Raw genomic sequence first — 144,179 nt, forward strand, 5'->3', positions numbered from 1 at the left:
ATACGCTGTGCGCGGAAATCGGTTTTAGCGCACGTGCCTGGCGCAGACAATCGCACGCGGACACTCTGCGCCAGCCGCTTGCGACACTTTTCTGTGAAATTCTATGAATTACCCTGTTAGCAGTGGAATCCCTCTGTAAAGTCAGCACGAAGCCACAACAGCATTCAAGAGCGAATTAAATAATACAATCACATTAGCAGCAGGGACAAACAAATTAGTTCCTGAATAGAGCAGTTTGGGGGTTTGCCTATCCGTAGCCGTGTAAATAGAAGGGGCTACTGTTAAACTAGGCAAAGGGCGCCTTATCATGTACCATCATTCCTTCGATGAAGTTATTTTCTATGGTTTTGTACAGTTTAAAAATGTATTCGTCTCCAGGCGCCATTCAAAAACTACCAGGCGTTTATGTATGCGAACATAATTTACACGAGAGAGACACAGAAAATATGTTTCAATGTTTTATGGCTGTGGTTCTCTGATGAGTCCTATGCAAAATGTAGTTGATGAAACAGTTGCAGTTTGTAGGGTTTTGCTGCCATCTAGTGACTACTTCAGTGATGAAAAAGGAAACGTTTTTGTGTCAGTGCATAACCGAATCTAGAGGAAAAAATGATCAATTCATTCAGTGTACATTTCGAACGAATTTTGAAAAGATCTCTTCAACCAAAAACGACCACAAACGATCCTCTTGAGGCGAGAGCATGCACCGACCTAATATCACCAAATACATCAACACTACCTGGGGATCGGTGTGGTCCGGCCTGGGAAGGTTTTCGGAAGGCCAAGTGTTTATTTCTCCAGACAGCGAAAATGTACAGGCAGAGCATTGCCCAATCTCACCATCTGTATCATTTGTAACCCGAAAAAAACTATAATTACGTCCACGTTCATCTTCCTAGTCCCAGTAATTACTTCTGACTAACCTACCTCTATCCTCAGGAACCCTTCTTTTTTTATTTCTACCCCCGCACCCCCATGCTCTGCCACTCCCACTGACTGTACAATAACCCCAATGTCCCAGCATGCAGCAGTTGAACCTCTTCACGGCCGGGCCCTTCCTAGCAGGCCTTTGAGGGAGCCGCCCAGAAAGAGGAACATTCCCAGGGCTCCTGTAGGGCGAGGGGCCGCCGGATGAACGGGCCAAAGACATATGATCAGACGTACTCATCAACACCAGCATTTAACCATCACCCAACATTATTGCAACAGCGAACCTTTGACATAAATCTATGTTTTTTCATTCTCACCTTTCACATTCCACTCCTTGTCAATCTCCTTGTCCTGCCTACTTTGCTCCCCATCACCCTCTTCATTTCACCAGTGTTCTTCTTTGATCACGTGATTTTTATGTAATGGCCCATACATGCCAAAACCAAACATGTCTTGTGCCATTACCTAGTTCATTTCACCTCATCCTACTAGGACTACAACTGAGCATGTCTTGTGCCCTTCAGTATTGATTCTACAACCCAGTTGCCCTATGACCTTATCTACCGTGTCCCCTATTATTTTTCTCTTCATCATTGTCCTTCTTGGACCTTACGATTACACAAAGTAGGATTTGTGCTTCTCATTTTTGACCGTAGCACCTAGTTGCCACAGCCACCACCAGGCCAGCACTTATTGTGCTTTACATCATGCATATTTACCTTTTAGCGTATTTCACTTCCCATTGCAATACATTGTCAACATTTTCTGGATGTTTATCCCACATCCATTCAAGTTACCACATTTCTCTAAACAATTACGTCTTAGCAGCAGCATATCTGCAATTACAGACAGATTGCAGAGGCGCGGCGATGCGTGAGCGCGATGATGTCATCGCGCAACAACAGGCGTGCGCATGACGTCATAGCGCACTCGCCACCCCACAATACGAGCGTTATAAACAAACTGCACTTTGGCAGAACGGCAGCAGAATTCGAACGAGAAGGACCCTCATCCTCATAGCGGTAAGCAGCCCTTTAACTAGCATTATGCTGGACTACCTTTTCCTTGACCCATGCTAAACTTTCCTTGCCACTCATTCTAATTAGCTCATTTCATTTTTTGATACTTAACTTGTTCATCTGGCCTCCTGCCCTTGTAACAGTGTTTACTTACCGCTAGCTTGAGCACTTTCCCATTAAATATATCCAACTACTCCATCTAGTCACCTTATCCAACTATTCAATTTATTTTCCACTTGAAGCCTATCTAATTCCCAGATTTATCTTCACTAGTTACTGGCCAATGATTTTGATGTAGCCATTGTACACACTTAGCTGTTCACATTGGATTTTAGTATACACAATATTGTTATGCCAGCTCCATAAAAACAAGTGTTCTCAAATATTCATGTTCTAACTATTACAGACAAGATCTTGTGCTAAAACCAAGACACACCCTATCTGATTAAGCGGAAATCACCATATTGATAATATTGACCACATAAATGTGTAAGTACCAGTTCTGTCATACCTTTGATATTATAATGAGCTGCATTGGTAAACTCAGCACAAGACCCTATGCTCCCCTACATCTAACCTCCACTCTTCTTTCTTCTTCCTCTCAGACCACCATAGTACTAATCTACCCAACAATCCTCCTGAAGAATCGCCGCGTTTCTGCGGGGGGGAAACACGTGTTGAGGAATTGTATTGTCTTGTTCTGCTTTACACTGCCAAGCCGAGTCCATCACAGGACCACTCTTCCAAAGAAACATTTCAATTAAAGAGTCAATCGTACTCATACCGAAAATCAGGACCGAACAACCATTCAGGCCACAGCCAAATGTGTAATTTTCTTTTCGCAACTTTGACTTAGTGACAGCAACTAAGCATTTTTCAAGTCTCAGCCAACTTGCAACTTTCTCTGAAACCTAGCGAAAGCAACCAAGGATACTTCAAGCCTCAACTAATTTGCAACCTTTTCTTTTTGAAACCTGGATTATAATTTCAACACTTAGTGCAATCAACTAAGGACACTACAATTTTGCAACTGACTGGATCTCATCACAGTATCAGTGAAAATAAGCCAACCAGGATTCCATCATTGACCTAGTGAAATTTAACTAAGGACAACAGATTTTTGTATGGACAATTATTTAATTTCGACAAGACTTCATTTTGAATAAGATTCTTTCTTTTCATATGTGCTCTAACTATCATTATTTGCAACCAATTTAAGGCTTGTTTGTCATATATGTGTTCATACCTAAAGACTTGAATTTAAAAATAGTATACCTTTTTTGAAACTTACTACTTGTGTCAATATTTAATTTTGAGAAGCGCGACAGGAGGGCCACTTTCCCTTTTACCAAAGCCATACATGGCACAGCCAGCTTTGTCATGTATCGGTTGCAGAAGAGGCGCTCTGCGAAAGGGAACCGGAGTGTTGTGGGCTGGACCTGTGGTCACACAGGCCAGGATGATCAGTGCTGGGGGCACCCAGCAAATACAGAGGGTGCTGGGGTGGTTACAAGGGGATCTATGTGATTATTGTGACGGCTGAAAATGCTGACTTATTTTTTTAACCCTTTACACCACATATATATGTGGCGGAGACCCCCGCATCCCCCACCATTTTAAAATTATACTCTAACCCCCCCCACATATATATATGGTGTAAGGGGGGTTAAAAGAAAAGTCGTCATTTTCGGCCGTCGCAATTCCCAGGTCGACATTTTTGTACAATTCCATTGCACGGCTCGGACAGTAGCAGGGATCACCCTAGTTGCTGTGGTCACACAGCAAGACATCAGCTGCCGGGGGCTGCGATCACACATTTGAGTGCAATGATTTGATGGTGAGGCTTAATTAAAGCGAGCTCAAAAAGTTTCCACAAGGAGGTGTTTCGGGTGGGAAAGGGCAGGAACTGGGTGGAAAAGGCCATAGAGATTAGCGTGGCCATGGGCTCAATGGATGGGCAAATAACCAAACAGCACCTACAACCTTTGTGTCCCTCCGCATTTGCCATTTCTCCCTAACTGTACTGTAATGCAATAGTTGTGGCTTATAGGTGGAGCAAGGCCAAGGGTGGATCATTAGAAAAATTCAATGGTTCAGATTCACAAAACCTTTTTGTTGCAAGTGAGATGTGCTAGCACATCTCCTCATTTGAACCAAAAAAATGAGACCACCAATTCGCAAAGGTCATTTGAATGAGCGCAACCTACATGCACTCATTCAGATGCCCTTTTCCCCCCTTTGCACATTTGTGCAAATAAGAGGGTATTTCAGGGTATTTAAATGCCCTGGAATGAGGGCTATCCCCATCCGCCTTTGGAAGAAGGCACAGTGGGGAGGCGCAAGTCATGACAGGGTCATTTCTCACTCTGTCATGATTTAAATTATTTTAAATGTGAAAGCCCTGGAACTCCTCAACAAAGGCACAGAGGATCTAGACAAACGAAAAGAAACAATCGTCCCCAGCAAACTAGTAGACACCCACACACCTCACCCCCACTGGACCAGCAGGAAAAGCATCTAACAAAGAGTCATCCAAAGCACACATGCTTCAATGCAGCCTACTTAATGTACAATCTATGGCAAAACACCAAACAGAAATGTACGGCCTTGGTTGCAAAGGTGCATTGACGCCCTCTTCCTCACAGAAGCATGGCTATCAGAAAACTATAAAGTAATCGCTCATGGAGCCATACCCGGCAACTATAAACAAACACAATCTAACCGAGAAGGCAGATGAGGAGGAGGAATTGCCATGGCAAACAAAAACCAAATCAGCTCAACATATTTACCTTCAACAGACATAGAAAACTGCATATCACTCTTAGTCAACCTCAAACTCAGCAAACAATCCAACCTACTCTTCCTTCTTATCTAGAGACTGCCCATCTACAACCCTAACTTCGCCACAAAATTCACTGATGCCACATCCAGCAGAGCCATAAATGCATGACAACATAATCATTCTGGGAGATTTCTACATTTGGTTTGAAAGAGAAAACAAAACCAAAACTAACTCCATTGGCGCACTCCTGGAAATTCTCCATCTCAAACAAATGGTGCACAGACCCACCCACAGAGCTGGACACACCTTTGATGCAATATTCTTCAGGGATGGACTCTCCACTACTGCTCCACTGGTACCAATCATCTGGAGGGACCATAGTATGATCCCATTCACTGTTAGAACCCCAACCCGTTCAATACCCACAAACATAAAGCAATCGATGACAAACAAAAGAAAATGATGAAGCCTTTTCCATTTTCTTGCCAACTACTAGAAACCACCAAACTGAATTCCTCTCAACTTCATGAAACAACATCAGACACTGTTGAAAAGAACCTTCACACCTGGTTCATAGATGGAGTAGACCATTTGGCAACCTTAAAAACTTTCAAACCCACACCAAAACAAAGTAGTAGCCAGATGGTTCACAGAGGAACTCTGAGAACTCAAGAAAATAACCTGTGAACTAGAAACGACGTGAAGAAAAACTAAACTACAAACAACTAGACAAAAATATCTATTAAATACTAATTTATCTATACAGATGTCAGTCTTCAAAGCCAAGAATGTACATTACGCTGCAAGAATCCAATCGGAAACAAACCCCCAAATGGAAATGTAGAGAATTATCAAGGATATATGAAACCCAGCCTCATGCAGTAACAACACTGTACCCTGGTAAATGTTATGTGAGAGTATTTCAGACCACTTTAGAGTAAAAATAAGTTCAATCAAGCAAGCCATAGAGGCATCCAGGAGGACCACTAAGAAACACCCTCCCAGAAACCAGATCTCCAACAACCAGCACAACATTCACCCAATCACTGGCATAGCGGGGGCCCCCACAGCCCCTGTGGTGCAGGGGGCCCTTCTGCCACGTGTCCTGCGAGGGGGGCCATTTGGACTTCAAAAAGAAAGTTTCTTTTCTAAGTCACTCAGCCTTTATGAAGAAATTATTTACGAACAGAAATAATGTCTTCATAAACACAGAGTGACTTAAAAAATAAACTATTTCTTTTTGAAGTTCAATGGCTCCCCAACCCCATGACATAGAAGCCTCCAGGCAAAAATCACCGAATACCAACCTAGAAGAATCTTAAGTTCTAGCACTGACCTCCAAAAAGCAACAGACTCTTTGAGAAAACTCAGAGAAACAGTTTTCTCCATTCTCGTAACCAAACTATGGAACTTGATCCCAAAGGAAATGAGGATGATGGAAGACCACCTAATCTTCTGGAAATGACTTAAAACCTGGTTATTCAGCTCGCCGATATATAAACAGATGAACAACAACTATACAACGATCACGCTCATGGTCAGGCCATTTCAACCTCATACAATATCCAAACCATGGGCAGGCTCTTCCAACCTCATGTAAGGCCCAAACCCCATCCACAAAGGCATTGAAACTCTAGCCCCAAGGGACAGAACCGCGGGGACCCCTACAACCGAACACTCCTCAATTCTCGGACCAATGTTTTAAGAAACACGCACACAAGTTTGCATAACGGATCAGGAGGACCCAGGAAACCAAATATCCCCTGACAACATCCAGTCCCTAGATAATTACCCACCCCAGTGGCAGCTAACTGTTCCCTACACAATACTTTCTACCATACTAATCTATTTCCTTCCCTGTAGTCTTGTCCATCCAATCCAATTCTAACCTCACGCCAATGCAAAGGTGAATGCCATGCAAAAAAAAACAATTGCATAGCTGCACAATATCCAGATACCACCCAACATCCTACTCACCACCTCTTCTCTACCACCCGCTGTCACCACACACCACCCATGCCCAGATTGCTAGCAAACCACCCTGATAAACACCCAAAACTGCACATCACTCTCAAATCAACTCAGAAACCCCAATAGACTCCAACATTCAACAACCCAAACACTGGACCCTGCCCATCTGGAAACAATAAGCATGCACTGTACAAACCAAAACACACCCAGAACGCACACATGCACAGACTGTAGTCACTCCTGGTTCTACATACATCAACCCACTCCACTTTACCTTACAGATCCCTGAGAGCCCCTGGAGACCATAGAAATGGCAGCAGTGCGCAGTATAAATAACTTAACATAACATACCATTTCCATCCCCCAAACAGGAATGGACATGCTTTTCTTTTCTCTGGGCATTTCGCAGAGATGGCCCTTCAGTGGCCCGCCTTTGTGAAATTTGCGTGCAGCAATCACATGGTTGCTGAGAACCTGTCATACATTAGTGTCAGGAGCGTGCTAATGTATGCAAGGGGGCTCAACAAAAATGCTCAGGTCACTTTGTGAATAAGGTGGTCTGAGCAATTCTGAAAGCTGCAAAATGAACTTGAGTGCGCTGCTTTTTGACAATCTGGCCCAATGTCTGGCTATACTATCCCACGAGCAAAACATGATTCAATGTTTCTCCTAGTTGGAGAAGGAAACCTCAATGTTTGGATTATTGTCTACACTCTGTTTATTAGAAGGATACGTTTGCATTTGCATAAAAATATTTAATTAGAAAGGCTTTATTAAATTACACAGTTACATACATTTTATTTTCATATTAATACTTGTTTTACTTTGAACTATGCAAGGTAAATGTTACTTTGTGGACTTAATACTAAAATCTTTTCAGATGCTCTGCAGATTATCATGGCTGTCTTAGAGTTGCCCTGCAGCCTCTTACATAAAGGGGGAGGGGTTGTGACAGCCGTGCATCCACTCACCCCCTACTCTACTGATACAATGACCTTACTGAGCAGTTCATTGGAAGGTCAGCAGTGCCTGCATATATTTCAAGCATTTGGAATAAGAAAGGCACATTTCCAAAAAGATGCCCTGCACCGCAATTGGAAAAATAAAGAGCCCTTCTTTCCCCTTGCTCCAGATTGTGTGGGGGATAAATCCTATTGTATCCCCCTGCCTAGAATTGTGGGGGGGGTTGTCTCCTCTACCACCCCATTTCCTGCGCCCATGCGGTCACCGCTGTGTGGAAGCAGGGCCATCGCAAGGCAGAGCCACTTCTTCGCCACCTTCACCTTCAGAACTGGGGTCCCAAGCTATTTGTTGCCAATGTTGTGGGCTGGACATGTGGTCACACAGGCCACCCTGATCAGTGCTGGGGGAACCCAGCACATACAGATGGTGCTGTGGTCACATGGCTCAGACAGTAGCAGGGCTCACCCTGGTTGCTGTGGTTACAGGGCAAGACATCAGCTGCCGGGGGCTCTTGGGCTAGCAGCTGTGCTGTGATCACACAGCAGGGCAGTGGCCTGGGGGCTTCCAGGCTACATATGCTGATCTGGATGTACCATGATCAGCAGGGCTGCAGTCAGCCTGCAGGCCCAAAAATGAGACACGAGACAGAAGTCCAAGTATGGCTGAGGCTCCTTTTATTCACAGTCAGTCATGACGTTGTCATGACACATCTTATTAAAGGGACAACACCACATGTAGTGTAAAGGGGGATAGTGCCAAATTGTACAGTGAAGTTGAGTATTCATGGTAAGGCCAGTAGCGTCATCGGAAATATTGAAGTTGGGACTGCTGTGTTTATACAGGCACATCCAAAGGTGGATATAAAATAGGGTGGTCATTGCGTCTTTTAGCGACCTGTCGGCATGCTGGCTGGTGAAATGGTGAAGTATTCGGAAAAGACAAGGCATGTGGAAGCGGGGCTGGATTCCTGCAATTCCCATCTCAAGACTGCCATATCCTGGCAAGGATACAGTTAACGGAGTCACGGAGCTCCGTCACATGAAACACATGGACAAATTAGAATGCGCGAGGCACACGCATGCGCGGTAGGGATCCCGGGCAGGAGTTCAGTTTGCTGCGAAGGAGAATAAAAGACAGTGGGCCTCATTACGACCCTGGCGGAGTGGGTTTACGCCAGCGTTATTCGCGGCGGACCCGTCCGCCCTACTACGAGTTCCCGTAGCGCCATGGAGCGTTTTCCGCCTGGTTTTTCCGGGCGGAGAAATCCATGGCGCTACGGGACCTTGTTGTTAATTACGCCACCGTATTTTACGGTGGCGTAATTAACGCCTTCCCCACTCCCATTATACCCTATGGGGCAAAAATGGGAATGGGGAAGGGTAAAATGGGGAATGGGGATTTACCGCCCCGCCAAGGTCGGAATGGGGCGGAAAATCCGCCAACCCCCATGGCGCTATCGGCAGCTTTCCGCCGTGCTCCATGGTGCATTTTGCACCGCGATTTCCGCCAGGGTCGTAATGAGGCCCAGTGAAGCTACTGGAGGCTCCGGTCGTTATTGTAGGCCTGCGCCTGCCTGTGTGTATGCGTATGGCTGCATTCTCCCTGCACACATTCTTTCAATGAGGGATACTTGTAAAAGAAGCCAGAAAGACTGGACACACACATAGCCAGAAAAAGACACAAGAAAGACGACGCTGGTATTTCTGAAAAAAGACTAGTAGAGATTTTCAGAAACACCATTAAACAAGAAGGAGATTCTTCCTCTTCAATTGGCACGTAATGCCTGTCTTACTCTGTGATTAATTGGATTCTTCTCTGCAGGAGAATCATGATGAGTAGGGGTAAAGTGGCCCGCTCAGCCCTCACACTTGTATAAACCAAACCTCAACTCAACCATAAAGGTAAAATAGGCACAGTTAAGATATATTCCTCCTTCACCTTTTGTGGCAACGTGGGCCAAGTGAAGGCTATACTCCTAACTCAGCTGATCTTTGGGAATAAACCACTACCAGACGATGATTTGGCAAGACAGATTTTTCATTATAATATTTTTGTTTGTTTGTTTCTTTATTTTATTTGTGCTACCAATTTCATAGAGGCTAAGCACGATTCGTCAGTACCCATCCATTTTTTGTTTCACTTGTCCAAGGTTTTTATGGGCAGACCTTGAAGAACTGGTGACACAGCTTTCCGTGGTCAGAGCGCACTCTCATGGGTTTAGACCCATAACCAATTTTTACTTTGATATTACACTGACCACACGAGTGCCGGCTGGGCACCACTTGTTAAACATTAAGCTGACTACGTACTCAATGGGGATGAGTACAGAGCTGCTCTGTTTGCGCCTAGGGGTAGCAATGCCAATGATTTCTAAAGCAGTTGCAATACCAAAGAAACACTAAGGCAGAGGTTTATCAGATTAGAGAGACTATCCAAGAAGGGAATACATAAATATTGTTAACAGGCCTCAATTACTACCTATTTGGAAAATATCAGAATCCCGATTGGTTTGAGGATTCTTATCTTCCCTAATTTTGATAATCAAGAGGATCGGGATTTAGCCGATAAATGGGAAGTCAATCTAGATCAAAGTTAAAAAAATTAAGATAGAACTCCTACTAGAACATGCTAACAGGGAGCATACAAGGGTGACAAAACAAATAGAGAAATTGAAACAGGAAATTAAAGACATGACTAATGCAGAAGCCACTAAACAAAAGCAATATAACAAAATGCATGATATTTTTTAGAACCTATCAGGATGAAATTAAATTAAGGAAATGTAGAAAGTATTTCAGAGATGACAGGGATTACAGAGAAGATAGGGTATATGCCTTCCACACCAAATTTGATGATAAGAGTAACAAATACAGAGAAAGCACCCCTAATACCACGCCGGGAGCTCCAATCCAGAATCTGAAGGGGAGAGTACTAACACTTTAGGCGACAACACCAACATTACTGATAAAGTACCAAACAAAGGAAGCTTTTTATTAGACCAAATTCAGAGGTACAGAAAAGCTACACAAATGAACAGAAAGCAAGTAAGATTTCAAAGTCCATTAGTACAAAATATTACAACACAGAACATCACATCAGGAGCAGGAGGGGGGAAGTGGAAGCTCAGACGAAGAGACAGGACCCACGGGCATACTAACCAGATCGAATACCAGGAAACAACTAGGGAAATGGCTGACAATAATTTGGTAGTGAACCTTTCGAGCAGACCTCTAACCGAGTCAGAACAGGCAGTTTTGAATAAAGGACTGTCGTTGGCACCGAGTTCCAATACCAACTTTGTGGATTTTCAAATTGACATATATAAGTTTGTAATGAAACGTAAATTAAAAAAAAATGTTTTGCAACACAAGTTCAATCTTTTGTTCCTAAACCATTGCTCAGCCCTTTGAGTACCCTCTCTATGGGAGACATTGAAAACACCAATCTTCTGATGTCTCTTTAATCAGACACATATCAGGACAGGGAGACTATTTTCTCTAAACTAGGGGTGCAAGACAGACACCTAAAATTAGACGAAATGAAACACAAATCGAAGTTTACCCCTCAATTGAGCAAGGAAAGCATTATAGAGACATTCTATCAAGCTCTTATTAAGGATATTAATGTATAATTTATATTTAGACAAAAATCTTGTCAAGAAGAAGAGGGCAAGAAACAATTTGAGCACAGAGGAATTGAGATCATTGGACAAACTAGCAGGAGACAGTGCTATAGTAATCAAGAGGCGGACAAAGGGGGAAATGTTGTTTTAAACACAATATTACATAAATATGGGCAAGAAACATCTAGCCACACCTGGCTGTTACAGAGGCCTGGCTTCAGCCCAACTAAAAAGATTGTTCAAGACCTACAGGCATTGAACCATGGCTTATGGTATCTGACCGACGAAGATACACGGTTTATGAGTATTACAGAGCCAACCATGCCCACGCTATATTTTTTTACCAAAAATACACAAAACATTTGGAACTATTCCAGAAGTCCGACCTATCATGAGTGGAATAGGTTGGGCCATGGAAGGTATTTTACGAAACATAGCCAATGTATTTAAGGAACATGGACTAAAAATGCCATCTTACATAAGAGACAGTACCCATGTGTTACAATTCCTATCGGATATACATTGGCAAGAGGTTTACTATTTAGCAACTATAGACATAACAGCACTCTATACAAGCATTAATCATGAGTTGGCGATCAGAGCAGTTGACTACACTTACCGCAATCTCTCAGCATCCTATCGCATGCATGTAGAAATGCTGAAAATGTTCTTGAGATTTACTCTTGTCAATAATGTCTTTGTGTTTGATGAAACATATTATGTCCAGACGAAAAAAGGGATAGCTATGGGATCCAAGTATGTGCCGTCCCTGGCCAACTTATTCATGGCCCATTTTGAGGAGTCACATGCTCTTAATATCAGTGATTTTCCTGAGAACATTATTACATGGAAACGTTATAAGGACAATATTCTTATTATATGGCATGGCTCTTTGGAACATTTTGAAAGATTAATTTCTTAGGCGAATGACAACACCTTTGGCGTTACGTCCACAGGACATTGTAACGCAAGAGGCATTGATTTTCTTGATCTCCACATTGCATTTGCAGATGTCAAGATTGAGACCAAGGGCCTCATTACACGGACGGCGGTAACCATGGCGCTATTAGCGCCATGGTTGCCGCTGGTATTTTACCGAGTCCGCCATGGTGAATGGCGGAATTACCACCTTATTCCATGGTGTGTGGGGGCGGTAATTCCCCATTCACCATTGCCCTTCCCCATTCCCATTTTTGCCCCCATAGGGCAAAAATTGCGGTACCGTAATTGCCTCCTAGGTCCCTTTGCGGGTCCCGTCCTTAACGGCTGGTAAAACCAGCCGTTAAGGTAGGGTCCCACAAAGGGACCTCGTAGTAAGGCAGTAAGGGTTTACCGGCACTGGTACCCTTACCGGTACCGGTAAACCCTTACCACCGTCCGTGTATTGAGGCCCCAAGACTTTTCGGAAACCAACCGAAGTGAACTCCACGCTACATGCTCAGAATTGCCATTGCAAATCCACCATCAACAATATACCAGGTGGGGAATTTCCTAGAGTGCGTCGCACCTGTAGCAATGAAGTAGATTTTACCAAAGAATGCAACCTCCTATGCAAAAGATTCCGTTTGAGAGGATATGAATCAGATATCAACAAAACATATTTGAAATACAAATCAGTTGACAGAGCTACCATGTTACATCCTGTTGTCAAAAAGATACAACCAACTAGAAGCATAGACATTATTACCAAGTTTTGACAGGATGCTCACTTTCTACACAAACTAGTTTGCAAACATTGGCACCTCTTGCTTTTGTACAATGATCTACGACCCTTTCTGGCAGACAAACCAAAGTTTTTGTTCACCAAACCGCAAACTATTAATATCAAATTGAGCCCGTCATTTTTAGATACAGGTGCTATGAGACAGCCTAGAGGTAGTGAATGGTTAAAATCTGCCGAAGGATTTTACAAAGGCGGCACTTGTAGCATGTGTAGACATGCACATGCAGAATGTGCAGAATACACTGACCTTAAAGGGATAAAATTCATGATTTAGGAATTCATTAATTGTCGGACTACTTATGTTGTTCATACTTGGATTTGTGTTTGCAAGAAACTCTATGTGGGCAGCACGATTAGACAGCTCTGTGTCAGAATAAGAGAACATTTGGCTAGCCTAAGTAGCCAAGATCAGAAGGTTCCACTTACCGTGCACTGGCAAGAGAACCACCAACTTGCAGATAAGCCAGGCCTACAATTCATTGGTCTGATGAAAGCAAAGAGGGGAAAGAGGTGTGGGGATGTTAAATCTAATGAGGCAAATAGAATCTAAATGTATATGTTATTTGCGTTGATCTAAGCGAGGCCTAAACACAGACCATGAAATTAATGTTTTTTTATAATTCATAGCTGCCATTCATGTATGGTGTGATTATCATCTAATCAATGACACAAATATGTAAGCAGACTTGGTTCAACAGGTCCACCTATATTGTCAAGGAGGGTCACCTGTACTTAGGTTATATAATGCAAAATATCATCTGTTTCAGCCAGGGTGGGTTGGGTGCTCTGGGTGGGGGTGTGTGTATTTTGCCTTGCTCTCTTCAGTTGTTTATGGTAGCTTGGGTTGTCAGGTGGGGGAATCTTAAAGTGAACATGGTGGGTGAGGAGTTGAGGTTGGTGACTTGGAACGTTAATGGATTGAATAATGTCAAGAAAAGAATGAAAATCTTGCGCTTCTTGGATGATCTCAAGGGTGATGTGTGTCTCCTGCAGGAGACTCATTTGGTAAAGGATGAAATTGAGAAATTGAAGAAAGGTTGGGTGGGGCAGGTCTATGGTGCCTCATTTAATACCAAATCGAGGGGTGTGGTAGTTTTGTTCAGGAAAAATGTCCCGGTCAGGGTTCTGAAGGAAATGTCTGATAAAGAGGGGAGAATAATTGCTCTGCTGCTTGATGTGCATGGGCTTGAAGTATCCTTGTGTAATATCTATGCGCCCTCAGTGGATGACGGTTCCTTCTTCAGAAAGGTGTCGCAAATATTGCAGGATTTGGGATCCAGGAATGTTGTGTTAGGTGGAGATTTTAATATTGTTTTGGATGAGTCAGTGGATAGGAGTGGAAGCCATTCTAGGGGTGGTGCGGACCGACAACATTTGGCCTTGGCGGATTTGCTGTTGGAACATAATTTGCAAGACTGTTGGAGACTGGAACATCCCTTGAATAGGGAGTACAGTTTTTACTCGGGTGCACCTTCAGTATATTCGAGAATAGATATGTTTTTGACTGCTGGTCGGATGACGGAGTGTTGTGAAACATGTGAAATTGGTAACATACTTTTAACGGATTATGCGCATGTGGTTTTGCAATTACGGCTGCGATATGCGCTGCATGCTCATATATTTTGGAGGATGAATGTCTCATTGCTGCAGAAGGATGATGTGTTGGAGGCATTGAGGAAGGAAGTGGATTGTTTTGTGGAGTTTAATCATGATGGAGTGATGCGTCCCAGTGTTGTCTGGGAGGCTATGAAATGTACGATACCTGGCCATCTAATTGGTGTGTCAAGTGGGCTACGGAAAAAGAGCATTGAAAGGGAGGCATTGTTGGAAACTAAACTTACCGAATTGTCGAGGAGGGTGATGGTAGATCCAGTTTGTGGGGAGGCAGTCAGTGAACTTAAAAGGTTGAGGAGAGAATTGAATTCACTCATTGATGAACGTAATGATCGGAGTAGCTTCTATTTAAAATGCGCCTATTATGAGAAGGGTGAAAAATGCGACAGGAGGTTGGCTTATAGGCTGAGGAAGCGGGAGGCTGAGCGGTGTATTCCTTCGGTTCGGACTCATGACGGCAGTATAAGTTATCATCCGGGTGAGATTAACAACATTTTCAGAGACTTTTATGAGCAACTTTATAAGAATGAATCAGGGAAATCAGGTGAGGGTGCAGAATTTCTGGAAAAGGTAGGCCTGTCTAGGATTAATGTGAATGGTTCGATGTTGTTGGAGGAGGATTTTTCATTGGATGAGGTTAGGATGGCGATTAGTATGTTGAATGCTGGGAAGGCCCCAGGACCAGGTGGGTTCCCGGCGGAGTATTATAAGATTCTGCCGGATTCGGCTCTCCGATTGTTGCTGGATATGTATGTGTATGTATGAGTCGTTGACCACTGGATTACTTCCTGAGACTACTCGTCGTGCTTTGATATCGGTCTTCTTGAAAGGAGGGAGGGATGAAACTCTGCCTTCCAGTTATAGGCGCATTAGTCTTGTAAATGTAGATAATAAGATTCTGGCGAAAATGTTAGCTTGCAGGTTGGAGCGTCTGCTTCTGTCCGTGATACATGTGGATCAATCTGGTTTTGTGAAGGGTAGGAAGACCTCCAGTAACATCAGGAAGATTTTGAATATTGTATCGAAAGCACGTGGTCAGGAAGGGGATAGTGCTGTTTTTTCTTTGGATGTGGAGAAAGCGTTTGATAGGGTGAATTGGGACTTCCTCTATGAAGTGTTGGATAAGATGGATTTTGGTATGAGGTTTATTTCCTGGATCAGGCTGTTATATAGTGAGCCGACTGCAGAGGTTGTCACCAATGGTATGAGGTCGGGGAGGATTAGAATGGGGAGAGGTACGAGGCAGGGGTGCCCTCTGTCACCTCTTCTATTTGTGTTGGCTTTGGAACCACTGGCCGAATTTATCAGGAAGGCTGAAGATGTGGTAGGTCACTCACGCTGGGGATAACGCAGAAGATTTGGCTTTTTGCGGATGACATGCTCTTACTCCTTAGTGACCTCTAGAAATCTATACCGGCATTGATGGATGTTATGGCGGAGTTCCATCTTTGTTCTGGATACAAAATTAATTGGATGAAATCAGAGATTATGCCTTTGACACATTCTGTTGATAGGAGGTTTGTGGTGGATTTGGGCTTCAGGTGGTGTCCGGATAAATTGCTGTACTTCGGGGTTTGGCTTACTCCGGAGATTGGTGACATGGTTAAGGAAAATGCGCGGGTCATGTGCAATGGTTTGCGGACGGATCTTGAGAGATGGAGTCTTATGAATCTTTCTTTGTGGGGAAAGGTGAATGCCTTAAAGATGGTATCTGCCCCGAGGATTAATTATCTTTTGAGCATGGTCCCTTTGATGTTCCCTAAGACGTTTTGGAGAGATTTGGACATGTTACTGCATGAGTTCTTGTGGAATAGGAAGCCCCCGAGGTTGAAATTGTGGAAGTTACAACTGCCATTGCCTAGGGGTGGTCTTGGGGTGCCGAATTTCAGGGCATATCACCTGGCTTTTTTTCTGAATTTTTGGTTCCTTTTATGGAGGATTTGCAGGATGTTTGGGTAGAGGCAGAAACCAGTTTCAATGGGCCTCTTACTTCAAGAGCTGTGTTGACTTCGGTCTCCAGAAAGAGTTGTGGAAATGATTTGTTGATGGATAGCATGAGGAGCGCCTGGAAGGGTTTGTGTCGTTATTTGGGTGTGGATGCTTTGAGGGAGCCCGGTGCCTCGGTGTGGCTAAATCCTGCTATCAAAATAGATGGCAAGGTGATCTTTTGGGCAGATTGGTTTCTGGGTGGGGTGAGGTGGGTTGCTGATCTGTTTACAAATGGTCGTTGGATGAACGCAAGGGAATTGCAGCAACAATACGGTATTGAAAACTTTAGAGCTTCTGACTTTGTAAAGCTTAAATGTGCGATTGGCGTTGTGGATTTGGAGAAGAAACTTGCATTAGATCTGTTTGCAAGGAATTTGGTGGGATCGGGTGGGGGACTGGCCAAGCACCTGTATAAAGTGTTTGTGTCGTGTTTTCAAGGGAATGATTCTTTAAGAGAGGAGTGGGGCAGGAGAATCGGGTTGGATGTCACGGAGGGCTTGTGGCAAAACATGTGTATGAATGTGAAGTTGTGCTCACTGGGACTCACGGAAAGATCGAGACAGATTAAAATTCTTAATCAAATTTATTGGACACCCGAGAGAATGTATAAAAGAGGGATGTTGGAGAGTGCAGAATGTTGGAGATGTTCATGTGAAATCGGTACGCTGGAACATCTACTATGGGATTGTAGACTGGTGAGGCTGTTTTGGGGTGAGATTGGACGTATATGTGATGAAGTGATTGTTGGTCTCCCGGTCTTGGATTTTAGTGTGATCATATTGGGGAGTGATGAGTCTTTGGATGATCTCACTCGGAGTGAGAAGAAGTGGTTGTTCAGAGGGGCAATGACTGGTAAAAGAATTATCTTGAGGAACTGGAAGAATGCTTTGGCATTGAATATTGAGACGTGGTTGTCTGAGATGAATGAATTGGCAAATATGGAGAGAGTGATGTATAGGAGACTTGGTAAATTGGCTTTGTTTGAGAAAATATGGGGTAGATTTTTGCAGCTATTTTAACTTGGCATTGTAGTTGTTGGGAGGGCGGTAATTGAGAGATGTATTTGATTTGTTGGGGGTTTTTACGGTGTTGTATATCTCCCTCTGTACATAGAACTGTGTAAAATGCTGTGCTTTTCTTGTGTAATTTGCCATGTTTTATTTCTTATACGTTGATTGTCTTGGGTTTTGTAATAGATGTTGTGTAAATAACGTTTTTAAAAAAATGGGGAAAAAAAGGAATGCAGGGATACTCTTGGATGTCCATATATGCTGAACTCTTCAAGGTGTACAATAACCCCCATTAGAAAATACATCTCATGGGGTTATGATTGTGGGTTCACTAGTGGAGATGTGTGTATCACCCTTCCTGCATGGCCACATCATTCATAAACTTGATGTCTGCAGTACATACCAGTACTGTGTTCATAATGACAATTAAGTTTACATATATCCAGCATCATAGGGTATTTATTCTCGATAATACCAGACTAGACTGGGCATAGGTCACTTTTCATTACTCGTGGCATTTGGTATCAAATAATATAGGTTAATATAAATCTCAATGCTAGGCACACTTTGGACTATTCAATGCTCATATTTAAATACTGAATCAGGGCTCGTCATTCTTAGCCATTGCTGGATGCAGAACCATTATCCTTTTCTTGGTAGAATTGTCACGTATATGATGGAATTAGATATTCTGCAACAGCGGCCACTGTAGCTGCAGCCACTTTCATGGTGTGTATGACGCCATACACGGTGCGCGTATGACATCATGCGCTTAACATGCATGATGTCACACGCACTTCACGTGCATGATGTCACACGCACATCCACATTCGATTATAACAAATATGACGGCAGCGTGATTTGACAAGCAGCTCTTGGGATTTGAACCCTTTGATACCAGTCAAGCCAACCTATAAGGTAAGATTTAAGGCGAGTGACATTGCCTTGTGAATGACCTTGGGTATACACGGACCTCTGAACATTGGATGAGGCTTAGGTAATATTCAATACCCATGTTCTCTCTGGTCACATTCAGGTACCATTAAGGAAACGGGATTTAACTCTGCACTACAAGTAACTTGCTGAAACCTAGTTAACACATTTTTCTTCTTAATCAGCGCGCCACATACTGGTAAAATAGAAATTTGACATACCTAGTAGATAATGTCCAAGCAAACTAGCGGCACCACAATATAAGGGTCTAATGCATTCTTATTTCCCAAATATTTTCTTCACTCATCAGGATCAACATTACTAGCATTTGAGAATGAGAGTCAGAACTACTTCTCTTACACATTTGCGCTCATTTGGGCGAATGGGTTAATTGTGGTGAATGGCGTTTCAGGCACAGATGATGGATAATCCTAACAATAGAGACAATAATATGATACCTTATATGACCACACACACCAACACTTAAATAATGCCACTTACCCTATACGCACTGGTTCTTAAGCATGATTTAAGAATTAAAAGGACCCCACACCAGATTAACTCACAGAGGGAACTACATAGTGGCCATGTTAGGATTGAGGTGTAGCACATTCCCACTCCAAGATCACTATTTTTAGACATTCAGAATGTGATATGTGGAATTACTAAGGCCTATTGCTCTTGTCGGTTCTTCCTGCTTCTGCATATCCATTCAATTGTGATATGGTTTTGGGTTTGTAACCTTCTGTTATATTTTTACCTTCATTTTGTTTTTACAATCATGTTTTTATAATTTTGCTTTGTAACAAATATGCTTTTTCTTGATTTTCATTCATTAATTTGTGTGTTAACTGAATCCGTTACACTTGTATATACACGTCTGTACTCAATTGCAATATTTAATCATGGTTCTTGGGTTACTGTATCAGCCTTGAGGACAGCTTAGGTCGAAACACATGTCAGCTGATCTTTGGGAATAAACCACTACCAGACGAAGATTTGATAAGACTGATTTTTCAGTATAATATCTTTGTACAACCAATTTCATAGAGGCTACGTGCTATTCACCAGTACCAATCAATTTTTTGTTATACTCTGAAGAGGGCTGTGAAGGTGAACCAGTAGTGACCCAAACAACACAGTAACACAGTCCAAGATAAAGGGAATGCCCAATCAAGATTCTATAACTAATATATATACTTTAATCAAACACACCATTTGCAATAGAATGAAATAGAAACACTGTACAAAAACATACCCCTGAGAAAGACAAAGTGTAACCAACAAACTGGAGAAAGTAGCCATCTGAGCGTGAGAATAGGGGTGATAGGCAAATACCAACCACAAAATGATATGTCTTGGGGGAAAGAAGGTGCTGTGGTGACCTAACCAGTGTCTAGGGTGCCAGTGGACTGTGGGGGCAGTTCATGGTCAACAGTACCTTGTTTCGGTTCTTTGGTGGGTTCAGTATGTCGAACCCATTGTCAAACAATGATGCGAGGGGATCAAGCTCAGTTCAGGCACTGTACTGGAATCGTATGGGCCCAAGCAGCAAGCTTAAGTCGCTCAGTGTGATCGAAGGGGTGCTCATGTTGGGTTGGTCCCAGGATCTTATTGCATTTGGTCCAGGCCGAGTCCGGATTTAGAAACTGGGAGGGGTCAATGTGCGTCGCTCCAGCAGTTCAAGTTGGCAGGTGGGGGCGTCAATGTGCAGGTTGGTGAGGCTGCCATATGAGGGCTAGTCAGGTCAAGCCATGGTTGTAACCTCTGATCAGAGTCGGCGTGTGACTCACCAGAGATTTGGATCGGGTCCCAGCATAGAGCAGTTGATTTCAGGCCTAGCAGGTGACTGGCTCAGCTAGGGCACAACGCAGTGTTGAGCTGGTTCGAAGTGTAAACAATAGTTCGGGTTGGTGGAGGAGCGCAAAAGCCAGTGCCGATGTCCGGGTGGTCCTGCCCTCTGGCTGCTGTGAGACCCTCTCTCGGGAATTTCAGGACAGGGTTATTCAATTAGGGTCTGCTCTCCCAGCGTTAGGAGATTCTGGTGCACAGTGACAGTCTGCAAAGGTCACCCCCAATGTGACCTGTGCGAGGATATGGGGCAGATCTATCTTCTGCCTTGCACTCAAATCACCTCAGGCTGAGGGCTTTAGAAAGTGCACCTTTGGAGGCATGGCCTAGAGCGCCAAAGATGCGGACGCTCCTTTGATGGCCTCTGCGGTGAGCCCGTTATAACACATGCTTCCACGGGATTTGGCACCCCTTCCTGGGGCGTAATGGTCATCTGAGCGTGCGAGGGTCTGGAGCGGATGCTGGCGTGGTGGCGAGCGGCTGGAGCTCCGGGAAGACCTAGAACGAGTGAGCTGCACGCTGCAGGCCCGCCGTCGCATCTTCCCAAGATGGTGGGCGGGACTGCCAAGACCTCCAGCACCCGCACATGGAGTCTCGACAGCAGGGCTTGACGGTTTAGCCTTGCCCGCTGTGCCTCGTCTGGACGGCATAGTCGCCCCGCTCCCGACTCCAACGCCAGCTCGAGGGAGGAGCTTGCCGAACCCTGCCTGCAGCCACTGCAGCCCTTCCCCCTCCCCCTCTGCATACGCTGAGGCACAGCGTTGCGGTTCCTGGGCCTGGGGCGCCGCTATGGTGGACTGCGCTGTCAGCTGGACTGTGAGCCTCTGAGCTCCCCAGGGGATATGGGACTTTTCCGGCCTCTTCTTCTCGACCGGGCAGGTCTCAAAGGGGCTCGGAGCCCTTGGGGGGCTTGGACAGCCCGGGCTCTGTTTGGAACTGGCTGCCAACCACTCACAGTGTAGCATCACCACCAGCCCCCACCGGCCTCCGCAGCTCTGCCTCGACCCGGGGGGACGTGGCGTGGAGGGGGCCCTCTGGGTTCCGTGGACCCTCACGGCTGCATGGAGAGCCGCCTCACCTGGAGCAACTGCCTGAACCGGGCGGCTGGTCTCCCCCCGGGGCCCGCGTCCATTCCTGGGGTGCCCCGGCCCACACAGCAGCCCCCTCCTCTGGAGCAGCTGAGTCAGGTGGGGGGACCGTTTCCCCCCTGCCCCCTCACGGCATTGGGACCCTTTGTTCCAGCAAAACAAAACACAGGAAGGTCTTGGCCCATGCTGCCTCCACTCCTCTTCATTCTGGAGGCCATTGAACTCTCCCTCCCACCTACTGGCTTGATGGAGGTCTGCTGCGCAGTCACGCAAGCAGCGGGAGCAGTCATCTAAAGGAAATGTTTCCCTCCTGCGTCCAACAGCTCTCCCCCCAAAGCTCACTTCTATTTCCTGGGGCGCCCCTTGGTGGCCCAGAGAGCTCCCCCGCATTGGCTGAATTGAGTGGGGGGGATTCGTCCCCGTAGCCCCCCGCGCCTCCTCAGCCCATTGCTGGGATCCTGCTGCTGAAGCCCACCTTACATCGTAAGGCGCTTTATAGATAAAATAAAATACAAATACAAATACAAACATACGTTAAGGCTCCTAACCCCCAGCAATGTAAAGCTCTGCCAAGGGTCTTGCCCCATGCTGTCTCTGCTTTCCTTCACCCTGAAGGTCATTGAACTCTCCCTCCCAATATCCTGGCTCCACCATGGCTAAGCAATTTAAAACCACCAAAAACCCAGACATTGCCACGATGTTACTCACTGCTGACAGGGGTAAGAAGCTCAATCATCCTAAACTCATGCCTCAAAAGACCCCGGATGACAAAAAATCCCTAGCCACTAAGGAAGACATTCAAGCTTTTATGGTGGATATCAAATCAGAATTTAGATTGTGCATGACCGAGCTCGCCACGAAGCTGGAACGGACCGATCAAAGGGTCACAGTGGCAGAACAATGATTAGGGGAAGTGGAGGCCCGATCTCAGGACCACGCTGCTGCCCTGGAGGAGGTTCAGCATTCCATCCGGACCCTACAGGATAAATGCGAGATCCTCGAATTTAAACAGGAGGACCTCGAGAACAGAGCGCAACGCAGTAATCTTCGGATTCGGGGAATCCCATCCTCGGTCTCGGACAAAGATCTGGGAGAATATGTGGGGGACTTCTTCCAATCTCTCCTCCCACAACTGGACAAACTCCAACTGATACTGGACCGCACCCATAGGCCCCGCCCATGATGGGCGGTCGAATCAGAGTCTCCCCCCAATGTCATAACAAGAGTACATTTTTACACCACAAAGGAGGCCATCTCAGCAATAAGCCGGTCTAAGGACGAGCTGTCCTTCCAGGTTTCTCCCCTTCAGATTTATCAAGATCTCTCCCTCCTCACGCTACAAAAGAGAAGATCCCTCCGCCCACTGACTCCCTTCCTTCAGGATCACCAGATCCGATACAGATGGCTGTTCCCGACTGCGCTTCAATTCTCCTACAAAGGCTCCCTTTGGAAAATCAGCCACCTTGAAGATGCTGAGAGGATCCTGCACTCAGACTCACCTGGGTAAACTGGCCACTGGGGGCACGGAGGGCGAGTCCCCCGCCTCCTCTCCAAAACCCAGATGAACTTCCTGGTCAAGAGCACTGAGAATCGGGAGGAAACGATGACCCATGGCGGTTGCATTGGATATAGGGGAACGCTGGACTCTCAGATGCTGCGGAGCAGGTGATGAGTTGGCGTGCCTCTGGGCCGCCTCCGACCTCACTGGGTGGAGCACAGCACCCTTCCCCTCCTCTTCTCGATTGACCAACTTCTCTGATGGGACTCTGCCATTCTCAAAGCTAACAGTTTTTAACATTGATAGCGGGCTCCCAGCGGCCCATGCCTTGTTCCAGGGTACACACCATCTATGAGTCCTTGGAATAGAACAGAATTCTGGTTGCTGAGGGCCCCCTTTTGGCCCAGTTGGCCAAGGTGGGTGCCATACCCAAAACTTCACCCCCCCACCATTTAAAGTTCCGGCCTCCCGTTGGTGGCCGGGATTAAATCCCCAAAGACAGATGTCATACAGCTATGGACCCCCCGAAGGGATGGCTGATCCACTTCCATCCCAACCTCCCCCATCCAGAACCCGCGGCAGCTGAGAACTCCACCCTAGATTACCAGACCCTGAGAGTTGTCTCCCTCAATGCTAATGGGCTGAACTCTCCCCCCAAACGTAAATCTATGCTGCAGAGATTGCAAGATGAAAACGCTGGGAGACTCACTTATTGCTATCAGACTTTGGGCGGTTATGATCTAGATCCTTCCCACTGCAATTTTTAGCCTCAACCAGTACCAAGAACGGGGGGACAGCATTTTTCTTTGCCAAGGGACTGGACCCTCAGATTTTGGGAGCGAAACTATGCCCCGAACGACAATATGTGGCAGTTAAGTGTCTGCTGCTGGGTCAGTTATATACCTTCATCCTTGTGTATGCTTCCAACGATGGGCAATCTTCCTTAAATGACTCATTGGGTCCTATTCTCTCCCCCTTTATCGAGGGTCAGACTGTGATTGGAGGTGACTTCATTGGGGTTCCAGACCCCACAAAGGACAGGTCGCACCCCACCTCCCCCAAGGACTTCAACACAGCGCTGGCTTTTCTGCGCCTCTGTAGAACTCTAGATGTGGTGGACTTGTGGCAGTTATTCCACCCCACTGAGAAGGATTTTTCCTTCTACTCCTTTGTACATAGGACCTTTTCAAGGATTGATCTCTTCTTGATGTCTCCTCTACTACTAACCTACGTTAACAGGATATCCATCGGAACAAGGACCCTATCCGACCATGCACCGATAATTCTGGAGCTCAGAGCATGTCTTCTGCCTTCTAACCCACCACGAAGATGGGCTCTATACGACCCCATACTCAACGAAATGCCGCTGTGAAACTCAATTGCTACAGCATTTCTGAACATTTTTAGGGAAAACCCAAACACAGACACCTCCTCAGCAAACACCTGGGACGCCATGAAGGCCATGGTTCACGGGAACTAATAGCACAAGGAGCAGCATACCATAGAAGTAAACATCAATCCCGCCTGGCCCTTGAGGCGGACCTACAGGAAGCCGAAAGAATATATAAATTAAAAGGCTGGACGCCAAAGACCCAACGGGCTGTCCGCACCACCCGACAGAAACTAGAAGCCCACTACGCCGAACACACAGCACATCTCATGGCTAAAGCCAGGCAGTTTTACCACGCTAAGAACAGCAAAGCAAATAAACTGCTGGTAGCTAAATTAGCCAATGGTACGAGGAGCAACACAATTCTAGGTCTGCGAGATCAATGGGGCGTAATTCATTATGCTGAACAAGAAAAGCAGCAGCTAGCGGCAGCCCACCTGGCTCAGATAATGACCGCACTCCCACAAGACCAAAGGGAGCAAATGGAATACTTACAGGAGGCAAGGATCCCCCAGCTGAAGACCTCGGCCCAGGACAACCTGGATGCCTTAATTACAGGTGAGGAGGTTGAAGACGCCATAAAATCTCTTAAACCCCGAGCTCCTGGCCCTGATGGATTCTCCACCAGATTTTATGAGATTTTTCGGTCCAAACTGACCACCCCTTTGGTGGCTCTCTTTAATTCTTTCAGAGAGTCAGGTACCATGACCCCCTCCAAGCAGGAGTCAATCACCATTCTCTTACCTAAACCGGGGAGAGACCCAAAGGACCCAGCCTCTTATAGGCCAATTGCCCTATTAAACACAGACACAAACATCTATTTCAAGATCCTGGCTAACCGCCTATCTCCTATTCTGCCCGACATAATTCACCCCGACCAAACTGGCATCATTAAAAACAAATCCACAGGGGATAATATTCGTAAGGCTTTAAATTTGGTAGATCTTGCCTCTCAAGACTCTCAGAAACTGGTATTGGTCGTCCTAGATGCCACCAAGTCATTTGATAGAGTGGACTGGACTTTTATGTGTCACACGCTTGAGGCATTTCGCTTGGGACCGGCTTTTCAGGGGATGAGTCTCGCTAACTACCAGTCCCCAAAAACTCTCTTGAGAATGAATGGCTCGCTCTCTGCCCCAGACCCCCTAACCTGCGGAAAGAGGCAGGGATGCCCCTATAGGATTCTGAGTTGGCTCCTCCCAACACAAAAGAGCCCTCTATGCAGATGACGTCCTGCTCACCATCTCAGAAGCTGATTCCTCGTTAAGGCACGCCCTCACAGAAATAGATAATTATGGGAGGGTCACGGAGTTCTCCATCAATTTTGATAAATCAGTAGACATGGGAATCAACTGACCCCGGGTGAACGTGAGTCCCTGGCCCCAGTATGTCCTGTCCAGTGGGAGGAGAAGGCTATTTCTTATCTAGGAGTCCAGGTCCGCACACACCGGAGGGAAGTTTATCGTGTAAACTTCCCCCCGCTTTTCAAAGAGCTGGAATCGGACCTGAAGATGTGGGCACCACTGGAAATCTCGCTAATGGGGCGTATCACTGCATGCAAAATGAACCTTCTCCTCAGATTTCTGTATGCTTGCACCTCCCTACCTGTCAAGATCCCACCATCCGCACTCCGGGGCCTTCAAAGGAATATGTTCCGATTTATTTGGCGGGGCAGAAGAGCCAGGATTCCCCTTAAGACGATGTTCGGTAACCCTCGACTGGGAGGTTTAGGAGTCCCTGACCAACAGAGCTATCAGGTGGCGGCACAGCTAGCGCACACCCACGTTTGGCTCATGTCCTCGGGCCAACCCAGATGGGTTGAACTAGAGCAATCCCGCCTACACCTCCCCCTACGCTTTCTTCCATATATTTTGCCCCCGCTTCGGCGACATTGGAACACTTTATTAGCATCCATGAAACTTACTCTTTATGTCTGGGATGGGGCCCTAAAGCGCAAGGGGATTCCGAGGGGTCTTGGACAGTTCTCCCCAGTCCTCCATAACCCGGCATTCTCACCCGGTGCCTACCCCCGAAATTTCAGGAACTGGATTCCAGGGAGCCTGGAGACTCTGCACCAACTCTTTGTGGGGGGCTTTCTCCGCACTTTTAAACAATGTAAAGAAACGTTTTGGCTGGAGGAAATGGACAGGTTCTCCTACGCCCAACTCTGCCACTGGTGCTTGCATCCACAAACCCTTCAGGCAGCAACTCGCACCCCCTCAACTGACCCTAAAAGGTCCGCCGGCCCGGGGTAGGATTTCCACCTTGTACAGACGCTTCCTAAGACTTTCTTACCTCCAAAACATTGTGTATGGCACAGTGGGAGGCTGATTTAGGGCACCCCATAGAGGACCAATCCTGGGTGGACATTTGGACCCGGACACACTAATCGTCCACTTGAATCACCAACAGGGAGTGCGCCTACAAGCTCCTGCTGCGCTGGTACTACCCCCCCCCCCCCAACTTTGGCTCCTTCATATGAACCAGACGCTAGACCCCGCCTGCTGGAGACTGTGCGGTCAACCGGGGTTCTTCTTCCACATGTGGTGGGCATGCCTGAAAGTACAACTATTCTGGAAACAATGCTTAGCCACCATTGAAAGCATTGTTCAGGTCACTATCCCACTAGAACCTGAGCCTATTCTCCTAGGAATCCCGGTCCCAGGGAGCTACCCGCGATCTGGGAAAAGGTCCAAATTATTGACCCAATGTCTTCTGGCAGCGAGAATCGGGATTGCCCGCTCCTGGAAGTCGGTCGAGGATTCCATCATGATCCTGTGGTGGGGGAAGATGTGGGACATCTTGTTGGCAGAGAAGGTAATGGCAGCCAGGGCCGGACTGTTACAATGTTTCCAAAACATCTGGGCTCCATTCCTGGACTTCGACAGAGAGTTCCCAGCCCTGACTTATAAACCTCAGGGAACTAGAAGGGTCTTGGACACCAAGAGGGCCCCACAGGGAGCAGAAGGGGCCGATATGGAGGCCAAGGAGGCGATCTGCTGAGATTTTAACTTGGGGGGGCAGTCTGGGGTGGTGGAGGGGAGATGAAGGGGATTCCTGAATGTTGAATAATGTGCATTGTCGAATGTTATTCTGTTGTCAACCTGCTTTGGTTTAAAATACACATGGTTATAAAAAAAAAGAAAGTGCACCTTTCCCAAAAGAAGTGCAATGGATTCTTCTTAGGTGCTTCAGAGCGAATATTGCAGTCTTGAGAGGATCTGCAGAAAGGGTGGGAGACCCCTTCATGTAAAGGCAAAAGTTCCCAGGTGACTGGACTAAAGCGAGCCACCTTAGTAGTCCAATCCCTACTCATGAACAGAGTGGATGTTGCCCTTTTGATGTCACACCCAAAGTGCTTTGCTCTAGAGGAAGTGGAGGGGACAGGAAAGAGAAAGACAGAAACCAAATGGCAGATGTTTTTGTTTATTGACCAGAGCACTCCTGCCTACTCTAATCCCACCCCTTCCTTTCTCAATGAGACCAAAGGCCTTTAGAGATGCAGAAACCTGGCATGAGGCTACTCCATTTGAATGGGTGTACTCCTTTGATGTCCGGGCCCAGGACAGCTGCCTGCTATGTGGCTGTCTATGGCAGATGGTGTTACCTGCCCTCACAAAGAGATCAAAGGTCCTTCAGGTTCCCGTCCTGCCATTTGGCAGTCTACATTCAGCGGACCAGAACACACTTCACTTTCTAAACAAAGTCGACTGACAGGACCTGACACATATGGGATATCAATTAGGAAGTGGCGGAAGGATCATAAGTAGTACCAGACACTATGCCGAAACGCAGGCTGCAGAGACTTGGCTGTCGCTGCAGCTGCCATGTGGGCATCTTGTGAAATTTGAACCTGCTCCATGCCACTATTAGAGCAGGCGCTGCAGATAGACTACTACAGCATTAGGGCACAAATACACTTTGCTTTTGGCATGGAGTTCATGATGAATGGGAATATGGTTAGCAGATTACCCTTTTAGAGATGGAATTACCCACGTCATTTTATGTAGTAGTACAAATAGAAAACAGGGCTTTGCACCCTTCCCAGATGGCAATTCCTTACATACTCAGACTCATCCCTGGAGTAATTTCCCTCTAGAGAGGAGGATCAGAAAAGGGAAGTATTTGAATAAAGGGAAAGTGACCTCTGTCCTGATTCAGATGGCAACTACATGGGGTACTCAGACATGATTTCACCTCACCCTTCTGACAAAGCAACCACATCCCCTCCACCCAAATTAAGTACACACTAACATCATGAAGGAGGAGTTTTTAAAGGAATGGCAGGAACCAGAGAAGGTGGGCGTTCTACGGTTTCTAGAGGAATTATATCCATTAAAGGAGGGGGAGAGACATTGCCACTGATTATACAATTGAATTCTATTCCTTCCCAGCTTGGTGGGCAGGTTTTCCGTGGCCACAGACAAAGCCACCAGGAAGGCTACAGACAAGCAAGTGGACAGTGCCTTAAAGAAGGTCTTTGCGGGAGCTCCTCTGCCAGTGCATGCAGCAACCTATCCTACATGACAAACCCTGGAGGTGTGGGGGGCTCAAGAGACTCTCTAAACCCATCTATGATGATACTGATCCTACACCTATGTTAGAATATGTCACAACACTAATGGAATTTATGTTGGATCAGGCGTGTGACAGGGCTAAGGCACCAGCAATGTCCATGGGATCAGCCATTGCAGGCAGGCGTCAGCTGCATATCCAGGATTAGCATACAGATTCCCACCAAAAGACTGTAGCCTTGAAAATCCCTTTTGTAGGGGCACATGCTATTTGGAGAATCCTTGGAAAACCAAGTGCACAGAGTCCTCAAGGCAATTAAACATGCTGGGAAACTAAGAATGAAGTCAGATATTAAGGCCACGCCATTCTACTCTTCTAGAAGAAATTCTGAACACAGCTGTTGTTCACCTCTTCATGATGACAGACCCCTAGAGAAAGACAGAGATGCCCACAAAAGAGCAAGAAGGCTCTTTCTCATTAAATAATGCCAGGCCAGTTGCAGGGCGGCTCCGATGGTTCTCTAGGAATTGGTGCAAGATCTTTAGGAATGCCCCGTTTAATAGGCTGGCCCATTGGGCTTATTGAATTGAGTTCAGCGTCATGCCAATCTCCTAAGGAATCACCCGTGCTTCATTCCACAGAGAGGGGACAAGTGGGCAGCAATTTTACAGGCAGTTCAAGAGTTACTCCTGAAAAATGCAATCTGCAAAATCCCCGAAAGGAAATATGACAGGGGTTCTATTCCATTGTTTTCCTGATATCTATGCCTCTGGGGAAGTCCAGGCTCATCCTAGACTTGAAGGAACTGGAACAGTTTGTATTGACAAAACGTTTCAAAATGGAGTGCCGACAGAAGGTGATTACTTTGATACAGGCTTTCTGCCAGCTGTGAATCTGATGGATACATATATTCACATCCTCATTTGGAAGGGCCATCAACAGTTCCTATGGTTTGCTCTGGGCAAGAAGCACTTCCACTTCTGAACACTTCTATTTGGACTCAGGTCCGCCACACAGATTTGACCCTCGGAACTGGGGCAGGTGGCAGCTTGGATTCAACAACAAGGCATCCAAGTTGTCCCCTATCTGGACACAACTAGCTGATTAAATCATCATTACAAGAGTTGTTACTTCAGCATGTACAGGTGACATGTGCGACACTAGAATCTGGGGGATTTTTAATCAATTGGGAGAAATCACAGCTATTTCCTACTCAGGACCTCCAGTTAATTTGTGCACGATTTTGGATGCCAGAAGTGAAAGTGGTTCTCCAGAAGGCAGAGCAGCCAATATGGAGGCAGCTCTCCGGGTCTCAAGCGACATCCAGGGAATTATCTGGAACACTGGAGCACATGGCTTCCTGCATCTACCTAGTCCCATGGGCACGTCTACGCATGAGACTGCTTTCGTCCCATTTACACTGGAATGGGAGGGAAGACTTGCAGACCTTCGAGGCCCTCATTCCTGTATCATCAGAGCTAAGGTCCAATCTACTTTGGTGTTTGCTGGATGACAATCGCTTAAACATCCCTTGCTGATCATCCTTACAACAGATGTCAGTGAGATGGTTTGGGGTGTGGTGGTCTATGGCAGAGGTATCAGGAGAGGTGGTTGAATAGCAAGGCCACCTGTTCTTCCAACTGGAAGAAGCTGGCAGCAGCTCTTACAGCTCTGAAATTCTTCTCCCCAATCTTGCAAGAGAAGGTAATGACCCTTCATGTGTGTCATACATCAACAGGCAAGGTGGGATCTCCTGGAAGAGTTAGCCAAGGAACTGGGGAAATGGCAGAATGTAATCTGTTGTCCATCAAGGTGGTGCATATCAGAGCCATGGCCAATCAGGCAGCAGAAGAAATTAGAAGGTTTTTTTCACCAGTAATGTCAGAATTGCAGCCACAGATGTTCCTCGACATAGGCAGGAGGTTACGGAAACCCATGTTTGAGCTCTTCTCCGCACCACAGAACACAAAGATGCCCAGGTTCTGCTCAAAGTTCCCATGCTCAGGGCTCTTGGCAGTGGATTCGAAGGTCATTCAATGACCCTGAGGGTCTATTGTATGCCTTTCTCCCTCTCCCACTGCTCCCGAAAGTGGTGTTTAAAATCGGAGCCTCAGCAGCAGAGGTCCTTCTGGTAGCTCCAGTTAGACCCAACAGGTCTGGGGTTTACCGTGATTCTGGAAATGGGGTCCCTCCCGGGATATCTCTTCCCAAACCATCCATATCCCATTAAAGGGTTCAGGGGGGACCTAAGAAGACTGACCTGGGAGCCTGGAAATAGAAAGGCAGTGGCTACAGATCTGGGGGCTGTTCAGGAGGAGAGGAAGTTACTGACGGGCCCATAGGTCAGAGCTCACCCTCCAGAACTTGTAAGACAAGATAGCTGCACCATATGAGGACAGGGGGTGCAGGATTCACTTACTCCAACACGACTCAATAATGAGGACTCAGTAAGTTGGCAAAGGGAAGTCTGTTTAATGACAAGTACATCAAACAGAGAAACAAATGGGAATCAGTAGCATTGCGATCACCTGTGTCGCTCCGACGTCCTCGAACTTCAGTCAGACAGCAATTCTTATAGACAAACATCGTCATCACTGACGTCTAATTTCTATAAAAAATCATCATGCAATATAATTGGTTAGGAAAGGTAACCTAAGTATAGGTGTTATATCTGTATATGATAATAGGGCATGCGGATTGGATACCTCTTATCGGGTGGGCGTCTACGCCCATCCCTCTACATTACGCGTGATAGACGTCACTACAACTACAACGTCCTATTGGTTACAATATCTGTAGCACTCCAGATAACTTGGTCCATTGTGATTGGGCAGGTTACACCCCTAGACATACATCTCCACTTTTAATTAGCAGCATGCAGAATGGACACCCTGTGCCTGGTGTCCCAAGTTTCACCCTGCCTCCCTTCCATCAATCAGTGTTTTAGGGCGACGTGTCAATTAGTTGGCTAAGGATGGCCTCAAAACTGTAGTCTCTTATAGGGAAAAGTTATGGCATCCTTGGGTCCTGGATGACATCAGGCGATGGTACTTCTTTGCACCTGGCTGGTCACGTGTTAGTTCACCATGAATCTGCTTCAGTTTCCAGCTTTTAGTGCATTTAATTCTGTGTCAGCCTAGCCACCTGCATGGGCCTGCCTTATCTTGACCATCATGAGGTGGGCTGGTATGCTCTGAAGTTGGAGTCTTGCGAGCTGACGCTCTCCTCCCCTTCTCTGGTTGACCTCGATTTCCTAGGCATGAGCCGCTCTTTGTTGAGTTTCGATTCCGCTCCTTCTCTTGCCTTTGGCTGTGTTTCGAAACTTGGCCTGTCAGGCCTCTGGCCACCTGGGTACATTTCTGCTTTTACAAAATGGAGTCGCACTTGTATAATGTGCCTTATTGAGGTATATATATGGTTGCTGCTTGCCGCTCTATCTTCTACTAAGCATTGCAAGCAGTATCTTAGCATCTTGCGTTTGAAGCCTATTTACACGCATTTAACAGGATGGTTGCTTCCATCTTGTCTCGTAGCACCGTTTCCTTATGTAGCTACTCGCACTGGTGTGCTTGTCTTCGATAGCCACTTTTGTTCATTCACGAGTCTGCTCAGGCCCTTGTGTCATTTCCGCTGGCCTTCCATTAGGCTTTTGGGATCTCTTCGTGGACCGTGTGTAGGTACTCCTCATTTCGTATCAGGGGCTGGTATGGCTGTCTGATAGGGTACCGTGCTGCCCAGGGTTGTCTGGTTATGGGTGCTTCAACCGGTATGGATCTTCTGATGTATACTGGGCAGAGTCCCAGTGCAGCTCTTTGTAGGTTAATTTGCTCTTCATACGTCACATACCTTGGCGAGTGCGCTCCTGGTACCTCAAAACAAGAGGAAGGGGTGCAGGCCATGTCTGGGACCTTCCCTACAGGGCTGCCATCAGATTTAGCACAGGCTGGCAGAATTAAAATATCCTTACAGACTCATGAATAATGATAGACACTGTAGTAACTTCCAAGCCTTATGTGAAAAGACATTCTACCATTATAATCTGGGATTCCAGATTTTCTTCAATTAATTTAGGAAGGATTTTTCTTATGGTTTTCACAGGCTCAATGGGTGGCTCTTTGGCTTCTCGGAGTGAACATTTGGTATCCAGATTCCTGCAAAGTTTCTCTCTCTTCAGGCCTGCTTCTGTGGTGAGAGTCACTCCATTGGATCATCTGTTGGTATTAATGACCTTAAAAGTTGTGCCATTCGAGCCAAATGGGGATGCATCATTACCACTGATGACTCTTGAAACAGTTTTTCTTGATAGCCATCATCTCTGCTAGGAGATTAGGTGAAACTGGGCCTTGGATGGGCAGGGACAGATATAGTAGTCCAAGAGTGCATCTAATTTCTTAGGTGTGGCCTGGCATTGTAGCCTAAGGTAATATTAAAGTGTTGGATATCCCAAAAGATAGTGCTTCCTTCCTTCTTATCAAACCCACACACTCCTGAAGAAGTGGAGTGGAATCGGCTGGATATGGGAAGGGCGGTCCATACGTATCTGGAAAAGTCGGGCTCCATAGAAGATCGGACAGCTTGTTTGGGACTTTAGGGGTCCATGTCTGGGTAGGAAGGCAATGGCAAAGATGACCAGCAGATGGATTAGAGAGACCATTTCTACGGCTTTTATAGTGGCTGGGGCCCCTTCACCTAAGATCCATGGGAGATTGACCAGAGCAAAAGTATCCTCTTGGGAAGAGGCACAAGAGGTGTCTATCCAGGATATTTGCTGACCGCTACCTTGATGGACCCCAACAATTTCATAAGCAACTACAGATTCATTCAACACAGGCTGAATTTAAGTGTCTTTGGTGTAAAGGTGTTAAGTGGGAGAATACATTGAATTCACTTTGGTTTGTGTTTTCCCAATACATTGGTGGTGGTGGGTGCACATGGCATCAGGTGGTCTGAGTGCTATCTTTTGGCTCATTCATCTCTGCAGTTGGCACATCTCAGAAGTAAGTACTGGCACAGGAAAGAGGGATGTGATGGCAATGGCCTGTATTTGCTTCTACAAATGTCAATAGGCAGTTCACAAGAATATCCTCCTTATGCTTCTCCTATTAACCTACCAACTTGGCACACTCCCTTCCTTTTCCAAGTGTAGGATTTGTTGCGCTGTATTTTCTTCACTTGTTTTTTGTGCAGGTCCCAGACTCGCAATATAACTGCTTGGTTCACTCCCCTGCCAAGCATTTATCCTTTCATGTAACATCCTATTTAAGCGTGGGTCCCAAACTTGCAACATTACATTTGGATTGGTATACTCTCTTGCCAAGCCTGGGTCCTCTCATGGACTGTCCCTCTATGGGTCCGATTCCCAAACTCGTAATATTCACAGTTGCCTGGTCTACTCTCCTACCAATTAGCAGTTCCTACATAGGCCATCTCTCTTTGGTTGTGGGTCCCAGACTCGCAATATTCAGTTTGGCTATGTTTCAGTTTCTCATATGTGGGCGGGTCCTAGACCTGCAATGTTCGGATTGGCTTTTGTTTCTGGCTTTCAAACGGGTGCGTGTCCCAGACTTGCTCTCGGTTCTCAGTGTCCCAGACCCCCTTTCTGCGGCTCCCCCTTCACCCCTGCACTCCCCTGGACCTCCTGCACCACTCGGATGATCCGTGTATCTGTTTGCTTCCCACTGGAAGGTCCCAGCATTTCCCGAGTGGCTGCAGCTTCTCTGGAGGCTCTGGTCATGTTTGGGGCTTCATCATGGCCGTCAGCGGCTTTCCTGTTGTCTGCATCTTCCCGGCAGTGCGTCCTCTCTGCTGAGCACTTTGCCAGTGCTCAGGATGCCCAGGTGTTCCAGACGGCAATAATGTGAGCAGTCCTGGCTTCTTGGACCTTGCTTGCATTCTCCTCTTCCACCCCTCTCAGTTTCCCTCCAGCTGGCTCTCAGCTTGCTGGCCGTGGCATGGCTTGCCGGTTTCCTCCTTGGAGTATCGTCTTTCCCTTGTATTAGAATGGATTTCTAAACTCTAGGATGATGGACAGAAGTTTAGGAGGCCACCCTAATTTAGTGAAACAGGGGAACCTTCTGGACCAGCCAGACCAATCACGGTAGGTTGTGTTAAGTATTTCAATCCAGCGATACACCCTCAGCCTAGTATGCAGCGCACAACTGAAATGCCTATTTTATTATACATGTAGGTTCAATATTTGAGAGATACACTACTCATATCACACCCCTTTTTCAAATACCCGGTGGACCAGGAACTAGGCTGGTTGGTAAAGGTAATATTAATTTATTTATTTAAAATTCAAGAAAATCATACACTTTTTAATATATGGGGCAGCAATCACCAATGTGGTGACAAGAACAATAGGAATGTAGGCAATGCACTTAAATTGACCCTTTAGCAACACAGATAGAAAACACCAGAGAATAGAGACACTTTTGAAATTTTAGAAAGATAGCACTCAAGTGGATTTCCCCCTGCAATATTCCTCAACCCACAAATAATCAATTCTAAATAGATATAAGGAAGCAGCAGGTCATCAGGAATGAGGAATAAGAAACAAAATTTTAATCCAACCTTCCATCCCCAAACAAGAGAGAACGGATTTGAAACTCCTGCAATGTTCAAATGATACTCGGAAATGGCTGAATAAAACAATGAATGTGTGCAAAAATACTTAAATAAGTACAATTCTCTATGGGAGCAACCTGAAAAGTTACAAGCAATCACAGGCAATAGATTGAGCAAAAGCATACAATTCGAAAATTAATGGAAGGTTTAAAACAATTGATGGTAAAAATAACACATGTAACACTTTGCAAAAATGCTCATTCCCGCCTGAAATTAACCAAATGTTTTTTGATTAAAAAAAGGGTGAAGTTCACTGATTCGTGCAGTTTTTTGGTTGAGTGTAGCTATAGATGTTAGGTACAATCAGGAGGGGAAATTAAGTCTTTAGCTATTAAACTGAGGAAGATATGCAAGGTAGTATCAGGTGCGTTTTTAGAAAATCGGGTAGTGAAAACAGAAAAGAAAATCAATTTGGACAGGAATAGTTTTACTCTATACTAGAGCATTCAGGCTAGAATACCAAAGAGGGACACAGTAAGCCCCAGGGTTGATTCATGAGTTCAACCCTAGTTGCCCATCGCCCGCCCTGGCGGAACCAGTCCAATCACTCGAAATAGGATTGATAGTTTAGGATTTAAATTACAAGAATTACTAAATAGAAAGCGCTTGCACTAGAAATCAATGAAAGGGTTCCAATAAGGATTCTGACAATGTTACAAGTTATTAAGGTAAGGAAGGATGGTTCAGAGATTGGGATAGGACAAGGCAAGGCAAGGTATGCTATTGTTTTCTATGGTTCTTATTGATACTTGCAGTCCAGTTTAGTTTAGGATATTGGACTGTCAAGGGTTCTGGTCACCACACGGATCTGGTCTAACAAAGGACAGCTGGGCAAATTCAGCGGGACAGATCAGCTGGGCTATTCTGGTCATCGGACTGCACTGGACTGGCACTTCTGGTTACTGGATACTACAGATCATCGGGATGGCAGGTTTGCAGCAGGCATGCATGTAGTGGCAGCAAGCCAAGCTGGTCTAGGAAGCTTCCCACAATTTGGGTAATGGGATTTTAGAATGGAGGTTGCAGATTGAGGCCTTGCTGGGAATGGGGTCAGCAATGCATAGGCCTTGGCTTTGCAAAGAAAATCTAGAATCAGGATCACAACAGGATGAAGGAAACAGGAACCGGACACCACACAGAAATTCAGGAAGAGAGTCAGGAATCAGTGTCCCTGTGTGTTGTCAGGGGCTCTTCTTTATAATGCCAGGTGAAATCATCACAGTATATGACAGGGGCAGGCTTTACTACACACATCCCTGACAATAGGATTGGGCAAGGGTAGTAATCTCTGCCTTGCTCTCTGCTGGTTGGATTTCTAAGGAGATGATGTCAGGTCTATGAGGTGAAGTTTACAATGTCCCAACACTGCCACATTTACATTACTTAAAATCTGATTTTGCCAAAAACCTACATTTCTTTACTTGCAATCTCTTGGCAAATTATACACACAGGTTACATATTATGTGCATCACCTTTCAGTCCAATCCTCAAGTCTGTGAGACCTGGTTTTGCCATTCTGATACATTTTGGTAATTTTAAACATGACAGATTTGGCCTACAATTCCCCAACTTTGTACACAGATGCGAATTATCCCCAGGGATGTATATACAAAATGTTATGTTTGCAACATGGATGCTTTTCTTGTAATACAACATATATCACCATTTCTGTCCAGAGTGTGTCAAGACATTCTACCAAGTTTTAAAATACAGGCCTGAATTCCACTTTTACGCTGTGAAAATGCCACGTTTTTACCAATATTGGCAGCTGAGATACAAGTCTTTTAAAGTTCTTTATAAAAATAGCCTTAAGAACAAAAGGGAGTCATTGTCTGTCATTTCTTTTATTCCCAGCTGACACCAACTGGCATTTCCTTTCAAGTAGGATAGGGGGTTGCTTCAGCCTGAGTGAAGTTTTATGGTCTTTGACACTTCTGGCTTCCTTCCCTGAGAACCGCATTGTCCTGGGTTCCAACAGAGACGAAAGTCTGCTCCACCCTATAATTATCAGTGGGTTGGCAGGATCTGCTGGGAGTGGTAGCCCTTTTGGCAGAAAACCTGTTTTTCATCTTGGTAACTCAAGCCATCCTGGATTTAACATCTTTCACTTTTGACCTTGAATCCAGAATGAAATAAGCCTGTTACATAAAATAACACGTGATATATTCTCCCCAGTAACAAACCCCTTTATATTTCTAAAGACAAGTAAAACTTTTATTTACCGGTGTACTGTTTTAAAACACAGGCATTTGTTTTTCCTTATTTTGTAAGCAGCCTATTTTCACATTTCTTTCTTTAATTCGGTTTTGGGCAGCTCACTCAGATTTCCACAGTGTCCTTGCAGCTAAAGTAATTTTTCTTAGAATCCATGAGTTTTATCTGAACACTGGTATATGAAACTGACCAGGCTCAGATAGTTAAAGTTCTTTTGAAGACAGCTGGTGTTTGATACATTGTGGAGAAATATGCGCGCTTTCCCGTGCGAGTAAAAGCAGAGTTCTTGGTTACTTTTTCAAAGTTAATTTTGACAGGGGCTGTCATTCAGGAATTAGGCCCGGTTTTGCTGAGACACAATGGATGATCCTGGGCATGGCATGGCCTTTTTAATCACAGTGGTTTCAAAATGAATGGATGGAATTAGCGTCAACGCAGCTTTTACAAAGAGTGAAAAGGTTTCATTTTAAAAGAACATTTTGGGGTTTTTCAGCAAGGAAATGCTGCCTAATTACTTAATTCCATGTTAAATGTTGCAGAGCACACTGGCACATTCCTGCAGTGTGTACTCTGTTCACCCCGACTGAAATGTGTGTGGCAGGGTGGTGCAGCCATTTTTCTGGTGGTTGTAAAAACACAATTTTGAGATCCTGGTGTGCGCAGGAGTCAGTGCAGCCATTTTGCTGTTTCTTGCACCAATGCAGCAACATGATGTGGTGAAGCACAGCTAAGTGGGTCAATATATCCCAAACATCCCCCCCAACTTCTTCTCGACTTCCAGTCATGGGGGAGTCGGGCAAGTGGGATTTTTTTATGGGTCACAGCAGGGTCCTGCAGGGTTCAGTACCTCTTCCATCAGAGAATGGTGCGTCCTGCTCCTCCTGTTGTCTCTGGATGGAACGTGGAACAACACTCCCCGATTTCCGCGCAATCTTCCTTTCATGGTGTGGAGCAACACTCCCGGATCTCCTTTGCTTTCTCCCTTCCAGGCTGCCGGGGCAGTCCTCCCTGATTGTGATATAGGTGCAACCAGTACAAATCTATGACAGAGAACACAAACCGGTTACAACAATTTCCACTAACTGCCCACCAATTGGGTTGACAGCAGTGGGATACACAGGCATTTAATAATAACAATTGATAATGGAGAAAATGCTCCCTGTTACATAATCAGGTCTATAAATCCTATCGGCTCCCTTCTGGTTCTCCTTTTCCTCATTCTCATATTTCCGATGTCTCCTCTGTTTGATTCTCTCTGCGCTCTTCAATTCGTTGCAAAGTGTGCCTAGGGTGACAGCTCTTTAGTTGATTAATATGGACCCATTTCTCTTCTGTCAAGTCACCTTTGGGGATGTGGATTCTGTAGGCAACTGGTGAGATTTTATCTACAATTTCAAAAGGTCCTCGCCAGCTAGGAAATAATTTGCGCTCTTTGGTCTGGTTCCTTTGGAAATTGTACAAGTACACCCTGTCTCCTATTTGGTATTCCTTTTTGGTGGTTTTTAGATCATACTTAGTCTTTATGCCCTCTGCAGATCTTTCTAGATTCCGCTGAGCATACGCAAACGCATGTTGAAGGTGTTTTCTTAGGTTCTCAACATACTCATGAGTTGTTGAGGCATTAATCAGTGCCTGTTCCTGTGTTCTATAGAGCAGATGCTGAGGTAGCACCATCCTTCGTCCAGTCATCAGCTCAAATGGAGACATCTTAGTTGCAGAAGAAGGGGTAGATCGGATGGCCATCAGGACAAGCGGTAATTGGATGTCCCAACTTGGCCCCGAATCTGCCACAAACTTTTTTTAAATACTCACAATGGTTTTATTGTACCTCTCAACTCCACCATTAGAGGACAAGCAGTTTCCTTTTCACCCCAAGTATCTCCTACATCTTTGTCATCACTTCACTGGTGAAGTGACTACCTCGGTCTGACTCAATCCTTTGGGATAGGCCGAAATGAGAGAAGATGTGATTGATCATCAGGGAAGCTGCTTTGTCTCCCTTGCAATTTGGTGCCGGGAGACATTCCACCCATTTGGTAAACAAACATTTTACGGTTAACATGCACTTGTTCCACGTAGAGGAGGGAATCACAGGCCCAATGAAATCTACTTGTAAATCTGACCAAGGCAGTGTCATCCCCCTCTTCTGGAGAGGAGCCTGGTGTGTGAGTGAGGATGGCTGAAATTGTGCACACACAAGACGCCCCTTCAAGTATTGGTCGAGGTCCTGCCCCATGTGTGGCCAGTATGCACCTCTCACAAGATTTCTAATGTAGTATGAAACCCTTGATGACCGGCTGTGGCCACGTCATGGGTGTGACTTAGCATCAGGCTTTGGAATAAGGTAGGGACCACCCACTGGTCACAGCCAGATATGGATCTCCTTACCAACAAACCGTCTTGGATTCAGAACATTTTTGGACATTTCATCAACACTCTGAGGTCCTCTTTCCCAATGTAATCGGTATCCGTCAGGGGAAAGTTCTCAGGGTCCTCAATGTGTTGATAAAACTTACCAATAATCTGATCCCCTTTTTGTGCCATGATTAAATCAGCATCTGGGGTCTCCTTACTCAATTGGGCAGTTGAGAGTTCAATATGAGCATTTGTCTGGGACCTAGTGATAGCAGTGACCTGAATTTCCCCCAACAGGGACTCAATCTCGAGGAGCTCCCCCTGGAAGGCTCTGGTTTTGGCCAGCTGATGAGCTAGGTCACTTCCAGTTTTGTCTGGTCCCTCTATTCTGGAATGACCCTTGATCTTCTTCCAATAGATGGTCATCCCACTAGAGGTGACCAGATCATCAATATTTTGGATGAGCTTGCCATGTTTGAGTGGTTGATTATTAGCACATAACATGCCTCTGGTTTTCCAATTAACCAGGTACTCCACAAACCTGTTCCGGACATAATCTGAATCAGTGATTATGACCAGTTCGGAGTTGGTGTTGGACAGCAGTGAGGATGGCTTGATGAACTGCCATCAAGTCTGCCACCTGACTACTACGGGCACCAATTTTGTACCCAGGGGAGGGTTCCGGGCATCATTCACCCAAGCATTCCCAACGCAGGCCACCAGTTCTTTTTCCCCATTGTTGTCAACATGGTAGGAGTACCCGTCCACATAAACTGTGGGCATTCCCTCGCACTTGTCTTCTTCATAGACTTTGTGCGGGGAATTCAGGTATGCCTCTATGTTTTCTCATCCTCAAGACACTTTTCTCTGGCACCATCATGCAAGTCAGCCAGACCTTGTGCGAGGGGACTCTTCTTGTTTTGGCCATATCTGACCTCCACAGGAAAACCTTGCATTGACAGAAATCAGGAAGTAATTCTGGAATTACTCACATTTCCGGCCCAGATTCTGTCACTTTGGAGATATTGCAAAGGCTGGTGTGGAGTCTCCACTATGATGTGTTCCCCCTGGATGAACGGGCAATCATTTTTCAATGCCCACACTGTTGCCAGGAGTGCCTTCTCACAATCGTTGAATTTTTCCTCCACAGAGGATAAAGTCTTACTTGCATAGGAGATGACTTTATTGATCTTGTGATGCTTTTGATATAATACTGCTGTCAACCATGTATTCGTGAACCCTGTCTCCATGAATAACTCCTTGTTTTTGACAGGGTAAGCTAGAGAAGGCACTTGTGAGAGACTTCTTTTGTGTTGCTTTACTGCTTTGGCTTGTTACGGACCCCACTCCCACTTGACCCCCCATTCAACAGATGGATCAGGGGTCTTGTGACCTCTGCGTAATCCTCAATGTATGTCCTACTGTAATTAGTCAGTCCAAGGAGGCTCCTTAGCTCAAGCAGAGTTGTGGGGTATTTGAGTTTTAAGAGTGCTTCCACTTTATTTTCCTGGGGACAGAGACCCTCAGGAGTTATCTCATGCCCCAGGAAATGGACAGGGGTCCTGCACCACTGTGCCTTTTGAAAGGAGAGTTTTGCTCCGGCAACCCTCAACTGTGTCAGAACATAACGGATTTCCGCTATGTGTTCCTCCACAGTTCAGCTTTTAATCAGGACATCATCTACATAGGCCAGGTTACCCCTTTCATCCAAGTCGGGCATGGCCTTATGCAAGAAGATGTTAAATTTGTTGCTGGAGTTGATGTATCCGAAGGGAGTGGCAAGGGAGACAGTCCTTGTGGACCTGGAAGATCCCTTTATCTTGCCTGATGTCACAGGTCACCTCTTCCTCGCCGTAAGGGCAGGAAGAGTACACCAGGATATTCCCCCCTTGCATGAAGATCCTTTCTGGTGTTATGTCATTGTCACTATCACTGTCAAAACAGTAATTGGGGATTGGTCCTATCAGTTCATTACCTAGATCTATGGAAAAATGTTGGTCATCAAACGCCATTCCAATAATGGTGCCTGCGCCTAGAGTGATACTCCTAAGGTCGTTGTTATCCATCAGTATTGGAATGGTGTTGTGTTCTACATTTACTAATGGTGTTGGGTTTAACCCCAACCCCTGCTGTTGGAGATGGGCGTTGAGGTGTACATACACGTCAGGATTTTGCAGTTTCTGTCCTCTTTTAATTTTTAATTCAAGTGGGAATAGTCGTGTCCGTCTTGAGATGGTGACCTCCTCTCCAATTTGAACTTCAACTACATATGGCAGCAATTAGGCTGACCAAAATGCTTTTTCTGAATCATCAAAGTCCATGGGATTACCCGCTAATCGGGACCAGACTTTGTAATTTATCAGGTCCAAATTAATGGCAAAAAGATTAAGAAGTTCACTGCCCAATTAGAATGCAGCAAGGACATCTCGCACGACCCAACAATTATGTACTATGCTTTTGTTGCCTATAGAAATTTTGAGCATGCACCTGCTAGGCAGGAGATGTTTGGAATTGGGAGTTTTCAGGTCCATTTCCCATTTATCAATCAATTTAAATGTGGGAATGGCTGGATCTTTTCAGAGCTGTCGGAACATGGCTTTGCTGATGAAGCTCTTACCGTTGTTCATGCACACTTGTGCGAGAACAGATTACTTCCCCCTCATTTAATGAATAGCTGTTCTCTAATTTTCTGACTTTCAGCTAAACTTTGAGCTGGTTTCTCATCACTCTTGACTATGGAATTGGGATTTTCAGATTGTGAATTAGTATAGAATTTCAAAGTATTTCCTTCCAGTGTGGAATGCCACTTGAAACTGTAAGGAAGGTTGATTGCCAGAAATGGAGAGGAGTTCCCATCACCAGTTTGTTGTGCTACAGCAATTACTGTCACGTCAGGTATTTGGTTGTTCTGAAAATGGAACTCAATATGATCAGGTTTTTGTTGAACCATGTGGCATGTGCCATTTAAACTAACATGGTTGACACTATCTTTTAATTTTATCAGCCTGTTAGTCTGGGTCCAGAGGACCTTGTTCACACAGTCTATTAAGGGGGACAACCTTCGCAGGATGTCATTCCCTAGTAGACAGGGTATGCCCTCTAGAGTTACGACTATGACAGGGTGTTTCAACTTATGTCGCATCATTTTTATTTCAAATCCATAGTCCCCTCAGCAGGAATTTCATTCCCATCGAAGTTCTGAAGTTGTCCAGGAAGAGGGGTGAGAGGGATCTGGTATTTCTCCCCCCTTCCAGAATTCAGTGGATCAAAGGCCCTCTTTGACAGAGGAGTGGCTTGGGATCCCGTGTCCACCAGTGCCGAAAATGTACACTGCCCTTGCACCTGGATTGGGGCATAAAATCTACCCTCCTTCTCCTCCAAAGGGCAAAGGTAATGGGCATTCTGGGCAAGTTTGGTAGTCAATTTCCTTATTTTTGATTCCGACACATGGGTAGTTTGGTCATGATCCGATGTTGGAGTTTGGGGATCTGAAAGAAGAATTTGACATTGGGATATGTGGGGAGTTTTGGGCTCCCCTTTCTCTGATTCTGGGTCGCCCCCCCTTTTTGGAGGCAGTCCCCAGACTTGGTTTGGACAGTATGGTTTCCTTGATGCTCATTCTGGGGTTCAATGACTGGCGATTCTGACTCAGTCCCCACATTCACCCAGTCTTCATTTGGATCTCTTGGGACCCATTTTTCTTTGGGAGGAGTTCCCCCATCCCTGAAGGAGAAGCTTTTTTTCCAAGAATCCTCTGAGGATTCCTCTCCTTTAAATTGGAGGACACTAACCTCCACAAAATGGGTCTTTTTTGGGTTCTTTATTTCTCCTACCCACCCTCTGTTCCTTGGATGGCAGGTTTTTGAGGGTAGGAGATGTTGGTTCTGGTTCCTGGGTGTCCAGGGGCTTTTCACAGGAGAGGAAGGAAGCTTCCTCTAGGGCTTACACCTCCCTTCCCCCGTGCCTCCTCCTCTGGAACTGGTGAGTTGTCGGGGTGCTCTCCCCGTCATTGTTCTGGAGTACCAGACCCTTGGTTGGCGGGGTTCTGAGCCGCCATGTTCCTCTGAGGGTTCTGTTGAGCCCTCAACATGTGACCCAGATCCTGGGACAGGTTCTGGACCTGGTGTTCTAGTTGAGCCCCCTGTTCCGGTTGGTACGGGGGTCTCTGGTCAACCCTAGGTGAGTCACGGGAAGGGTAACTATCCCTTCTCCCATAGTACCCTGGGTATTGAGAATTTTGGTAACCCTCCACCCTTGGCCTCCCCTCACCTGGATTGGGCTGTCTGGGCTCCTGAAAGTGAGGAAAGAAAGGAGGGTTGTCCTGCAGGTTGGGGTTTTGAAGGTACCGGGGAAAGAAACTCAACCCGGCATTTGGGGGATTACTGCTCTCCTGGGGAAAGTTAGGAGGGAAGTTTCCTGGTGCGGTACCTACCTGGTTGGATCCCCCCCTTGGGCTGGGGGAGTACAAACTTACACCAGGATTGGTCTGTTAGGGGTCCCATTTGTGGGATTACCTCCCTGACTACCACCTGTTTGGGATTGGCCCGAGGGCCTTTTGGGTCTTTGATTGGGTTGATTCGGTACAGGTATATTTTTACACCACCCCCATCTCCAGATCTAGAATGGGGGCAACCTTCACCTCCACCACCTTAGCAGCAGCAGGGGTGTTGGCTGGTTTGGGGTTTTTGTTTCTGTTTTTGTTATCTGCCGGTTTTTGTACCTCATAAATGCGGGTCGCCTGTTCTATGACCCAGTCCAGTGATCTTTTCTCATGAAAGTCCCTCACCAGCTTGGTCATTATGTATTTTGGGAGTGCGTGAACGAAGGTGGTGATGAACTCCCGACTATCTGTGCGCACCCTCCTTGTTGTCTGTGCAAAGGCGCGTTTGAGCTCCTGCACAATTTCTTGTGGGGCCTGATCTTCCCCACACTGCAGACTGTAGGCCGTCTTGCGGGCCTCTTGGGGGTTTCTGTGTGCAGAGAAATGCTTCAAGATGGCCGCCCTGTAGGTGGACCATCTTGATTGGTTCTGGTCCTCCAGTCCCGCCTAGTTTCTCTTTTCCTGTAGTCCCCAGAAGAGTCTTCTGACTCTTCCCTGCTCCCAGGATTGGCGGAGTATCCCCCCACTGCCCTAACTGGGTAGAGGTCTTCAGGATACTCTTTTTGGGCTTTATTTCCTTGAGTTCCCCACCAAATTTTACAAACTGGTCCTTTGGAAGTCGATATTTTAGTGGATCTAATTCCCTGACCCTCCCCTCATAGGAGTCTTCCTTGTCAGAGATATCAGCCCTAACATTTGGGTAGCTGTACAGGGACACCCGTCCATCAATTTCTGAGGGGCGCTGATCTGTCAGTCTCATTTTACCAACCCTATTGAATTCTGCCATCCCTATGGCCTCTGGTTCATATGAGCCAGTAGACATGAAGCTGGAAGTGTTCATGGTATTTAAGGGGTTTGAGTCCCTGATTACAGAGGTCCTTATGTTATGATCAGGGGTTCCCCTGTCCCTCTCTACCTGTTCAGGGTGCCTCCAGTTAGAATTTAGTCTAGCACCCTCTTTCTCCAATCTTGCTGCCTTTTCTTTTTCTGCCCCTATTTCCCAGCAATAAGCAAACATCTGAGCCTTTTGTTCATCTATCAAGGCCTTACTGGTCTCAATGATTCGCTCTTGCACTGCTACTTGTTGGTGGAGTTCATCAATCTTTTCCCAGAGGGCTAAATTGTCCCTCTGCGCTTCCTGCATGTTTTGGGAGTACTGGGACATTCCCTGTTGTAAGTGATTCATCTTGTGGGTTTGTGTGTCTTTGGCTTGGGTGTTCTCTTTCAGAGCACCTTCTACCCATCTGGCATGCTCCAGTAGCTTCCCATGCTCAGTTCTTAGTTCCTTTAACTCCTGGAGGGCCAACTTACTTTCCTGTAACTCAGTTTGTAACTCGCTTATTTCCTGGCCTAGGGCATCTTACTCTTGATTTAGGGTGCCCCTCATCCCTGTCAGGACCACCTTCAACCAACAGACATTAGGGTTCAAGATGGTCATAGGGGTTGTGAATTTCAGGCAGCCCCTCCTGCTCGTCGGGTCCAGGTGCTTGGGAAACTGCCTCCACCTCGGCGGTAGGTGAGTCAGGGGGACTATTTTATTTCCCTCTTCTGGTTTTCTTGATTCCCTTAGCCTTGGGTTTCCCCTTTGGCTTTGGCTCAGCCTTGGACTTGGCCAAGGCAGCCTTTGTTTGAGACCTTGTGCATGGTCTGTCTACTGTGTCCCCCATAGGACCTAAGTCTCAAATGTCATTCCCCAGCAACACTCTCCCTGGAACGTGCCTCTGCACACTCACAGGTTTCATCACTACTTCACCATTCACAGTTAGAGTTACAGGCATTACTGGGTACTTGAGAGGGGGGCTATCAGCTAACTTGGTGGCCATCAAAGGAGCTCTGGCGAGCTCCTCTGGGTTTACCAAAGTGGAATCCACCACAGTTCTGCAGGCCCCACTGTCCCTTAGGGCAGGGGTGTCAAACCCATTCACTGGCACACTGTTTTAAACCGTTCCTATTTCATTTTTATGTCCTAGGGATAGGTGCGGCTCTGACCGCTACCATCTCATACCCTCCGAAAATTGGGTTCAACTAAACTTGATTGCATTAATGCGGATGATACAATCCTACTTGACTATACCACAGTTGGACTGCAAACTTCCCTGACGGCCATTGATTACTATTTTAAGGATTTGTGGCTGCACATGTGGGATGTATTTACCCATGCATCCTAGCCCTACCTCAAAACTGTGCATTACTGACATGAAAACATCATGATGGCCAGAGCTTCCCAGAAAATGCACAGGGAAATGCAGGAAGAATAGGCTGCCACCCATTTTTGCCGATGTTATGGGCACAGAAGGACGCTGCCTAAAACCACCATTGGACTACCCGCACAGTAGTCTGAAACCATTGGGAATGGCAATGCTGATTGCCAAATGCAACCTAGAATTGTGGGGAATTCATTTCTTAAATCCCAAAAATGGGTGCAGTACCAGTACTCACCACTATCCAAAAGCCGGCGTTTTAAAACCACTCTGTTTCCCTGAAGGCAAGTCAAAATGCCTATTTTCAAACATTGCAATATGTGCAAAATATTCACTGAACACCAGCAGACATTTGGTAGAATGGAGTTTTGTGTGCCTACAAAATCTGGGAAATGAAGAGCCCAGAACAATGCTTATAACAAAACTAGCTGAGCTATGGAGTCAGCAGTTTAAGTTGCACTGGATTTAAAGACACTAAAATCGAAAATGTTTAGATTAAATGAGTGAGCTATGTTTGGTGTCACATGCCTTTGTAACTGTTTAAATGTCATAGTTTTAAACTTAGAATCAGCCTTCTAGCTGCATATGTAAAAATGTTTAGTTTTATTTGAATGCAGAAACTGGGGAACAAAAAGTGACATTTTATCTGAAACTTGGCTTAAGGAACTGAATTCTGCCTGGCAACTACCCCCATCAGGAGGGAAACTTGAGTCACAGCTGTGTTCCCAGGCCAACCTTCCTTTTGCTGCCCACACTAAGGATATGCCATCTATCTGATAATTGAATTATCTGTGCTCTGCAAGAGAGTGAACAAAGCCCTCTTCACTCAGGCAAAGGTTTTTATTACCGCAGTCGTAAATTGTAGCTTCCTCTTGGCAGGAGCTGGGAGGAGCACTGCCTGTGAGAGCAAGCTGGCTTGGCAGAAACTGGAAAGACTGGTTTCTATACCATGTGACCTGGGAAACCACACCCCTTTGGAGCCAGAACATAACTTTAAAAAGATGAATAACTCATAGAGCGGACATGTGAAAATTTTATAAATGATACCATAATTCTTGTGATTTTTCTGCCCACATTTTAAGAGGTTTTTCGACCCGGTGGCATGTTCAGGGGGGTTTTAGCGGAAAAGTGGATATTACTCTAAATGTATGCATGTTAAAAATCTGAAACTTCATCAGTTAATGTCCCTACTCCCTGCACACATGTATGTAAAGTTGGGTCAATGTCAGAAATTGCAAAATCAGTTAAAAAGTGAAATATGTGCCATTTCTGAATGCAAGCTCCCAGGAAGAGCAGAGTTTGAACAGGGTATACCTCCTGTAATGCATGATGGGTGCATATGATTTTAAAACAATATGTACCTCTGCAAATATGTATTTGTTTCAAATCTAGATTTGTGTGTAAATTGACAGGAGGAGTGGACTTTCTGCAGGCTGTAAAATGACATCACTCTGACTCACAGTTCATTCCCCAATCAAATGATAAATGGAAGTTTGACCAATTAGAAGCTGAGAGAGAGGTAGGGTCAGTGATGCTAGAACACACCCACATTCTAAACACATAAAAGCAGACAGACAGGACAGATAGGGACTTTCCAAATCCATCTGCAGCGGGACGCTCTGCCGGAAAAATCCATACTTACCTCCATCAACCTCCAGAAAGCCAAACTAGAGACTTCAATCTATCCAGAACTAAGAGAACCAGAGAGAAAGCAGTGCTGTACCCAGAGAGACCCAGACCAGCAGAGATAGCTGACCCAGATCACTGTGAAGTGCAGAGGCCAGACCAGACCAGACCAGAGTCCAGTCTAAAACCCTGACCAGATCCGTGGCGAGGCCCATTTCACTCAAGAATATAGTGTGAGTACCTAGAAAACTGTGCAGAACCAATCTCTTAGTTAAAATAATATAATTCAATCCTATTTTAATCTAAGTAGAACTGTCTCCTAACTGTCACCTGTCACTTGTAAAGCTGTCACCTGTGATTTGCTAGTTGCAAGCTGCACTTGTCATTTTGAGCTTTTGAAATTTGCAAACCCAAAAACGACCTTTATTAAATCGCTCATATCTCCGCGACCGTTTGGGCTAGAGACTTGCAGTAACTTTCCTCTGATAGCTTAGAATCGTAGCTTTGAATCGCACCAAGAACCGCATTCCTACCCCTTATAGTTTTACCGCAATCGCGGAACACGCATCCGCGAATTTTACCGCGATTTGCAATTTCTTCACATGTAAAAACTGCTGCTGCTTGCCTTCCATTTGCCAGAAATTCGTTTAACCTGCTAACTATCCCTGCCCCATTGCTAGTGTGAGCCTGGACTAATATTAACTAGATACCACTCACCCTGAACCTCTGAAAGGGAATTAAAAAGCATTTCCAGCATATTTCTCATCCATTGCTAGCACATATCAAAGCATTTGGGCCTGTGTTTTCAAAACTCCTATCTGTGTTTTAAACTTCTGTTGTCTAAGCTTGGGGGGGATTGAACTGATTACATTGATTGCATTTCTGAGAACTGTGTGCTTTCCTCCCATTCCCTTGCATTGCATAAAGAGGGGGGGAGTGAATAGCCAGAGAAAAGTGATTACATTGTTTGGTTGAAATCATATTGAGTATTTTCTGTAGTGCATTCATTGAATATTGCATCCACCTGAGCTTACATAAAGCATCCTCTACCACATTATACTTTTGTTCCTATTTACCAGTGTGCTACCTTATCCATTCATGTCAACTCCTTATTGATTATAAGAAGTGTGCTAGTGCCAGATTCTCCGTTGTTGATCTTTATCATATCAGATTCAGTGTGCTATTCAATTATTAATTTATTATAAAGCGTGATATATATATCTCTTTTAAATTATCAAATAAACCTTTTAAACTTGCAAAACAGAACTACTTCTTGGCTCAGTGGGGTCAGGGGGATTCCAAGAGAGGGGTGTTATATAGGGGTAGTCATCCAGAACGCATGAACTGGCCATAAAGATATATCAATAAGGGTTTTCATTCAGTATTCTAGACTAAGCGTTAACTTAGCTGTAGTGCTGAATTGAATCCTCTTACAAATTGGGGGCTCGAGCCGAGACGTTGGGTTAGATTTACCACTTGTGCAGCTTAATACAGTGTGCTAACTGACGGGATACATACATCCGGTCGGATCACCACGCTGCATTACGCTGTGAAGCATTCCTCAAAAGGGACACTCCAAGAAAAGTTCTGTTCTGCAAAAAATAAAATACAAACTTCTGTAAGTCAGGACAGAGACCAATCTCTAGAATGACGACCTTAGTAGACATGAAAATAGCCAGAGAGCACCTCTTGCATAAGCTATTTGTGAGAGGTGAATGGACCGAACAGGGCCAGGATGCGTGGTTGCAGGCCATCACACAACAGGTCACTGAAACAGGGTCAGATATATATAGAGATCAGGGTCCCTTACATGTGGCCCTGAGTGAACTATATATGGCTCCTAAAGCCAAAGATGAACACAATAAGATTGCCAGGGTAGCGGCGTATTTATATTTACATATGGGAGCCGTGCAGGACAAATGTGCTGAAGGCCAAGATCTGGCGAGTAGGCAACTGCTGGCATTACAGAAGGTCCAATCTGACCTGGTCTCTTCTGAGCAGAGGCTGCAGAGGAGCCAGGAGTCAGAAAATGACAGCAGACTGTACATCACTAAAATGAAGGAGGATATGGAGGTGCTGCAAAAGGAAAAGTCAGAACAGGATACCAGATTTCTGGCCCTGCAGAAGGAGCACCAAGACAGTTTGGACTCCTTACTGCAGAGCCAGAAAAAGCTGGAGCAACAATTAGACTTTAACAGGGCATGCACGGAGCAGGTAGCCACCCTGCAAAGTCATCTAGATAGAGTGAAGGTAGAGAGCAACAAGCTGATCTTGAAAGACCTGGATACCCAGGCAGAGTTTGATGAGGAGCGCCAAAAAGCTGGTGCCCTTCAACGGCAAAGGGACGACCTGGCGGCACAAATGCAGGCTCTTAGTCAGGAAAGAGACGCCTTAGGCCAGGAAGTCTGCCATTTAAAAAGAAAAATGGAAGAAAATCACCTGGCCCACCAGGGACTGGGTGATCTCCAAAAAGAACACCAGAACTTGTTAGAGCACACCAGGAGGGTGGAGGATGCTCTAGCAAGAAAGGAGCAGGCCAATAGGGACACAGCTCAGGAGGTAACCCTCCTGCAGCAAAGACTGGCCCAGTTCTCCAGGACCAACCAGGAAGCACAGAGGGAAAACGAGGCCCTCTGTGAACACAATGATAGGCTCCAACAACAGGTAGCGATGCAGGAGAGACTGATAGAGTCCAGTAAGGCCTTAACTGAAGAACTGAAGGCACAAATGCAGGCTCTTGCATTGCAACAGGGAGCAGGGGCGGATAGAGATGAGGTTCGCTGGGAAAGGGAAACTCCGGAGCATAACCTCAGGAGCCCTAGTACCAGAGGCCCTCATACCTCTCAGTCCCTGGACTCTGCCACCCCCATGTTCCCTGGCGCACATGAGCACAGGGCCACAGGGATGGCAGATTACTATCCAGCTAAGAGTATGGGGCTCATAGGCCAGAACCACTCAGGAATGGAGGGGTGGGCACCCGGGTATGGGCACCCAAGTACAGTACAGTTCAATGGGGAACCCCAGGAGAGTAGGCCCATTAAGGGCATCCTGAAAACCTCTGCCCAGTTAGGTCAGTGGAGGGGGTACCCATCAAATCCTGGCAGCAAGGAGGAATCTGAAGACCCCTCTGAACTGCGCAGGACACAGGAGACCAGGTCCCCACATTCTGCCAGCCATTCCCAGGCTCGCAGAATCCGGGAAAACCTGGAAGAACAGACGGGAACCTCTGGGAGCAGTGCCTCTGAGTCCGAGGAAGAATGGACAAGGGTTACCCGAACCAAAAAGGCCAATAAGGCAAAAAGGGCCTTGCTTAAGGACCCTTTAAAGCAGATTAAGGCGATCAGGAGCGTCATCACGCCTTACCATAAGAACGCTAAGTATTCTGTTTGGGAGCACTTAGAGTTGTTTGAGCAAATGATGGAGACTTTCCATATGAAGGACAGCCAAAGCTGTATTCAATATGTAAAGTGGACCTTCTCCCCGGAATACTCCAGTTTCTTTGCGGGGCTGGAGGACCAAAATCATTTAAGATGGTCCACATATAAGGCGGCCATCCTGAAACATTTTTCTGTTCACAGAAATCCTCAAGAGGCTCGCAAGGCAGCCTACAATTTGCAATGTGGGGAGGATCAGGCCCCACAAGAATTTGTGCAGGAGTTAAAGCGTGCTTTTGCACAGACCACAAGAAGGGTGCGCACAGACAGTCGAGAATTCGTTAATACATTTTTTCATGCCTTGCCCAAATATATCATGACCCAGCTTGTGAGGGATTTTCATGAGAAAAGATCTTTAGACTGGGTCATTGAACAGGCTACCCGGATCTATGAGGTGCAGAAGCCCATAGAAAATAAAAGCAATGCCCAGAAAAACCCCAAAGCCAACAGCACCCCTGCGGCTGCCAAGGTGGCAGAGGTAAAGGTCACCCCCGTTTTGGAGTTGGAGATGGGGGGGCCTAAAAACCTACCTGCACCTAATAATGCTAGGCCCAGAAGGTCCTCGGGCCAGTCACAGACAGGGAGCCAGGGAGGCAGCCCCACAAATGGGGTCCCTCGCTCTCCTGATTATGTAAGTCCACGTTACAAGGGAAATCGACCCATCCTGGGTTATGTGTGGACTCCTCCAGCCCAAGGGGGGGGATCCAGCCAAGCACCTAACCCAGGGAACTTCCCTCCAAACTTCCCACAGGAGGGCAGAAACTCTCCAAATCCTGGGCAGAACTTTTTCCCCAGGTATCCACCCAACTTTCAGCCCCAAAACCATCCATCCTTCTTTCCCCAATTCCCTGAGCCCAGACCACTGAATCCGGGAGAGGGGAGGCCAAGGGTGGAGGGGTACCCAAATCTTCCCAACCCGGGGTATTACCAGAGGAGGGATAGCTACCCTTCCCGGGATCAGCCCAGGGGAGAAAACAGGGCCCCGTATCAGCCTGAGCGGGTTTCCCAGTTAGAGCGCCAGGTTCAAAACATGGCGCGGGATCTGGGTCACATACTGAGGGCTCAGCAGAACCCTCAGATGGGCGTGCCGGCGCAGAACGCACCCAACTCTGGACCTGGTGCTCCAGAACAATGACGGGGGCAGCACCCCGATAACTCACCGGTTCCCAGGGAGGAGGCACAAAGGGAAGGGGGGTGTAAAGCCTTGGAGGAAGCTTCCTTCCTCACTTGTAAACAGCCCCTGGAAACCCAGGAACCGGAAACGAAATCTCTTGCCCCTGAAAGTCTGCCTCCTAAGGAGCAGAGGGGGGGTAGGAGAAACAAAAGACCCAAACAGACTCAGTTTGAGGAGGAGGTACAGGTCTTCCAATTTGAGGGAGAGGGATCCTCAGAGGATCCTGGGAAAAGGATCTTCTCCTTCAGAGAGGGGGGAACTCCTCCCAAAGAAAAATGGGTCCCTAGGGATGCAAATCCAGACTGGGGAGATGTGGAGACTGAGCTACCGCCGCCCACCATCTCATCCCAGAACCAACAGCAAGAAAATCCCCTGGTTCAAACCCATCCTGGTGACTGCCTCCAAAAAGGGGGGGGCGGCCCGGAACCGGAGCCAGGGGAACCCACAATGGCTCTGATCTCCAGTTGCCAACTTTTTCTTTCAGATTCACAAGGCTCTCCACAGAATTCTGCCCAAAATTCTTCTCTCGCGATGTCCAAAACCAGAAAATTAGCCCACCAGTTGTCCAAAAATGTACATTATCTGTGCCCCCTTGAGGAGAAGGAGGGAAGATATTATGCCCCGGTACAAGTACAGGGGGGCAGGGTACAATCTCGGCACTGGTGGACACTGGATCTCAAGCTACCCTTCTGTCCAGAAGGGCCTTTGACGAACTGAATGCAGGAAGGGGAGAGAATTACCAAATTCCTCTCACCTCTCTTCCGGGACAACTACAGAACTTTGACGGGAAGGAAATTCCCGTTGAGGGGACTGCAGACTTGGACATTAAAATTGGGCGACATAAGTTGAAACACCCGGTCATAGTTGTGACCCCAGAGGGCACCCCTTGTTTACTAGGGAATGACCTCCTGAGAAGGTTGTCACCCCTAATAGATTGTGTAAACAAGGTCCTCTGGACCCAGACTAGCCGACCAATAAAATTAAAACAGAGTGTCAACCATGTTAGTTTAAACGGCACCTGCCACATGGTTGAACAAAAATCTGACCAAGTAGAATTTCACTTCCAGAATAACCAAATTCCAGACGTGACAGTCATAGCAGTAGGACAACAGACTGGTGATGGGGGGTCCTCTCTATTTCTGAAAATCAACTTTCCTTCCAGTCTAAAGTGGTATTCCACGCTGGAAGGAAACACTCTGAAATTCTATACCAATCCACAATCTGAAACTCTCACTCCTATAGTCCAGAAAGATGTGAAATCAGCTCAGAGCCTGGCTGATATTCAGCAAATTGGAGAGCAGTTGTTCATCCCTGTTCAGTTAAATGATGGGAAGGACTCTGTTCTCGCTCGAGTGTGTGTGAACAACGGTAAGAGCTTCATCAGCGAAGCCATGTTTCGCCAACTCCCAAAAGATCCAGCCATTCCCACCTTCAAACTGATAGACAAATGGGAAATGGACCTGGAAGCACCCAATTCAAAACATCTCCTGCCAAGCAGGTGTATGCTCAAAATCTCCATTGGCAACAAGAGCATAGTCCATAATTGTTGGGTCGTGCGAGACGTCACTGCCGCCTTTTACTTAGGCAGTGACATTCTCAATCGCTTTGCCATTAGTTTGGACCTAATAAACTTCAAAGCTTGGTCCCGATTAGCGGATAATCCCATGGGCTTTGATGATCCAGAAAAAGCATTTAGGTCAGCTCAATTGCTACCTTATGCAGTTGAAATTCAGATCAAAGAGGAAGTCACCATCCCAGAAAGGACCCGACAATTCTCCCTGGAAGTGAAAGTTAAAAGGGGACAAGAGTTGAAAAACCCTGATGCTTACATACATCTAAATGCTTCTCTCCAACAGCAAGGGTTGGGGGTAAACCCAACTCCATTAGTCAACATAGAACATGACACCATTCCAATAGAGGTGGATAACAGCGACTTAAAGAGTATTACTCTAGCCGCAGGCACCATTATTGGAATGGCGGTTGATGACCGACATTTTTCCATCGACTTAGTAAATGAACTGTTAGGACCAATCCCCAAGGACTGTTTTGACAGTGACAGTGATGACAATACAACACCAGACAGGATTTTTACCCGGCATGGGGGGAACTTCCTGGTGTACACTTCCTGCCCCTATGGTAAGGAAGATGTGACTTGTGACTTCAGGAGGGATGAGGTGATTTACCAGGTCCATGAGGGCTGCCTTTCCCACCTGAAGCCTCCGGTCCAAATCAGCACTCTGACCAGGGACTTCTCCACCCAGCTGGAGGAGGCCGCTGAAATAGCCAAACCAGAAGTCTTTCCAGGCTTCAGGCAGATGGTGGAAGAGAGAGTCAACCTAGCTGATGCCTGTGTGACTCTGGAACAAAAGCAAAAGTTGAAACAAGTTTTCTTGGATTTCCAAGATCTCTTTGCGGTAGACTCATATGACTGTGGTCGCACTGACATCCACACAACAACAATCCCCACGGACCCTGGCATGACTCCTGTGTTTGTGAAGCAATATCGCTTGCCTCTCGCATCAATGGAGTCCCTTACTGAAATAATTAAGAACCTTGAGTCCCGGGGAATAATCCGTCCAGTCCACAGCGCCTTCAATAATCCGGTGCTGGGAATATTGAAGCCAAACGGCCAGTGGAGACTCTGTGCCGACCTCAGGGAGCTCAACAAAAGGGTCCATACTTCCCGATGGCCTCTGCCCTACATTGACCAAGGGCTGGCCCAGATCCAGGGGTCACAGGTATTCACTGCAATAGACCTGACCAATGGGTACTGGACCGTGCCTGTCAGTAGGGAGGACCAATACAAACTGGCTTTTACCTTTGGGGGCCAGCAGTACACATGGACCCGGACTCCCTTCGGATACCTTAACTCCGGTAATGAGTTCAATATTTTCCTACATAAGGCCATGCCCGACCTGGGTGCAAGGGGTAACCTGGCTTATGTAGATGATGTCCTCATCAAAAGTTCATCTGTGGAGGAACATATAGCGGAGATCCGTTATGTTCTGACACAGTTGAGGGCCGCCGGAGCAAAACTTTCCTTTCAGAAAGCACAGTGGTGTAGAACCCGTGTTAATTTCTTGGGGCATGAGATTACTCCTCAGGGTCTTTGTCCCCAGGAAAAGAAAGTGGAAGCACTTCAGAAACTGAAAGACCCCACAACCCTGCGGGAACTAAGGAGCCTCCTTGGACTGACTAATTACAGCAGAAAGTTCATTGAGGGCTACGCAGAGATCACCAGACCCCTGATTCATCTCCTGAAGGGGGGGGTCAAGTGGGAATGGGGTCCAGAACAAGCCGAGGCAGTAAAACAACTCAAGAGAAGCCTCTCACAAGCGCCTTGCCTAGCTTACCCTGTCAGAAACAAGGAGTTCTTCCTGGAGACAGGGTTCTCTAATACGTGCTTGACGGCAGTATTATACCAAAAGCATGACAAGGTCAATAAAGTAATCTCCTATGCGAGCAAAACTTTATCCTCTGTGGAGGAAAAATTCAACGATTGTGAGAAGGCACTCCTGGCAACGGTGTGGGCATTGAAGAATTACCGCCCGTTTATCCAGGGGGAACACATCATAGTGGAGACTCCACACCAGCCTCTGCAATATCTCCAAAGTGACAGAATCCGGGCCGGAAATGTAAGTAATTCCCGAATTACTTCCTGGATTCTGTCAATGCAAGGCTTTCCTGTAGAGGTCAGATATGGCCAAAACAAGAAGAGTCCCCTCGCGCAAGGTCTGGCTGACTTGCATGATTGTGCCAGAGAAAACTGTCTCGAGGACGAAAGTCTAAAAATCAAGGACAACATGGAGGCATACCTTAATTCCCCCCACAAAGTCTTTGAAGAGGACAAGTGTGAGGGAATGCCCACTGTCTATGTGGATGGATGCTCTTACCATGTTGACAACGACGGGGAGAAAGAACTGGTGGCTGGCGTAGGGAATGCATGGGTGAATGAGTCCCCAGAACCCTCCGCTGGATACAAAATTGGTCCCCGAAGTAGTCAGGTGGCAGAATTGATGGCTGTGCATCATGCCATCCTCACTGCTGTCCAGCATCAACTCCACGAACTGGTCATAATCACAGATTCGGATTATGTACGGAACGGGTTCGTGGAGCACCTGGTTAATTGGAAAACCAGAGGCATGTTATGTGCTAACAACAAACCCTTGAAACATGGGAAGTTGATCCAAAACATTGATGATCTGGTCACATCGAATGGGATGACCATCTATTGGAAAAAGATCAAGGGTCATTCCAAAGTAGAGGGATCAGACAAAACTGGAAATGACTTAGCTGATCAGCTGGCCAAAACCGGGGCCATCCAAGGGGATCTAATTGAGATTGAGTCCCTGTTGGGGGAAATCCAGGTCACTGCCATCACTAGGTCCCAGACAAATGCTCACAACGACCTTTCAATTGCACAATGGAGTAAGGAGACCCCTGATGCTGATTTGATTACCGCTCAGAAGGGGGATCCAATTATTGGTAAATTTTACCAGCACCTTGAGGACCCTGAGAACTTTCCCCTGACGGATACCGATTACATTGGGAAAGAGGACCTAAGAGTGTTGATGAAATGTCCAAAAATGTTCCGAATCCAAGACGGTTTGCTGGTAAGGAAATCCAAAGCTGGCCACGATCAGTGGGTGGTTCCTACCTCATTCCGAAGCCTGATGTTAAGTCACGCCCATGATGCGGCTACCGCCGGTCATAGGGGGTTTCACACAACATTGGAAATCTTAAGAGAGGTTGCATACTGGCCACACATGGGCCAGGACCTCAACCAATATTTGAAGGGTTGTCTTGTGTGTGCACAATTTCAGCCGACATCCCTCACACACCGGGCGCCTTTACAAAAGAGGGGAATGACACTGCCATGGTCAGATTTACAAATCGACTTTGTAGGCCCTGTGATTCGCTCGGCTAGGGGGAATAAGTACATGTTGACTGTGACATGCTTGTTTACCAAGTGGGTGGAATGTCTCCCAGCCCCAAATTGCAAGGCAGAAACTGCAGCTGCCTTGATGATTAACCACATCTTTTCCCGTTTTGGTCTACCTCAAAGGATTGAGTCAGACAGAGGTAGCCACTTCACCAGTGAAGTAATGACAAAGATGTGGGAGATACTGGGGGTCAAGAGAAAGCTGCATATTGCTTATAGACCAGCTTCTTCTGGGGCAGTAGAGAGATATAACCGGACAATTGTGAGCATATTAAAGAAGTTTGTGGCAGATTCTGGGCCAAGTTGGGATATCCGATTACCTCTGGTCCTAATGGCTATCAGATCTACCCCTTCATCTGCAACCAAAATGTCACCATTTGAGTTGATGACTGGGCGCAAGATGGTGCTTCCTCAGCATTTGCTCTACAGGACCCAAGAGCAGACACTGATAAATGCCTCCACTACTCATGAGTATGTAGAGAATTTAAGGAAACACCTCCAACATGCTTTTGCTTATGCTCAGCGGAATCTAGAAAGATCAGCTGATAGCATGAAGACCCATTATGACCTGAAAACTTCCAGGAAGGAATATCAGGTGGGAGACCGGGTCTATCTATACAACTTCCAAAGGAACCAGGCCAAGCAGCGCAAATTTTTGCCTACATGGAAAGGACCCTTTGAGATCGTCGATAAGATCTCCCCTGTGGCCTACAAGATCCGCATCCCCAAAGGCGGTGCGGCAGAGGGGGAAGACAAGTGGGTCCACATAAACCAGTTGAAATGTTGCCATCCCAGGCACGCTCTGCAACAACTGGAGGAATCCTCTGGAATCCTAGCGGGTACTGTATCAGACTAATTCAGTTCCAATCATAAAACGTACCACATCTAGTCTCTAACATACTGTGATTTGTATGAAACTGTCTCTTAGTTATATTGTTTTTTTTTTTTCAAAATAAGAATGTAATGTTTCGTGATGATGAAATGCATATGCTGCCCCACTATCTCAAAAGTGGTGGAAAAAAAAATTGTCTATGAGTAGATATTGCCGCTTTTGCTTTATCATCCTAGGAGAGATGAAACCATGAAGAATGACCAAGAAGGACGATCCGGAGACCGGGAACGAAGATCCAATGGGCCCAGTGGACCGCCCAATATTCCCATCAGGACCGGCGAGGAGAACCGATCGATCCGACCGGATGGAGGAAAAGATGCTGAACTGTGCCATCTATTGGAAGAAGATGAGGAAACATCCCAGGTCTTGCGAGTCCCATTCGTGAAATAGAATGGCCATCGCAAGAGGGGGGCTTGTGGGATGTATTTACCCATGCATCCTAGCCCTACCTCAAAACTGTGCATTACTGACATGAAAACATCATGATGGCCAGAGCTTCCCAGAAAATGCACAGGGAAATGCAGGAAGAATAGGCTGCCACCCATTTTTGCCGATGTTATGGGCACAGAAGGACGCTGCCTAAAACCACCATTGGACTACCCGCACAGTAGTCTGAAACCATTGGGAATGGCAATGCTGATTGCCAAATGCAACCTAGAATTGTGGGGAATTCATTTCTTAAATCCCAAAAATGGGTGCAGTACCAGTACTCACCACTATCCAAAAGCCGGCGTTTTAAAACCACTCTGTTTCCCTGAAGGCAAGTCAAAATGCCTATTTTCAAACATTGCAATATGTGCAAAATATTCACTGAACACCAGCAGACATTTGGTAGAATGGAGTTTTGTGTGCCTACAAAATCTGGGAAATGAAGAGCCCAGAACAATGCTTATAACAAAACTAGCTGAGCTATGGAGTCAGCAGTTTAAGTTGCACTGGATTTAAAGACACTAAAATCGAAAATGTTTAGATTAAATGAGTGAGCTATGTTTGGTGTCACATGCCTTTGTAACTGTTTAAATGTCATAGTTTTAAACTTAGAATCAGCCTTCTAGCTGCATATGTAAAAATGTTTAGTTTTATTTGAATGCAGAAACTGGGGAACAAAAAGTGACATTTTATCTGAAACTTGGCTTAAGGAACTGAATTCTGCCTGGCAACTACCCCCATCAGGAGGGAAACTTGAGTCACAGCTGTGTTCCCAGGCCAACCTTCCTTTTGCTGCCCACACTAAGGATATGCCATCTATCTGATAATTGAATTATCTGTGCTCTGCAAGAGAGTGAACAAAGCCCTCTTCACTCAGGCAAAGGTTTTTATTACCGCAGTCGTAAATTGTAGCTTCCTCTTGGCAGGAGCTGGGAGGAGCACTGCCTGTGAGAGCAAGCTGGCTTGGCAGAAACTGGAAAGACTGGTTTCTATACCATGTGACCTGGGAAACCACACCCCTTTGGAGCCAGAACATAACTTTAAAAAGATGAATAACTCATAGAGCGGACATGTGAAAATTTTATAAATGATACCATAATTCTTGTGATTTTTCTGCCCACATTTTAAGAGGTTTTTCGACCCGGTGGCATGTTCAGGGGGGTTTTAGCGGAAAAGTGGATATTACTCTAAATGTATGCATGTTAAAAATCTGAAACTTCATCAGTTAATGTCCCTACTCCCTGCACACATGTATGTAAAGTTGGGTCAATGTCAGAAATTGCAAAATCAGTTAAAAAGTGAAATATGTGCCATTTCTGAATGCAAGCTCCCAGGAAGAGCAGAGTTTGAACAGGGTATACCTCCTGTAATGCATGATGGGTGCATATGATTTTAAAACAATATGTACCTCTGCAAATATGTATTTGTTTCAAATCTAGATTTGTGTGTAAATTGACAGGAGGAGTGGACTTTCTGCAGGCTGTAAAATGACATCACTCTGACTCACAGTTCATTCCCCAATCAAATGATAAATGGAAGTTTGACCAATTAGAAGCTGAGAGAGAGGTAGGGTCAGTGATGCTAGAACACACCCACATTCTAAACACATAAAAGCAGACAGACAGGACAGATAGGGACTTTCCAAATCCATCTGCAGCGGGACGCTCTGCCGGAAAAATCCATACTTACCTCCATCAACCTCCAGAAAGCCAAACTAGAGACTTCAATCTATCCAGAACTAAGAGAACCAGAGAGAAAGCAGTGCTGTACCCAGAGAGACCCAGACCAGCAGAGATAGCTGACCCAGATCACTGTGAAGTGCAGAGGCCAGACCAGACCAGACCAGAGTCCAGTCTAAAACCCTGACCAGATCCGTGGCGAGGCCCATTTCACTCAAGAATATAGTGTGAGTACCTAGAAAACTGTGCAGAACCAATCTCTTAGTTAAAATAATATAATTCAATCCTATTTTAATCTAAGTAGAACTGTCTCCTAACTGTCACCTGTCACTTGTAAAGCTGTCACCTGTGATTTGCTAGTTGCAAGCTGCACTTGTCATTTTGAGCTTTTGAAATTTGCAAACCCAAAAACGACCTTTATTAAATCGCTCATATCTCCGCGACCGTTTGGGCTAGAGACTTGCAGTAACTTTCCTCTGATAGCTTAGAATCGTAGCTTTGAATCGCACCAAGAACCGCATTCCTACCCCTTATAGTTTTACCGCAATCGCGGAACACGCATCCGCGAATTTTACCGCGATTTGCAATTTCTTCACATGTAAAAACTGCTGCTGCTTGCCTTCCATTTGCCAGAAATTCGTTTAACCTGCTAACTATCCCTGCCCCATTGCTAGTGTGAGCCTGGACTAATATTAACTAGATACCACTCACCCTGAACCTCTGAAAGGGAATTAAAAAGCATTTCCAGCATATTTCTCATCCATTGCTAGCACATATCAAAGCATTTGGGCCTGTGTTTTCAAAACTCCTATCTGTGTTTTAAACTTCTGTTGTCTAAGCTTGGGGGGGATTGAACTGATTACATTGATTGCATTTCTGAGAACTGTGTGCTTTCCTCCCATTCCCTTGCATTGCATAAAGAGGGGGGGAGTGAATAGCCAGAGAAAAGTGATTACATTGTTTGGTTGAAATCATATTGAGTATTTTCTGTACTGCATTCATTGAATATTGCATCCACCTGAGCTTACATAAAGCATCCTCTACCACATTATACTTTTGTTCCTATTTACCAGTGTGCTACCTTATCCATTCATGTCAACTCCTTATTGATTATAAGAAGTGTGCTAGTGCCAGATTCTCCGTTGTTGATCTTTATCATATCAGATTCAGTGTGCTATTCAATTATTAATTTATTATAAAGCGTGATATATATATCTCTTTTAAATTATCAAATAAACCTTTTAAACTTGCAAAACAGAACTACTTCTTGGCTCAGTGGGGTCAGGGGGATTCCAAGAGAGGGGTGTTATATAGGGGTAGTCATCCAGAACGCATGAACTGGACCTAAAGATATATCAATAAGGGTTTTCATTCAGTATTCTAGACTAAGCGTTAACTTAGCTGTAGTGCTGAATTGAATCCTCTTACACACATTAACATCCCCAAATCTAAGGTCCTAGTCATGAATCGGCAAAAGCTGTTGTCGGGCAGGAAACATCTTATTTGGTTTATTGATGGCCATAAACTGGAGGAAGTGAAAGCATTTAAATATCTGGGCATATACTTTAACTGCAAGAGATCATTGTGATTGGCAAACCAGGCCCTTGAACTCAAAGCTGTTTCTGCTACTTCCACACCTTTGGGCTCCGGATAATAAATATGGTTGATTTTTTCTTGCTCCAGTATTAAAAATGTATAATCAAATCCTGGTTCCGAGATTGATCTATGGAGCCGAGGTGCGAGAAGAGGGTTTGGTGTGTGCAATAGTTGAAACCACTATTTGGAACCAGGTTCTAAATCACCCATCGTGTGTTCCTTTGGCCACAATTCGACATATATTGGGCCTCGTTTTACTGGAAGCCATGATCTCCTGGTGTAAATTACAGCTGCTACGCAGTATTTTATTTCCTCCGTCCGGTACTCAGTTTAAACAATTAAATAACTCTGTCTCCTGTGACAACTGTAGCATTTTAACTCAATGGATTAAGGGGTCCACAAACATTCTTATGACAAATGATTTGCTATTAGCTGACTTGGAATATACACCTACTAAGGTCAAGAGGAACATTTATGAAAATGATTGGATAACAAACAGAACCCTGTTAGAAACTCATAAAACCTTTTTACATTTTATATTTGATATTAAAGCATTTAACACAACTCAGAATTGCCTTCTCAGACATCCTGCTAAGAACTCAAGCAGTCTCATTATAACCCTGGCGATACGGTAACAACGGTGCTGGTAAGCTATCGGCACAGTTGCTACCGCACTCACTGAGAAGGTCCAACAAGGCCAAAACATGTCTGGGGTTGCTTGGTTTTCTGTGCAGAGGGGACCTGGCCTAGCAGTTCGGGCTGGGCTGCTACCTTCGGTGGCAGCAGCTGCTGACTGATTTGCACATGGCTGGTCCCCTTTTGCAATGGCGCAGACGGGCTAAAAAACGGTGGTGTGGAAGGTTGGCCCAGAGCAATTGCCAGTGGTTTAGATTCATTCGAAACCTTCCTCCCATCACTTTTGTGGTCAGTTTGTTTCTCCTTGTGAGAGAGGGTATGCCCAGACGTGGGTCCCTTGCTCGCTGCGCCACAGGGAACCAGGCTGCACCTCACTGAGGAGGTCCAACAAGGCCGAAACATGTCTGGGGTTGCTTGGTTTTCTGTGCAGAGGGAACCTGGCCTAGCAGTTCGGGCTGGGCTGCTACCATCGGTGGCGGCAGTTGCTGACTGATTTGCACATGGCTGGTCCCCTTTTGCAATGGCGCAGACGGGCTAAAAAACGGTGGTGTGGAAGGTTGGCCCAGAGCAATTGCCAGTGGTTTAGATTCATTCGAAACCTTCCTCCCATCACTTTTGTGGTCAGTTTGTTTCTCCTTGTGAGAGAGGGTATGCCCAGACGTGGGTCCCTTGCTCGCTGCGCCACAGGGAACCAGGCTGCACCTCACTGAGGAGGTCCAAAAAGGCCGAAACATGTCTGGGGTTGCTTGGTTTTCTGTGCAGAGGGGACCTGGCCTAGCAGTTCGGGCTGGGCTGCTACCTTCGGTGGCAGCAGTTGCTGACTGATTTGCACGTGGCTGGTCCCCTTTTGCAATGGCGCAGACGGGCTAAAAAACAGTGGTGTGGAAGGTTGAACAAGAGCAATTGCAAGTGGTTTAGATTCATTCGAAACCTTCCTCCCATCACTTTTGTGGTCAGTTTGTTTCTCCTTGTGAGAGAGGGTATGCCCAGACGTGGGTCCCTTGCTCGCTGCGCCACAGGGAACCAGGCTGCACCTCACTGAGGCGGTCCAACAAGGCCAAAACATGTCTGGGGTTGCTTGGTTTTCTGTGCAGAGGGGACCTGGCCTAGCAGTTCGGGCTGGGCTGCTACCTTCGGTGGCGGCAGCTGCTGACTGATTTGCACATGGCTGGTCCCCTTTTGCAATGGCGCAGACGGGCTAAAAAACGGTGGTGTGGAAGGTTGGCCCAGGGCAATTGCCAGTGGTTTAGATTCATTCGAAACCTTCCTCCCATCACTTTTGTGGTCAGTTTGTTTCTCCTTGTGAGAGAGGGTATGCCCAGACGTGGGTCCCTTGCTCGCTGCGCCACAGGGAACCAGGCTGCACCTCACTGAGGAGTTCCAACAAGGCCGAAATATGTCTGGGGTTGCTTGGTTTTCTGTGCAGAGGGGACCTGGCCTAGCAGTTCGGGCTGGGCTACTACCTTCGGTGGCGGCAGTTGCTGACTGATTTGCACATGGCTGGTCCCCTTTTGCAATGGCGCAGACGGGCTAAAAAACTGTGGTGTGGAAGGTTGGCCCAGAGCAATTGCCAGTGGTTTAGATTCATTCGAAACCTTCCTCCCATCACTTTTGTGGTCAGCTACCGCACCGCCATACTACAAGTCCTGCTCGCGGGTGCCCATCTGCCCACCAGGTCTGACCTTGTGGGTGGAACGGCACCCGCGAGCAGAACATGATGGTAGCACCGGTACTGTTATTGACGGTACCGGTGCTACCACCCTCCCCATTCCCACTGAGCCCTATGGGGCCAGATGGGGATGGGGAGTCCCTTATTACCGGCACCCACGAATGGGCAATTACCGGGTCCACCAAACTCGCCATGACCCGGTAATTGCCCATTCGCGGGTGCCAGAAAAAATGCAACTCTGGCAGCAGCCGTGCCTGTTTTAGAGGCACGGCTACCGCCAGGGTTATAATGAGGCCTAAGGTCTTTCTGGGTACGTTTGAAGCTAAATCCCCTCCTAACCAAGGATGTATTAGGTACGCGCAGCAAACTAGCTAAGCCTGATCGATCTTGCCGGCATTGCTCTAATGCAAGGGAAATTTTGAAAAATATAACTATAGAATGCATTGCACTTTCTGATTTTTCGTAATCTGATGTTGGAATCTTATTTTAAAAATAGGCCACTTTCATCTTTTGAACATTTGTGGTGGACTTTACTTGTTGAACCAAATGATAATTTAATGATCTCTATAATACATTTTTTTAAAGATCTGTTTTAGTCTTTTTTGATATGATGAATTATTGTGTTATTTTGTGATATTTTGTGCAACTCTGTGTGGAGGCATAGTTCTCAGTTACTCTAGGTTCACTTCAAAGGATCGCAGGGAAACTAAGACTACTTCAGAATATATCCCACAATGTAAGGATCCTGAAGCAAAGGATGCCCCTGTGAGTATTTCTTCCTCCTGATGGGGGAAGGCCAGATTCACAGAGTGGACCCCCGGGGTTCTAACCTTACATCTGGGGCCCCCCTTCAAATGGTCACTTGATCCAAAAGCCACACAAGATCCATTGGGTCTTGGGACATAGGGAGGTGTATTGTAACCAGAGCTGCCCTTGGGAGTATTAGTCCTCCAACCCTGAACATTTTCTTGGGACTTGGCCCTTTTTAAAATTTGTGTGGCCCTTATGGGAGGAAGATTTTTTAGTACCACTCTCTTTCTCTTTCAGTGCTTTCCCCTCCTCCTGCTTACCAGAAGCAGCTTTGTCCTTATGTGACACTTTATGTGACACCCATAAGTCAGCTGCAATGGCTAATTTATTTGGATCTATCTCCTTAGAATTAGCCAAGTGCTGCTTAAGCTCAGGGGAACAGGAAACACAAATATGTTCAAGCATGACCAAATTAATAATTCATCCTCTCAAAGGTGGTGACCTTGTAGGCTTCCACCCAACCAGTCACATTTTTTAAGGAATCAGTCACATAAGAAATCCAAGTATTACCTTTTTTCTTTTTGTATTCTCTAAATCTCTTTAAGTATTGGGCAGGAGTCCTCCTAAAGTTTTAAATTAGAGTTTGCTTTGATTTCACAAAGTCTTTTCTGTCAGTCTTTGACATCTCCATAATGGCACTGCAGCCAGAATGGGGTAGTCGACTGAGCAATCATGCAATCTTGTCAGCATCCACAACTTTGTGTACTTCATATGCATACTCAAATGTAGTCAGCCAGTCCATGATCGCATTCTTGTCATTCTTGTCATCATACACACTTAGCAAATATTTGGGAAATCTTGGATGAGAGGAGGGGCCAGACCCATTACCAGACCCAATACCAGACCCTCTAGAGGAGCCATTGGCAGCTTGCAGTTTAGCAAGCTCCAATTGGTGACCCCTGTCCTTTTGTCTTTCTGCTTTCTCTAAATCCACTTTAGCCATGTTGAATTCAAGTTCTCGCTGCTTAAACAGCAGTTTTTTTTCTTCTGAATTCTAACAGGGTGTCAGAGCCCAACAGGGGCCTAGTGTGGCAGCCACCAGTGTGGGGACTTATTCATCCAGCAGATGCCATCTCTGTCCCACTTGTAGAAATCTCAGATGGGGACGAATGGCATCTGCTGGACTAAGGCAACATCAGGAGCAAGAAGTGGCTCCAGACTACAATTCCCAACACCCCCCGGGAGCAGCACATCCAGAAACAAGCACACGGGGCCTGCAGCGCACGCGGACAACGCCCCAGCAACCGCGCATGCGCGAAACGGGATCGCGTATGCGCAGAAGCCAAAACTTTGTTCGTGCTCGACTTTTTCCACGTTTTCCAGAGCTCCGAGAAGGCAAAACTCCTACGCGGGGCCATCCCTTGCCCAGATCTGTTCACCGCAGCCCCGCGGCACAAAAGCTAAGTACTCTTAATGTCCTTGCATGGAACGTAGACTAGTTTACGCAGTTCCCGAACTACTAACTGCATGACGGCATGGGGGGAGTGAGACCCGGGAGGCACCCGATACTAAAGGAAGCCATAGGGCGCATTTGGACATCAGGCGCACGTTATTAACCGCATGACAGTTGTGTGTGAGTAATTCATAAGTGAAACACGCGTATCAGAGAACCGTGTTCTAATACTTTTTCGTTTGACAGATGCAGCTCACGGTTTCAAAGGCACCGCTGGCGGCACAGACAAACCAGACCACAGACAAGCACCGAAGCTAAGTCTTTTACAGTTTTATTGGCATAAGATCTGTGTTGTGTTATTGACAATCTGATGCTAGGGCCAGCACAAAACCAAACATTGTGTACAAATGTTCGTACTGCTAACACATGCTATGTAGTGTGGGTGGGTTCCAGCCTGCACCCATGCCAAATGTGTAGAGTCCTAAGTTATGTTTTGAGGTACTGCAGAATACTACTTTTTGTGACACTGAAGTAAGTGTCAATCAACGGTGATATCGCTGAAGCTGGCGATGAAGGGTGCCAGCTTTTGAATCAGTGTCAAGAAGTTAAGTACCCATCTAAACTTAGTGCAGCAAAACTAAGTGTGTGTTTGGAGTGCATGTATGAAAGTGTTCCTCAAAAGGTGTTCGCATAACAACCAAGCACCTTTAAGAGACCAGGCATTAAGTCCCAGGCGCCAAAACTGCTAAGGGGAGGAAGGAGTTTGTGCTGCTTCTGCGCTGCATTCAGGAACTACGACACAGGGCCTCAGTCTGAGAGGCAGCAAAGAAGGCTTGGGACTCTGTATCATCATCATCAACACCTGAAGGGGGTAGAAGGAGATCCTTACCTTGCGATTGGAACTCCTTCTACCCCCCTCAGGACCCTTACCTAACTGTCCCAGTATCTTGTATAGGTACTGTCTTCGCTTTATGTACGACCGCGCGTTTATACGCACTGCTGTACTTTGAGCACAAGGCTCCCCACTTCATAAGGATGGACTAAATAAGTTAGGGTTTCCATCATGAATACTGCCTAATGCTTAAATTGTGTTAACCCCCCCCTTCTGCTACAGGTTGTAGATGTTTTCTTCCCTTTGTCACATTAGGCTACAGTGGTTGTCTATATGTTAAATAGTGATATGCTTGTGTGGTAACTGTTGCATTATTAATTTGGTGATTTGTGTTGTTTTATTGGGCCTAAAATGTGTATTTTTCATATACACATGTCTAAGTGTATTCTGTGGTATCTTTACTTTGTAAGCTCATTGTGGGCTTCTCATTACTCTCACCGCTCCTGAGACATAGGGGGTAATTCACAGAATTCGGAGCACAAGTAGCACACGCGGTTGGCGCACAGAGAGCGCGTGCGGCAGACTGCGCCAGCCGCGTGCGCCAAAACCCATTTCGCCGCACAGAGTATTCATTGATTTATACATCCATAAGCAGCTGTGGCGGAGAGTTGCGCAGCGACCTTGCAGCAGTGCGGGTTACACCCCCAACCCTGCCCCGTGCGCCAAAAACATTGCACAAATCCAGTACATGGCGCAAAGGTGTCACACCGCGGAGACCGTGGAAGATATGGGCAAGATGGAGGCGCTATTAGGTCCATATGGTCGGTCGGTGAGCGGTCTAGTCTTTTTGTTGCTCCCGTATTTAAGGAGGCCACGCCCCCTCTGCGAGTTGCGTTGCAACTCGCTATGCTACTTTTCAAGTGTTCATACTGAAGCTCTGACCTTCCGAACTCCTCTTTTGTTTTCTTGGATACTCTCAGCGGCCCTTCGCCCTCTCGTCAGGCGACGGCCGTTCTCTCTTGCATTGGATACTCTCAGCGGCCCTTCGCCCTCTCGTCAGGCGACGGCCGTTCTCTCTTGCATTGGATACTCTCAGCGGCCCGTCGCCCTCTCGCCAGGCGACGGCCAGTCTCTCTAGCATTCCCCTTTTCATTCGATCTTTCCATCCTTCACTTTCACCCCTTATATCTTTCGCGTACTCTCGCATTCGTTCTACCGCGCATTCGCGCACTCTCATAGTCATTTACTCTTTCAGCCATACTCTCTCGCATTCACCTTACCTCGCATTCGCGCACTCTCATAGTCACTTACTCTTTCAGCCATACTCTCTCGCATTCACCTTACCTCGCATTCGCGCACTCTCATAGTCACTTACTCTTTCAGTCATACTCTCTCGCATTCTCTCTCTCCCTCGTACTCTGTGTCACTCTCCATTCCTCAGGTGTACTCTCTCACTCTTTCTCTCTTCCTAACCTACTTAGCCAGCAGCCTGCGGAGCCTCTGTTGGATGCTTCAGTATTCCTTCGTTGTTCTTCACTCCACCACCTCATTCCCACCAAGGATTCAAGGATCTGTTTCCGGTCATATCTGGAGTCATCCATTGGACATTTGTCTCAAGACTCGTATAACATCTGGATCCGCTAGTCATTCTACCTGTCCCCGCCAGCAGCCTCACAGGGTTTTTTCTGCCTTATTGGCTTTTTCCCTGGATTGGAAGGAGCGGACTCCCCAGGGTTCACCTGACGGTTTATTCTACTAACGGTCAAGGTGGCCTCCGGAGGAGACCGTCCCTATCTCTTCGAACGCAAGAAGGGTAAAGGACTCCTTAAGAAGGACACGGAAGAGGAAAAGACCCAGAAAGAACGGAGGAGAAGACAGAAAGCCGCCAGTCAGAGTGAAGACCGAGGTGAGGAGACTCCAGGTAAAGAAACTGTGGGAAGTGGTTGTGACAAAAGGCCAGTGGATCAGCATACAGCCCCCCAACTGCGAAAACGCGTGTAAAACTCCCCGCGCACCCCTCAGAATACACCTTCCCCGCTCGTGCCAGGCCAATTGCATGTAAAACTCCCTGCGCACCCCTCGTAATGCATGTACCCCGCTCGTGCCAGGCCAATCGCGTGTAAAACTCCCAATGCACCCCTCGGAATACACGTACCCCGCTCGCGCCAGGCCAATCGCGTGTAAAATTCCCTGCACACCCCTCGGAATACACGTACCCCGCTCGTGCCAGGCCAATCACGTGTAAAACTCCCCGCGCACCCCTTGGAATACACGTACCCTGCTCGCGCCAGGCCAATCGCGTGTAAAACTCCCTGCGCACCCCTAGGAATACACGTACCCTGCTTGCGACATGGTAATCACGTGTAAAACCACCTGCGCACCCCTCAGAATACAAGTACCCCGCTCGTGCGAGGCCAATCGCATGTAAAACTCCCCTCGCACCCCTCGCAATGCACGTACCCCGATCGTGCCAGGCCAATCACGTGTAAAACTCCCCGTGCACCCCTCGGAATACACGTACCCCGCTCGGGCCAGGCCGATCGCGTGTAACACTCCCTGCACACCCCTCAGAATACACGTACCCCACTCGCGCCAGGCCAATCGCGTGTAAAACTCCCTGCGCACCCCTCGGAATACACGTACCGCGCTATATCCAGGCCAATCGCGTGTAAAACTCCCCGCGCACCCCTGGGAATACACGTACCCCGCTCGCGCCAGGCCAATCGCATGTAAAACTCCCTGCGCACCCCTCGGAATACACATACCCCGCTTGCGACATGCCAATCGTGTGTAAATCTCCCCGCACACCCCTCGGAATACACGTACCCTCCTCGCACCAGGCCAATCGCATGTAAAACTCCCTGCGCACCCCTCGGAATACACGTATCCCGCTTGTGCCAGTGCCAGGTTAATTGCGTGGAAAAAGTCCCCCCTGTGGTGTGGGCTACCTGTGGGGTATGCCCAGGTTGGATGGGCTGCCTGAGGGACATGGGGAGGGTAAATGGGCTGCCTGTGGGGCATGGGGAGGGTGGATGGGCTGCCTGCACGTATTCTTGGGTGCGTGGGGAGTTTTACACGTGATTAGCCTGGCACGAGCGGGCTACGTGTATTTCGGGGATGCGTGGGGAGTTTTACACGCGATTTGACAATGTGGGCCCTCCTGGGTGTGGCCTTTCCCCCCTCACGATGCCCTGCACGCAGCCCACACCACAGGGGACAACCCACACCCCTGACCATGCCCTGTAGGCAGCCTGCATGGCACCATGCACCTATGAGCCCTGTTAGGAAAGATTTCGTAATTGTAGGTAATTTTCCTTCCATGTGGCAACCCCTAAACTTTTTGCTGTTGTTTTCACCTTGTTCTTGACTTTGCCAGAGAAGTGCAGCCTTCTGCCGCACTCCTCTGGGCTTTCGCTCCTTTCTTACGGGGAAACTGACATGCCCTTAAGACAGTCAGTACCGGGGAACGCTGTTTCCCGTAGTTTCTTCTATCATGTTGCGGCTTTAGTGCAACATGACACAAGAGGGCACTGTAAGCTAAGTTACAGCTCTCTTGGGTCTCTAGCCTTCTACAGGCCCTAGATACTCTTTTAGGATGGTATTTGATCGGTGCAAGTCATTCAGGGACTCGAATGGTGGCAGCGATCGTTTTGTTTATTTTGAGCTTCTTTTGGCGTTCTGAGCACGTTTTTCGCACTGAACCCAAAATGGTGGCCTGGCTCCCAAAATGGCCAGACCACGAGGCTCCTTTGTCTTGTCACTGACCGTCTTGCTCCCTTCACCTTCCCCAGGTCGAGAGACCCGGGGCCTTCCTTATTTGGGCATGTACTTTCCCGCGAAACGTGGTTGCTTTCGCGGGCTTCTACATGTCGTTTGTGTGCCTCCAGGGTGTGGGCTGGGATGTCTGGTCCCAATACACATCCTGGGTGCCAGAGAGTCTAGGGTGGTGTGAATGCCTGGGACCACCGTGGTCCGTGATTGGTCCACGTATGGTATGCGTGTTGATGAGCGGATCTCCCATTGGCTCCCCTCCGTTTTGGCGCGAAGGGAACCGTGGATAAGAGGGAGCTGGAAACACCACTACCAGGTCGATCTCCTGAGTTCTCACGAACGAAGGAATACAGGAGCCAAGTATCCTGCAACCAAGAGGCTGGACCGAGGAATCGCTGGTGACCCGCTGAAGGAATCCTCCTTTGCACTGCTGTCGTCCTGTGAAACCCTTTCCTCCTTGGATCGAACCAGAAGGCCTGTACTGGTGCTTCGACCTTTGGAATCGCAGGAACAGCTATTCCCGGCGACTTCATCCTCTCCTGCCAAGTAAGCCTTCGGAAGTGTCTCTGGGCCATCCAGTTGACTGACCAGCTTACAAGGGAGTCCTGCTCTGTAACCGCCGCCAGGTTGTGTTGTATTTCGAGTCCTTGTCACTCTCCCACGCTTCGTACGCTTGGCGTCCCCAGGTCTGAAGGGAGGAGTGTACATTTGGCTTGAATACACACGGCCGCTCCGTTGTCCTGCTGCGGCAACAAACTGTGCTGGTTTCGTCGATTGGGACGTCTTTTTGCTCTACACGACTACGAGGCGTTCCCTGCTCTTCTGAACCTGCCAGCTGCTGAAACTAACGTGGAGAAGCCTGGGTCTGCTTGCTTCGGGGACCGGTGAGTAGTTTAGCTAGGATCTGGTCGCCCTCCTGCAGTATCCCATTGCTTTTCCCTGCTGTGTAAAAACAGCACCCTTTTGCCGTACTCGCGCTCTGCTTCTGCTCGCTGTGGAGGCTGCGCTTGAGTTGCGGAACCTGTTCTCCTTCTGCTGTGCACTAACCCGAACTGCCTGACTTCCTCCGAAGAGCTTCCCCTTTTGCCTGTTGGCACCGGCGTGGCAGGTACTTTGAGCACAAGGCTCCACTCTTCGCAGGGCTCGGACTTCCATCTAGTTAGGTGCCTCTGAAGGCGAACTGAGTCTAAAGCGTTATCGCACTGCCTGTTTTCCTTTCCTTTCAGGTGGACTACATATTTCGTGCTTTAAACGCTTGCGACTGTGTATTTGTATATATATTGTGTTGATATGGTATGTGTTGGTTTAATATTGTGATATTGTGATTTTCTCGCTACGGTCATTATTTTTAAGGCCTTAAAATAAATGTGTATCTATTTTTGATATAACAACTGTTTGGAGTAGTTTGTAAGCGCTCTTGCTTTGTGTGCTCATTGCGGGCTTTTAGTCACCCTCACCCCTCTTGAGACCTAGTCTTGACCGCCGCGATCGCTACCTTGATTGGTCTGGCTTGTCCAGAGGTTACCCTGTTCCAAGTAATTAGGTTGGCCTTCTGAACTTCTGCGCCACCAGGACAGAGTTCAGAAATCCGTCTTAACAAATTGGTGTACAGCGGTGGGATACGACTGAAGGTATCCAGTGTTGCGCTCGAACTAAGGCATTTCAGGTTATTCCAAACAGTACACGTAGTGAATTGTTGTAATATAATTTTAAAAAGGCCATAGTCCTATCAAACAGTATGGAAGCAAATACGTTGTTAACTTTAAATGCTTCCAAATCAGAAACGCTGAAAAAGATGTGTGCGGAGAGAGGTGTTTCCTCTCAAGGCACAAAATTGGAAATGATCCAGAGAATCGTGGCGTGGCAAGAAGCGCAGCTTGACGCTATAACTTCCGAGGACAGTGCAGAAGGTGGTGGGGCTGCTCTCACTGGTAGAACCGACGGTTCTGCCGCTGCACTGATCCATCGCGACCATGAGGACAGGGAGGATGTAATGTCTAATGTTTCCTCTGCCAGTGTTGATGGGGAGGCTATGCTTGAATTCAAGAAGCAAGAGTTGCGGTTTAGGCAGCAGGAGCTTGAATTCAGCATAGCCAAACTAAAAATCGAACAGGCAGAAAAACAGAAAGACAGGGATCACCAGTTGGAACTGGCCAAGCTTCAGGTTGCAAATGGGTCCAAGGGTCCTGGACATGGGTCTGGGGCTTCCTCTCATCCACGGTTTCCGAAAGATCTGCTCAGTGTGTATGAAGAAAGGAATGACATTATGGACTGGCTGAATGCGTTTGAGTATGCATGCGAAGTTCAAGAAGTTGACAATGCTGATAAGATTGCGTGGTTGCTCAGTAGACTGCCCCATTCTGGCTGCAGTGCCATTATGGAAATGTCGAAGGCTGAGCGGGCTGATTTCGCAATGTTAAAGCAAACTCTCATTTTAAAGTTTGGGAAGACTCCGGCCCAATATTTAAAGCGTTTTCGAGAGTATAAGAAAAAGGAAGGTGGTACTTGGGTATCTTATGTCGCTGAATCTTTGAAAAACTTAACTGGCTGGGTCGAAGGTTATAAGGTTTCTACCTTCGAAGGCATGATAAATCTTGTCATGCTGGAACACATTTTTGCTTCTTCTTCCCCGGAGCTTAAGCAGCATTTGGCCGATTCGAAGGAGATAGATCCTAAGAAGCTGGCCATTGCAGCAGACTTATGGGTGTCACATCGAGTGTCCCATAAGGACAAAACTCATCCTGGTAAGCAGGAGGAAGGGAAAAAGTCCAAAGATATGGAGGGTGGGGAATCTGCTAAATCTTCTTCCCATAAGGGCCACAAAAAGAAAAACAAGGGTAAGACGCAAGAGAACTCACAGGGCAGTGGAGGTTCGCCTCCGAAACAGAACTCTGGTTACAATAAGCCTCCCTACGTAAACAGACCCACTGGGGCTTGTTTTTCTTGTGGAGCAACTGACCATGTGAAGGGGGATCCCCGTTGTAAGGTTAGACCTTTGGGGGTCCACTCCGCTAATCTGGCCTTCTCCTCCTACGAGGAAGAAGAGATTACAGGAGCATCCTTCTCCTCAGACTCATTTCCCAGCGGAATAGAGGCTGAGGTAGTTTTAGTGTCCCTGGGTTCCTGGGAGCCTAAAGTCGCAGAGGCTTATGCTAGGATTCCGGATAATACCAAGCACTACTTTAAAGACAGTGTGCTGATCAATGGAGTGGATACTCCAGCTCTTAGGGATAGTGGGTGCAGTCGCACTGTAGTGGATTCTACCTTGGTAGACTCAGAGGAAGTTGCCAGAGCTACTCTGATGCCCACTAAGTTGGCTGACGGCCCCCTCCGTATGTTTCCAGTAAAACCTGTAAATCTTACTTTAAATGGTACAGCAGTCAGGATTCCAGTGAGCATTCAGAGAAACGTCCCGGGAAAGGTCTTGTTAGGTAATGATCTCAGAGCTTTAGGGCTCGTAGGAGACACTGCCGAAAGACCCTACACACGGTCTCAAGCACGGGCAGCATTGGCCAAGTCCAATACGCCGCCCCAGCCGAAGGGGAAACCCAAGGCGAAAGGAGTCTACAAGTCAAAACGAGGGAAAGAGAATATTCCCCCGAGCTCGCCTACCACTGCGGTGGAGGAAGTTGGTCAATCGCCCGGGCCTGACGAGGAGGTGGCGATGCCTGAAGTATTCGACCCCAACGATCATCCTGAACTAAAAGACTTGTTAGTTGAAGGAGGTCCTGATAGGGACGAATTCAGTAAAGGCCAACGTGAGTGCCCATCTCTGGAAGGCCTAAGGAGACAGGCCTGCTCCCAGATTGAGGGTGAACCTCCTGGGATACATAGGATTTACCAGGAAGGTGGACTCCTGTATAGTGAGCCCACAGAGTCTACAGAAGGAGACCATAGGAGGTTGGTGGTTCCCCTTGCTGTTAGGCCCTTCCTCCTGCAGTTGGCGCATGTCGTTCCCCTTGCTGGTCACCTTGGTATGAGGAGGACCAAGCAAAGGTTATCCATGCACTTCTACTGGCCCAAGATGGGGGAGCAAGTAGAAAGTCACTGCAGGAGTTGTGCCGCCTGCCAGTTGTCTGGTAAGGTTGGCGCGACAATCCAAGCTCCGTTGGTACCGCTCCCAGTTGTGGGGGTACCATTTGAAAGGGTAGGGATCGACATGGTTGGTCCCCTTGACCCGCAAACATCCTCAGGCAATAGGTTTATCCTGGTGCTGGTCGACCATGCAACCAGGTATCCTGAGGCCATCCCATTGAAAACTGTAACTGCCAAGTCAGTTGCAGAAGCTTTACTCGGCAGATTTACTAGGGTTGGCTTCCCTAAAGAAGTTGTGTCAGATCATGGCAGCAACTTTATGTCGAAGTATAGGCAGGCTATGTGGAAAGAATGTGGGGTCACCTACAGGTTCTCTTCTGCATACCGATGGTCTGGGGGGGCGTTTCAACAGGACGTTAACGAGCATGATTGGGGCTCTGGAGGAGCCTCAGAGAAGAGAATGGGATCTTCTTGTTTCATGCTTACTGTTTGCCTACCGAGAGGTACCACAGGAGGGTGTTGGCTTCAGCCCCTTCGAACTTCTGTTCGGTCATCCCGTACGGGGACCCTTAGCCATCGTCAAAGAGGGATGGGAGATGCCCACTCCCCCTGTTACTACCAATGTAGTTGATTATGTGCTAGGGCTCAGAAAACGGATGGTACTTCTGGTGGGCTTGGCTAGTGATAAATTGAAGGCAGGGCAAGCGCTGGTGAAACATCGGTACGACCAGAAAGCTTCCCTCATCAACTTTACACTTGGTCAGCAAGTCCTGATCATGAATCTCATAAGGCCTCGAGCTTTACAGGACAAATGGTCAGGCCCTTGCCCAGTGGTGGAGCCCCTGGGTGAGGTTAACTATTCAGTGGACCTTGGAAGGCCTGGACAGGCTCCAAAAGTGTTTCACGTGAATAGGCTGAAGGCTTTCGTCCCAAGCGGCGAAATCGCAGCACTGCTATTGGCTTCAGACGTTGAGGAAGAGGAGTCTGAACCTCTCCCCGACCTGTTCAAAAGCAGTCCTTCAGAAAGCTCTTTTGAGGGTGTCCGAGTGGCCCCTCACCAAAATGGACAAGGCTCAGTGGTTTACCTTGGACATGAAGTAGGTGGAGGGAGGAGACAGCCTCTACCCAGTAAAGTACAAGCAGTACAAGACTGGCCTACCCCCACTACGCAAACCCAAGTGAGAGCCTTCTTAGGACTCACGGGGTATTATCGCAATTTTGTGGCAGACTATGGCACCATAGCTGCTCCTCTGACTGCCCTCACAACTCCGAAGAAACCCAAGAAGGTAACTTGGATCGACGAGTGTGAGAAGGCCTTCAATGGCTTAAAAGACTCCTTGTGCCAGGCCCCTGTCCTAAGGGCCCCTGATTATCAAAGACCTTTTATCGTGCAGACGGATGCCTCTGACACTGGGATAGGAGCTGTACTATCACAAGTAGATGAGAAGGGTAAGGAACACCCTATCGGTTTTATTAGTCGCCAGTTTAAGGACAGAGAGCTCAGATGGTCCACGGTAGAGAAAGAATGTTTCTCTGTTGTGTGGGCCCTAAGGAAGCTGAGGCCCTACCTCTATGGGACCCACTTCACTGTGCAAACTGACCATAAGCCGTTAAAGTGGCTAATGAACATGAAGGGGGAGAATCCAAAGTTGCTTAGGTGGTCCATAAGTCTACAAGGCTTCGACTTCACTATTGAGCATAGGCCAGGTGTCCAACATAGCAATGCTGATGGGTTGTCCAGAATGTTTAACCGACCTGAACAAGAGACTCATCCAGGGGTGGATTAGTTCCCCCTGTCCATAGTCTGGGAGGGGCGAGTGTTAGGAAAGATTTCGTAATTGTAGGTAATTTTCCTTCCATGTGGCAACCCCTAAACTTTTTGCTGTTGTTTTCACCTTGTTCTTGACTTTGCCAGAGAAGTGCAGCCTTCTGCCGCACTCCTCTGGGCTTTCGCTCCTTTCTTACGGGGAAACTGACATGCCCTTAAGACAGTCAGTACCGGGGAATGCTGTTTCCCGTAGTTTCTTCTATCATGTTGCGGCTTTAGTGCAACATGACACAAGAGGGCACTGTAAGCTAAGTTACAGCTCTCTTGGGTCTCTAGCCTTCTACAGGCCCTAGATAATCTTTTAGGATGGTATTTGATCGGTGCAAGTCATTCAGGGACTCGAATGGTGGCAGCGATCGTTTTGTTTATTTTGAGCTCCTTTTGGCGTTCTGAGCACGTTTTTCGCACTGAACCCAAAATGATGGCCTGGCTCCCAAAATGGCCAGACCACGAGGCTCCTTTGTCTTGTCACTGACCGTCTTGCTCCCTTCACCTTCCCCAGGTCGAGAGACCCGGGGCCTTCCTTATTTGGGCATGTACTTTCCCGAGAAACGTGGTTGCTTTCGCGGGCTTCTACATGTCGTTTGTGTGCCTCCAGGGTGTGGGCTGGGATGTCTGGTCCCAATACACATCCTGGGTGCCAGAGAGTCTAGGGTGGTGTGAATGCCTGGGACCACCGTGGTCCGTGATTGGTCCACGTATGGTATGCGTGTTGATGAGCGGATCTCCCATTGGCTCCCCTCCGTTTTGGCGCGAAGGGAACCGTGGATAAGAGGGAGCTGGAAACACCACTACCAGGTCGATCTCCTGAGTTCTCACGAACGAAGGAATACAGGAGCCAAGTATCCTGCAACCAAGAGGCTGGACCGAGGAATCGCTGGTGACCCGCTGAAGGAATCCTCCTTTGCACTGCTGTCGTCCTGTGAAACCCTTTCCTCCTTGGATCGAACCAGAAGGCCTGTACTGGTGCTTCGACCTTTGGAATAGCAGGAACAGCTATTCCCGGCGACTTCATCCTCTCCTGCCAAGTAAGCCTTCGGAAGTGTCTCTGGGCCATCCAGTTGACTGACCAGCTTACAAGGGAGTCCTGCTCTGTAACCGCCGCCAGGTTGTGTTGTATTTCGAGTCCTTGTCACTCTCCCACGCTTCGTACGCTTGGCGTCCCCAGGTCTGAAGGGAGGAGTGTACATTTGGCTTGAATACACACGGCCGCTCCGTTGTCCTGCTGCGGCAACAAACTGTGCTGGTTTCGTCGATTGGGACGTCTTTTTGCTCTACACGACTACGAGGCGTTCCCTGCTCTTCTGAACCTGCCAGCTGCTGAAACTAACGTGGAGAAGCCTGGGTCTGCTTGCTTCGGGGACCGGTGAGTAGTTTAGCTAGGTTCTGGTCGCCCTCCTGCAGTATCCCATTGCTTTTCCCTGCTGTGTAAAAACAGCACCCTTTTGCCGTACTCGCGCTCTGCTTCTGCTCGCTGTGGAGGCTGCGCTTGAGTTGCGGAACCTGTTCTCCTTCTGCTGTGCACTAACCCGAACTGCCTGACTTCCTCCGAAGAGCTTCCCCTTTTGCCCGTTGGCACCGGCGTGGCAGGTACTTTGAGCACAAGGCTCCACTCTTCGCAGGGCTCGGACTTCCATCTAGTTAGGTGCCTCTGAAGGCGAACTGAGTCTAAAGCGTTATCGCACTGCCTGTTTTCCTTTCCTTTCAGGTGGACTACATATTTCGTGCTTTAAACGCTTGCGACTGTGTATTTGTATATATATTGTGTTGATATGGTATGTGTTGGTTTAATATTGTGATATTGTGATTTTCTCGCTACGGTCATTATTTTAAAGGCCTTAAAATAAATGTGTATCTATTTTTGATATAACAACTGTTTGGAGTAGTTTGTAAGCGCTCTTGCTTTGTGTGCTCATTGCGGGCTTTCAGTCACCCTCACCCCTCTTGAGACCTAGTCTTGACCGCCGCGATCGCTACCTTGATTGGTCTGGCTTGTCCAGAGGTTACCCTGTTCCAAGTAATTAGGTTGGCCTTCTGAACTTCTGCGCCACCAGGACAGAGTTCAGAAATCCGTCTTAACAAGCCCCGACTCATGTCCCCCGCCCACCCACCATTGACGGGCACCTGCCAGCAGGCCCCGACTCATGTCCCCCAGACACCCACCCACCATTGACGGGCACCTGCCAGCAGGCCCCGACTCATGTCCCCCACCCACCATTGATGGGCACCTGCCAGCAGGCCCTGACTCATGTCCAACCCACCATTGACAGGCACCTCCCAGCAGGCCCCAACTCATGTCCCCCACCCACCATTGACGGGCACCTGCCAGCAGGCCCCGACTCATGTCCCCCATCCATCCCACCTACCATTGACAGGCACCTGCCAGCAGACCCCAACTCATGTCTCCCACCCACCATTGACAGGCACCTGCCAGCAGGCCCCGACTCATGCCATACCCACCCACCATTGACGGGCACCTGCCAGCAGGCCCCGACTAATGTCCCTCACCCACCATTGAAGGGCACCTACCAGCGGGCCCCGACTCATGTCCCACACCCAGCCACCCACCATTGACGGGCACCTGCCAGCAGGCCCCGACTCATGTCCCCCACCCACCATTGACGGGCACCTGCCAGCAGGCCCCGACTCATGTCCAACCCACCATTGACGGGCACCTCCCAGAAGGCCCCGACTCATGTCCCCCCCACCACTGACGGGCACCTGCCAGCAGGCCCCGACTCATGTCCCCCAGCCATCCCACCCACCATTGACAGGCACCTGCCAGCAGGCCCCAACTCATATCCCCCACCCACCATTGACGGTCACCTGCCGGCAGGCCCCGACTCATGTCCCCCAACCACAAACCAACCCACCATTGATGGGAACCTACCAGCAGGCCCCAGCAGGCCCCGACTAATGTCCCCCACCCACCATTGACGGGCACCTGCCAGCAGGCCCCGACTCATGTCCCCTACCCACCATTGAGGGGCACCTGCCAGCAGGCCCGACTCATGTCCCCAACCCACCATTGACGGGCACCTGCCAGCAGGACCCGACTCTTGTCCACCACCCACCATTGACGGGCACCTCCCAGCAGGCCCCGACTCATGTCCCCCCACCCACCTTTGACGGGGCCCTCCCAGCAGGCCCCGACTCATGTCCCCTACCCACCCACCATTGACGGGCACCTGCCAGCAGGCCCCGACTCATGTTCCCCAGCCACCATTGACAGGCACCTGCCAGCAGGCCCCCGACCCATGTCCCCCCACCAGACACGTCATCACACTCCAGACCCATAGCCCTTATGGCCACTCAAATCCCACCCCAGTCCAAACACCCAACCAAGCATTCCATCCACTCCACATTGAATTCCCAATGTCATGATAGAAAATAAATGCCCATGAATACATGTCCCTCAGACCCACACAATGGTGACACATGACTGTGAAAAACCACATTGTGACATGCACAAAACAAATGAGAGATGACCACACAAGTAAAGTATAGAAAAAAAGTGTATTGAAGAATAAACCAAATGAATAAACCAAAATCACACAATAATTAAAAATAATATTCCAAGCCTGGAAGTCCAAAAATGAAAAAAGAAAATGAATGCTGTAACCAATAAAATCCAAAGTAAAATGGCTCCAATGGGTCCGTCCATCAAAAAAAAATCAGAGTTTAAAAAAAGAAAAGTATTCCACCATGGGTCCAAGAAATTGAAATCCAGGTCCAAAACTATTTACAAATTAACATGCAAGGGCTCATGAGCCCAACAATCCAAAGGAAACCTAACCTAAATCCTACCTAATAAATAACTATATACAAAAAGGCGGGGCATAGTCCACGCGCCCCAAAGGAAAATAAAATTGAAAGGAAACTTACACCTACAGAACTATTTACAAAGGCGGCGGGCAAGTCCAACGGCTCACTTGTTGATGTTCTGGGCCAGGGCATCATCAAACTCCTCTTCAATGTCCCGGAGGCGGGCCTCTTCCCTGGCCTCGAGGTCTTGCAGAGATGCAGCCATGGCCTCCTCCAACTACCTGCGAGTTGCCTTGAGGCACTCAGCCCGCCTCTACGCCCTGCGCATGGAGTTCTCCTCCCTGACTATAGTGAGCCATGCCTCTTCCACTTGCTACCACTCCCCATTTATTTGCCGGTCCAACCGCTGCCACACGGAAGACACTGCCAATCCAGGGTCCTCCTGCCTTAAGGCCGATGCCTGTCCCTCTGATGTTGATGTCCCCGAGCCATCATCGCTCCCACCTTGAGCCTGCTGCTGCCGTGCATGTGCCCTGCTTGTTGATGCCTGCACGTCCTACTCCTGCTGGGGTCCAGTTGTTGTGGCGGCCACCCCTGCTGGACCTCCGACTCCCGACTGTGGCAGGGATGTGTCCTCCACCAGCCTGGCCGCTGGGTCAGGGGCAGCTCCACAGGGTGCCCAGGTGATACTTGGCCAGGAAGATTGCACGGAGGACGACTGGCGCATAGGGGGTTCAGTTGAGGAGGGGGTCGGTAGAAGGTCCAGCACACGGAGGAACCCAGCACTGGTGACCCATCCTAGTAGGTCGACGCGGTCAACGAGGCATCCGAAATAACGTGCAGTGTCCTCACGAGAACCCTGCACATCATCCCGAATGCCATGTTGATGCAACGCCACCCCAGCCAGGACAGGCTCAACACGGTCCCGGATTGCCACGTCCGCAGGGAGAGGAAGGCCAGTTGTTGTGTGCGCATCCCCTCCCTGAAAACGGGTCTGGACGAAGGCATCCCTGCTGGTGCGGGATGATGCAATCACAGGATAGGGGACAAGATTACACACAGGCACCTCCGCAGCCGCCTGTGCTGCCTCCTGTCCCTGCCCCTGGACTGCACCACTAGTACCAGTGGAATCCCCCTCCAGACCCTGTGCGTGGGCCTTCCACGTCCTCCTTCTCAACCAAACCCCCCACCAACCTGGATAACTCCATGCCATCTTCCTCCATAGGCCCCTGTGGGGTCTCAGCTGCCCCTTCTGCTGCCGAGGAGTCCACCTCCGACCTCCACCTCTTGGACCTACCCTCGGCAGCTGTGGCCGTGGATGCGGCACCAGACTCCGCACTCCCTAACGAGATGACAACATGGGAGGGGAGCTGGGCCTTGCGTCTCCGGCTGGTGGTGGGATCCCTGCCACTGCTCCACAGCACCGTCTCCGCCCTCTTCATCAGTTGAAGCTGCAGACAGGGAGAGACAGAACACAGGCATCGGGGCACTGTACAATGGTCTGATACACACATGACAGTTGCACATGAGTGGCAGTCTCAAACTTCACACATGGCATCACACTCCCCAACACACATATCATTTGAACCCACACACTTGCGCAAATTAATAGGAATGTTGCAGCAGGCAGCACCATCCATACATATACAACAGCATGAGCTTCTGAAGGTTAGCCTGACATCACATGCATCACAGGGAGTGCCGAACTCATGCACACACGCCACCAGACATACATGCATCTGTACATCTCCACCACCTGTCGCAGTGAAATCATCGGCATCCATGTCACATCTGCCAATCAGCCTCCTACATGTTGGTGTCACATGTATCCATGGTGTATCACAGTGGCACACATGTCAAATACACACACGCGCACATGTACATTGTGCACATACATGAAGGTGGAACCAGCATCCATGTGTCACACAACAACCATGCCACAGTACATACACAGAAATGTAAACATGTGTGCACCCACACATGCATTTGGGCATCATGCATTTGAACACATACACCATTGATGTGCCTCACACATGACTGAACTCACATGCGGCAGGCTCATGTCCCTGTACATACACATCCATACATGGGCCTTTCAAGACCTATGTTCAACCTGCACACTCCTGGCACACCTCAACATTCACTGCATCCAATCAGTATGCATGGACACTTACCGCTCGATTTCGGACGGGTCTGCCTCTGAAGGACCTGGAGGTGGAGCGCTCGGTGTATGCGTTCCAGGACCCTCATCTGGATGTTGGTAAGGCGGACCCCGCACCCCTCTGCATGCGCTGCCTTCAAGAGGTGCCGGGCTTTGCTGAGGGTCCTGGACCTGAAGTCCTCCCAGCGCTTCCGGACATGTTGCATGTCACGGGCTGCCACCCCATCCACGTTGGTGGCAGCCACGATGTCCTTCCAGATCCTCTTCCGTCCTTCATTGTCGGCGCGTGAACTTCCGAAGAGGGCATCATAATGCACCAGGACTTGCTCCACGAGGATACTAACTTCTGCGGCACTGAAGCTGTTAGCCCTCTGCCTCTCTCTCTGCAGCACCTGTGCATGTGGCTGGGGATGTGGGGGCACCACCATGTCCACCGGTACGTCCCGCTGTGTTGCAAAATTGTGCAGGACACATGCTGCCACAATTATCCTGCACACTACTAGGGGTGCATATAGTAGCTGGCCGCCAGAGCGGTCAAGGGAACGAAGCGTGACTTGAGCACTCCGAATGTGCGCTCCACTATGCGCCTGGTTGCAAAATGGGCAGCGTTGTATCTTACCTGGGGTGGTGTGGTGAGGTTCCGGATTGGCGTCATCATGTGGTTGCTCAGAGAGTAGGCACTGTCCCCCGGGGAGGTGATAATGGTTGTGATTAGTTGGGTTTGTGTATTTGTCTGTGTGTAACATGCATGCATGTGCACAGGCATTTGTACTCACCCAGGAGCCATGTGTCACCATGCTTCCCAGCTTCCAGGGCCCGGCTCAGGGCGGACATTCTGTATATGAAACTGTCATGGGTAGAGCAAGGGTAGTTTGCATAGACAGAGGTGATGATTCCCTTGGCATCGCATACAACCTGCACGTTGATGGAATGTAAGTGCTTGCGGTTTCGATAGATGTGCTCAATGGCCCTAGGTGGACGTAGGGCCACATAGGTGCAATCTATGGCACTGAGCACTTTGGGGAAGTGTGCCACCCTGTAAACGTCCTGGACCACAGCCTGCCTTTCTGCGGGTGTTCTGGGCATCTATATGTGCCTGTGGACTGAGGGGCGCGCACTCATGATTGCCAACACCTGGTGTAGGCAGCATGACTGCATGGCCTGTGAGACCCCCCCCCCCACTATGGCAGTTGTCCGCTGAAATGACCCAGTGGCCAAAAAATGCAGGACATTGAGCACCTTCTCCAAGAGGCTCAATGCTTGGGAGAACATGGTGGGTGATGTAAGGTCATCTTCCCACTCCCTGACCAGGTCTAGGATGATACGAGGTGGAAACTATACCTGCCATAGACCTCGTCATCAGGCATCCCAAAAAGGCTGGTCCGGGGCAAAAAAATGCGGGGCCTGGCTATTCTCCTCCTCCTGCGGTGTCCCATGATCAGTGCTGCGACAAATGGGGCACTCATCGTAGCTGTATATACATGTTTGTTGTTTGTGCGCACTTTTATGCTGCGCGTTGCGCCGCTTCCGCCTGCCTTCATGTGGCAGACGTGTTGATGCCTGTGCGCGCCTTTTAGCATGCGCAGGCTTCCCGTATTCGATTCCATGAATACGTGTTGTTCGCGTGCGTGTGGGCGTTCTGTGTATTTCCCTGCAGTACTTCCCCAGTTACGCCTTCTTTTTCACGCGTTTTTCCCCATTCTGCGTGTTCTGCCCCATGTTCCGCCCCCTTTTTGGTGTGTGCGCCGACGTTGTGTGCTTTCGCTGTGCCACGGCGTTCGGGATGTTGCTATGACGTGTGCGCCGGTGCGCGCCACGCTCAGATTTGGCGCACATCCCGCAGTAAACACGTAAACACGCGCAGGCCCTTCCATGAATCGCACACATGTGCGTGCGCTTGCTTTTTCACACTTGTGCGAGCTTGCGCCAAGATTTTCGGTGTACATTTGTTCCATGAATCGGCCCCTTAGTCTTGACCGTTTGCCCAGCTACCGTGATTGGTCTGGCTTGTTTATAGAAGGTTCCCCTGTTTCACTAAACTAGGGCGGCCTCCTAAACTTCTGTCCATCAAGCCAGAGTTTAGAAATCCATTATAACACCTTGCATCTCAGCTGTTTGATATTTATTTATTTTTTGTTTTTTATTAAGTGTTGTTTGGTTAAATAAACCTTTTAACACTACATCTATGAAAACAATTCATTACATCTAACAAGTCCAACCAATCCACAATTTTGCACCAAATATACATAGTGAAGTTTAAAATTGCACTACTCCTGAATATAAAAGACCCCATAATTGATATGATTTAAATTTGTCTAATTCAAATCTTAAATTGTGATATGCTTTGACATAAAACCCCCATATTTTTTGGCAATTTGTAAGAAGATGTCTTTGGGTTTCAACCTCTTTGTTGCATACAAGGTATTTCCTGGTAGGGAATATTCCTCCATGCACCTTTCCTGGAAAATGTAGGTAGTAATTCTAATCTCAATTGCATTATTAACGTTCTTACCTTAGTGTTATAGAGATTCTTGAGATAAGAAGAATGTTAGTCCACGGACATCATTGTAACGTATATAGTAAAAAAAATGTTGTTGGCTCAAAATGTCAAGGTTATTATTTCTGTCCCATAACTTGGCCAATTTTTTTTATCTTTGGTTCTACCAATGACATGTTAACATCCTTACCTATAACAAATGATATGATACGATATGATATGACATTTATAACGCGCCTATACACAAGTGTTTCGAGGCACGAATCAGATCTCATCAAAAAACACAACAATCTCCTTTTTCCACAGTTCCAATGCCATGGGGCAGGGATGTTGTATTGATAACTCAATAAAATTGGGCAACAGAGATCCATCATTTTATGTAGACAAAACCTTTAGATAGAAAATTCCTGAAAAGGATTTTTATTTTGAGTGCTTAACGTTATATCTCCCAATTTGCAACATATTGCTTCAAGAGGCGTAGAGTTAGGTAAACCAAGAGTTCTTCGCCAAAATCTACCTTCCAATTTTTTCAGCCATTTGGTTTCTTTATTTGTAAAGATCTTTGAAGCATACAGTCTACTGGGAACCAAGCTGGTTTTGTACAAGTTCAACAAACCCTCAATGGAGAATCCACCTTTATATCTAAAAGTATTTCAGATAGCATTACATTTCTTTTCAGCCTTCAGATACATACTATTTTCTAGGTGTTATTCCCTTTACAATTAATCCAGAACAGGACTGCGAGACTTGTCCTTGGCCTCAAGCCCTGGGATCGTATCTCTCAGCTCTGAAATCCCTTCCTTGGCTCCCTGTGGTTGCAAGGATTAAATTTAAAAGCCTTTGCATTGTCCACAAGGCTTTCTGGGGCCTGGGTCCAAATTACCTTCAACTATCCCTCCGTAAATACCTCCCCTCTAGAGCCCTTCGCTCCTCTCCCTCCAGCTCCCTCAGGGTCAGTCGTTTTTCAAAGAAATAAGCTGGTTGTAGATCTCTGTCTTCTGCGGGGGCCTCCCTCTGGAACTGCCTACCTGCCACCTTGAAACACAAGGAGAACATCTACGGTTCTGGAAGCACCTTCCTCTTCGTCTCTGCCTTTGCCCCTCTTCTCCCCTGCTGATCTGCTTTCTCTCTCAGCAATGCTGCACCTGGCCACCCTCTGCCCTTTGGGCCCAGGTATCTTCTCACCCTGCCACCCTCCTGCACTGCCCCCTGGCCGCCCCTTGCACTGGGGCCTGTATCTGTACCCATACAGGCCCCCCTTCACTCTTTGTCTGCACTGATCAGATACTCCCTATCTGACTAACCTTGCACTTGGCCCTCGCAGGCTGCACTTTCACTGTTTTGGATCACCGCATTTATTTATTTATTTACTTATTATTTATCTTGTCCTCTCTTATGCTCTGCACTTTCCAATTTATCCCCCGTCCCATGCACTTTCCCCCTTTTCCCTTCCCCATGCACTTGCTCGTTCTCAATGTCACTGGGCCTAGTAAGATCGTTGTTTTTGTTCTCTCCACTGTTCCCTTCCCTTTGCCTGGTCACGCTCTGAAACACCTGTGTACGAGCGTGTTATAAATAAAAAATCATATCATATCATATCATAGGTCATAAACACTGATAGTATTAGAGACCTAGATCCCTAAATAGATATATGATCTCACTATCTCCATTAGCTCAATCTCTATTTTCCAGACAAATTTCATTTGTTTTTTTTTCGAGCCAATATTCAATATTTTTGTTTTTTGCAGATTAAGTATAAGGTTATTTTCTACAGAATATTTATAGAGGGCATCAATGTTAATTTGCAATCCGATATCAGTTTGATCAATAAGAAGGGAATTATCTACATAAACAAGCCATGATACTTTATGACTGCCAACTCGAGGGGGAAAATAATGACACTCGTCTAAAACAATGGCCACATCAGACACATAAAGGTTAGATAGGATAGGGGCTAATGAGCAGCCTTGTTTAAGCCCATAATTAGTTCTAATCTTTCTTCTGAATAGTCCCTCCTGATTTAATCGCAATTGCACTTCCATGTCTGAATACAATTCTTTTATAAAATGTAGAATCATAAGACTGATATTCCATTTCTTCAGCTCGCCCCATAGAACCTTACGATGATGATGGTACTAAGTCCCCTTCTAAACCCCAATTGTTGATTACCGAACTGATGAGTTTTCTTAATCCAATAATTTAGTTCTTGCAATAATAACTGGGAGAAGACTTTTGAGATGGCACCCACCATCGCCAACAGGTGATAGTTCTGGGGATTGTCCCTCAATCCTTTTTGAAAATTAGAATTATTATAGAAGCCTTCCAGCTCGTGAGGATAGTTCCTTTATTTCTAATGGTTTGGCACAGCTTATCCAACAGTGGAGTCCAGTTTCTAATATTTAATCTCCCATGTAGGGAAAGGAAGTAGCTTTGGGCCAATCACATTCGTTGGGAAACTAGAGCGCCAATTCTGCTTTTCGATAGTGATCCTTGGACTTATGATCTTCTTCTTCTCAGTCATTGAGAAGCTAGAATGCTCATTCTGTTTCTCCATAGTGATCCTTGGACTCCTGATCTTCTTCTTCTCAGTCATTGAGAAGCTAGAATGCTCATTCTGTTTCTCAATAGTGATCCTTGGACTTATGATCTTCTTCTTCTCAGTCATTGAGAAGCTAGAATGCTCATTCTGTTTCTCCATAGTGATCCTTGGACTTATGATCTTCTTCTTCTCAGTCATTGAGAAGCTAGAATGCTCATTCTGTTTCTCCATAGTGATCCTTGGACTCCTGATCATCATCGTCTTCTCAGCACATGGCATAGAGTCAGATGTAACAGACTTTGCATTTTCTAGGGTTGGAACTTTGTCAAGTATATTAGATTGACTAACCTTACTATAACAGATATTGGCCTTATCAAAAGAAGGGAGAGGAGAGATCTTCTTCTTCTCAGTCATTGAGAAGCTAGAATGCTCATTCTGTTTCTCCATAGTGATCCTTGGACTCCTGATCTTCTTCTTCTCAGTCATTGAGAAGCTAGAATGCTCATTCTGTTTCTCCATAGTGATCCTTGGACTTATGATCTTCTTCTCAGTCATTGAGAAGCTAGAATGCTCATTCTGTTTCTCCATAGTGATCCTTGGACTTATGATCTTCTTCTTCTCAGTCATTGAGAAGCTAGAATGCTCATTCTGTTTCTCCATAGTGATCCTTGGACTCCTGATCATCATCGTCTTCTCAGCACATGGCATAGAGTCAGATGTAACAGACTTTGCATTTTCTAGGGTTGGAACTTTGTCAAGTATATTAGATTGACTAACCTTACTATAACAGATATTGGCCTTATCAAAAGAAGGGAGAGGAGGATTGAACTTTGGAGAGGGTTTAGGGGCACTAATGCAGGGACATACCGCATTCTCTGAATATAGTCATACCTAATCCCAAAAGGGGGTTCCTCCCCCATTTGATCCTCCTTCAGTGCACTGTCCCCAGGGGGACTATTGCACTGAGGATGCACCGCCCTGGCCCCATAGGAAAGGTTTCCTCCTAGCGGAGAAGGGACAACTTCAACAGATCTGTCACAGTGTCAGAGAGGCCTCATTAAGATGATCATCATCGATGCAATGTCTGAGAGTCACAATATTCAGGTGACTCCATGCAGACCTGAGGGACATCATGCCTCTGAGCCATTACCCTTCCACCCTAACATACTCTGCATCATGTAATAAGAACCCCACATGGTGAACTAAGCTCAGCAGGTCATGTTGCACAAAAGTGTATCCTAAAATGTTTGCGATGCAGATCTCATGGACATATGATCGCAGCAGTAAATACCAGTCTCTACATAGCAATAGAAGTATGACCATCTGTGACTACAATGTGCACCTGGGCAGTCAAAGAAGCATAACTAACATGTCTGAGCAATGCGTATGACAGCACACACTTCCAAACACGTTCCTTCTAACCTCTACAAATGCACGTGTCTTGCACAATGCACATTGTAAATCATCCTGTCAAATCATGTCCTGACATATGACACATGCCCAGGTTGGCAACTGAGTACAAGTCCATTCTCTCAGAAAAGGCTCCTGAAGCAGCTGGGTGGGAGAACACAATTGGCAGTGGGACTGGACCTCCACAGGCTGAGCCCACGAAACAGGTTCTGCAAACTACTACCACAAGTGTACACACTCCGCCCCCGCACAGTGCAGTGCTGCCACCCATCAAAAACATTGGCCAGGAAAACTGCTGCCACAGTGACACCAGTAGCTGCCGCTATCACTCCCACTGCTACTGGGCTTGACCAAGCCACCACCACCATTACTGATCAGCCCATATCCTTAACTGCAGAGGAGCCTGCCCCAACTGGCAGTGATCCTGCACCATCGTCGGCAGTGGAGCCCGCCACCACCACTGCCAGTCAGCCATCGCCAGTCACCAGTTCCATACCCATAACTGGTGGTGAATCCTCTATGGTCCCCTGGCCTGCAACGTCCCCGTTCCAAGCCATTTACTACCGGTATCTTCTCCTCCACCCTACTCTGTTGCATGCCCTCTGCTTACTGATGACAGTGCAGATTCCAGAGATGGACAACAGGGAATGCAGTTCTTGGTTGACATGTCCTCCCTTGTCCACCCACAGATGCCCTTCACCCAAGACACCTTGTCCACCATATGGTGAAAGGCTCACCGGGATGGAACAGAAGAAATAAAGGATGGATCATCTGACAGACTACATCACATGCAAGCAATGTGTTATGCATTGCAGGGGGCATTGCACAGGGAGGTAGGGAGGCTAATCGACAGTGCAGACATCTTATGGATGTCGATGCTTCAAATACTGTGATGTGAAGAGGGTGCGACAGCTAGACCTGACTGTATCTGTAGGTCTTAAATCTTTGGAACGCACATCGCTACTGATACTGCACCGCATCTGGTGGCTTGACTTCCACCTCCACAGCATAAGGATCCTTTGCCTGTAGTGCCCAGAGATCAAAAAGCAGTGCTATGTGCATAAAAAGGTCACCATCAGGACAAAACAAGCAGAGAAAGAAGTCGCGAGAACATTTTGGGACTTTAAATTAGGATGTGAGGGAGGGAGAAGGGCATGGGTGTTGGGGTATGAGGGCCATGTGAGGGTAGGTGTTGGTGTGTGAGAGCGGTGGGCGGGCACGGGTGTTGGGGTGTGAAAGTGATGGAATGGCATGGTTGCTGTGGTTTGAGGGTGGTCCAAGGTCAAGGATAAATTACAGTTAATGTACCGTAGCATCAAGAGAAACCATTCAAGTGGCCATTTTGGTTGTGTCACAAATGTTCTTTAAGTGAAAAGTAATAGTAAAGAGCAGGTGCATATGTATGCGTTTAGAAAATAAAATCTTTATCAGTTCTTGATCGATGATACCACTGTCCCTTTTTTCTGCAAAACCACCCCCTCGTGGCAAAAAGTCCCATGTATTACCCTCATCCTCAGAGTCCAGGGGTGCTATGTCCCTCTCTGGAGGCATGGAACATTCCTATGAATGCACATGTGCAAGTGCTGTGGTTGCAGCATTGCACACGGCAAACCTTTCCTGCTTTTTCGGGCTTCACATGAGTGACTCTCCCTTCTGCTAGAGGCCCCTGAACCTTCCCTTCAATAGACCAAATATGTCCTATATGCACGCCTTGGGGCAGATGTGTCCTTCGCTGTAAGCCACCTCCGTTGGGGTCGCAGGGGTCCTGACAGGGCTCAGGAGTCACAGAAGCTGTGGATATTCAGAGTAACCTGCACATTGCAACAACTTGCATGACATGAGTGTTGGCCTTTGAGGTGCTTATCGTCTTTCCTCCTGTACATCTTGGAGAGTGTGTTCCTTGGCTCTGGGGAAGGCCAACAGGGTCAATTCTACCCGCTCTTGGACGTGTGTGTGTGTGTACCTCCATTTACAGCATCACTACGCCTGCTACCATATACCCAATGGTCCTTGGTCCATGTTTTTTGTTGTTCTTGTTTAACCTGTTTTTTATTTTGCGAATCTTCACAGACATAGGGCCTCATTACACGGACGGCGGTAACCATGGCGCTATTAGCGCCATGGTTGCCGCCGGTATTTTACCGAGACCGCCGCCAAGGTGTGTGGGGGCGGTCATTCCCCATTCACCATGGCCCTTCCCCATTCCCATTTTTGCCCCCATACGGCTCAATGGGAATGGGGAAGGTGGTAATTACAGTACCGGAAAATGCGGTACCGTAATTACCTCCTAGGTCCCTTTGCGGGTCTCGTCCTTAACGACTGGTAAAACCAGCCGTTAAGGTAGGGTCCCACAAAGGGACCTCGTAGTAAGGCGGTAAGGGTTTACCGGCACTGGTACCCTTACCGGTACCAGTAAACCCTTACCGCCGTCCGTGTAATGAGGCCCATAGATAGCTTTTTACTGCATCGGGGCAAGCCCCATTTTTTTGAGTTTACATGCTTTTAAAAGCTTGTAAACATTGAAACGTTCCCCAATAGCCACATGGCCAAACGTGGTCATCTTCCGTCTCCCACCACCCCTTGACGGGCTCTCATTCTTTAGGGTACAGCCGGTGTGGCTATCGCAGAACTTTCACAGTAAGATCATTTGCATGCACCCTGGGTGGTGACATTGTTCTTCCAACCCGGTATTGGTTAGTGCCTTCCCTTGACTTGAAATATCTCCCTTTTCATGATTGTAAATTCGCATATATGCTGTATGGGGGGAAAAACGCGGGTGGGGGGGGGGAGTTAGGAAGCTATGGGATGACATGGGGGAGGTTTATACGTATGGTTCTAAGAATTCAAAATACCGTTCCCCCCTTGTAGGGTACATTCTTGGTTGACGATTATAGCCAGCACGTTGCAATAGGCTTATTTTTTAGAGGAGTATAGCCCATTCTGCTATGGCGGGTGGTGCAGTAGCCTTCCAGTGAATGATCAGTAGATGACACATGGTAAAGAGCCTCAGACCTATTAGTCTACGCGTCAGTGCGCCTGGGTGCCATTCATTGTCCTCTGCCCCGAACAGCATGGTAGTGGGAGTGTATGTAATTTCTGCTCCATCTATGCTTAAGATCTGTTGATGTACCATGTGCCAGAAAGGTGTGAGCGTGGGGCACGGCCACAATAATTGACCCATGGTGCCTAAGCTGGTGCAGCCTCTACAGCATGTCGCTGTGGGGGAGGGGCCCATTCTTGAGAGCTTGGTCGGGCCGTAATATATGCGTTGTATTATTTTGAATTGGATTTCCCTGTTTTTGAGGTTCAGAGAGACTGTTGGGATGGCCGTGAAATAGTCGTAGATATTTACAATGTTTATCGTTATGCCCAGGTCTTCTGTCCATGCTGTCGCCAGGCCGTGGATCCTGCTCATGTTGTTGGGTTTTGACATGTTATAAAATATGCGAAGGTGCGGGAAGGAGGTAAGATGTTGTTCAATTTCCAATTCGTAGGGGGCAGGGGAGATCTGGTGGGTTTCTGCTGTTGTGTGCTTGAGGATTGTGGCTTGTATTGTGTGGAAGCGGAGCCAGTCGCCCTGTTCCAGGCCTAATATATGTTGTACCGCTTGAAACTGTGGTAGGTTTTCCCCTTCACATATGTCCATAACCTTCACGTTCGCCCATTCCATGTCTTGTCTGGGGTGTATTTTTTGCTTAAGTCCATATGCCAGTAGCGCACGGATGCTTGACCACGATGGTGCCTTTTATATTGGGGCCCCTTGTATGGCACATAGCTTATGCCCTTGTCTAAGTGTTGGCCCTAGTATCGGGCGTGATTTGAGTTGTGATGAGAGTTTAGTCAGTGGGGTGGCCATCATTTCTATGGGGGTCAGCTGGGTCATTAGGGGTAATTCCATGGCCCTCCAGCTTGTATCATCGCTGATATCCAGCCAGCATTTTACCCAGCATACTTGAGCTGCCTGGAAATACGCTCTCCACGAAGGTACTGCCAATCTACCATCTTTTTTTGCTGCCTGTAGTATCCTGAGGCAGATTCGTGCATTCCTACCCCTACATATAAATTTAGCAATAGCCTTGTCTAGTTCGCTTAGCATTTTGGGTGAGGGGCTGACCGGTAGCATCATAGCGATGTATACCAGTTCAGGTAGGGAGTTCATCTTTAGGGAGTTAATCCAGCCCATTACAGAGAGGGCTAGGATGTTCCATCTTTCCAGATCTGTTCTGACCTTTTCTAGGACCTGCAGACAGTTTAAATCTCAGAGCTCGTCTAGGACTGCACTAATGTTGATTCCCTGGTATTTGAGATGATCCGTTTGAAGTGTGAATGGGGCTACTCCTCCAGGATCCCAGGGGATATCCCGTTTTAGGGGCAGCACCTTCGATTTGCTCCATTTTTTCGTATAACCTGCCATTGGCCCAAATTATTGCAGTAGGATCTGTATGTGTGGTAGGGATGTGGGGCCTTTACTTATATAGAAGAGCATATCGTCCGCGTTCTTCTGTGCCTTGGACTATGCCTGTCTAACCAGGGTCCTTACGTAATTAAATTTCTGTTGGTTCAATAGAAAGTGCATATAGGAGGGGCAATAGTGGGCAGCCCTGGGGTGTTCTCGATTGGAGACTGAACCAGGGGGAGGCTATGCCATTGGTGATTACTGATGTCGTGGGGCCTGTATAGAGCAGTTTGATCAGATGTTGTCGCTTGAGTGCCTATTGTGGATAAATCGCCTTTGGTCTTTATGGATCAGATATGGGAGAATCCATTTCGATTCGTTGTGCTAGGCATTTTGCCAATATCTTAGCGCCTGCATTAATCAGCGATATTGGTCGATATGAGATACAGGTCTCTGGGTCACGGCCTTCTTTGTGGAAGACTATTATATTTGCTGACAGCACTGACGGTGGTAATTATCAAGAACCAAAGGAGGAGAATGTATCAACACTCTCCCCCGAACCACAGAAGCCAAATAGATTCGACCCTCCCACTGTGGTTGGCACGGGCGCCTGATGTCTGGAATAACAGGTATCCACGTAGCAGCCAATGGGGTGAAGAAGGATTAGGGACCGGTTGTGGATAGGGAAGGGGAAGTAATGAAAATCGGAAAGAGGGTAAGGGAAAACATGATTGGATAGGTTTGGGGGGAAAAGGGGACAAAGAAAACACATATACCAATAATCCTGTCCTACTCCTACCACCTGACCTGCCTGTATCCTGAACTCCGTACCGTAATAACCTGGAAGCAAGCAGAATGGAACATACAAGGGCTTTTCCCTATATGAAGAAACAAACAGATGGCCCTTTGGGCAAGCAAAGCAAAAGTGGCATAACATGGGCCAAACATAAATGTAACCTAGTTTTATCTCAACCCAATTCTCCTGTGATGGTTGTGTGTTATGCTCTCACACACATCCCTACAAGTTTTCTGCTTATTTCTGAAGACTCATAGCGTCCCCTGTCAACACCGATAATGCTTTGTAAGCATAAGTTCCCAAAAATAAAACACTGCTGGAGAGCAATCTCAGTTTCAGGCTAAAGTTTTCAAAAAGGATTCATGCACACGTGCGTTGCCCGCACATACAGTTCACATTTGCAGAAACACAATAACCAACATGCAGCTACTTAGCTGAATGCCCAGGAACCCCACGGGACTACCCGCACCTGAAAATAAGAGGCGAAGAACTCTCCGGGCTGCCTCCTGCTCACCACTGCGACCCGGGCTGAGTGCAGTTCAGCATTCCTCCGGCAACCCAGCCGTGCCCAGATTGCTCCAAAAACACTGCCGTGACCACCCTTGCCAAACAGTTCAATAATCTGCACCTGAGCACGGACTGCTGGAGGGTAAAAAAGTGCGGCAATAATTACATACAGCAGGGGGAACGCGTGAATCATGGGACTACAAATCCCTCCACTGCAGCTGGGAAATGTCGTTTTTCCTGACTGCATGCGTAATCCTAGCATTTTCCATGCCCAACACATCTCTTTCTGCCCAACCCCTAATCCTAACAGTAATTGACAACAGTCTTTTGCCTCTTTGAATATCACTTCTAGTTGGGGTACCATCTCTTTGCTCATAGATTTGTAAAAATCGATAGGGATGCCTTCCGGGCCCAACGCCTTCCCTGGGGATAGCGAGCAGATCGCTTGTGTTATTTTGTAAGCTGTAATGGGGGCGTCTAGTTATTCCACCCGTTCCAGGGGTATCTGGGGCAATGTCACTGAGTCAAGAAATGCTGACATGTTAGGAGTGGACCTAGAGTCGGATGCTGTATACAGCTCTCAATAGTATTCTGCGAACCGGGTGTTTATACGATCGTCCCCGACTATTATTTGGCCAATAGCATCTTTAATAGAGATGATCATTTGTGCCGCCTGTCTCTGTTTCAGTGCTAGTGTCATCATCTGCAGTGGACGGCTACCCTCTAGATAACATGCCTGCAACCAGCTCATAAAAGGATTTCTGTGCCATTGCGGCAGAGAGTTGTTTAATCTCTGCTGTCAGTTTCTTGAGCTTGAGTTGTAGTTGTTTATCTCAGGTCTGTTTGTCTTCCATCAGTTGGGTTTCAGTCTCTCCCCAGGTCTTTAATTTGTGCGACCAACGGGATATTCATTGGCCCCTGCGATACGCTTTGAACGCATCCCAACACATATACAGTGAGTATCCCGGGGTGAGGTTTGATTCCTGGATGTACTGGAGGTTCCTCTTAATGCCTTGAACAGTCATATTCATCTCCTGAGTTCCCTGGCCCATAATCCCCATTTCAGACAATATGGTCTGAAGTTGTGTTTGCACATCCATCTCCGGTTTATGCTATTGGATCATCATGGCAGAATACTTGCACTGAATGTGTTTTCTAGGTCTTGGGATTGATCACTTTGCAGCATGCCCCCACTGATAATGATGAGTGGTGGATAACCTCCTTTGATTGCATATGTGGGGGGCCCAGTTAGATCATATATATGTTCAGGATGAGCCCTCTGGACTCTGTTGCATATTGTGCTTCACTGGCCCACCATCTGGTGGCGGTCACAGGATCATGGTGGTCAGCCCGGGGGGTCCTGTTCCTTCCTGTTGATGTCTTAGGGGACCTCCCTTTGTTTGTGTTGCCCGGGTTTCCATTTGGGCTATGCAGCGTCTTCTGCCGTGGCACACCGCGAAGTGGGTTCCCCAAGGTTGTTCACTGTGATGGTATATGTGTCACTGATAGTGGGTTATACGCATGTATACTGTGCCAGCATCTGGGGGGGGGGTGCGAGGGCAGGGCCTCCGGGGTCTTGTTTGATAGCAGAATCGATCTGCCTCCCTTGCGATGTCTGCGTACCCCCCCCCTCCCGGTGTGGGTGTACTCACTGTTTTCTCTTTGTCCCCAGCCTCCCTTCTGGCGTGCAGGGTGCGTTACAATCCGTGCAGCAGGGGGGTGAGATCCATGATTACGCAGGTGTGATACTTCTGGTGCCTTGCCGGTAGCGTGGCAGACCTCCTGATGGTGCCGTCTCGCGGTCCAACCTCCCTGCGAACTCAGGCATCGGGTCTGGCAGACGCTTTCCCCAGAGTCACTGATTGCAGTGGCTTCGGGCCATGCTCCGCATCTGATGTAAATATTGAGAGAGTTCCGTGACTGTTGGGCGGTTCACGAGCGATCGACTTTCCTTGCTGTTATTGAATGAGAGCGGTCATGCTGTATGTTTATGGTTCGTGTCCCGGGTTTGGGTGGCCTCTTCTCTCCTTCGATCGAATCATCCGTGCACGGGTGGTGGGGACAGTCCTCTGGAAAGCGGCAGCATATCTACGTCAGCGGCGGTAGGGCCGCATATAACCCTTCATGCAGGGTTACCAAACTTTCCCTGCTTACTCTTTAATGCACACAATCCCATTACTGGTCTGCATCAGAGCGATAGATGCGTCCTGAAGGGGAGTATATCGACAGTTAATTCCTTCTCCGCAGGAGCTCTGTCAGTACACGGCCATCTTGCTCGGGCTCTCGAGCGCCCCCCTCCTTGCTCAATTTCTGACCTGTCCCAGCTAACATCCAGTAATTATGATATGTGCCACTTGTTGTTGTGCCTTGTAGATTTCTGTGTATGATATGATATGATATGATATGGCATTTGTAACGCGCCTATACACAAGGTTTTCAAGGCACGATGAGGCAAGGGAGGGGGAACAAAGGGAGGACGGACAACAATTCTACTAGGCCAGGTGTCATACAGATCACGCAAATGCGTGGGAAGGTGGCAAGGACAGTGCAGTACATGGTAAAGAAGATAACAAGTAAAGTAATGGCCAGCATGTGGCAAGTGCATGTAAGTGCGTACATCAGGTGTCATGGGCTGGTGGGGGACTGTGGGGATACAGAACAGTCCCCAAGTGCGGGGGTAGCCAGGTGGGCAGTGCAGGTGTGTGACGCTGGTGGGGGAGGACCTGGGCCCGAGATCGGAGGTGTCCAGGTAGCCAGTGCAGTTCCGGTTAAAGCCAGGAGGTCAGCAGAGGAGAGGAGGAGAAAAAGCAGAAGCAAAGAGAAAGGTTTTGAGGTGCTTCCGGAACCGGAGATGGTTCTCCTTAAGTTTAAGGGAGGCAGGGAGGCTGTTCCAGAGGGACGCACCAGCTGAAGAAAGAGATCTACCACCAACTCGTTGCTTGGAGAAGCGACTGACCCTGAGGGAGTTGGAGGCGGATGAGCGAAGAGCTCAAGAAGGAAGAGATTTAGGAAGAGAGAGTTGAAGGTATTGAGGCCCCAGGCTCCAGAAGGCTTTGTGGACGATGCAGAGGGTTTTGAACTAAATCCTCGTAGCCACTGGGAGCTCCCTGGGCTTGAGGCCAAGGACAAGTCTTGCAGTCCTGTTCTGAATAAGTTGCAAAGGGCGGAGAGGGGAAGCAGGCAGATTTAGAAAGAGGCTGTTGCAATAGTCCAGCCTAGAGAGAAACATAGCTCTGGAGACAGTTAGCTTCTGGGGGAAGGAGAGGAAAGGAAGAATACCTCTGAGAAGGTGTAGTTGGTAGTGTGATTTCTTAGAGATGTCAGAGATGTGAAGAGAGAAGGAGAGTGTGGTGTCGAAGATGACCCCGAGGTTTTTTGCCTTGCAAGTGGGAGCAGGAAGAGGGCCAAGAGAGGCCGGCCAGAGAGCTACAGGAAAGGAGGGAGCGGGTGTGCAGACTTTTATAATTTCACACAGAACTTCAGAACTGCTCGAAATGGAGTGAATAGTTCCCTGAATACCTGAGTATCTGGCAATGGTGTAGTCTGTTCTCACAAGGTCGAGCACGGATGAGGCTGTACATAGGCGATGGTCTATAGCGGACTTCCTTCCCTATGCGTTCTGGTACCTGTCTTTTCGCCATGCACAATGTGAAAGTGGGCCTGATATTCACTTCAGCAATGGTTTATAGGAGAATGGTGGGAGGGTGTAAGACATAAAGCAGGTGGTTTCTACTGGCATGTGCCCCATGTACAGGCCAAGGTGTGAGAACGCATTCATGACATGTATATTGCACTGCTGCCCCCCTTTCATATCGCTTTCCATTTTTCTCATTGCCATGATCATTTAATGGTCAGCTAGGCCACATTTACCTTGCCCTCTGCGGGTCTCCATTTATCTTGGCAGTGTGATATTTTGTAAGACTGGGGCATCATGAGTTGATCTGGGGAATAGGCACCACAGTGGCTCAAAGTCGCATCAGCATCACATGTCATCTGGACATTTATCGAATAGTGCTGTTTTGTGTTCCAGAAAAACTTCTCTGATGCCTGGGAAGCACCAATGCCACATGTGTGCAGTCCAAAGCTGCTATAACATTTGGGAATCCAAAGCCTGCTCACCACACGGCTCCTCCAGCTTTGCCCTGAATGGATCCTTTGCCACTGCCCAAGCCACAGTGCCGGCCTCTGCAGGACGGTGAACAAAAGGAGATTCTGGATGTCAAAGACAGCAGCTGCTAGGGGCACAAACTGATTCAAAGTCTATTTAAGTGCAGTGTGGCCCTTAAATACTCATTTTGGAGGTATTGAGTTCCCTTGTGAGTTCATTTGCATCACTTCGATACATGTACTTCCATCTTTAACATGGATGTAAGTGCACCCATGTTTCGAAGGATTTACCACCTACTTTTGGGGGTATTGTGCCAATATTTCAACTGGCAACTGGGTGGAATTAACATATTTATTTATGGTGATCATTTCTCTGGTGCTTATTCACCAGCTGTAAAACCATCAGGCGTTGGGGATAAATCCTCCTTCCGTCATTCCTCTGGAGTAATTAGCAGAAATTACTTGCAGTATTTGTTAACTCGTAATTTGGAAGTTCGGTAAAAGGAGCAATAATTCAGTCACTACTTCCTACTTCTTAGCACTAGAGTCAAACTTGTAGCGAGGCCCATTGTGGGAGATTTAGGGAGATCTTCGAAATGCAAAATGGCGCTGATCGTTCATTAACGCTTCTTGGGAGAAATGCGAATCCTGAACTGCTGAACTATTTGACCCTGTGCTAGCCACAAATACAGATCCTAAGACGCAGCCAACCTACCCCAGGGTGCACTCTGCCTCACTCAATAGACATATGAGTTCAATGTCCCAAGATGCAGCAGGCTCGGAAAGGAGAGGGGTGGAAAGTAGACCCTCCCATTTAGAGGAGTACGATGGAGAAGGAGAGTCCATGTGGACTATGGAATGCTTCTCCTGCCTCCTCCTGCAACTCCTCGTCTCCTCCTAGAAGTGGAAAGAGATGCACACTAAACCACCATTGCAAACTGCTGCACCTTCTGCTAAAATCATGGGACTGCTGTTTGCATGCCAGAGCCCGTTTCTGCTTTCTTTCCTAATACATTATCTCTGGTCAGCAAGGCTTAAAAAATGCCACATGGAAATCACAATCAGGTTAACCCCACAATGCCTTGATTCCTCGATATGGTAGCTCACGCTTGTGGTGTCACGTGCCCAGATACTTCCGGGTCACGTGGCACCCGGAAATAAAGGAATGACCAGAACTGGCGTTAGTACGCTAGTCCGGGTTTATGCACCAGAACGAGTGGTCGCGTCTGTCCTTCCCGTGCCGCGATGCGCCGTGCACCAGGCCAGGCCCAAGCCAGGCCTGCACATGAGGTCGGGCCCTGCATGCTACTCGAGGCCCGACATCACAACGCTCACCACATGCCTGCTTTCTTGATATCCTAACATGCTCTTCTTTGTCCCAATTACCCAGACTGTCTTCCCCTGCCACCTTGATCCTCTCATTGCACTCTAAGGCATGTGCTGGAACGTTCTGTTGGTCGTCTGGGACCAGACTCACACTAGGGCAGTTCTGGAAAAATGGGAAGAGATCCATGCGGCACACCCAGCGTCATACGCAGCACACCGACGTCACAGCGTTAAGCCCCGCGACTATTGGACACCAAGCATCCCAACATTGGTGCTCATTTCTTTCTTGTATCGTACCTCCATTCTAGTTAAGGGTTAATTGTTTTTCTTGTTTTTTTTTTACCCTTTCTTTGTCCTTTATTGTTTTACTAAGTTGAGTAAGCATTGCTAAAAGCGTCACGTGACTGTTTGGAAATGTGTGTATGGATGATAGTGTGGCTGTACAGGGGAGGCTTTAGTGTGCTTACATCAGGTTGGGGGTATCACGCACCCCCGCGGCCCAATAAGTATTTCATTCAGTCCAAACAATTCAGCACCCCTCTTCTCAGTCTAACTGTAGGTCTGGGCGGTGGCAGTCTCAAGGTGCCGATGCCCACATGTTGCAAAGGGCCCCCATTCTTTCCAGCATCGTTGTATTCCGCGCTCTGATGGGCCCATGACAATTAGTCCGCTGCTTATTTCCATGAAAACCAGTTCCTGGTGAATTGAGGCAGCGCAACATTAATCGTTATAACTCGGTAAAATTGTAGTTGATTCACGGTGGTCAAAACACACACACAGACCTTAAAAAGATGCATTCAATCAAGCACGTTCCAGAGCAGATGTGGAAAGGCTTTTAGTTTGAAATCTTGCGCAGTGCCGGGTGGGTCCTTGGGTCACAGCGCCGTCGTGACTGACGCTGACCTTTTATTCGGACCATTAACAGGTAGCAGTCATCCCATCGGTTTTAGGGACTTGAACTTAGATTACAAGTCACAAAAGGCATTAGGTTTTTAAATAGAAGGCCAGGAGAGAGGAGACCTGCGTTAGTGGTGGGGTGTTACGTGGAGTTAGCGAGTTATGTGGAAACCCTGTTATTAAGCATTTGCTCTTTAAGCCTAATGTTTACCCTTCTACGATGGGCCCGTATTTACAAAGGCTCGTTTACAAGCACATTTGCTGCCCGATGTTTGCAGCCTTGTGACCTGGGACTATTAGACTATTATTTTAGGCAATGTACATGAGGCGGGGGCCGGTGTTCTTGCTTTTATCCAAGTAGGCTGGTGCAGGAGGCCCTGTCCCAGACATACCGCTATCTGCACCCAGCAGCCAATTACAGTTGGTCAAACTGAAACCACAGGCTTACAAGATATGCAACTGACACCAGTGCGCCAAGACACCACGGTGTCCCTGCTGGGCCCGGTCTTATCGCGTCAAGCTCGAGCCGTTAGACCACATTTCCTCCCCATGCAAACTGTGAAAGCGACCCGGCAGCCGTTCTGTTCCCATGGGCGCATGCAAATGTACGTCGGCGTGCACCTGCGGGTTGCGACAGTGATTTACACTGCTAGAGGCCCTGCACAGAGTCTTGGTCAAGGCTTCACTCTGCTACAGCCTAGCGAGGGAACTAAGTGGTGTGCACGGAACTGCAACGCACTACCAATGCACAGATGTGTACAATGAGTTCATGTTGTGCCGGGCTTGTCTAAAAGCATGTTTCATCATTGAAACGTGAATCCTTTGTAATCAGGGCTTTAAGTGGGCCTAGGCTAGCCAGGGCTCAGACCTGGCAGTCTCCAAAATATTGCCCTTGAGCCAGGCTGTCCAGGGCTCTCCAACTGACCTCCCTTACCACATATCTTCAAAATATAAGTGGCAATACTGCTCTTTGCCAGTAGATGTCACCCCCAGTAATGTTTAGATTCACAACATCAGTTAAAAGACATTTGAAATGAGGTACTTTTCAAACAGGAAAGCGAAATTATAAGAGAATACATTGTTTGACTTTTGCCACATATTTTTAATAAAGTGTTATCATTAGAATGCCTTTAGTTAGTATATATGACTAAAGGATTTGTTGCAGAAAAACTGGGATTGCACAGTGTACTCACCCCCTTTTGGTCTGATTTTCTGTTTCATATATGAATATATTTATTTTGGTCAAAGGTTTTACACATATTAACCATATTTAAAAACATCTTTTAAACCAGAATGTGTGCCCTTTCATTGCACATGTGTAAACTTGATTGGCTCGGATAGGCCACTCCTTTAATTACACAGGCCACTCCTCTTTTAACGCTTTATTGGCTGCTTGGGATTTGAAGCTGTGCAAGACTCTTTATAGCCTTGCCCCCAAATATTGCATCACGACGCATTAGAGCCCGCCTCGATTTCTTATCCCACTTAAAGCACTGTTTGTAATGATTTACTGGACATTAAAAGGGCCTCGCCTAAAGGCACTGTGCAGGATGTGCGCATTTTGATGGCAGGTGCTTTACACGCTCATGACCAAGTAGGTAATGCATGCAACCTCGGTGCAGTGGCGAAGGGGCAAGAAGCACGTGCCGGGAGCCGCACAATACAGACCTAAACACATATTCAGAAATAACAAGATTACAATCAGCTGGTGAGGGATATTGGGATCTGGGCTGAAGATGTGGTGGCCCCCTCCTGGAGGAGAAGGTGCTTCTGACAGGTGCTCTTGAAGCCATTCACTGTTGGAATGTCCTTCACTTCCGCAGGGGAGGGCGTTCTAGTGATGGGGAGCCAGGGAGTGAAGGGACAAAAGGAAAAGGCAGCACAGAGTGGCTGTACAATCCCTCGGAGTACAAGGGGTGCCACAATAGGAGGCTGGAACAGTTCTCTGTACTGAGCACCTTGTATGAATAGTGGGGGAGTTCCAGGAGGAGGCTTTAGACGTATTCCACCCTCCCTCAATGCCTTGAATGAGTAGAGGAGGGAGTTCCAAGAAATGTAGAAGCAGTATTCCTTCATGAATACCCTGTAGGAGTGGAGGGGCTGTTCCAGGAGCAGGCAGGAGAAGCATTCCATCCTGCATACCTTCTGCATACCTTCTAGGAGTACAGGAGGAGTTCCAGGGGGAGGCAGGAGAAGCGTTCCATCCTGCATACCTTCTAGGAGTAGATGAGGGGTTCCAGGGGGAGGCAAGAGACACGTTCCATCCTGCATACCTTCTAGGAGAAGATGAGGACTTCCAGGAGGAGGTAGGAGAGGCATTCCATTGGGCATACCTTCTAGGACTAGAGGAGGAGTTCCATGGGGAGGCAGGAGAAGCATTCCATCCTACATACCTTCTCGGAGTAGAGGAGGAGTTCCATGGGGAGGCAGGAGAAGCATTCCATCCTGCATTCCTTCTAGGAGTACATGAGGAGTTCCAGGGGGAGGCAGGAGAAGCATTCCATCCTGCATACCTTCTAGGAGTACATGAGGAGTTCCAGAGGGAGGCGGGAGAAGTATTCCATCCTGCATACCTTCTAGTGTAGAGGATGAGTACCAGGGGGAGGCGGGAGAAGTATTCCATCCTGCATACCTTCTAGTGTAGAGGAGGAGTTCCAGGGGGATACAGGAGAAGCATTCCATCTAGTATACCTTCTAGGAGTAGAGAAGGAGTTCCATGGGGAGGGGACGCAGGAGAAGCATTCCATCCTGCATACCTCCTAGGAGTACAGGAGGAGATCCAGCGGGGGGGGGGGGAGGCTGGAGAAGCTTTCCATCCGGCATACCTTCAAGAAGTAGAGGAGGAGTTCTAGGAGGAGGCAGGAGAATGATTCCATCCTGCATACCTCCTAGGAGTAGAGAAGGAGATCCAGGAGGAGGCAGGAGAAGCATCCCATCATGCAAACCTTCAGGGAGTAGAGGAGGCGTTCAAGGAGGAGGCTGGAGTAGTACTCTATTCTGCACACCTTCTAGGAGTAGAGGAGGAGTTCCAGGAGGAGGCTGGAGATGTATTCCATCCTGCATACCTTCTATGAGTAGAGGGGGAGTTCCATGAGATGCAATCCATCCTACATACATTCTAGGAGTAGAGGAGGAGTTCCAGGAGGAGGCTGGAGAAGTACTCCATCCTGCGTACCTTCTAGGAGTAGAGGAATAGTTCCAGGAGGAGGCCAGGGAAGCATTCCATCCTGCATACCTTCTAGGAGTACAAGAGGAGTTCCAGTAGGAGGCAGGAGAAGCATTCCATCCTGCATACCTTCTGGGAGTAGAGTAGGAGTTCCAGGGGGAAGCTGGAGAAGTAGGCCTTCCTGCATACCTTCTAGGAGTAGAGGAGGCGTTCCAGGAGGAGGCTGGAGAAGCATCCCATCCTGCTGAAGGTTATAATGAAAGGCACGATGGTGCCAAATATTTAGGATGTTCTGAAGGTTATGCCGGGCAGCTTTAGCAGTGAAGGCGATGAAGAGCTGAAGTTTACGGTCCCTCTTGAAGCTAATCTGCAGAGACTGTGAGATATGAGCACGGGGCAAAAACTTAGGGGCTGGTGGGCGATAAGTGGAGAAGTGAGATGGGGTGTGGCAATGGAGGAAGGGAGAAGGATTGCTTGGTATGCACATGCCCACATACAAATGTAAACAGGTTCAAGTTCAGATCCTTCACAACATACAGTAGTCATGGTCCAGTGTAAACCCCTTGAGCGCTCGCATTGCAAGACAGACTTAGATGAGGACATTAGAATAAATATGACCCACAGACGCACCACAGGTCAGCGCGTGACACACAAAACAAGGAAGAGGAAAAGAAAAATACACGTAAATAGGCGATTCAGATAAATGGCTTACATTTGGACATTCTATTTGAGCCGGATGCAATGTAGAGCAGAGCAGGTTTGTAGTTCCGACGCACAACTCATCGAAATGGTTCCAAAGCAGTTTGCCTACCAAAACATTTCCCCTCCTAATGTGCATAGTTCTCGCGTGGCTAGATATTCAAACGGTATCCACAATCCATTGCGTGTTGCACATTTCCAAACATCTTTCTTAGCACATGTAAACTCCATACATCTACTCAGGGCCGGACTCGGGCATAAAACTGTCTCGGGCACCAATGAAATAGTGGTCCACAGTTGCAAATGGCAATTAATTCCTTTTGTGACAGACTCTTTGAAAAGTACCCATGGGGGAGTTTTGTGCTAAAATATAATGCATATTGTGCAAGTGAAAGAATGTTTATTCAGTAACAATGATCAAAAATACTAGCTGCGTGGTGAATTAACTCATCAAACTGGCCTCCTTTGACCAAAGAAGAGGGCCAACACCAGCATTTTGTGTTTTGGTCCTATCATTGCCCTATTCCCCAATAGGCCAGTCCCAGCCGGGCATGGATCATCAGGGAGATTTCAAAATGACCACAGACGACACAGGGGGGTGCCACTCCCTCCTCACTCCACCCGCCCAATGCACTAAAAATGCCCCTCCAGGAGGCCGAAACATGAAAACGCTGCCACAACATACGTGCTAGTACAGGCGCTGGGCTGGCCCATACACGCCCAGCATGCTCCCATCATGCTCCCAGCATCATAGAACGCAAGCTTAAACTTCTTCCATGGAGCCCGCTAGTGCCGCAGCCCGCTAGTGACGCAGCCCGACACGCTGCATGGTGCATTCAAGATTCTGATCAACAGTGCTCTTCTAAACACTCCTACAAATAGCATTACATAACCATCGCCCATTGCTGCTGCCATGAGTGCATTGTGCTAATGGAGGAGTTGAGGCGCCCATAAGTCCATTAACAGCGATTTTCAAAACGAAAGATTCGGCGCTGCCATCTCATGATCCCTCCTTTAACTCCCTCCACTACTCCCATAGAAATCCTTGTCATAATTCTAGAAATATATTTAATCAGCTTCAGGTACCCAACTCCCTCTGTTTTGCCCGCTTCAAGACACTATTTTGAAAGGCTCCCATAAACATGTTTTGGAAAATGGCAGTACCGCCCTCCCCCCATTTTGCACTATAGCCAGGGAATGCACTATAATCCAAACGCATCTCTCTCTGTCAGAGGTGGGAGCAAAGTCTCACAGTTGGATATGGGGACAAGCACATCAAGAGCCTAAGCCAGAACTTTCATTTCAGTCTCTCTCATGCAGACTTCCGGGATGCTTGGATTCTGTGAGATAGCTCTCTACGTGGCTTCTAAAGATAAGTTAAGGGGCAAGGCAATCCCTGTCACCATGCCCCAAGGACCCCCTGCCACGCCAGCTCGGGAGAGTCTTTCAAGAGCTCCCTTGAGCTGGCTTAGTGGGAGAAGGCGCGGGGCGCATATAATAACAATAGGGTGCTGCACCCTATTCAGATGATTACCTCCTTGCTCCGACGCTGGAGCGAGGCAGTTTTCTTGGAATAGGGCGCTCAAGCATTAGCAGTGATTAACTCCCTGTCAGGCTCCGGAATAGGGAGTTAGAAAACAAATGTGGCACCCCCCCCCCATTGATCATAGAGGGGCGGCACATTTTTTTTAAACAGCCCGGAGCTCTGCTCCCCTAAGTCCGGCCCTGCCTGTCGCGTACCCCTTCCCAGCTCGAACCTTTGTGACCGAATACTATTTGTTGAAACAGAAGGATCTGAGCCCGAAAACGACGTAGTAATTGGTCCCAAATATCCTCCCAAACCTAAATTACTCAAGTACATACACCAAAGGCCAGAAACACACGTGACTAAGTGTTTTCTCCACGCCAATAAACAGGGCTTGCCATCTCAACCATGTTATCGCAAGATATCTAGCAGTGCCCTGATGTTGTTCATACTATACATTCCCTTTAAGACTGTAATGGGTGCACCACCTTGCAAATCCCCCTCTCCAGCCTTCAGGCAGAAACCTTCCCCGATATTTCACTGTCATCATGCAAGTAGGTCGATAGTTTGCACAGCTGGCCTGATATCTACCAGGTTTTGGGATGAGGCTATTTGCACCACGTGCATATATATTTTAGACATTGCCTTCACCCTATTAGATCATTCAAAAGCTCACACAGTAATGGCGAGAGAATTGTGGCGAAGTGCTGCTAGAACTCAGCCTGGAACCCATCCATTCCAGGCCATTTTGCAGCCTTTATTTGCCTGCTGTCCTCCTTCACCTCCACCAAGGAAACGGCGAAAGTCTAACATGTCCCTTTCGGGCCTGCTCAGTGATCTGAGGGTCACCTCCCAGCAGGAATGTGCTCCAGACTTCTGGCGATGGGCAGTCATCTGGCCAGCATGGTGCTCTGTAAAATTCCTGAAACCTTGTGACACTATGGCACTTGCGCTTGACACAATTAATGAATCCATGTAATCTTGTTAGCCAGGAACCAACCCACTCTTTCCACTTGCTCCCTAAAAATTGGTTGTGGAAAACAGAACAGCTTTCCGACTATCCAATTCTCTCTGCAGTGCAACCCAACTCTCCTCAAGCTTTAGGTCTGTCCAACTCCATTCTTTGAGGGCCGGAATCCTGATGGGTTTTCAGGATATCCTTCATTAATATTCATGAGAAAAAATGTGCATACATTTAGAATGATAGTGTGCAAATTGATCTCATGTATATTAATGAGGACTAATATGAAAATCCAACATGTGTCTGGCCCTCAAGGCCTGGAGTTGAACAACTGACTCAATAGCATCCCGACAAAGAGCACACCACCCCTCTGCAAGTTGTAAACCAGTCTGCCAACTCTTGATGTTTCAAGTTCCCCTTCGTTGTATCTCATACAACAAACCAATCCACCTCTGTTCCCTTATTCTCTTTACAAAATCTTTCTCTTTCCTTATCCGAGTAGTCAATACTCCTCTTTAGAAAGTGAGACATTAACTTTCCAACAACCTTTGTACATGATTGGTCATCAGCGATACCTTTAGATTTACATCTCCATAATTGAATGCACGCATTCAACTAATTCCCTGAGAGAGAAGTAGAAAGTCCATCCTCGAATGGGTGTGATCAAGTGGGGAGTAAAATGTATTGTGTCTGGACCCAAGGTCACATTCCCTCTACACCCTACCTGCTTAATCTGAGATCTGAGCAAAGTCACTTCCATTTTAGAATCCCTGAGCATCAGGAACTTTACAGTGAAGGACAGCAGATAGGCAGTTAGTGATTGGAGGAACAACTAAGGCATGAAAGCGAGGGATGGACAGAAAGATTTGAGTATCATCTGCAAATAAATATAATGTGATGCCAAAGCATAAAGGAGGTGTAAAATAATGTGAGGAGAAAGGGGCCAGGGACAGACCTTTGCAGGACATCTACTGAGCGGAGGCAGGGGTCGTCGCAGTCTCCTTGGAAATGTAGAAGGAACAAATAGCCAGACAGGAAGCCCTCCGATTGGGGAACGTGCTCTGTATGCCAAGGTCTAAAACAAGAGTCTGAAGCAGAGAGGGATGTAAACTCTCTCAAAGGTGGCAGTGGCATCATGAACAAGGAGGATAGAAGACAGACGGCAGTGGGGGAGGGAGGTGGAGACATGGTTGAACCTATTTTTCATAGGTGTTTTGATGCTGAGCTCATGCTGGAGGGGGTCACTGAAAACATTGGCCTCAGGGTAGTCAAAGATCAAGTTGAACACCACACCCTCAAACATATTGCAATACCGAAGAACTGGAGAGAATATTGGCGAGTTGGCTGATTTGGTGGGGTCGGAGTGGGTTATCTTTAAAATAGCAATGATCTCGGACAACTAGGAGCCATTTTTTAATATAGCAACATACAGTGAAAGGTTTAAAAGAGGAGAACGTGGGAGCAGTGATATTGTGGATACCAGCTCCTTGACTGGTTGTGGTTAAAGGTGTCAGAAGGAGCGGAGCAGAGGATGGTCGATTGTAGGATAGGTGTTATCTGAGACAGGGGGCAAGTGGGAAATCTGGGCAGAGTGAGGGTGGTGGGAGAGAGAAAGGAGGGCATACAACGTATGCTGTATCTTAGCTAGTGTGGAAGAGACAATCTAAGTGGCTAATTTGACAGCTGAAAGTTGAGCGGGCAAGAACAGGGTAGGGGTTCATTGATTAGATTGTGAGGATGAAAGCATAGAGAGGGGATCAGGTGATTGTAGTAGCTGGACTTTACCGAGCCCAGAGCTGTAGGGAGAGCAAGTAGCAATTACAGGATGCAGAGTGATAAGGGGACTAGATTTTGAACCACCCACGCAGGTGGCAGCACATAGTTCTCCTGAATGGTAAAATGGCAGGGTCGATCCATGGATGAGTCCATCCTTAGAGGGAGTGTAAGAGCCAGCAGGGAAATTGGACTCAAAGGGAAATGCCAGTATCAATCTGAAATACAGAAATGCTAATTCAATTGAAGTGGCAAGAGGTGGATAGAGTGCTTCAATTGGCGTCCTTACATGATGTAGGTAGAGGGCCATAGAGGCAGGTTTAAAGTTTCATTTTATAATTTTAGAAGAAGGAGTGGGCTGTTTGAAGAAGGGCAAAGAGTCAAATATAGGAGACCGTGGTCGTAGAGTGATGAGTCAACAATGAGGGTCGAAGTACTGAACGGGGGGATGAAGTGGAGATTGAGTTAGTTGGCATGATTTCGGGCCAGCAGGTGATGGAGGGAGAATAGTGAATGGCAGAGAGTGTTCAGTGCAACTGGAGTTTGGGAGCCTCAATCATGATGCCGCTGTGAGCATAACTGGGATTTTAGTGGGAAGAGATTTGAGGAAGTGAACACAGTCACGAAATAAGAGGTTGTGTGTGCCAAGGGCCTGCCAGATAAGGATGATAGCATGATGGGTTGTTGCGTAAATTTGAACAGAAATGTGTTTGAAAGAAGAATGAAGAAAGCCACATGAGGTCTAAGGAGTAAAGTGTACCTGCTATTTTGATATCCACCAGCTAACTAAGCCTGGTGTGAGTGTGAGAACAAGGACCAACAAGACTGAGCAGGGCTGCAAAAGTGGCAGTACGATGGGGGGCGGGGCTTTTCCAGTCACTGCCATACAGGGAAGGCATGGGGTGGTGGGAGTAAAAGAGGTCAGTAAGGAATGAGGTTTTGTTACAAGGAGATTGGGCATGCTAGAGTCCCAGAGTGAGGTCATAAATGGAGCAGTAGGAGGTGGAAGAAAGTGTTCTCCTTGAAGGATATGCGCAGGGCAGATGAGGTTGGAGGGGGTGCATGAACAGAGCGTAACTGGATAGAGTAAGGGTGGGTTGGGGTAGGGTGTAAAGAGGGAGGAGAGAGGAACAGTGAAAGGACCATGCATTTGAGAAGATTGAGTCCGATGGTGAAAGATAGTGAACGAGATATTGAAAAGGAAGACGCAGATATAGAGCAGCATGGTAGTAGGAGTATAGCAGAGGGCAGAGTCACACCGTTTCTTGGCTCCTGATATGACTTTTTCTCCAGAGTCTGGCAATCTTCCTTATTCAAGGAGGTGGCCATATCCTGGATGACGTTCTTCGACTCAGATGTCACTCACAAACATCATCAGCACAGCCCATGCCTGGGAAAGACCACTCTCTGCTCACTGCACACCTGGCCAAAACATTTAGGATGCTGACACCTGCTGATGGTGGGGGGAGTCCTTTCACTTCATGCTACAAAGGTTGTATCCATGGATACCTTTGCATCCAACTTTGTTTCTCATACCCTAGTCCTTGAACCCCTTCTGGCTGCCTTTGACATCCTGGTTTCCATCCTTTGCAGTGTTCTTTGCAACACACTAGACATCCTTGTGCTGATTATCAGGAAGAAGAAAAACTACGCCTAGAAATATAATGACTGGTTTGACACTAACCTTGAAATCTGGAAAAGAAACAGCAGCATTTTCTAGAGTAGGTCAGACAATTGGCCAGTCCAGAGACGATAATCTGACTTACTTATGTCACTTGAAAGCCTACCACGTCGCTATCAAGCAAAAAAGGTCTTCCTACACAAGGGCATCAACCTGGTCACCAACAAAACTGTGTAAGTGTTCAGACTCTCCATGGAGATATGATATGATGAGTCATTTATAACGTGCCTGTATGCAAGTGCTTCTAGGTGCAACAAGACATGGTAGGGCGACATAGGGAGGATGAAACAAATGATCATACTAGGCCTTGTGTCATTCAGATTGTGTAGTGCAGGGTGAGAAGGAGAGGAGATGTGCCAGGGGGAGGGAATAGGGGAAATGCGATAAGGGCAGCATTGCTCTAAGTAAGCGCAGCCGGGGGAGCCGACTCTGGCTAGTACAATAGGCAGGGGACTATAGGGTTACAACCCCTAATTGCGCGGAGGCCCTGAGGCAGAGGAGGTGCTTACAGGTGGTGGAGGATCTGGTGCCCATAGGGTTCTGAGGGTAGCCAGGCGACCAGCCAGCGCAGCAGACAGGTGGGTCAACAAGGGGGAGAAATAGCAAAAGCAGAAGTGAAACGGAAGTTCTTGAGCTGCTTCCAGAACCTGAGGTGGTCCTGCTGAGTTTTAGAGGGGCAGGGAGGCCATTCCATAGGGAGGCCCCTGCAGAGGAGAGAGATCTACCTCCCACTCTCTGCCTGGAGAAGCGTCTGACCATCAGAGAGATGGAGCTATCTGAGCAAAGGGCTCGGGAAGTAAGATGTTTAGGAAGAGAGAGTTGGATGAAGTGCGGTCCCTGACCCCAGAAAGCCTTGTGGACAATGCAGAGGGTTTTGAACTTGATCCTTGCAGCCACCGGGAGCCAGTAGAGAGATTTCACAGCTGGGGAGATACGATCCCTAGCCTTGAGGCCTAGGACAAGTCTTGCAGTCCTGTTCTGGATTAGCTGCAGAGGACAGAGAGTAGAGGAAGGCAGGTTGAGAAAGAGGCTTTTGCAGAAGTACAGACTAGAGAGAAGCAGGGCTCTGGAGAGGGTGAGCTTCTGGGGGAAAGTGAGAAAAGGAAGAATTCCTCTGAGGAGGTGCAAATCGTAGTGAGACTTCTTAGAGAGGTCCGTGATGTGAGTAGCGAAGGAGACAGTGGAGTTGAAGATGACCCCAAGGTGTTTTGCCTCACAGGAAGGTGCAGGGATAGGGCCCAAGGAGGACGGCCAGAGTGAAAGAGGGAAAGCAGGAGTAGGGGTCCCAATGAGGAGGATCTTGGTCTTGCTGGCATTGAGGCAGAGATCATTGAAGGCGCACCATTACTGAATCGCGGATAGACAGTCAGGATTGAGCGAGAGAGGACAGGAGGCAGAGGGGAGCCAGAAGGAGAGCTGAGTGTTATCCACATAACACTGAAAGTTGGAGAAAAAGGTAGAGATAAGGTGGGCCAAAGGGGCCAAGTCGACCTTGAAAAGGCATGGTGAGAGGTTGGAGCCCTGGGGAACACCACATGTGGAGTGAGAGGTGGTGGAGAGAGAGGACCTCAGTTGATCCTGAGAGGGACAGTCTAGGAGGAGGGAGGTCAACCATGCAAGGTCCTGATCCGTGATGGCGAGGGTCTTGCAGAGATGATTGATCATGATGGCATGATTGACCGTGTCGAAAGCAGAGGAAAGATCATGGAGGCTGAGGACAGAAGGAAGGCTAGAGCCGGAATCAGTGAGCAGAACTTCATGGGTGTTCAGGAGAGCAGTTTCCATGCCTCTAGCTGCTCTGAAGCCAGACTGATGATCATGGAGGCAACTAAAAGATACAGTGCATGGAGACAACCAACAGATTTATTGTGGAGAGTAAGCTGTGAGATGGCCAGCTTTTCCAAGAGTTTGCACAGGAAAGGAGTGATAGAGATCAGCGGTAGTTTTCCAGGCAGGAGGGATCAGCAGAATTATTTTTCAGGAGGGGGTGCACAAGGGAGTGCTTAAGGGGAGAGGGGAAAGTTCCAGTGGCAAAAGAGTGATTGCAGAAATTGGCCAAGGCTGCAGTGAGGGTGTCAATGTGATCCTTGATGGTTCTTGAGGAGCAGGGGAGCACCTCCTTGAATGACACTTTCATAATTCGGACTAGAAACGTCATCAGGAGGGATCACAGAAAAACAGGAGAAAAGAGGAGGACAGAGAGAGGCAGCCAGAAGGGGGCAGGCGAGGTAGAGAGGGAGGAAGAGGAAAGAGAGGGAGAAGAGGACAGGATGTCCTAAGTTTTAGAGGTGAAGTGAGAAGCCAGAGCCATGCAAAGGGCCTAGCAGGGAACAGGAGAGGTGGAGACTACAACAGGATTGGCCAGCTCCTTGCAGGCTTGATGTGGGCTCACTTCTTGGACAGGACAGAGAGTCTGTATTGCCTTTGGAGCAGTCAACAGGTCAATTTGCCAGAGGTTGTGCCCGATACCCTCCACTTCCTCTCAGCCACACCACACTTGCATTTTAGAGTGACGAGGTCGGAGTCATACCAAGAGTTGCACTTGGAGGTAGGCTTCAGGTGGATTCTCATGACAGGGGCAAGGACATCAAGAGCTTTAGCGATAGAAATATGCAGGCTAGAGAGGGCTTGTCAGGGTTTGAGGCAGCTACAGGAGTAGGAGGAGGAGAGAAAGTAGCTGCAAAGGCAAGGCAGAGTTCTTCTGAGAAGTGTTTTGACATATCAATCTCTGGCCACACAAAGACTGTCATCCTTCATCACTTGACAGCTCCAAGGTATTCAGGAAACCATTGCAATCCAGGTGAAGGCCACCACACCAGCCCCCTTCCATTGCCATTGAGCCTTCTTCATCCTTTATCATTCTTAATCAGTCTTATCAACTAACTTCATGAATACAGTGAAAAAGATGAAGGTGTCTGGTGAACAGGTCTGCTCCTGTCTGGCCATCAACATAAAAGACAATATTGCCACCATGGCCACCTCTTTGGTTGCCATGTACAGCAGGTCCTTCCACATTGGTGTATTTCCACAAAAACGAAATTCTGGCTCTTCTCAAGTATTCATCCCACCACCCAGCAGTGCCAAATATCTGCCGTCCGATATCTATCACTCTACTTATTGTCAAAGTCCTCAAGTAGATGCCATTTACCCAACGCCTAGCCTTTAGTGAAAACAAAAACGTGCTGCATTACCACCAATCAGAGTTTGGCCTGTTAGAGCGACCAAGTTGGCCCTACTCTTTATGAGAGACAAGCTTGGTATCTACTGCAACGCCAATGTCATCCTTCTTGACCTATCCTCTTTGCCATTGTCCACTATGTTACCTTGCTGGACCACCTGGAAACCTATGTTGGCATTCAAGACAGGGCCCTCAGGTGGATTGCATCATTCCTCTGAAGCAGTTGGGTCCATGTCAGGTGTAGCCCTTTCCTCTGCCAATCCACAGTCTGCAACTGTGTGGTCTGACATGGACCCATGCTTTCCCCCTGGATTTTTACATCTACCTGTCACTGCTTGGTGATCTCATCTCACCTTTTTTGCTACTTTCAATCGTATGCTTTTGACACTCAGATTGCCTACAGACTAGAGGGTGACCCTTCATATATTCCTTGCCTCATTACAACCTGGCTCACTTGCCTCCAGCCCTTTGATGCTCGAAATCAAGTTGTGTCTCAATACAGCTAAGACTCTGATCATCTATTTGGACTATACTATTTCTCCATCCATGCCCTTTCACCGAACCCCTTCTGTGGGCACCTCACTGAATCTAATTTCTTCTTCCAGGAACCTAGGAATCATCTTCGATAGATCGTCAGTACCATGAACCATCTAAGAAGCAAATTTCAAGATGAACATTCTCCAACTCATTTCATCCTTTCTTCAATTTAACTCATAATTTAGAAATGTTCGGGGTGCATGTCCTCTCTGGGCTGTAATGTTGTAATAGCTACAACCTTGGTTTATCCAAGACTTTCATTCACCTGCTGAAGGTCATCCAGAACAAGGCAAAGCCAATGACCACTTGAATCCTACCTAGAAATCCTTGGTTTATAGTGATTTTTTCGACAGTTAAAGTTTCTACATACAAAAGTTTCGACACAAAAGCATCAAAAAAAAGTTTCGAATGCATTTTTTCTTTTTAAAACAAACTTCTTTTTCTATACGAAACTAAAATAAAACCTATAACATGAAAAAGAAATGCATTCGAATTTTGTTTTTTCGAAACTTTGTATTCGTAACTTTTGTATGTTGAAACAATTTTTTTGAAAATATAACTGGACACCAAATCATTAAAATGGCTTCCAGTCAAAGTCCTCTGTATCATTCATTGAGCCTACTGGGGGTTGGGATCCTGTTACCTCCAGTGTAAGATGATCACATATTGCCCTACTAGGACTTTAAGATCAGCAACCTTCACGTTCCTCATCTGGTGGCATATGGGAAAAGGTGTCGGCACTTGGTCTCTATTCCATATTTTCTTGAAATGGAGGTGATTTAAGACACTCCACACCAAGAAACATTTTCACCTGTCGGTCAGGGTTCCTACCTCACTGCCTTGTTCCTGGGCCTAGACCTCTGGCTAGCTTATCTTTCTGGGTCTGCTAGGGGTTGGGATTGTGCCGCTGGTTTCTGGACTACGCTTTTTCATGCTTTCTGTGAGGCTGTCACAGTAACGACTCCTATGTCATTGTTGAGTCTCTGACGGTTAGGCCTATGACTAGAATGTCCCTGTGATCCTTGCATGTGTTCTCCTAGTTCCCCTGTGCAAATTCCTGGCCTTCCATTATAGCGTTGTATTGTGGGCCGCTGCAAGTGCAAGTGCAAACTTTATTCGGCTCAGAGCCGTATATACATGAAAGTATATACCTCAAAAAACCAATAAAGCTACACAAGCCCATCATTTTATGGTTGTCCGTATGGATGACACTGACAGGGTACATTCAGTAGTTGCGTCTCCATTTATGTCCGCTAGCAAAGTGAACAAAGTTCAGGGCAAGTCGCACAGAGTTCATTAATGAATTTGGAACAACCTACTAGACCTGGTTCCCCCCAGAGGAGTAAAATGAGTGCCAGTCAGGGGGGTTGCATTTACACCTGTGGAGATGGGGCTCCTTGTCCAGAAGCCCCCACATGTATGGGCATAACTTGATCTCACTATTTGCGGGACAAATGCGTGATCCATAAGCTTTCAGAATGTCCCTTACTACTCTTGGGTCCTGAAATCTTAGTTCAATAGAATCTGCGCTATTCCCCATCTTTGTAGTTCTTGTGCACTCAACAATGGGGTTCTTATTCACAAAATATCATCCCCCTGTGGTTCGTAACCAGTGCAAGCTTTTGTTATGAAGTGCTTCCCTTGGTTCTGGATGGTTTGCGAGGGGTTTGGGGGCTCCACACAAATAAATTGAGCTTGTTGCCCAGGACCTGTTATAGTTGTTCAATGGATATCGTAGGTCCTGGGGCAACCTCCTAATGGGCACTTTACGATACAGGTACCCCTTAGGGGCAGAGTCTGATAGCCGCTGGTTGCAGGGCAGCCCTCCCCACCCCCCCCCCATGGGCTAGCTCATGGCTGTTTGCCTTTTGTAAGTTCATTGTAATGGGCAAAGGATCCTTGATAGAGTCTGGGTGAGAGGGTGGGAGAGGGGTGAGATTCGGAAATGAGCCGTTGGTCTTTCCACATTCATATTTTCCCTGTGCAGCCAATGCTTCCCCCACTGCTACCCCTTTACCAAAAGCTTCAGGGAAGGACAGAAGCGGTTTCTTTGTCTGGGAGAGTTGGTCCAGAACCAAATTGCAGTTTCAGCAGCACGCCCCTGTGTCCAGGTCTCCCTCCTGTGTTCGCTCTGCTGTGGGAATGACCACAGGGATTGGAGTTGGCCTGGCTACACCTGGCGTTGGGAAGGCGACATTAGGCCCTGGGGCAGATGACAGGGCTCCCTCCTTCTCTGCGGGTAATCGTGCATAGTGTGGAATTATTAGCTCATCCAGCTCCGCCTTTGGTTGTGGTGATTCCCCCTTCTTTTGGTTTTGTGGTGCGTGGGTCCTCTTCCAGTTTCAGTGTCAGTGGAGAGGTTACACAATTCTCAGTCTGGCCAAAACCAATAGTTGGGCAGGCGACCAGTGGGGCTAAGCCGGGTAAGCTGAAGGTACAGGGGGAGGGGCTTGTCCAAGGGCTCTGTTGGTTCTGAACGAACTGAATGTTTATGAGAGCATCCAGAGGTCTCTCCGCCTCCGTGGGGCCCAAGCAGTCTGCACCTGACCAGTCTGCACCCGTTAACGGATGCTGCAGGATGGGTGAAACAAAGCCAGGTTGATTGGATGAACATATAAATCCTTATGGAAAGTGAGAGGAGACCGAAGTCACTAAAATGGGGGCTTTCAAGTAAAAAAAGAAAAAAGAAAGGAGCAGAAAACGGTTGCTTTTGGCATTGTTGCTGTTTTACTCTGTGGCATTTGTTTTGATCTGCATTATGAACTGGAGGAAGGCTTCTTTCTGAGTGCAAAGAGGGGCCTGAATTTGCGCTGGAGAAGGGGGGCCCTGGGGGAACGTGAAGCGTTTCCCCCCGGGGAGTTTTTGGCGCTGCACACGGCCAGCGAGTGGCCGTGGGGGTCCAGAGCGCCTCCCGGGGGGGTATTTAAGGGCTCAGGGAAGGTTCGGGAGGCAGGCGACGGTTAGGACTTGGTGATTGTAGGCGACGGTTAGGACTTGGTGATTGTCAGTCCTGTTACCTGCTCCCGAGCCTTCCCTGTAGTAGCTGGGCCTAGGAGTGTGCGAGGTAGATCAGGTGAGGTAGGGGAGTGTTAGTATAGTGTTAGTATAGTGGGCGGTTAGGTAGTTTGTTAGTTGGTTAGTAAAAAAATAAAAAATAAAAAAATATATATATATATTTTGTGTGAAGTGGGATTTAGGGGTGCCGTAGATAAGACACCCCTCGCTACTTACCGTATCTCCTGGTCTGCGTTGTTAGGGAAGTGAAGGAAGTTGTTGGCTCGAGGGCGCGGGGGTGCCGTGGGCGGGTAGGGGAGTTTTTTATCAGGCGCATCCTTGCTCCGTTCGCTTGCCGGCGGGGTGCTTGGGTTGTGGGAGAAACATCGTGCTGCCACGAAGCGCATCCGCACTGGAGCGGGTGGGGGACAGCACATTTTATTTTGCATACGGCATTGGCGTTCCCGTGTTGTTCGGCGGGGAGAGGGGAATTGTGTGTGCGGTGTCCGTCGTGTGACAGAGGGGGCTGTGCGCTCCCATTTAAAGGGGCCTCGTCCATTTGTTGGTTTGAGGTGCGGTGGTGCTTACTCGCCGCCAGGGGGCAGTGTGACAGGGAAGACACTCGGCCCTTATATTAGTTAGGCTTATTGTTGTTGGGGATTTTCTTTTTCTGGTGGCACTTCTTTGTCAGGGCAGGGGGCTACAGGGGCTAGGGCAGTATCTAGGAGGTAATTGGAGGGGGCAAATAAATAAAATAAAAAAAAAATCCTAGTTTCAAAGTTATTAGTTGCCAATTTTGCGATAGGTCAATGGGTAGTTTTCGGCTCGGGGGCTTAGGTTTGCTAGGTTCATTTTCAGGGGGCATATATATTGTGGTGCACAACCAATTTAGTAGTGCACGATGGTGGGCCAGGGAGCCAGCAGGAAGGGGATGGTTGATGCTAAGGCTCTTAGGGAGGCTTTGGAAATTATTAGTATGGCATCTAGGGCCCAGTTAGAGGGGGAAGTGGGGGAGATCACTGGTGGAGGGGGCACGGGGGAAGGGGAGATAAGTGATGGTAGGCCGCAGCGTAGAGCAGCGGCAGATGGGGCTCTCGCGGCAGTGGTGGCTTGCACCCCATCGGCGGGAAAAGGGGAGGTTTGGGAAACTAGGGGTAGGAAGTTGAGGAAGGAGATAGATAGGAGGGCGTCAGGGGGAGAAATGATCTCGGGTGGGCAGCCATGGAGGGAGGGAGCGTGTCATAGTGCTAGGGAAGATAGGAATTTTCAGATGGAGGGGGCTCAAAGAAATCAGAGTGGAGCCGGTGAAGGGGTGCAGAGGGGGGTGACAGGGCAAAGGGGAAGAGGGGGTAAATACCTGCGGAAGAGTGCAGGTGGGAGAAGGAGGGAGAGGTCACCGTCACTTGAGGAAGTCGGAGTGGGGCGCGGAATGGCCCCCCTGGGTAGGAGGAGTGAGGGCGGAGGGCGCTGCGCAGCCCCCGCTGGTCAGGTGGAGGTTGAGGGTTTCAGTACGGCCCCTCCTCGGTCAACGCAAGGAGAGCCTAGAGGGCGCAGCACAGCCCCTAGCAATGAGGATTCCAGGGTGGAGGTCGGAACGCCTCGCCCGAGAGAAGAGGACCAGGCAGGGGTTTCCACAACCCCGCCGAGAAGACGTCAAAGGAGTGGCGGGGCGGACGCCCCGGGCTCGCAAGAAGATCATCAACTCAACTCGGGCATGAGCTCGCATCCGCAATGGTATTTAAGGGGTGATGAAGTTGGATGGGAGGAATATGTGGGGCAATGGGAATTGGAAGATTACAGGGCAGAAAGGGAAAGGGGGGAGGAGAGAAGAAGGTCAACGTGGGACATGGAAAGGGAAGGGCAGGGTGGACGGGGGGGAAGGGGTCAAGGGAACTGTTGGCTGGCTGAGTGTGCTGACATGTTTTGTCCCCGCAGTAGGAGCCCTCTAAGAAAGGAGAGGAGGAGCATCGGTGTGGACGCCAGACCACAGGCGGCAGGTGTGGAAAGAAGTGAGCGGGAAAGGGAATGGTCATCTGCATGGCAGAGAGGGGTCCCAGGAAGGGGGACAGAGGAGGAAGGGTCTGGACTGCGAGATGTAAGGAAAGAAGTTGGTGTGCAGGCCATTGGAGCCACAGGGGTTGAGAAGAGCATTTGCTCGGTGGAGGTCCAAACGGACAAGGTGGTGGAGCCATTGGTGCTCGGAGTGCAAGCTGGAAAAGATAAGGAGGTTGAAGTTAAGGGAAAGGAGAAAAAATTGCCATACATGGGGATAACAAAACCATTGGGGGCGCACTTGATGGCAGCGACCAGGGAGAAGATTCAGGCAGGGGAATTTGTCGATGTCTTTAAATTGCTACATAGAGAAGTGAGAGCAAAAGAGGGGTCTAAGGAGGAAGAGAGGGAACTGGCTTCACGCCCAAGGGTCCCGGTGACTATTGAGAATTGGACGTCGGCGTTTATCATTTATGCCAGTGTGTATTGTGAAAAATTCCCGGAGCGTTGCGTGGCCCTGCCTCAATATGTGGATGTAATAAGGAAGGCTTTCACGAGTTTTGGGGGCTTTGCCTGGGTAAGGTACGATGAGGAATTCAGAGCGAGAATGGCAGAGGACAGTCAGGCGGTCTGGGGGGAGATAGACATGGATCTCTGGCTGCAATGGATGGCCCCAACGAGGCCTGCCCCGACATTGCACACAGCAAGTGGGCTGCCTGTGCCTTTCCGGCCCTTTCTTGGTCGCCCCGCCCATGAGGGGGCGGGAGGAGGAGCCAAGGGTCAGTCCTCAGCAGCGTGCTGGGGGTATAATAAGGACGGCTGCACAAGGACCCTGTGTAGGTTCAGGCTCGAGTGTAGCAAGTGTGGTGGAAAACACCCTCTCACTCAGTGTTTCCAACAGGGAGACAGGGGGAGGGGGAGAGGTTCAGGAAAAGGGGTTGTGGGGAAAAGCTTTTACTCCAATTAAAGTGGGTGTGTTGGAAAAATGGTTGCAATTTTATCCGGATAGGGAAGGGGCTAAGATCTTGAGTGAGGGGTTTTGTCAGGGGTTCAGACTAGGTTACCAGGGCCCAAGGGTGCGGCGGTGGGCTGAAAATTTGAAGTCGGCGAGAGAGAATGTTGAGGTGGTAAGACAAAAATTGAACAAGGAAATAGCGGCAGGGAGGATAGTGGGCCCATTTGATGACATGCCAGGTGATTTAGTGATATCCCCATTGGGGTGGTGCCCAAGAAAGCTCTGGGGAAGTTCAGACTGATTCATCACTTGTCCTGGCCGGAGGGTATGTCAGTTAATGATTTCATTGCCCCGGGAGAATGTGGGGTTGTGTATGCGAGTGTTGACCAGGCGGTTGAGCTGATAAGGAAGGAAGGGCGAGGGGCCTTCATGGGCAAGTGCGATATCAAGGCGGCTTTCAGGTTATTGCCAGTGCACCCGGAGGATTTTTGGTTGTTGGGTTTGCAGTTTGAGGACCGCATTTTTATAGACAAAGCCTTGCCAATGGGGTGTGCAATTTCCTGTGCTTTGTTTGAACGGTTCAGCTCCTTTTTACAGTGGGTTTTCTCATTTAGCTCGGGTTGGGAGAGTGTGCTGCACTATCTGGATGATTTTCTGTTCATTAGCGGGGCAGAAAGAGAGGAGGACTGCAAAGAAATGCTAAGGTTGTTCCAGGAACTGATGGAGGAGCTGGGCGTATCCTTAGCCGAAGACAAAACGGAAGGGCCGGCAGTGGTGTTAACATTTCTAGGAATTGAACTGGATTCAGTGGCCATGACCTCACGCTTGCCGCACGACAAGGTGAGCAAATTGGTGGTACTGTTGGAAAAAGCGGTGGGGGCCAAGAAAATGATGCTGGTGGAGATGCAGAGATTGGTTGGGCATCTGAATTTTGCATGTAAGGTGGTGGCCTCAGGGCGGACGTTTTGCAGGAACATGGCAAGGGCCATGGCGGGAGCAAAATGCCCACATCATCGGATAAGAGTATCGGGGGCAGTGAGGGAGGATTGCAGAATTTGGCTGCGCTTCTTGGAGAGTTTCAATGGAGTGGCAATGTGGTTGCAGGGAGACCCGGTGACTTGGGAAGTTCAGATACTCTCGGATGCAGCGGGGGCCGGTGGTTTTGGAGTGTTTTGGGGGGAAAATGGTGTGCGGAAAAGTGGCCAGCGAGGTGGTTGAAGGAAGGGAGGAGTATAGCATTTCTTGAATTTTTTCCATTACTAGTGGCATTGGAGTTGTGGGGGAAGGAGTTGCAAAACAAGAAGGTGAACTTCAATGTCGACAACGAATGCGTGGTCCATGTGGTGAACAGACAGTCAGCTAGGGATCAGAGGGTGGCAAGACTGATGAGAGAATTTGTCCTGCGTTGCATGGAATGGAATGTGGTGTTTAAGGCAACACATGTGCCGGGGAAGGATAATGGCATCGCTGATGCATTTTCTCGTTTTCAATGGCAGAGATTCCGTGGATTGGCTCCAGATGCAGATCAGGAGGGGCAGCAGATTCCGGAGGAGCTGTGGAAGATAGGAAGCTGAGAGCGCTTGCTCTGGTGGAGGGTTCATTGGCCGCGGCATCTAAGAAGTCATACAGGAGGGCCTGGGAGGATTTTATTAGAGGCGGAGCTTGTAGTTGGAAGGGTAGATGGGATGCGGAAGAGCGGAGGAGGGATGATGCCACGAATTTCCTCCGGAGGTGCATGGACAGGGGCTGGTCAAGGACAACGATAGCAGGAAAGCTAGCAGGGATTGCCTTTTACGGGAAATGGTTTTGGGGTTTTCAACCAAGTGGGGGGGAGATGGCGAGTAGGATGTTGGAAGGATGGGCAAGGGAGAGTAAGAGGGACAAGGATAAGAGGAGGCCGATATCAGCGGAATTGCTGCAGAGGTTGATTGAGGTGGTGGGGGGAGTTTGCTGGTCGGTATGGGAAGGGGAACTGTTTGCGACTTGTTTTACATGGTATTCTTTGGTTCTTTCAGGGTTTCTGAGTTGGTCGGGGGAGAAGGGGGGGTAGGGGGACTGCAATGGGAAGATGTTCAAATTACAGAAGAAGGTTTAGACATCAAGATTAAAAGGTCCAAGACGGATCAGAAGGGATCTGCTGGGTCGAGGGAGCGAGGTTTTATGCCCAGTTCAGGCAGGCAAGGTGTGGAAGGAGCGCTGTGGGGGTAAGTCAGGCTTGGTTTTTCAGCATGCCGATGGATCGCCGGTTTCAGCGGCACAGGTGCTAGGGGTATTGAGGAAGGCGCTGGTGGCGGTGGGAGAAAAGGCTGAGGATTTTGGGACTCATTCTTTTAGGATGGGCGCAGCATCGGAGGGTACCAGACTGGGTTTTTCGGAAGACAAGGTGAAAAGATTGGGGCGTTGGAGGTCGGGGAAATACAAGGGGTACGTCAGGGATTTAGAAAAAGGGGAATGTTGAAGAAAGGTGGAGGAGGACTTTGTGGACAAAATGTTGTTGTTGTAATATTTTTGACTTGTCAGTGATTTTTGTAATTTCTGTTTCAGATGCTGCGTAAAAGAAGGGGGAGTTGGCGCAAGTTTGGATTGTTGGCCATTCAATTAAGTGGGCTGGGAAAGAAGCGGAGAAAAGGGTGTTTGGAAGGCAGTTGGGGTGCAGTTACAATGAAGTGGTGGTGAGATGGCACGGTTTGGGGGGCCTGCGGTGGGATCAGCTGCTGCCCATATTGGCAGGGATGAGGGAACGCTATGGGGTTCCAGAGGTGGTGATGCTGCATGCAGGGGAGAATGACCTGGTGAGAGATACGGGGGTGGCTCTGCTAAAGAAAATGAAGAGGGACTTAGTGTGGGTGCGGGATATGTGGCCTCAAGCGGTGGTGGTGTGGACTAAGTTGTTGCCGCGAAGAGTTTGGAGGGGAGCGAGAAGTGAGGGAGCAATAGAGCGGGCCAGGAAGGGGATAAACAGGGAAATGGTAAAATTTTGTGCCTCGGTGGCAGTGCAGGTCATGGACCATAAGCAAATAACATATGAGGGTTTCCTTATCTTTAGAGAGGATGGGGTACACTTGTCCGTGTATGGGAATAATCACTACCTGGCGGACTTGGGTTCTTGGCTGGGAGACTGGGTAAAAAGTTTGAGGTAGAAAAATTTGGGGGGGGGGTTGGGGCAGAAAGAACTCCTCGGGGGAGGGTTTTTCTGATGCCGGGGGCATGGCCCCTTTTGATGTGGGGGGAGGGAAGCACAATGGGGGAATGACACGGGAAAGGAGGGGGTGGCGCTGTTTGCACAAGCAGGTCACCCCGGGGGAACAGGTATTGAGCCTGGAGGGGCATGGCACCTGGGAGAAAGCGGGACGCCTGGAAAAGGGGCAAGGAGACGGTAGGATCCAAGGGATCATTAGGGAGGAAATTGGTTATTTAATTATTTAATTGTTGGGGGAAAATGAAAATGTTTAAGTTATTTAATTGGTTGTTCAAATATTTCTTTAGTTTGTTAGACCATGGAGCCAGTAAAGCGTTTTGATTGTAAGCTTTGGCCTGTCACATTAAAGCGACCTTTTCCACTTTTAAATGAGTCTGGGTTTTTGTGCAGTAAGCCAAAAGGGGGGCCCCGGGGGGAACGCAAAGCGTTTCCCCCCGGGGAGTTTTTGGCGCTGCACATGGCCAGCGAGTGGCCATGGGGGTGCAGAGTGCCTCCCGGGGGGGTATTTAAGGGCTCAGGGAAGGTTCGGGAGGCAGGCGATGGTTAGGACTTGGTGATTGTCCCGCCCTCCCACCCCTTCATTTTAGTTTTAGGGTAATGTCCGTTATGGAATAGGGGGGGTCCATTGTTCATGGGATTATGCGGGGGGGGTTTTAGATGTCATGGGGAGTTTTTTATGAGTTTTTGGGGTCTGTTATGAGGGTAGGGTTTGGTAGTTTTGTGTGACAGGTCAGGGCATTGTGAAAGTTTGTGTGTAATATATGTTGCTGATGTGGCAGGTCAGGCTGGCTGCAGGTCATAGGAAGGGGGAGTTTGGTGTAGAGGGGAGTTTAAAAGGGGTTGAAGTGGGTCGGGGCGCCGGGGGCATGGCCCCTTTTGATGTGGGGGGAGGGAAGCACAATGGGGGAATGACACGGGAAAGGAGGGGGTGGCGCTGTTTGCACAAGCAGGTCACCCCGGGGGAACAGGTATTGAGCCTGGAGGGGCATGGCCCCTGGGAGAAAGCGGGACGCCTGGAAAAGGGGCAAGGAGACGGTAGGATCCAAGGGATCATTAGGGAGGAAATTGGTTATTTAATTATTTAATTGTTGGGGGAAAATGAAAATGAAAATGGTTAAGTTATTTAATTGGTTGTTCAAATATTTCTTTAGTTTGTTAGGCCACGGAGCCATTTAAGCGTTTTGATTGTAAGCTTTGGCCTGTCACATTAAAGCGACCTTTTCCACTTTTAAATGAGTCTGGGTTTTTGTGCAGTAAGCCAAAAATACAAGCTGGCTCCTGCCTCTTTACAAAATAAAAGGACAGCTGAGATCAGTGTGAGAGAGATTTCATGAATAGGTCTGGCCTTCATAGCGCTGTGAACAGGGATCATCAGAGTTTTGAGGCTGAATAGGATGGGTGTATTCGGGCAGACTTGTGGGTGCGGTCAATATCTTGATACAGCCTTTATCGCCCAGACCAATTCACAACCGTTCATAAATGTGTACGCATTTGCAATAAATGATTAATATTCTAAAATGTATTTCATGGAAGATGTTGCTATTTGGTACAGTTAATGCAAGCTGCACATAGTAATTTCAAATTCCCTTATAAGTGCGTTGAAGAATATAGACAAAACAATGAGGGGTTGGATGTTTATCTGTATAATTATCCTATGCAAGCTTTTTATTGGGACTACAGTGACACATTTAATTTTAAAGTAAATGACTGACAGTTCATTGACCAGTTACGCACTGTGGCTGTAATGCTGTATCTGTAATTGATATGTGACTCTATGGTTTAATAAATACATGTTTAGCTGTGAGATAACATTTATGTTACTAACCAGGTGTAGATATCACTTTATAAAACTACAAAAGTCTTGGCAAGCACAATAGAATGTGTTGTGGGTGCATGAGTTCTCCTTTTACATGGCAGAATGAATCCTGAATTTTAAGAGACACCAGGGGTTTCTAGCACATGAAGGCAAACCACTACATTTCAAAATCCCTACAAGATAGCAGCCTCCTCCCCACAAATAGGAAACCGTTGAGGCTGTGTTTGTCCTGTTGAGACGTTGTTGTTTATAAGTCACTCTAAAAATGAACAGAATGGCAATAGCACAACAGGTGGGACAACCCATCGACATTCTAACAGATGAAAACTTCTTGGGTGCAATGGGAATAGCTGGAACACTGTCCTTAAGCCTACTTTGGCCAACAGGCACTGCTTGTCCGCAGTCTATGCTACATGTACTGCTTCGTCGAAAGAGGCCTCCCTCACCAAGCAATCCTCTCTATTCAAACTATTATTTACCCTTGTGTCTCATAAGGTGTGCATTAACCTACACTTCCCTTGCTCCTCTGTGGGCGCAGATCTCCTGTGGTCTACTTATCCGTTTTTCCAATTGATGTGTCATGTATGCGGCTGCTACCCCCTCAAGCGTCAGTTCCTCGTTTATCTTTCTCCGCATCACAGCCAGTACTCCTGCACTGACCTCGAGTCCTGTGCGCAACGCTCCACCATGGAGGTCTGAACTCCATAGAAACATCTTTAAAAGCATGCCCCTCTCCTTTTTAAGAGTGCATCCTAGTAGAAACCCCATTCATTTGTTAAGACAGTGAGCGTGGGGCCAATGCTACAGAGCTCATGCTCATTGTTGCCCCCTTGTGCTACTAGAAACTGCCCCCTTTGCCCAGACTCTTCCCTGCTGCACCACCTCCCAACATCCGTTTCCTGGGTCACACTCCTTCAAACGGTGAAGAGCCTGGCACAGGTGCCCCAATCATTCCCACCCATGCTCAGAGATTGCTGTAGGCTCAGCTGTTCCCACAGAATGTTCTTTTGACTCCCCTCCCTTGAATGCTCCACATTCTTTGCATCTGCAAATCACAATAAAAAGACAATATTAAAACACATGATGTTAATTTCCAGGCAATTAATGTGAACACACCACATTACTGGTGTCCTGTACATCCCCCAAACACAACCATACTACACACCGGAACCACCTGCCTTTCCCCCTGCCCTCTCCATCACGGAGCGAGATGCCTACTTCTTTAGCCCATCGTCATCTACCCTGCTGCTATGTGAAATTTCCTTATCTCCCCAGATATGATATGATATGGCATTTATAACGCGCCTATACACAAGTGTTTCAAGGCGCGACAAGACAAGCAGAGGGACAGGGGGGAGGGCAAAACAATGGTCTTACTAGGGCTTATGTAATTTAGATCATGCAAGTGCAGGGAAGTGGGAGAGGAGAAGTGCCGGGGGTTGGGTGGGAGAAGCACAGGTACATAATAAGTGCTGCCAGCACGGGATCATAAGTGCAGAGAAAGGGACTGTAGTTACAGGTACAGACCCTAAACTCTGGGGGAGCCCGAAGGCAGTGCGAGGGCAACTGGACAGGCAGGGGCTGAGTTCAGAAGGTAGCCAGGTGACCAGTGCGCGGAGCAGTCACGGACATCAGTAGTGGAGAGAAAGCTGAAGCATAAAAGGAAGGTCTTGAGATGTTTCCGGAACCAGAGGTGGTCCTGCTCAAGTTTGAGTATGGCAGGCAGGCTGTTCGGGAGGGAGGCCCCAGCCGAGGAGAGAGATCTACCCCCCACTCTCTGTCTGCTTGGAGAAGCATCTGACCCTCACAGAGTTAGAGGTGGATGAGCGGAGAGCTCGAGAAGGAAGCAGACATTCTTTGCATCAGCAAAGTCATCTGCTTGCGGCTATTCCTCCCCTGCAAGTCTCCAACCCTGTTTTGCTTGTCTCACAAACTGAGCAGGAGTTTAGAATATTGCAATTCAGGCCCCACTTTAATTAAAAAGTCTGAAAATATGCTGTTCGTTCCTGGCTGGATGTTTTCCCCTCCCCTACTCCTTTGATGACAGGGTCGACGCCCCAGACAAACCGCCCTCCTCCTTGCTGGTACTGATGACCAGAGCCCTGTGCTATGCTGGCTCGCGCCTGCGTGTAGCTGGCCCTGCCCGCCTGCCAGCCTTGAGCCGTACCATTCCCTGCACACCAACCAGAGCACACCCCCGCGTGGTCCACCCATTCATCCACAATCCTGGTTGACTTCATCTTTGTGTTAGATTCCACCTAAACCATAAACATATGGACACCACCCCAAGGCTCATGATACAGCTCTATACATGTGCCCTATACAACCCCTGCTCCCGAAATGTCTCTTTTATTATTTGTTGGTCCTATATCGAACAGGTTTCAAGCCAATTCCCTGGGCTCTTTGAACCTCTCACCCTTTTCTTACCCTTCCTTTCCTCATTCTTATGCACTGGAGGGTGTCAGAGCCCGTTTTCTAAAAAGCAAACTCATGTCTATGAACCCCCTCCTACAGATCCGCCCCCTTCACAATAAAGGAAAGTATTTATTTATTTATTTGGATTGATAAAGCGCCCAGCGGCCGAGAGGCATCGTGGCGCTGAATGTGACATCTCAGGTGCTTGTGTCTAGTGCCTCTTTCCCACACCTCTCCTTTGCTGCCCTATCCTGTGCCCCTCTGCTTTTGCACTGCCTTATTTTCCTGTGTCATCCTTTGGCTTGCTCTGCCCCCCTTCCTTAGTTCCCTAATCGCCTCCCCTAATGCCACTATTTGATCCGTTCCCCCGTGTATCCTCATTTGCCCCAGCTTTTATTCCTCCAACTCCTTTGCCCCTTTCCCTTGCTATCCCTCTAGAGCAGTGGTCTTCAAACTTTTTTGGCCTGGGCCCCCCCCGAGCAAAGTATGGGCAGGCCGGGCCCCCCCAAAAGTGCCAGATGGACAGTATGTAGAAATCGCTATGAACTTTTGCGCGCCGTCACCGTACCCTACTCCCAGTACAGACCCTGGGCTCTCCCCACCCTACTCCCACCACTATCCCAGTGCTGCTGCCCATCCTGCTCCCACCACAGTCCCATAACACAAGCATACACACATCCATACACATTTAAATAAAAAATAAATCGCCATAAACATACCTCGCTTGGTTGCTAAAATGCCCCGCTCCAGGTTGCTCTGCTTGTATGTGCGAGGAGGCGCAGGCGCACCCCCTCGCACATACATACATACATGCAGTGTCCCAGCCAGCATTTCCAATGAGCTATGCAAGGCTGGCGAAGCAAAACACCCCCAGGGTTGCATGGATCAGTGATCATGTGCGGCTGGGGAAATGATATGATATGATATGGCATTGGTAACGCGCCTATACACAAGTGTTTCAAAGCGCAAACAGAGTTTCCCTTTGACAGTTCAGCCAGCCCAGGAGCACTCCCTCAGCTGGAAAAAGCAGCTGAGGGAGTGCTCAGTGTTTCACTGGGCTGGCTCTTCGGCTCCTCCGTAATGGGTGAGGTGGCCGGTGGGTGGACGCCCCCTCACCCATTATGGATGAGCCGGAAGGCTTGGACTGGCCTATAGAGCAATAGGGCGATGACGTACCGAAAATGCAGAATGCTAGTGTAGGCCAGTAAAAATGGGCCACTTTTTTGGCCAATGTGGGCCATTTTGAGGAGTTACTTCACTATGCAGCTAGTAGTTTTGATCATTGTTGCTGAATAAATATTCTTTAAATATCACCATTTGTTTACATTTGAACAAAAAACAACCCCTTGGGTACTGTTCAAACAGTCTGTGACTAAACACTGAATATCCATTTGCAACTGCTGGACATTTTTTCATTGGTGCCTAATACCGTTTTATGGCCCAGTCTGACCATGTGCGCTGGCCCTTCCCAGTTCCTCCAATATAAAAAAAAAAAAAAAAAAAATTTTTTTTTTTTTTTTTACATTTCATGCTGGGCTCTGGCGCCCCCCCGGGATGCGGCCGCGCCCCCCTGGGGGGGCGCGCCCCACAGTTTGAAGACCTCTGCTCTAGAGTCTAATCCCATGTTCTTTCAAAGGAAGCAGGCCTAGCTCCATTGCCACAGAACCACCTTCCCCAAAACGGCCAATCTTCCACCAGCTCAGTACAATCCTCTGGGCCTTGTTTGCATACAGAGATGCGAAGTTTTGTGGGTCTCGCCCTTTTCCCACTCGGTTGTACCCACACCTCCCCTAAGGCGAAATGCTGAGGTAAAAAAGAACAGCTACTTTGCTGCCACTGGCCGGTCAGACGGCATGCTCTTTCTACACGCAACATGGGAGATTTGAGGTTTCTGTAAACTTCAGTATTGTATTGTCAACATAAAATCACTTGATTTTATCATTTTTTAAACGGGCATTCAACTTGTACTGTACATTTTGCCAATAAAGTGTGCAGTTACACAAAGTCCAACTTTTTTATTTTCAAACAGGCAGCCAATTGTTCTCCAAATTAATCAACAGCAGGTTGTGATCAAATTCGTCTTTGAAAATGCGGGTGACATGTAGACAACACTTTCCAGTGTGAACCTGTCCCTCTAGATGACCTCGTCCTCGCAGGCACTGCCCATTAATTTCTGACTCATGGAAAGATTTGACAGACAAAAGAAAAGGGCAAGAGGCTGTGAAGTGGACACAGTAAAGTCATGGCTGCTCCTCAAGTGAGGCGTTGACAATCCCAGCCAAGAGGAGCTCAGAACCCCGACTGCACTCCACACTGGAGAGTTGGAGGCCCTCTCGCAAGGTCATCTACCGAGGTTTCCTGCGTCCATGGTGGTAGATCCCAGGTCCAGGCATGCACTCAGAGGTGACAGCACAGTCACACACGAGACTCACCCCTCCACAGTTTACACCACTCATGAGACAGATGCCGAGGGGTCCCTAGAGGGGACTCCGTTTATTCTATACTCTTAAGGAAAGCCTCAGTTCTTGGTTAACAAAGCATCCGTGTTGGTCAATTAATAATAATAGGCCTAGTATCCATTCCTGTGCATGGCATTTACGTTGCAGACAGTTTGCTATAAAATCTGCATGTAGTAACTTCCTGTGACACATGCAGGATTGCGGTATGAGGCATGCGCCATACATATCAGTACACACGGCCAAACACCCACGGTCCCCCAAACTTGCCACCCTCCCCTAGATACTGGTCAGGATTCCCTCTACTCCCGTACATTGTAACAATTCATAAGCCCACCCTTGATTTACCTGATCCCCCCATGTCGCCTCAACATCACTTGCAGTCCTCAAACATCATCCGTGCCTCAGTACTTGAATGCCTTCTTCACATGCCTGGGTATTTTCCATAATGTTGGACTTTTCTAACAGAACTCCCTGTGTTTGTTCAAATAGTACCCCCACATTTCACGCTGTACTAATCACTGGAGGTTTCACCCATACTTACATCCCTCCACATTTGACAACGTATGCTGGTAAGGGCATCCTCACATCCTAACCTATTGTCCCCATTTAAATCTCGCATGGGGCTTGGGGCGTCAATACCTTCAACTCTCGCTTCCTAAATACCTTCCTCCTCAAGCTCTTCGCTCATCCACCTCCAACTCCCTCTAGGTCAGACTCTTCTCCAAGCAACGAGTTGGTGGTAGATCTTTCTTCTGCTGGGGCTTCCCTCTGGAACAGCCTCCCTGCCTCCCTGAAACTTGAGGAGAACCATCTGCGGTTCCAGAAGCACCTCAAAACCTTTCTCTTTGTGTCTGCCTTTTCTCCTCCTCTCCCCTGCTGACCTCCTGGAGGATTCTGAATCTGCAATGGTTACCTGGCCACCCTCTGATCTCGGGCCCATGTCCTCTCCACTGCCAGTCGCACACCTGCACTGCCTTCCTGGCAACCCCCGCACTTGGGTACTGTTTTCTGTATCCCTACAGTTCCACTACTTGACACATGTTGTCTGCACTTACCTTGCCATCTGCTGGCCGTACTTCTACTTATTGTTATTTATTATTTTATCCCATGTACTGAACTGTCCCCTCCCCCTGCACTCTCCCCATTCGCCCTTCCCATGCACTTGCGCGATCTAATGACACCTGGCCTAGTAGGATCGTTGTCTGTCTTCCCTCTGTTCCCCCTCCCTTGCCTTGTGGCGCCTTGAAACACTTGTGTATAGGTGCGTTATAAATGCCATATCATATTTGTCTCGCTCGCCTTGGAAGCAAGGCGACACACGAGCAACACAGGTTCGATCCCCGAGCCCGCGCTTAGAAACCTCTGGGTATTAAGCGCGTTATAAATAACCCATTATAACATATATATCATATATCATGCCTCGCCCAGAGCTAACACCCCTTTCAGTGGACGACATGCAGCGTGTTCAGGGCTAGCTTGGTGGCTTGCAGGGAACTAGTGTCCTGTAGTGCATACTACCCGAGTGGCAGTGGTAGTAGGGAAATGACAAAGCCCGTGGGACAGGAATGGGAAGAAACACTGGAAAAGAAATTGAGCTGTGAAAAGACAGGCATTCCACAAGGCCCAGCGTTACGGTGAGTGGGGAAGTTAGGGCTAGCAGGAGTGAGCGAGGAAAGGAGGGGCGACATAACAACAAGAAAAACAGTACCACAGGCAGGGTCGGACTGGGCAATAAAATAGTCTCGGGCACCAATGAAAAAGTGCCCCACAGTTGGAAACGGCCATTCATTCCTTTTGTGACACTGTGTGAACAGTAAGTACCCAAGGAGTCGTTTTTGGATAAAATGGGATGCAAATTGTGCAGTTTAAAGAATATTCATTCAGCAACACTGGTCAAAACTATTATCCGCATGGTGAAGTAACTCATCAAAATGACCCACTTTGACCCAAAAAACTGGCCCACACGAGCATTTTCTGTTTTTGGTTCGGCCATGGGCCCATTGCCCTATAGGCCAGTCTGAGCCTGACCACAGGAGAGGCGTTATGTGGCGTTAAGGAGACCTTGGGTTGAGAAGGCACCTAGAGGACACAAAGGCAGGATAGGACTGGAGAAGTGAAGCCTCTCCCATATGGGGGGCACTAAGGGCAATGTAAAAACACAGAAAGCGAGAGAGTATGGGGCTGGGACGCAAGGGCCGGACGATGGGAAGCGCACTAGGAGAGGAGGCAAAAGGGCCGCCAGCGATGGAGGGGATGGGACCCGGCACATGTAACATGGCTGAAGTAAATGGAGCTGACTTACTAATGTTGGGGGTGGGCTGGCAGGGCAACCTGTTCTCCGAGCTTCACACACTCCTGGCATGGCTCCCAATGAACAGTGCAGGGCATCCAAGGCCATGGATACTTCACGCCAATGGAGCTGTTCTGTAGCTGGGGGCCATTCAGGGGAGTTACATATGGAAAGGTGCAGCCCTCGTGCAGGCTGCCCCACCAGGAAGGCGAGGTTGAAGCCAATGTGCATGACTCTGGGAATTAGGGTGGTGGGGGCTCAGAGGAGTCAGTGAAAAGTGCTCATGTCGAGGAGAATCTGAACGGGAAATGCGCCACAAACTAGTATCCGGAATATAGCCCCGAAGCAGGGTAAACAGAGAGATCGGACTCACAGGGCCTGATCTGCAGGGCCAATGCTGGGCTGGGCATTCACTGCCACACAGGGGCCTGCCGCCAGGCACCCGTCCTCTCTTCAGGTGAATATGCTTACCAGCAGCCGGGGTGCTTTTCTGAACTTCCACCATCCACTTCAACGGGATTGCACTACACCGTTCCCACATTCGGTATGCCCCTTGATCCCATCACTGCCACTCTGCCTTACCCCATGGACTTGGTGTTGGCTCCACGCCTCTCCTTGCTGTTTCCTTTCTAGTCCACCATCTTCAAAAATTCCCTAACTAGCAGGGTCGGACTGGGACAAGAAACCCGGTCACCCAAAAAAAAAGTGGCGCACCCCTTGCCTCACAACCCTTGACCTCTGTTAGCAGTGTTCAGACACTGCCGTCCGTGAGCCCCCCACCCCCCGTGACACAGAGACACGGAGACAGAGATGTTTCTCGTGTGGGCTCCCCGGTGGTTGTGACGCCACCGGACACGCCCCATTTATTTAACAGGGCACGCGACTGAGTGAACGTCACCCCGTCGCGTGCGCGCCCTTAAAGGGCCAGCGCCACACTCCTCCTTTTCCATAACAACAAATTGGATAAAAGAGGATCTAACTATCAAACATTTGCACATCACACCAAATACACACACAGTGAACCCCCATTTATTAACAGCCACCCTGGAACCCCCGAGGGTGCTTGCCACGGCCTGACCATGTCCCCAGGTCAGCCTCCCAGCTCAGTCTGTTACATAGTCCGTGAGACGGGCAGGTTTCCCACGCCCTGTTCTCAGGGGGTACCTCCTGCCAACGTCTCTGGCCGGTGTGTTTTGCCCTGGTCCGCCCCGAACAGGAGAGTCCACAGCGGGGCTTTCACCCCCGCCTTCATCCAGAGCCTCCTCACCTCCTCGGTTGTCCGGGCCATCCACTCTCGGTTTGCCGATTTTCTTGAAGAAGCAGGCATTTCTCATCACAGATGACGTTCCATCAGATGCAGTCACAATAGAGCCCTTCACCGCCACGACGTCCAGAGGGGCAGGTTCGTACGTGAGGGACAGTTTGCCTTGTGGGTGGCGATTCTTCACCAGCACCTCATCCCCCAGAGCAATGTGTGAGGGTCTCAGACCTCTTCTGATGTTTTCCATCTGCGTCCTTGCTCGTCTGTCCTCCTCGACCTGTTCATTGTCAATGATGGCGGGCTCCCTGTCCCCCACCTCCGGTATAACGTCCCTCGGGCATCGTTGGAAGAGAGCCTCTGCCGGTGCCACCCCCGTTGACGAGTGGGGTGTGGTCCGATATCCCCGCAGGAACATATACAGTGCCCTCTGCAAGCACTCGCCCTTTCCTTGGGCGATCCTGAAGACTTTGTTAAGTGTGCGCATCATGCGCTCTGCTTCACCGTTGGCCCGGGGCCAGAGTGGGGTGACTCTTCGTTGCTGGATACCATAGTCCTTCATGAGCTCAGTGAAGCTCTCACCCTGGAATGGTGCCCCATTATCGGAGCACAGCACGGAGGGCAGGCCATGGGTGGTGAAAATCTTCTCCAGTGCCACCACCACGTTCTCAAATGTGACAGACTCTATGAACTCGACTTCCGGATATCGAGACCACTCATCCACCACAAACAGGAAGTGAGTGCCTCTCGACGTGGACCCTGAGTCCGCATGCACGACTTCCCATGGCCTAGTCCCTCTTGGCATTGTTCGATGGACGGTTCTCGCTGGGCCGGTGCCGCGGCCTGGCACCATACGCACGATGCCACAAACGCCTCCACCTTCTGCTCTAGCTCTGGGAACAACACCTTCTGGCGGAGGCGAGCCTTTGTTTTGGGGGCCCCTTGGTGGCCCTGGTGCGCCAGGGCGATGACCTGCGTAACTTTGGCCTGGGGCACCACGATCCTCTCACCCCTTAGTAACAGCGCCGACTCCGAGAACATCAGTTCTTCTCTCACTCACCATAACTGCTCCAGGGCCACTCTGTCTTCACATGTTCGGCGTTCCACCGCCTCCAGCACCGTCTTCCAGGCACCCCACTGCATGACCTCCCTCAGGATGGCAAAACACTTGTCGCTTTTTGACGCCAGCTCCAGCTCTTCCACCTGCATGGAGTTTGGGGTGGCCGTTTCCACGACCAGGTGGACATATTCGTCGGCTTCATCCGCCGACGTGGACTCCTGGGAGCCCCCTCTTGTATGTCGAGAGAGGTAGTCCGCCGCATTGTTAGCCCCAGGGCGATATATCAACGATACTCCATACTCAAGCAGTGCGAGCATCCAGCGCTCTATCCTCACTGGTGGTCGGGATGATGAGCCAGCCATTATCGGCAACAGCGGTTTGTGGTCCGTGACGACGGTCACGGGGCACCCCAGGATGTAAAGGCGAAAATGTCTGCAGCCCCACAACACCGCCAAGGCTTCCCTCTCAATCTGAGAGTATCTTTGCTCGGTGTCAGAGAGCGCCTTGCTGGCGTATGCTATGGGCCGAATCTCTTGGTCGCTCCCCACCTGAGTCAGCACTGCCCCCAGGCCATAGGGGCTGGCATCCACTACAATCTCCGTCTGCAGGCTCGGATCGAAAAACGCCATGGTGTCATCCGCCGCCAAGGCACTCTTGATATCATCGAATGCTGCTTGCTTAAGGGGGCCCCACTGCCAGACGGTGTCTTTCTTTGTCAGAGATCTTAGCGGCTCTGAGCGGGACGCCAGATTCCGGATGAAGCGGCCACAATAAGTGACCATGCCCAAAAAGCTCCTCACCTCTGCCACATTTTCTGGCGGACGCGCCTCTTTTATGTCTCTCACTTTGCGGGGGTCAGGCGACACTCCATCTGCCTTAAATACGAATCCGAAGAATTCAATGGTGGTCTTCAGAAATTCGCACTTGTCCTCGTGTAGGGTAAGTCCCAGCGAGCGAAGGCGCTCAAAGGTCTTGGCCAGTCGTGCCACATGCTCCGTTTCTGACTTGGCGTACACCAGGATGTCATCGCTGATAAGAACTCCATCCAGATCAGCCAGTGCACCTCTTATGATGTTCTGGAACACCTCCGCCGCAGAAGACACCCCAAAACTCAACCTCTTATATCGGTACAGACCTCGATGAGTGGTGAACGTTGTGATGTAGCGGGACTCGGGGTGCAGGACCACCTGATGATAGCCTGCTCTGAGATCCAGTTTGGAAAAGAACCTCGCCCCTTGCAGTTCCGCTATAATGTCATCGATGGTAGGGGTCAAATGCCATTCTCTCTTTATGGCCTTGTTGGGGAGTCGCATGTCCACGCAGATCCTCACTGCGTCGGGCTGTTTGGGCTTGCGTGCAATGACAATGGGACACACCCATGGGGTGGGGCCTTCAACCTTTTCAATGATGTCCAACCCTACGAGACTGTCCAGCTCTTGATCCACCAGATCCATGAGATGAAAAGGTACTCGCCGGTGCTTCAGCGCCACTGGTTGGATCGACTCATCGATGTGTAGCCAAACCGGCTCACCCACCAACTGTCCAATGCCTTCGAACAGGGAGCTATGTTTGGCCAGGAGCACCTGAATGTTGTCCAGATATACCAAATAGGCGAATGTCACAATGCCCAGAGCTTCAGCTGCAGCACAGCACAGCAGTGTGTTGTTACTCACCGGCGTGACATAGAATCTGGCCCGTATGGATGAGTCGCCGTACTGAACTTCTGCCATGAACACGCCGTCCAAAGGAATGGGCTGGTCGCCCCCAAATGCGAAAATACGTGCCCTTGGCGTAGTCAGCGTGGGCGGGGCCTGCATCGTGTCATAGTGCTGTCTGGCCATCACATTCACGGATGCACCTGTGTCCACTAGCATTGTTATAGAGTCCCCATTGACCAGCACTTCGCATCTGGCTGTCTCTTGGAGCAAGTTCTCAGCATGCTCACACTGGACACAAAGAAAATGTTCTCATCATCCTCTTCCTCCCCCTCCTGAGGGGCCCCTTCGTCACCCTGGTCAACCTGGGCAACATTTGACGGCCTCTGGGGGCGGAATGCACCGGCTCGAACAGGCCCCCTGGGCACTACCTTCGGAGCTGCAGTTCTGCACATCCTGGCGAAATGATCTGCGCCTCCGCACCTACCACACTTCACCCCCGTCGCAGGGCATTCAGCCGGGTGCGGGAGGTCGTACCCGCATTTTGGGCATGATGAGGTCGTTCCTGGCGGGCGCAGGCCCTGGGTGTTCATGGGGCGCCTTGCTCCGCGGCCTCTACCGACCGCACAGACTTCCTCCACTTTGCCTGGGCGCACACTCGCTTACATTCTAGTTGCCCGCAACTCAGACACCTCGTGGCATCTTCCAAGTTCTAGGATGCGAGGAAGGGTGATACCAGGCTCGCGCAGTATTTGGCGCCGCAGTTTCCCAGAGGCGCACCCCTGAATGAGCTGATTGCGAATCATGACTTCTGGGTCGTTCCATGCACATGGCGCCGCCAGTCTGCGCAGCCGCCCATAGAACAGGTCAAGAGTCTTGTCATCCTTCTGTCGAGCAGTCCCCATGAGAAAACGTTCATAATCAGCATTAGTCATCGGCAGAAAATGATTATGGAGTGCATCCTTTGCCGCCGCAAATGACCTATCCGCTGGTTGTAGGGACAGAAAAATCTCATGCACCGCCGGGCCAGCCGAATACAAGAGAGTAGCCAGCTTACTGTCGTCACTCGTCTCCATCTCGAGCCTGTCTATCCACATCTTCCACCTCTGTCCCAGGCTTGATGGTGTGCCCGAGATATCAAACTCAGGCATTGGCTGTAGGGACCCAGGTGGCTTAAGCAGAGGTCTTGGCAGGAGGGCGGGCGGAGGCTGAACCGCAGGAGCAGCGGCAGCAGCAGCAGTAGCTTGGCTCATGGTGGATAGCGCACATGCACCCCAGAGTATTTGAGTAATGGGGCCGCAACTCACCACCAGATGCCACCAGCACCTTCCTCAGCAGGCAGTCTCCTGACGTGGTCCCAAATGCCACCAATGTTCAGATGTGCCCCTCGTAGATGCACCGCTCCGGCCAGCAGGCAGGAAAATGAAAAGTCCAAAAATTGAGCAGGGGGGGGCCCCAACGTGGATTTGGCAGGCTTCCTATGGAGTCTCACCCATTAACTCGGTGACAAACAGTGAAAATGTCAATGAATCATTTGAAAATTGACACATGCTGTTTCCAGTGGCTATCCGCCACTGGATGGTCCAAAAATTGTGTCCGGATGGCTCACAGATGCTTCGTTATGAAGCAGTGAGCACCCAAGGCCTATTCATCAAACTGGCCGCCGGCCGCGTGTGCCTCTCCCCTCTCTGTGGTCAGATTTCGCTGAAGCGCTCACGTGGGATCATCTGCGCTGCAAGCGATTATCTCCGCCTGTCCCAGGGAGTGGTCCGGTCCTTGTCGCCACTGTTAGCAGTGTTCAGACACTGCCGTCCGTGAGTCCCCCACACCCCGTGACACAGAGACACAGAGACAGAGATGTTTCTCGTGTGGGCTCCCCGGTGGTTGTGACGCCACCGGACACGCCCCGTTTATTTAACAGGGCACGCAACAGAGTGAACGTCACCCCATCACGTGTGCGCCCTTAAAGGGCCAGCGCCACAACCTCTGATGACATCACCGGAAGTGATGTCATTTGACCCCACCCCAAAGTGAAATCCTGGGAAGTGATGAAACACAACCTTTCATCCCTTGACAAAACACGAAGTGGCATCAAATAGCATTGTTCCTAAGTATACCAAATGACTGTGAATCCAAGCAGACATCCAAGGCCAAATGATAATATGTTATTTTATGATAGCACTTACGCTTATGCTCTTTTTTATAGAACAAATATGCATACAATATCACCCAACCTGTGTTGGTACTCATTTATCGATCTAAGAAGGATGAAAGGCTTTTAGAAAAAAAAATTGAAAAAGAAATTATTTTCTTTTCCATTTTTTTTTCTTCCAAACCGGCCCAGGAATGGCCAGAAACCGGCCCCATTGCCCAGGGACGAGTTCGGCCCGGCCACGGGCCGAATGGGCCGAGGGGCCAATCCGAACCTTCTAACTAGCCACGGGTCTTCTGCCACTATTGGGCATGCGCACTAGGCGAAGAGGGTCTCCAATGCCTTCCTACTCGCTGCACACCCCTCGCCTACCCGGGCTGTAGCTTCATGGAGGCTAGCAACTATGTTAAATCCCTGACTTGCCCCGTGTTAGGGGACACCAGCCCCCTTGTCTTATGACTGGAATGTGCAAAGCTGATCAAATCTGCCGGGGCGGGAGTGTCACCATGCTTGTTCACACGGCTGTATCCCACCCACACAGTTGCCTTAACTACATCATGTGTTCAGTAAAACCAAAAGCACAAAGTGTGTGCACCCTAAACTGGCAGCCTGGTGCCCCTTTGCTCTGAGCTCTAGGCAAGGGCCTTATTTCCCTAATAGTTACACCAGCCCTTTAGGGACCCACAGTGTGTCAACTCGAGTTGCATCACAAGTGGAGGCAAGCGTTTAGAAGCAGAAGCAAGTCTGATGACTAAAGCCGTTAGTAGCCAATGGGACCTGCCTCAAGGGCAGCAGGGGATAGCGCCTTGATTGCTAGTTAAGCAATCTTAGGCGCCCAGTGCCTTTGTATTTGTTTGCCCTCGTTTGCGTTTGTGTTTTCAAATATCTTGGGTAACCAATGCAGTCAAGAAGGAATATTGCCATAGCAACTAATTGACACAGTGACATTTGAATGCTGGCCTTGCATAACTGCAGTCACTTTTAGCGCCTCCCTGTAATAACCACTTGTATAATAACTGTAAACTATGCATATTTTTGGGGGTGGCCATTCGTTCATGGGCTCGGGCGTGCCTATCTGGGGCTGATCTCACCACACACGCATGATCAGAGTCTGGCCCTGGCTTTTCTTTGACAAATGTATCATGGGAAATGTAGCTCTAAATCCATCACATGATGGAAATTTTGAAATTCACTGGGGGATTTGCTTAAGAAACAGAAGTGCACATTGTAACCAATCAGTGTCTTTTATTGTAGACCATTGTACAGCAACAGCACAGTCATTACAAACGAAATAGCCGAGCGTCCTTTTGTTTAGGATGTATAACAATACTTTGCGCAACTGGTCATATTATTATTATGTGTTAACTCTAGACATGTGTAGGCCGCAACGGTTCACTTTTAAAAGTAAAGCATTGAAAAGATGTTTGAAACCAGCTCCCGGGGGCGGTTTGCTTTTTTAAGTTGAGCGTTCAAACATCTGCACTACTTATGTTGTGCCAATGAAGCTCATGCAACATGGATGAGCTTAAAGTTTAGCACAGAATGATGTTACTATGCATTCAGTGCCATCTTGCTGATGAAAGCTCAGCAAAGAAAGATGTTACTATGCATTCAGTGCCATCTTGCTGATTAAAGCTCAGCACAGAATGATGTTACTATGCATTCAGTGTCATTGTGCTGATGGCAGTGATGGCCCATCTGCAGGACAGAGGATAAAGACACATCTGCACTACTTATGCTGCGCTCATGAAGCTCATGGAACATGCATGAGCTTAAAGCTCAGCACAGAATGATGTTACTATGCATTCAGTGTCATTGTGCTGATGGCAGTGAGGGCCCATCTGCAGGACAGAGGATAAAGACACATCTGCACTACTTATGCTGCGCTCATGAAGCTCATGCAACATAGATGAGCTTAAAGCTCAGCACAGAATGATGTTCTTATGCATTCAGTGTCATTGTGCTGATGGCAGTGAGGGCCCATCTGCAGGACAGAGGATAAAGACACATCTGCACTACTTATGCTGCGCTCATGAAGCTCATGCAACATGGATGAGCTTAAAGCTCAGCACAGAATGATGTTACTATGCATTCAGTGTCATTGTGCTGATGGCAGTGAGGGCCCATCTGCAGGACAGAGGATAAAGATACATCTGCACTACTTATGCTGCGCTCATGAAGCTCATGCAACATGGATGAGCTTAAAGCGCAGCACAGAATGATGTTACTATGCATTCAGTGTCATTGTGCTAATTAAAGCTCAGCACAGAATGATGTTACTATTCATTCAGTGCGATCTTTGCTTATGGCACAGAGGGCCTATCTGCAGGATAGAGGATAAAGCAACATCTGCACTACTTATGCTGCGCTCATGAAGCTCATGCAACATGGATGAGCTTAAAGCTCAGCACACAATGATGTTACTATGCATTCAGTGCCATCTTGCTGAATAAAGCTCAGCACAGAATTATGTTACTATACATTCAGTGCCATCTTGCTGATGGCACAGAGGGCATATCTGCTGGACAGAGGATAAAGAAACATCTGCACCACTTATGCTGTGCCCATGAAGCTCATGCAACATGGATGAGCTTAAAGCTCAGCACAGAATGATGTTACTATGCATTCAGTGACATCTTGCTGATTAAAGAGCAGCACGGAATGATGTTACTATGCATTAATTGCTATCTTGCTGATGCCATTGAGGGCCTGTCTGCAGGACGGAGGATAAAGCAGCATTTTGAAGTGGCTAAAACCACGCGCATGGGCAATGTGGATTGCATCCAGCACATGATGGATAGGGTACAGAGGTGCAGTTAGTTTGACTTAAGGCCTATTCAGCTGGTGACACAATAAATCCATTTGTTGAAAGCTACTCGCCAAGACAAAGGGTCTTGTATCATGGCAAGGGGTGTGTTGCAAATGGGCCAGTATTACATATGTTGATGGAAAGTACTGTAGTGCTTCCGTGCACTTTTTGAGAGCGGAGGCCTTACTAATTCTATGCTTTCAAGAGTAAATCACTTTTCTGACAAAGGAAGAAAATAGTTATATAAAAGGCAGGTACAATTCTACTGGCATCTGCCTTTCCCAGCTTGAGAATAACACAAAAAGGCAAAGTAGTAATTGGAATTGTAAAAGTCAAAATCTGGCCTCAAGGAGTGAAGGGGGGGAATCTGGGCGATGTTCAAAGCAACCAAAAATCCCCAGTGCATATTTGAGAATACTTCTGGTGCATCACAACTGAAAGTCGTATTTTCAACATAGTGCCTTCAAAGGCGCCTTGAGCTTCCTTGTTTCTACTTTTCTAAGGGTTTTGGCCTGTTATGAACGTACACACAACTCCAAAAGGGGCTTATCGAAGCACTGTTGGCACCTCTCATTTACCGCTACGTGTCACATTTCAAACAAGGATACAGGAAAACATGTGTGACCGGGACTTAGTAGATGCAGGTCATTCGTATCCTCGTTACATACGTGAGAATGTAACCCAGTCCTGTTTTTTCCTTGTAGTCATGATTTTAAGATGGGAAAAGCTAAAGTACAAGTCTCAGAATGCAGAAAAAAATGACAACCAGGACTGGATGACTGACTATTGACTGGCAAGGGATAACTTGAGAGTCCTAAAGTTGCAGCACCAATGCATTTCTTCCGTGGAATTCCTGTGGGAAGATTGTGTGCAAGCCTGTACTGTAGGTCATCTCTCTTTCTTTTCACCAGCATATAATGGCCTCCGAACAAGCAGGTGCCCATACACATTGATGGTCATTGATGGTCCACTGCGAACAATAGCTCCGAGACACTGTGGAATTCTTTTTCATGTAGGTGAGAAAGTGGAGCGAGAGTTGCATGAACTATTGACAGCGGACATTATTGACTAAGTGAAACAGATCGAAGAATTGATATGAAGAAAGCCAAGTAGCATGCATCTGTGAAGTTTGCACAGCAAGCCATGAAATGGCAATACCGCATAATACCCCATGATCAATGCAATTCTGATAGACCTCAATGCCTCTATGTGGTTGAACTGGACCTTCCAGCCCTTAAAGATGAGATAGCAATACCCTTGAGATAGATGGGGATGCAGAATTTTATTCAAACATCCATAATCGAAACAATTCAGGTAGTTGGCAAAAGGATAACTGTTTATCTAACACAGGGAGTACAACGGACATCAGCAGACGTCCCTCGTCATGATCTCAAAGAAGTTCATAAAAAAATCACACTTTTATAGTAAATATTTGTCATTAATGACTTTAACCTGCATATCACTAACAGCATCCTACATGGCAAAACTGAAAAGCGTATGGGTGAATGTGATAGGGTCTAAATGGATCATCTAAGTATACGATCCATACTCGTTTGAGCAGTG

Source organism: Ambystoma mexicanum, chromosome 6p (assembly GCF_040938575.1).
Source record: "Ambystoma mexicanum isolate Mex_15411 chromosome 6p, UKY_AmexF1_1, whole genome shotgun sequence".
In the NCBI taxonomy this organism is placed as follows: domain Eukaryota; kingdom Metazoa; phylum Chordata; class Amphibia; order Caudata; family Ambystomatidae; genus Ambystoma; species Ambystoma mexicanum.